This window comes from Spinacia oleracea, chromosome 2, assembly GCF_020520425.1.
Source record: "Spinacia oleracea cultivar Varoflay chromosome 2, BTI_SOV_V1, whole genome shotgun sequence".
NCBI classification, from domain to species: Eukaryota; Viridiplantae; Streptophyta; class Magnoliopsida; order Caryophyllales; family Amaranthaceae; genus Spinacia; species Spinacia oleracea.
Window position 1 is genome coordinate 39,602,660 of NC_079488.1, and position 144,179 is coordinate 39,746,838.

Consider the following 144,179-nt stretch of genomic DNA (forward strand, 5'->3'; position numbering starts at 1 on the left):
AACAAATTTTACCAATAGTAAATGAGGGACGATCACAGCTTTTAGGTCGTTGAGTGTTGGACGACCAAGTATGATGTTGAATGTGGTGAGATTTGCCACTATTATAAACCTGATGGCAACTTCTTTGACTACTGGGGGAATTCTAAAAGAAACCGGCAGCAGAATGGAACCGATTGGACGAACGATGCTCCCCCCGAATCCTACCAAGGGCCCGTAAACTTGCTCTATGTCTCCTGGATTGTGCCTTAATTTCCGCAGGCATTGCAGACTGATTATGTCAGACGAGCTTCCCGTATCCACCAGTACTCTCTTTACCTTAAGATTAGCCACCTTAACCTCAATAACCAGAGAATCATCATCATATGGTGTGGTCGTTCTTCTATAGTCGTCTTCGGAAATTTCTACAGAGGGTAGGTTCCTCTGTGCTGGGCGAAGATGAGGTGGGCCTTTTTGTCGTCCCTCCTTACATGGTTCTCCTGCCGCTATTCCTCCGGATATTACCATAATTCTTTCATTTGTGTACTTAGAGGTGGGGCTCGCTCCTTCATGTGCTTCCTCTAGATGGACGTACTGGCGAAGGTGTCCTTCAGCCACGCGATCAGTTAATATCTTCCTCAACATCCGGCAACTTTGAGTGTCATGCCCATTCGTCGTTGTGAAAAGCACAGAAAGGTATTTGTGGGCAGGAGGTGGACGATGGTCGGGGATACGGTTCTATTCCCAGACTTGGTCCTTCTGCAAGGAGGATCTCGTCAAGGGCCGTATTGAACTTAAAGGGACCTCTAGAGGACGTCCTCCTTCGCCCCCTTTTTTCTTCGGAGCTACAGCCATTCTTCCTTCGGGCGACGCTCTCATGCTGTCTTACAGGAGCCCCTAGAGTGTAACGGTCCGCGTTTTTCTTCTACAAGATTCGTCTCGTCCTTCTTCCTGGACGAACCTCCTTGACATGCCGACTAGCTTCCTCCAGGTTGTGCCTCCTCATAGGCGAGTCAGAATCTTCTGACCGAAACTCTACCATCCTACCATTATCATGCTTAGGATTGACCCCGTGAGGACCATCCAGCAAGGGTCGAACAGGAATGACGGCCGCAGGCTGGCTAGCTGCCGCGTCACATTGAGTGTTGGACCCGTGCTTAAACACTCCTTTTCTGGCTGGGAGTTCTGATTTACCCTTTGGTTTTTCCGCAGTCAGTTGGAAGTTCAGCCATGACACTGTACCTCCCCACAGACGGCGCCAAATGTTGTGGGAACTTTTACGGTGCTGATGTGGCACGCGCTCCTCGGAGGTATCAAGTATGACTTGGCACGAACTTCTGGCAACCTGCAAAACAAGAATATTCCCGTAGGAATATTCCCTCCGATGCTTAAGTAAGTATAAGCTAGAGAGATAAGTGATTTGTAGAGAGAAGGCAGAGCAAAGACAAGTTTGTTGTGGTTGGGCAAGAATTAAATGCCCTTTTACCTTGGGATCTGAGCTATTTATAGTGCTAGGGTTCCTTGGGGACTGCACCCTCAACCCTAACTATTGGACACGTGCCCCTTGGGGATTTAGGACACGTGGCCTTTGTCCTGCAATGATGGTCCTCCCATATTTGGACCGGCTTTTAAAGATAATGGGCTTTGCCCAATGGGGCTCTGTCTTTATTCTGGTGGAGTAGCAGGACTTTGGGCCTTCTTTCCAGGCCTGGGCCCATCTGATCAGTGTGAGTTCGTAGGCTGCCTCTTTGGGCTTTGTGGGAGATTTGTTCAAGCCCACATCAACCTTGATATTTATTTTGCTCATATTTGTTTTGAAAAGTGTACACATATATTCCTCGAGACGAGTCTAAGTTTTGACCAAGTTTTAACATTCATTTTTTTTGATATTTGGGTGCTAAAGGTGCTTTTGGGCTTGATCTTAATTGCAATAGGGCCTCGCGTCTAGCGGCACGATTTTAAGTCCTTTCCTGTTCCGCGTTTTGTGAAATCTGGGCCTTGGGCTGCATTTTCAGCGCCCAAAGAAGGGCGTTAATTATTTCGGCGCCCAGCCGTGGGCGCTGAAAGTCCTCTCCTGGCGATTTTTGGTTTTCGGATTTTTTTACGCGTTTCTGAATGGGATCAGGATATCACTTGATGTGTTTAGCTATATATAGGGGCTAGATACGTCCCTATTTTCCATCACTCTCAATTTCCTTCTCTCTTGTAATTGCTGCGTTTTTAATTACTCCTTGCTTTTGTCATGTCGATTCCTCCCTTCTCACTCCAACGAGCTGTTAGGCGTTGGCTACGAGCCCTTACTCCTATAGAAAAGGCTTTGTTGAAAGAATATCACTTAGAGGCACTCCTAGGCTTACAACAAATTAATATTGATTATAACTTTCTGCATGCATCCCTAAGCTTTTGGGATTCCGATCATCATGTTTTTGTCTTTCGGGGCAACGAAATATGTCCTTTGCCAGATGAATTTGCCGCGATCCTTGGTTATACTACTAATGCTACTCCTGCCACCCCTGGCACCATTGAAGAGGGTAAAACAACCTGCGTTGGGCCGTAACTACAAATGGCTTTGTGGGTCTTTCTGAAAACTACAAGTTGTGGATGAGTTCCGATGATAAGGCTGTGAGGACCGAGGCTCGAAATGGGGAGCCGGCTGAGCTTTTAATACCTCGTATTCGGGTTAGATATGAGGGCCGTGATTCTGCCAATCCTCGCACCCATGGTATTAAGACTGTGAAAGCTCGTCCTGATCGAAAGCGAAAGGAAGTTCCCCCCCGTTCTAGTTATAGGCCTAAGAAGATGCCTAACATGAAAGGGTCTGCCGTTGCTAAAAGAAATGCAAGCTCTCGCGGAGATCGTCGCCGGAAAAATGTATGGGTTAGGAAGGTTCAGCCGCCTGTAGAAACATTGACTAATCTAGTTGATGTTGATAATCCTTCTCCCGCCATTGTCTTTGCCCTTGAGGCCGAGCAGGCTGTAACTGAGAATGTTTCTGAAGTCTTGGCATCTTTGGAAGTTAGTATCCAAGAGCCGGTTCTTATGGAGATTGATATAGGGGCAGTGCAGAGACCTGCGGGGGTGGACCCTGCGAACATTGCCCTCTACAAGACTTTATTTGATGATCCGGAAGAACTAGAGTAGTGTAGTTCTTGCTAGGGTGTAGGTGCCCTTTATTTATTTCAGTTGTGTTTGTTTTTCATTCCTAGCACTTTTGTTTTCCTTCTTATTATTTTTTAATAAAGGCGTATTTTATTATTATATTTTTTACTTTCATTTTTGCTTCTCCCCCTTTTTTTTTTTTTTTAATATTTTATATATGTCTAACACTTTTGCACAATGTATATATATTTTGCTATTTTAATTGGACCGAATCCATAAATAGGATTGCCTACGTATCTTTGTTAGAATCAGGTCGCGCGTAGTTCTACCTAGAATAAATTCTAGGATGCCGGATTTCAATAGATATGCCCTGAGGTGGAAACATATTATTTAATCGGTCAAACGAGTGAAGTATCATTATTTTCGTCTGCTGTTTTTTTGCCGTAAGCCGTGTATAAAATGAAATTGTTTTTTGTACGACTATTTTTTTGGTACGCATATCTAGATACGTGCTGTACCCCCCCAAGTGTTCGTTATTTTTCCGTTATGTGCGGATAAAATGACGAGCACTTTCTGGCAAAAAAGTTAGACAGGCAGAGAGTTTCAACGCCCAGGCTGGGGCGTCAAAGATTTCGGCGCTCAGCCCTGGGCGCTGAAAATGACTTTTGGGCGGTCGTTTTTCGACGCTTTGCTTCACATGTTCTTGCACTTATTTCTTTTCTCTTTATTTTATGCTTTTGCCTTTTCACTCGTATTAAAATCAATTTTGAGGCTATTTCGAAGGCTTTTTGGACTGTTAGCGTGAGACGCATTTTTGTCCGGATTAATTTTTTCTATTCGTGACTCGAAACAGTTTTGAGAATGGGGTTAGTGTGTGGAAGATATGAAGATTTTTGGTATAGGCTTTTGAGTGGACTGAGGTGCGTGTTGATGCCGGGGGCGGCGTTTATTTTTGTGAGTTTTTTTCTTGAGCAACATTTGTATGGTTTCTTCTGCTTTTTTTGGGTTGTATGGGTTAGACCTTTATGTTTTGGTAATATGATAATGTGGTTCTCTTTTGGGGTTTGATGAATTTCGATGTCACGATTCAAGACTGAGTGGGCCTTGTTTTATTGGGCCTAGAGTGGGCCGCCTCTTTGCAAATATGTTTGGTGCTTATTTAGTGTTAGAAATAAAGTTTTTAGGAGGAATATTACGCCTTTATTAATTTGGAAAGTAAGGAAAACACACTGAAATAAAATTAACCTATATTCTAAGGGGTCTTGGGACCATCTAAAGCCTTTATTTTTTCTACCAATCTAAAGAACTACTAGGCGCTTTTTACTATGGTGCTCTATATGGCTCAAGCCTTGGGTTTAGTCTCGTAAAATTTTGGTCCTTCACCGGTACTCATCTTGAATTCTATTCCTTTTGCGTTGACCCACTGATATGTCTTCACCCATCCGTTCTCGATCTCTTCTAGTGTTGATGCAGGAGAGATTAACCGGGTTGGATCGAAACCTTCATCTTGTAAAGCTAGGGTAGTCATCACAGTCCATAGGCCTCGATTCGTTAAACAATGTCCATAGAGCCTGGTTGTCCAATATTTTAGCTGTTTTGGTCTTGGTGAGGCGGGGTGCCTCATCCAAGGTGTGGCAGTCATGGAAAATTTCAAATCCGGGTTTTATCAAGCCATCCTGAACGAAGGGTTCAGGGAAATCACAGCATGGGTGTTCTTCTCCTTCCTGAATGAACATCCCGTTAAGGTTCCTTTGATATGGGGGAAGGAGGGTGGTTTGTTTGGCCTTGTTAAGGCGTAGCCTAGATAGGCGGTCAACAATATCTTCCTCCGTTGGTTCATAGCCTTAGCCAAAGGGAGTAGATTTGTTGGGTAAAGGATGGAATGTTCATTCCTTCTTCCTTATGCCCAATGGGGTTCCTGGGAAATAACCTTGAGCTAACAGCATTCTAGGGACGACTCGGGATGCGCCCGGGTCTAGGAATGCTGGATCATAATCTTCGACGAACTGGATCGCTTCATCCATTTGAAACCCATAAAGGTCGTCTGCAATTTCGGCCGTTCCAACCATAGTACAATTGACGTCGAGGGGAGGGGCGCGGATTTCCAGTATTACCCCGTTATGGTTAAGTTTAACCATTTGGTGCAAGGTAGAAGCCACACCCCCCAAGTCATGGAGCCAAGGTCGCCCCAAGAGGAGGTTGAAAGTGGGCTTGATGTCGATTATTTGAAACTCTGTGGTGTGTGCCACAGGCCCGGTTTGTATGGTAAGGTTGATTTTTCCCAACACAGGCCTTCGAGAGTTATCATAGGCTCGTACTCCTTGCGTGGGGGTTTGGAAGTCGTCGTTTCCTAGCCCCAAGCAATGGGCGGTTCGCAATGGGAAAACGTTAACCGCTGAACCGTTATCTACGAGCGCTAGGGGGATGTTTTGTCCTTTGCATCCGACCACTAGATAGAGGGATTTATTATGAGCACCCCCCTCCTTGGGCAAGTCTTTCAGTGAAAACTATGGCCTTTTCTCCAGCATCTCTCGTGACGTGGCTAACCAATGAGTCAGGTGTGATATCTGTAGGTACCGAAATGAGGTCAAGTGAGCGGATAAGCTTTTTGCGATGTTCCTTTGAAGTACACATGAGGTCCCAGATGGTAATCTCGGCCTTGGTTCTTTTTAGCTGCTTCAAGAGAGGATTTTCAATGACTTTCGCGCGGTGGTGTGCCGTCCATTCTCAGGAGTTTGTCTGACTGGGATATCATCCATAGGAGGTGGGCGAATATCCGATTGATATATCCTTCCGGATCGGGTGAGATTGTCGACTTTGGGTTCCTGAGGGGTGGTGTCAATGAGAGCATACCCGGGCCAAGTTTCAGTAAAGAGGTCTTGGCCCGAGACTTGAGACAGGTAGATATCTTCAGCATCATCATCTCACACACCGCACACTTCTCTCTCGATTCGATCCATAGGGACCACAGCGAGTGGTGCACCTTGAGGTGTAATATACACCGTAGGGTCGAAGTTCTCATTTTCTGGTTGGTCGAGAGAGAGGTGACAAGAGCTGAGTGGGCTTTTGTTGTTGTTGGGTTTGCCAACGTTAGGGAGCGGTATCACTTCATCCTCTATCATGTCCTGGATCGTATGTTTTAGGGCCCAGCAGTTTTCAGTGTCATGCCCATTTCCTTGATGGAATTTGCAGTAAGTACCTTCGACCCAATATTTGTTCTTGACAGGAGGGTCACGGGTGGGTCCTATAGGCCTTAACTTCCCTTGGTTGGTTAGTCTTTCAAAGGCTTGTACCAAAGTCCACCCGAGTGGGGCAAACTTTCGGTCTCGGACCCATCTTCCAGGGTTTCTTCGGGCGGGAGTCTCCTCTACGGCATGGACTTCTTGGGCTTGGGATGTGTTGCCCCTGTTGTAGGCGTTGCTTTTGTATGCGGGTTTACTTTGTATTGTTTTTGCGAGGTCATCCTCGATCTTTATTCCCACATCATAAACTCTTTTGAAAGTGTCAAGTCCCAGGTACCTAAGGTGTTGTCTGTAAGCCGGGTCCAGGTTGTCAATGAATTTTTGGACCAATTCTGTTTCGGGAGGCCTATTGATTAGCTGGGCCGCCTGGTCCCTCCATCTAGCAAAGTAGGTTGTGAAACCTTCATTTTTCTTTTGGAAGAGAACTTCCAGCTCGCGCATGGTGACTTGAAAATCCATGTTCGACGAGTATTGCTTGATGAAGACATTCACAAAGTCTTCCCAAGTGGGGAAGAGCTTAGGGTCCTAGTGGTAGTACCATTTGAGCGGCACAGGTTCCAAGGATAAAGGAAAGGCAGGTAAATACATGGACTTGTCCACGCCTTTCAAGTTCATAGCATTCACAAAGCTCAATAGATGATCACGGGGATTGTCCGTGGCTTTAAACTTTGGTAAGTCAGATGAACTAGACTTTTCTGGTAGTTTTCCAGGAAAAGGTTTAGGATCAAGGGAGAAGTACTTGCTCCCCATGGTTTTCTGTAGGACCATTTTTTCAATCCTCTTCTCGTTATCGAGGTCATTTTTGGCTTGTGCAGCTGCTAAGGCTTCGTTTTCCATTTTCAGTTGGCCCATGAGTTGGGTCATTTGGTCCATCTGACCTCGCAATTCTTCGATGGACATGTTTGAGGGTGCGAATCAAGGTTGGGGAAGCGGAGATCCTTGAAATGAGGGATGACGGACGGAGCTTGGAGTCACTAAACTTGGTGTTGGCGATGTATCTTCGAGACGTACTAACCTTTGATTTCCCGATCGGCACCAAGTGGCAGGACCAGTCCTATGCATAAGATAAGCTAAAGTTCAGGCCCCAAAATTTCAAGCATTACTTAGTCTAGACTTTGACTCTCTCTATTGGTTTTTCGCTCTTTCATTCGTTGGTACACTTTTGGTTCTTTCTTTTGGTCATTCTTTGGATTTTCGAAACACTTGCCCATTGTGACATTCATAGTTGTTGGCATGTTCGGTTTTGGTGCCGAGCATTGTCGTCGTAGGAGGCCTAACAACGACTCGAAGAGTTATTTATATATTTTTTAGTCGCTTTAAGAATCGAGTGCTTTTCATACGCCCTTGCAGCAATTTTTTTACGAATGGTTTTTTTGCTACATATTTTTTGCGCGGGCACCGAGGTTGCTGAGCCTGACCAAAAGGCCAGGCAGCAACTTCAGCGCCCAGCGTAGGGCGTGAGAAATTATGGCGCCCAGCCAAGGGCGTTGAAAATGCGTCCCTGGCTGGTTCTCGTTTTCTGTTTACGTCTATTTTTTGTTTATGCGACTTTGATTTAGCGTGCTTGCCTAATAACGTCCTTACGCGTCGTGTAGCGTTTGTGGGATTCGTTACAGACCATCCCGAATGTCGCTTATTTTTGTGGCGATCATTCGGGTTTGCGGAACACGTATCTTGGTATAACTCTTTGGCCAATTGGTTTATGAATGTTTGGGCAATTTTTAAGGTCGTTGGTTTTCTAACGTTGTTTGTCACACACAATCACATATTTCGCTACACATAACTAACATTACATCATGAGGCAATCATAATATGTCATGTAGTTTATGATAGGCTTCTATGGGTAGTATTTGCGCCTGGCTTGGTACCGCTTCTATCGCAGATCCAACACATGCCCCGGTCGAGGTAGTGCCTTCAACAGACGAATTTCGCCCAAGAGGCCAATCACGATGTAAGCCAAGGGGGCATGCACCAATGAGAGGGACCTAATGGGCGAGCGATTGGGTTTGGAACGGGTGTACTACTAGCAAAAGTGCCGAGTGGACAACATTCGAAGCGTCTGCACCCCCCGGTTGGCGATGGGTATCCTTAGTCCCAAATCCCGAGATGAAACATCCGAGGGAGCCAAGATTCGTTATGCGGTTCTGTCCGTTCACATTAATATGCTGATTTTCAGGTCGTCCCAACTTGATGGGGAAATAAACGCGGAGTAGGATCGTTTCACCCTTCGGCTATTTTGATTACCTACGAGCACGAGTATTTCCTTCACTATCCCAGTGGAGTCGCCACTGTGAGGGGGTCGAAAAAGCTAGAGGCTAATGCGTGACCTTGTCCCTCGTGGGTGTGACGTTTCTTTTGGTCAAATCAAGTGTAATTGGATTTCCTGTGAGTTTACACCCAATTGACTAGTAATATAGGAGTCGCCATTCAGTTTTTAACGACAATGAGAAAAACTGACAAAACCCGGTTATCGTGACATAAAGGGAGTGCAATTATGTTTGACCACGACGGCCGTAGGTTCCCTTGTGATCCCTGGTGTGGGGATCTCTCAACATACACCCGCAAGGTAGAGATTGAGGGTTCGGGGGACTGTAACTACCGAGAGGAGTACTCGCTCTTCGATAACTCCAGAGGCAGGATATCCTTACTAGCTCAGCATAAATAATTGAAGGGACATGCGTTAACTATTAAACTAATCTGAGTTGATTTTAACAATATGCAACATATAACACTAGATCGATCGCGATTATCTGATTTAGATTGTTTTAAGGGACCTAGCATGATAATCCAATTTCCCAACATATTATCTTTATTAGGCGTGATAGAACAATCAGATTTGATTAGTTTAACAGTTCATAAAAGGGCGAGGAAAACAATTAAATCATGGAAAAGGGACACATTACGACGCACCCTTGAGAGGTGCGTCACGGTTCTCAGAAATTTAACCACTTTGACTTTGCTATTTCTCCTTTTATTTAACGAATCTCAAATTATAGGACAGAATACGTTCTGTTCGATGTTTGGATCGATTGCGACAGAACGCGTGATCAGTTTTGCAGCGTGAGGCTTAGGCTTAGGGGTTTAGAGTCAATACTCAGAATAATAATTGTGTGTTGTTGTCTTTTCCACGTCGAACTTAGGGCCCTATTTATAGAAAAGAGTTCGTGGAAAGATAGAATTGTAGAACTCTAATCCACGAGGAATTAGGAAAGAATACGTCCCAGGTAATTTCAGCGCCCAGGGCTGGGCGCCGAAGATTTCGGCGCCCAGAGCCAGACGTTGAAAATAGGGTCTGGGCCGTTTCTTTGTCAGATTAGGATTCTTAGAATCCGGAGTGTATGAGACTTTAATCGAGTCTTTTAGTGCGTATTAATTTTATGATGGAATGCATCTGGGCCCGTTACGAACTCTAGGCCCGTATAGGATTTTAATTAATACGTAACTCTTATTTTCGAATCGTATTAGGAATAGGATTCTCTCGCAATTTCTATCTCATTTAGGATTTATGTTAGAGTGCAACACCTAATTCTGACAGGTTTCTATCTTTTATGACTTGCCACTTTTAACAACTACCCATTACGGCAGTTACTATTTTTAGCAGGTTTCCATAAATAGCAGGTTTCTATAAATAGTAGGTTTCGGGTGAAATGAAAAGGGGAATTGAGATTCGTTATTTTATAGGAGATGCGTTGTCAAGTGGAGATTTACGTTCTCATCATTGAACCTTCCCTTTCGGGAATGGGGACAAAAGTAGGTGTCTACACATAGTAAGAGCCTTAAGTTCCAAACTTTAAAAATTGAGTTAAAAGGTGCCAAGCCAAAATAACACTTACTTGGATAACCTTTACATCAATCTAAGTAATAGTTTTCCGCCATAGCGAGGTGTTACTTGTTGATCCTAAAGGGGTAAGGTACACAAATAATTGTGAGTACATGTTGGTTTTGGTGAAACTCAATGATATAAGTAAGGAGTCCTTTTATGTCGTGAAAAACCCGATAGGTTTACCTAATAAGTTCTTAGACGTACCTATCAACCAAGAGTAGTTTCTAGACTATTAGCAAAGGATTTGTTTACCTAAAATATTTTAGAATTGAGTCTAAATACATAATGTGCTTAATTCTTCAATGATTTTAGGATCTTGGATTCATTTTATTTACACCTGCCGGAACAATAAATTCGAATAAAATGCCAATGACTTGTTTAAATTTCATGATTGCTTTAATTTTTAAGTTATTACTCATGATAAATGTTTAGACTTAGCATGCTTCAATGTATGTTTTAATTATTGTTTATAATTAAATATCTTGCACTGCAGTAAATCCTTTTAGAAAGGTAACAGTAAATTTCCTCGATTGGTAGTGAATCCAAGAACGATTCACGAAAATAAGAGAAAGTGAGCAATTTAAAATGTACGTTTCTTTTAGCGACGTTTATGGGTGTTTTCGAATATCAAAGTCGAATGGCAAACCGATTGGTGCTTGTGAATTCAAAATACAATGTAGTTTTGAAATCATAAAGCATTGAGTTTAACACTCAACTTTATCAATGGTTAACAACCTAATATCTTTAGCCATTTAATTCTCGAATGAGTCTAGTCCCTAGACATTCAAATAGATCGATGCTTAGAGAACTTTAGAAGCTTCTGGTAAGATCATCTAGTTGAAACAGAATATTCAACATAAATAAAATGGTAAGAACCTTGTTGGAGTGACGTTGGGCATGTCTAACAAAGTATAAAAGTCAACACTAGAGAAGCCAATTTTTAAGACTATAAGAAAGGGTATAAGAAATAGGAAGACAAGGAACAAGTGAAAAGGAATTTACGATTCCGTTTCTACCTATAAGTTTATGTTTAAAGAAAAGTGACCTAGCAATCAAACTTCATTGGTATCATAATATCACTTGAGGTTCTTACTTTGGTAATAACTCAAACATTGGAAGCTAGGCTACACTAATGACCTACAAGTGGGAAATGAAGCATGGCAATGCTACATTAATTGTAGGGTCATCTAGTTTGTTTTAAGTCCTTTCAAAGGCTGGAACCTAATAGCTATTTTGTTCCATAATCAGCATACCTAAATTTCTGTTTTCAAACACAGAAATACTCACATTCAAGAAAAACAAAAACAATGTTTGTTTTTTTATTTAAATGAAATGGTCATTTACTGGTTGAGTCATGTATGCTTTATTAAAACAAACAACTCTTTATCAATAAGAACTTTACTAGGTTCAAATCAAGCCCTTGATTTGAGTTCCACTAATCTTTGGCATTGTTGCTTAGACCATATCAACAAGTTAACATTCAAAAGCTATATTATGATGAACTTTTGAAAGTTGATTGATTTCTAGATAATTCAAGACAAGCTAGTCTTACTTCTTAAAAGTAACAAAAGATATGAAATATTGTTAGAACACCTAGACAATAGAGTTCAAAGCTAAAGAAAGATTTTATGTCTTTATTATTTCACATGGTTTTGAATGAATATGGATTTATTTGAATCTGTTTGGCTAGTTTAAAGATTCATAGAAAAGTATAAAAACGTCCACTTGGCAAGAAATCATAAAGATCTAGGTAAGATCATGACGATGATTACTTTAAGACCAAAAATGATCATCAATGATTGCGTGTTGTAATTTCACGATCTAGCTCCATAAGATATGGCATATCTAAGTTGGAATGATCGAAGTCAATTAGTACTTGATTCGATCAATGATGAATCATAAAGACTTTTCCTATAATTTCTAAAACAAAATACTCAACTACCACCAAACTAAACCAAATTCGTCAAAGCTATTGAAAAGTAATTTCAGAATATCTTTTCATAATATATATCTAAAGAGTTCCAAAACTCAGTGGGAGCTTAGTGTTTGTTATTCGACAAACTAAGGCCCAAGTATAGATATAAGTTTCATTGTGATTTATTCAAATAAGACACAAGGGTATTGTTTCTACCACGAATTTTGAGAACATAATGTTCGAACACTAAGCTCAAATTTTAAGTTTGGAACTTAAGGCTCTTACTATGTTGGTTAGATTTGAAGTGAACTAAAATCCTTAATCATGCAACATAATCAAGCCACAATCTCATGCATATTTAAGACATATTTAAAAGCAATAAATAACTTAAAGCATGCATAAGATAAATGTGATCTAGTATGGCCCGACTTCATCTTGAACCTTCAACTTCAAAACCCGTCTTGAAAATGGATTGGAAACTCCGTCTTAGATTTTACCGTGGGAGGGCCATTTTCTTCAAATAGGATAAGCTATAATTAAACTAATTACAACTTTTTGATGGTGCGCATACCATATTTGAATTGAAAAACAAACTTTGGTGCATTAGACCAATTACATTCAAATTTAATGGTACGCAGACCATATTTTCTATCCTATTTGGGCCATACTAGTCACATTCAATAACCTACAAAACAGTACATATACAATATATACCATTCACCCATTCATTATCATGAATGGCCCACATAGCTGGTTAGTAAAAACACATTGTTATGCATCACATAAATATTTGCAGCAATTAATCAAGGGCACATATAATCTACCAATTATTCAGTCCTTATTAATTCTAATCAAGTTGTTTAACCTTAAAGGATTTGTAGACCTAATCAAGAGTTTATGACTAAAGGCTCCCACTTAAACCAATAATTTTATATGCTTTACTAATTTTAAACATAAAAATGTATTTCTAGTCTAACCGGAAACATACAAGTTTAATTAAAATTTAAAGCTCATATAAAATTATAATCGAATCCATTTATTTAATTTATTTTCAGTTGAATTAAACGAATTTAAATTAATTCAAGGTTTAATTTTAGTAAAATAATTAGTATAAATTAAAATTTATAATAATTATAATATTCAAAATTAAAATCCGAGAAAACAATTTAAATTATTAATTTTAAAATTAATTAAAATTATTTCCGAACTGAAAATCTAAAATTAAAACGAAACGTATCAATTGTCGCAAGACGAGGCACTTGGGCTTGCGCCCAAGCCCCATCGAGCTACGAGGCCCCATGCCCCGTGCCATTGATCGTTGCACACGGCTTGCACAGCCACACCGCACACTGCCCTCTGCCACGCACACACGCAGCCTTGCTGGCTACGCTGCGCGCAGCTTCGTGCTGTGTCGTGGCTCCCTATCTCTCGGCGGGCCTGGTGCGTCGTGGCGCAGCACATCGCTGCCCACACGAATCTTGCTCGTCGCATGTGCTTGCCCATTGCCCTCGCCCATCGCCCAGCATGCACGCCTAGGCTTCGAGCTTAGCCTGCCGCCTAGCTTGTTGCTCGCTGCATTCGTACCGCACGGGCGACAAGCTCCCTTGCTCGTCGTCGCGTGCCCGCACTATACAACACCCCTTAAGGGTAACACGTAGCTTCCATTGCTTTGTGCGTGAAACATTTATGAGCGTATTTCATAAAAATTTAAAATTTTTAATTCAAAATTAATGACAAATTAATAAATCATATTAATTTCATAATTTTAGGGCGAAAAATCAAAAATTTATTAATCAATTAATTTCCGATTAACATGGATTCAAATCTAGGTCATAAAAATTAAAATTTATCATAAATTAACAATTTTTATGGTGGTTTTTAATCATGGATACCTAATTAAATCATTAATTAATTATGAAAATCAAATCAAATCTAAATTATTGGAATTTAACAAATTAATCATAATTACAAATTAGGTTGTATAATTAACAAGTCTGGGCATTCAAAATTGTTAAACATATACAGTAGGTCAATAAAAAATTCAAGATTTATCAACAAGAATCGCAAATATTCAATTTAACATCTTAAATTTACAAACTTTTGCGTTCGAAAAACTAAAACCTCCGAAAAGTCATAGTTAGGCTTCGAATTTGGGAATTCTGGGTTCGGCCAAAAAAAGTACTTTTATCAAAATTTTAGAATGCCTTTTACATGCGAAATTGACACAAAAATCACTCGATTTGGTTGAGTAATGAAGAAACTGCCGAAAAATGCGTACATATAATTAAATAAACGCAATTTGCAATTAATTAACAATTACGAAAATTAATCACCCCTTTTAATTCTTTTCAAATTTGTAAAATTTAACCATGTCATGCAATTTAGATTATGTAAATAATAAGAGGCTCGTGATACCACTGTTAGGTTATGATACATATGAAAAACATAAATCATGCGGAAAAACCTTAATGCCGGGAAACATATTATTTACACATACCGGTTAACGCCTAGTAAATGCTTGATCCTCAGGACGTAAACAAGATGCCCTCAGTTAACATAATTCAGATGCATACACTTTGTAGCGTGCCCTCCCTAGCTGCGCCCGAACCGAACAAGAACAAGTCTTTAGGACTCCAAGTGTCGTCCCTCCGTAGATAGTCCACAGCACGTTCGGATCCGCCTTAAGATTGACCAACTAGAATCGCCCTTAAGGTACTATTATTTTCGGCTAAATGGGCAAGTAATGTGACTGATTTTTCTGCTCAAAAATCACAGCTTTTATTGTATGAATACTTGTTAAAAAAACTCGTGTATAAATTTATGACCCTAGGCATATATTTATAGAACCATGGAAAAGGATTTCGAATCCTGTTAGAATACTAATTAATTAATTAGAATCCTTTTAGAACTCTAAATAATTAATTTTATCTTTTAGGATTAGGATTTAATCATAGCACGAATTCCTATAGCTTTAGGATTCGTATAACACGCACACGAGCACGAGCACCAGCACCGTACAGCCCGCGTGCATGCCTCGCGGCCCACGCGAGCTGGACGGCGCATTGGCCCAATGCTCGCAGCCCATTCCCTGAGCGCGCGCGCCATGCCTGCTGGGCCTGGCGAGGCTTTGGCGTGTGTTGATGCGTGTGGCTTGCTGGGCGACGGCCTGGCTTCGTGCTGGGCCTTCTTCTAGCAAGCCTCGTTTGATGCTAATTCGTACGATACGCTTCCGATTAATTTCCCGATTCCGGAATTCATTTCCGATACGAACAATATTTAACATTTCCGATTCCGGAATTAATTTCCGTTATGAACAAATATTTAATATTTCCGTTTCCGGAATTATTTTCCGATTCCGGTAATATTTCCGATTCTGACAATATTTCCGTTTCCGGCAATATTTCCGATTCCGATAATATTTCCATTTCCGATAATATTTTCCGATACGTACCATGTTTCCGTTTCAGGCAACATCTACGACTTGGATAATATTTATATTTCCGATACGATCCATATTTCCGTTTCCGGCAATATCATCGTTTCCGGAGTATTCATTTACTTGCCTTTGACGATCTTAGCTCCCACTGAAACCAAGATCCGTCGATTCCGAATATCCATAGATGGATTATTTAATGCCATTAAATACTTGATCCGTTTACGTACTATTTGTGTGACCCTACGGGTTCAGTCAAGAGTAAGCTGTGGATGAATATCATTAATTCCACTTGAACTGAAGCAGCCTCTAGCTAGACATCCATCTCACTTGATCTCATTGAATTTATTAACTTGTTTAATTAATACTGAACCGCATTTATTAGACTTATCATTAAATGCATACTTGGACCAAGGGCATTATTTCCTTCACTTTCAAGTGTCTGTTGATATTCTGTTATTTGATGTTCTATACCCAAGTAGGCATAGAGTTCAGGTAACTGAAACTATGACATTCTTCTATTAGATAGTGAAGAAACCTACAACTTGTAGTCAAACTATTATCATGTAGATTAATAAGTTTGTGATTTGTAAGAAAGCTATGGCGAAACCTAGATTCCCTAAAATGGTTAGAGGCCATATATAGACTTAATGTTTAATTGGTTAAAGGCCATAAAACATACTTAGTGTTTTGATGACAAAATTGTAATTTTGTTGATTTGCAAAAATGGTTTACACCTATTGGTTGAAAATTGGTTTTAAGGATAAAAACTATCAAACATGGAAGTGTGTCTTCACTCAAAGCTAGATTAGTTGCTAAAGGTATCAAACAAATTCATGGCGTGGATTGTGTTGAAACCTCATGCAAAATCATAATGCCCCAGTCTATAAATCAAGCAATGATAATGCCCTTGGTCCAAGTATGCATTCAATGCTAAGTCTAATAACTGAGTTTCAGTATTAATTATACAAGTTAATAATCCAGTGAGATCAAGTGAACTGTATGCCTAGCTAGAGGCCGCTTCAATTCAAGTGGAATTAATAATATTAATCCACAGCTTACTCTTGACTGAACCCGTAGGGTCACACAAATAGTACGTCAACAGATCAAGTATTTAAAGGAATTAAATACTCCATTTATGGATATTCGAAATCGACGGATCTCGGTTCCAGTGGGAGCTGAAATCGTCAAAGGCAAATTATGAATATTCCGGAAACGATGATATTGCCGGAAACGGAAATATGGATCGTATCGGAAATATAAATATTATCCAAGTCGTAGATGTTGCCCGAAACGGAAACATGGTACGTATCGGAAAATATTATCGGAAATGGAAATATTGCCGGAATCGGAAATATTGCCGGAAACGGAAATATTGTCAGAATCGGAAATATTATTGGAATCGGAAAATAATTCCGGAATCGGAAATATTAAATATTTGTTCGAAACGGAAATTAATTCCGGAATCGGAAATATTAAATATTGTTCGAATCGGAAATGAATTATGGAATCGGAAAATTAATCGGAAGCGCGTCGTACGAAATAAACATCGGACGAGCTTGCTAGACGCAAGGCCCACCAGGAGGCCAGGCCCACGCCTAGCAAGCCCAACGCGCAAGGCATCGCAGCAGCAGCAAAGGAACGCAAGGCCCAACGCAAGGCCATGCCCAGCGCGCATGGCAGCTGGCGCGCCCATGGGCTGCAGCGCTGTGGGCTTCTCCGCACGCGTGCATGGCCAGCGCCCCTTGTGGGCCGTGCGCGTGTGTGTGTTGAAGTTAGTGCATGCATCAAATCCTTAAGCAATTAGAATTAGATTAAAAGATTAATTTTCTAAAGCTACTAGTTTTAATTAATGTCTAATTTTAATAGGATTAGATTACTTGAAACCTAGTAGACTTCTAATTCCATTATTCCTACCCTATATATATGTGATGGCATTCACAATTTATGAACACATAATTTCAAGTATTCACATAGTTTCAAGGATTAAAACTAGCGTTAATATTGCCTCAAATTATTCGAATAAACATAAAACCTTAGGTGCAATTATAGTTAATTAGATCTAAGGCGGATCCGAACGTGCTGTGGACTATCTACGGAGGGACGACATTTGGAGTCCTAAACTTTTTCTTGTTCTGTTCGGGAGCAGCTAGGGAAGGCACGTTTCACATGTATGTATCCTAAACGGTTTTTTCATGAAATGCCCCTGAGGTTTGCAATAATGCACCAAATACACCTGCGCGTTTCAAAATTCATAAAATACCCCTATTTACTCAAAACTGTTCACCAAATACCCCTATTATGACTTTCCGTTAGTCCTCCGTTAAGTCATGTTTAAAATTCATAAAATGCACCTAAATATAAAGGTTTTGCATAGTATTCACCTATTTGTAAAGTTCTTTGCACCAAATACCCAAACTTCATAATTTGAATCCAACGACTAGTTTTAATTCAATATAGCCGTTATGTTCATGCTGCCTATAAGTAAGGCTGTTGTTCACTTGACTTGCTCCATGTTTAGCCCTCTATTTCCTAAATAGCCATGAGTTCTAATTCAAAAACCGGATCCTCTTCCATCCCAAGTTTGTCATACCTAAGAGTTCCAAATAAAAACTGCAATTGTGGGAGAAGATTTGCAATTAGGAGCTCGGAAACGGCTAAAAATCCGCAAAAGCTTTACTACAAGTGTGATTCTTGTGATAATTTCAAGTGGTGCAAAGGTTTTGTTGAGCAGACATTTGATGAAGCTCAAAGCAAGGGAAACAGAGCTGATGAAAACAGGGGAATGCAAGAAGAAAACAGGGGAATGCAAGAAGGAAGCAGGGGAATGCATGAAGAGTTGAAGCTATTGAAGAAGAAACTGAAACAACAGAAACAACAATTCAAGTTTGCAATAAAAATTGGTGTAATAATGTTTGCATTTCTAATTTGGATAGCAATGAAGTAGAGTTGTAACAAATTTCAAGCAAGAACATCACTTGTTTAAGCATATGAGCTTTACAAAAACTGATTTCTAAGTGGACAAATGCCACTGAAACTGCACAAAAACATCTTGTCTAAGCAATTGTGTTCTTTCCAAAAAGTGATACTAATTGTAAATTGCCTAAGCTATTTTAACTTTGTGCACCTACAATTCACCAAAAACTGACTAACTTTTAACTTTGTGCATGGTTAAGTTGCTGTGTTTGCTCTTTTCCTCCCCCTTGAACCCCCTTGTGATGTACTTGCTCCTGCTGCTGCTGAAGTGCTTGGCCCAGTGCTTGGTCCTCCATTCTTACATGTCCTTGAGTTATGACCAAACTCCCTGCACTTTCCACATTTCACATTGCTGTTTCTCTTCCCCTTCCTGGGTTCATTTGGTCCTCTCTTTCTCTTCTTAGCAGGTCTGCCAGCTTGTCTTTTGATGACTGGAGGCTGAATGGTAGGGAGAGAAAAGTTAGGCCACTGTGTTGGGTCTGACATGGGGTGAATGTGGTCTGCATATGTAAGCTTGTATGCAGCAGACTTGAAGAATGGGGAGACAAAATCAATGGGGTTCAGCCTTTGGTCATAAATCACCCTGAGTGCATGCTTGCAGGGGATTCCAGAAATTTGCCACTTCCCACACCCACAGCTTCTAGTTGATAACCTGATGGGGAAGTTCACATGTGCATCTCTGACCTCAAATTCCCCCCCACCACAGGCTGTAGCATAGCAGAACCTAGACTCTCCTGTTCTTTCATCCACCTCTTTCTTGGCATACTCAGTCAACTGACCATCCTCCATATCAATTGCCATGTCAAATCTTGCCCCAACCCTCTCCATACACCACTTTCTGATTGCTGTACAACAACACAACAACATACAACATTATACACAGAACATCACAAACATCACAAAATAAAGGAACAGAACATGAAGTGGTGAGCTATACCTTCCAACAATGAGAATACAGGCATGTCTCTGTATGGTTTTGTGCATGCATTGAATGACTCCACAAAGTTTGTTGTGTTGTGATCACAACAAACAGCAGGGTCAAACATATGCCTGGACCACTGCTCCTGGCATGTGTCCAAGTATGCAGCAGCATTTGGATCATGAGCAGTGATCTTCTCTAATGCTTTACCATACACATACTCATTGTGTGCATTTGCAGCTATCCAAAACAGTTTGAAGAAAGCAGATCCACTAAATCCATTGTTTTTGCAATTCATGTACAAGTGTTGGCAGCAAACTCTCCTAGTTGCTCTAGGAAAAGTATCTCTCACTGCCAAGTCAACTCCCTACACAGGATATGTTCATTTTAGGCCAATCATATCTGTTGCAATATTATAAAATTGAAACAAAAAAGGAGCAAAATAAACATATACCTTCATCCTGTCACTGATGAAGGTCCAATCATCTTTGTTGCAACCCTCTTGCTCAAACATCTGCCTCAAGCATCTCATGAAATGTGTCCAACTATCACAGCTCTCAGTGTCCACTATCCCATAAGCCAGAACAAATATTTCATTGTTCCCATCAATGCCAACAGCTGTGAGTAGGATTCCCTTGTAAAACCCACTTAGATGAGCCCCATCTATTCCAATTATAGGCCTGCACCCCCTCAAAAACCCCTTGACTTGAGCAGCAAAGGAGAAGAAACAAGCTCTGAACTTGGGGTTCACATCCCCACTTGTAGCACCCCATGAAATCAGTGCATAACTTCCTGGGTTTGTCTTTTTAATCATCTCAGCATACCTAGGAAGCAACTCATAAGCCTCAGCCCAACCACCATGTATCTTCTCTACTGCCATACTCCTTACTTTGTACAACAATCTCTTTTTAACCCTCAATTGAAATGTCTCCTGTGCATACCTTCTCAATGTCTCAACAGGAATTTCAGTGTTGGCCTCAATTAGACTCATCATGTTCTTACATAGCCACTCAGAGGTCACCACAGGGTTCTCCTCCAATCTCCCACAAGTTTTGTGGCACCCACTGATCCCCTTAATAGCCCAACTGACACTGTCAAACATCTTACTTGCATGTATCCTCCAGTCACAAGTTTCTATTGCACACACTGCAGTGTACCTCTTACTGTCAGCCCTCTCAACACTTAGTCCAAACCCCTCTTGTATGCAAAAACTCCTCAAAACATCTAGGAAAGTGGACTTGTCTGGAAAGATCAACCAAGGTTCTAATTTGATGGACCCATATGGTTGATGAGTCCATATCTTTCCATTCTTGTAGGCCTTATCCATCTTACTAGAACCATCCAAACATTCCTCAAACAATAAGTCAGGCACATCATCTGTTATCACCTCAGCCTCCACATCAGAGTCAACCCAATCATCAAGTTTATCCTCCTCTAGTTCAGAGTCTGGTTCAGATTCCTCCCAATCTGAATCCTCACTCTCCTCTTCTGAACCTATATCCTCAATATCAGTGAACACCCTTGCACTCTTTGACCTCCCTGTACCCTTCCTACCTATGCCCTTCCCTTTGGATACCCAAGTTCCAGCTTTCTTGGCAGTCACTTTGTTCACCCTGAACCCTGTAGGTCTAGTTCTGGCCCCCTTCCTTTTAACAGCTTCAGACTGATTCTGTGTTGGTGTTGAATGGGGTGGCTGATCATTTTGGGTGTTCTGTGGTGGTGGGGAATGGGGTGGTTGATCATTTTGGGTGTTCTGTGGTGGTGGGGAATGGGTGGGGTGTGTTTGTGGTGATGGGTTGGGTTGCTGTGGTGGTGGGATGGGCTGCTGTGTTGTTGGGGTGGGTTGCTGTGCTGGTGGAATTGATTGTTCTGGAGTTGGGGTGGGTTGCTGTGGTGTTGAGGTGGGCTTTTTTGTTGTTGGGGTGGGTTTTTTTGCCTTTGGTGTGGCCTGTTTTTGAGTTGGGGTGGGTCTCCTCTTAGGGGTCAGTTTCTTGGCTTTAGGAACCTTAGGAGCTTTTGGAGTAGTTGGCTTGACTTTGGCCTTTTGTTTTGGTTTAGGAGAAGTAGGTTTTTTGGAGGGTGAAGATTCTTGTGTGGGTTGTGGTTGAGAGGCTCCTGGAAACACCTCATCAGCACCATCCTTGCTTATAATCCTCACATACTCAGTGCTTAAGTCCTCACAATCAACCACAGGCACCTCCACAGCTATTGTGTACTCCATTTGTTCTTGAAGTTCCCTTAAAATGTCCTCTCTCTCCTGTTTTTTCCTCATTTCCTCTTCCTCCTTTCTTTGAGCCCTAAGAAGTTCATCTTGTCTCTCTTTGAGCTTTCTCTCACTCTCCTTCCTATGATGCTCAATTGTGGCAACAGCATTTCTAAACACCACTCCTGGTTTGTCTGTACCCTCAACCCATATTTCAGCAGTGTCCTTACCCCAATTCCATCCCCACATTAGCTTCATTGTCTTATCATCTACCAACTCAACTCTACCACAGGGAGACTCAATAAACAGGGCAAATGTACTAGGTAAAAACACATCCTGCCTAACAGATTCCTCAAAAATATCCAAAAACAACCTCAAAAGACGATACTTTTCCATGTCTGTAACTCTCACATCAAAGCTATGTGATCCATGATGCAATAACAACCACATTGCAGTCATCCTAAAGGGAAAATTTAAGGAAAAAAAACATGAATTTCGATTCAACCAACAACAATTCATCAATAAACAACCACAATCATGATCACAATGAAATTCAACAGGTCACAATCACAACTTACAACTAACCAAACAATTATTCACAACAAATCCAAGGAATAACTAACTTCTAACCAATCAATTAATCTCAACTGACAATTTCAAAAAATCACTGACAATTTCGCAAAACCCTAACCCTAATCAATTTCGCGAAAAAAATTGTACTTTACAAGCAAAATAAATCAGCGAAGAAGGAATTATTACCTTGAAGTAGATAATCCAACTAGGAAAAGGGCCCTTGTTCGTCCACTGCACCCGAAGCTCTAAATCGCCTCCAAGTTGCCCCCTTTTTGTCGCGAATTCACCAAACGAACACCCACGAACTCGCCAAAAGAGAACGCAACAAATTTCACTAAATTCTTGAAGATCTACCCAGAATTTTGTCAGTTACAGTAGAATTGATGAGGGTTGAAGAACAGGGGAAAGGAGAGAGAAAGAAGAGAAGTTGAGAAGTTTTTTTTTTTTTGGAATTTCAGTCACAATTGTTACCTAAATCGCGCCAAACAACAATTAAGGGCAAATTGGTAAAACGTCACTAACGGCAAGCTAACGTCCGTTAAATCCAGGAGCATTTAATGAACAGTACGGAACTTTAGGGGTATTTTATGAATTTTGAAACGCGCAGGTGTATTTGGTGCATTATTGCAAACCTCAGGGGCATTTCATGAAAAAACCGTATCCTAAATTATGCTAATTGTTATGTGGCAATTAATTTGGATTCCTGGCTTTATGGTTTTTCCGCATGAAATATATATGATTTATGTGTATCATAACCTAACAGTGGTATCACGAGCTTCTAATTAATTCCATAATAATTAGTTAACATGGTTAAATTTTATAAATTTGCAATGAATTAAAGGGGTGATTAATTTCGATTTTTTGTAATTAATTGAAAATTCGTGTGATTATTTAATTATATGTTCGCAGAATTTCGGCAGTTTAGTCAATAATGGTCGTAATCGTATAATTTGATCGTGTATTTCGCATGTAAACGTTGTTTTAAAATTTTGACTAAAATCAAAGATTTGATGCCAAACCCAGAATTCCCAAATTCGAAGCCTAACTATGACTTTTCGGAGGTTTTAGTTTTTCGAACGCAAAATTTGTAATTTTTAAGATGTTAAATTAAATATTTGCGACTCTTGTTTGTAAATCTTGAATTTTTGATTGACCTACTGTATATGTTTAACAAATTTAAATGCCTAACCTTGTTAATTATACAACCTAATTTGTAATTGTAATTAATTTGTTGAAATTCGAATAATTTAGAATTTGATTTGTTTTTCATAATTAATTGACAATTTAATTAGATATCCATGACTAAAAACCACCATAAAAATTGTTAAATTTGGTAAATTTTAAATGTTTATGACCTAGATTTGAATCCATGATAATCGAAAATTAATTTGAATAATAAATTTGCGATTTTTCGCCCTAAATTTATGAAATTAATATGATTTATTAATTTGTCTATAAATTTGAAATAAAAAGTTTTGATTTTTATATAATCCGCTCATGAATCTTGCACGCACAAAGCAATGGATGCTACGTGTTACCCTTAAGGGGTGTTGTATAGTGCGGGCATGCGACGACGAGCAAGGGAGCTCGTCGCCCATGCGGTACGAATGCAACGAGCAAGACGAGTGGCACGCGAGCACAAGGCATTATCCCTGCCTTGCGTCGAGTGCTGCTATGGGCATGGGCGCATGGGCGTACAAGCAAGCCAAGCGAGCAAGGCAGGCGCGCGCGCGGGCAGCGAGGGATGCATCGCAGCAGCGAGCGCTGCCTCGCCCAGCGAGTGATGGCTCGCGCACAGCGAGCGCTGCCTCGCCAAGCAGCTGCTGCGCTACGAAGTCAGCGAGCATTGCTGCGCGCAAGCGTGGGTTGGCTTGCTGCATTTGCGCGTGGCTGCTGCTCAAACCTTGCTATGCGATCACTCGTGAGGGGCGCTGTTGCCTCGTGACTCGACGGGGCATGGGCGCAAGCTTATGGCCTCGTCTTGATCCCATTGATGCACTTTGAATTTAATTTTAATTTTCAGTTGGAAAACATTTTTTAATTAATTTTAAAATTCGTAATTTAATTTTTTCTCGGAATTCAATTTTGAATAATTTAATTATTATAAATTTTATTTGTACTAATTATTTTACTAAAATTAAAACCTTGATTAAATTTAAATTAATTAATTTAATACACTGAAAATAAATTAAAGGATTCAAATAATAATTTATATGAGTTTTAAATTTTAATTAAATTTGTATGTTTCCGGTTAGACTGGGAAATACGATTTTATGTTTAAAATTAGTAAATCATGTAAATTTATTGGTTTAAGTGGGAGCGTTATAGTCATAAACTCTTGATTAGGTCTACATTCCTTTAAGGTTAAAACAACTTGATTAGAATTAATAAGGATTGAATAATTGGTAGATTATTGTAACCCTTGATTAATTGCTGCAAATATTTATGTGATGCATAATATGTTCTACTAACCAGCTACGTGGGCCATTCATTGATAAATGAATGGGTGAATGGTATATTGTAAATGTACTGTTTTGCAGGTTATTGAAAGTGACTAGTATGGCCCAAATAGGATAGAAAATATGGTCTGCGTACCATTAATTTGAATGTAAAATTGGTCTAATGCACCAAAGTTTTTAATTTAAATATGGTCTGCATACCATCAAATAGTTGTAATTAGTTTAAATTATAGCTTATCCTATTTGAAGAAAATGGCGCCTCCCATGGTGAAATTCAAGACGGAGTTTCCAATTCATTTTCAAGACGGAGTTTGAAGTTGAAGCTTCAAGATGAAGTCGGGCCATACTAGATCACATCTATATCTTATGCATGCTTTAAGTTATTTATTGCTTTTAAATATGTCTTAAAAATGCATGAGATTGTGGCTTGATTATGTTGCATGATTAAGGATTTTAGTTCACCTAAAATCTAACCAACATAGTAAGAGCCTTAAGTTCCAAACTTTAAAAATTGAGTTACAAGGTGCCATGCCAAAATAACACTTACTTGGATAAACCTTTACATCAATCTTAGTAAAAGTTTTCCGCCTAAGAGAGGTGTTACTTATTGATCCTAAAGGGGTAAGGTACACAAATAATTGTGAGTACATGTTAGTTTTGGTGAAACTCAACGATATAAGTGAGGAGTCCTTTTATGTCGTGGCAAATGAGATAGGTTTACCTAATAAGTTCTTAGAGGTATCTATCTACCAAGAGTAGTTTCTAGACTATTAGCAAAGGCTTTGCTTACCTAAAATATTTTAGAATTGAGTCTAAATACATAATGTGCTTAATTCTTCAATGATTTAAGGATCTTGGAATTATTTTATTCACACCTGCCGGAACACATAACTTGAATAAAATGCTTAATAAATGATAAATTATGCATGTATGCTAGAATTTAAGTTTATTAAGAGAACTGTGAATGTTTATTTATTTGTTTATTCTTTTTCAATTGTAGTTTTAACTATGGCAAACAACAATTCATTCAACATCCGATCAATTCTCGAAAAGGAGAAGTTGAACGGGAAAAACTTCCTTGACTGGCAAAGGAACTTGCAAATAGTTCTTATGCAGGAAGAAAAGGAGAATGTCCTGGAAGAGGCGATGCTCTAAGCCGCAGGCGACAGGGTCACTCAAGCAGCCCTCAATCGTTGGATTGATGCCAACAAGGATGTAAAGTGGCTAATGCTTGCAACCATGAGTGCAGATCTACAGAAAACGTTCATCAACTCAGATGCTTTCACAATCACCAGTGAGTTAAAGAACATGTTCCAAGATCTGGCTCGAGTCGAAAGATTCGAGACTCATAGGCAAATTCTTGAGACCAAGCTTAAGAAAGGCGAGCCCGTAAGTCCACATGTTCTCAAAATGATTGGACTCATTGAGAATATGAGTCGGCTGGATCAGCAATTCTCTCAGGAAATGGCAATAGACACCATCCTCCATTCTCTTCATAGCGGGTATGATAAGTTCAAGCTGAACTACAGTATGAATAGTCTAGACAAAACGCTCACTGAGCTTCACGGTATGCTGAAGACCGCTGAAAAGACGCTCAAAAGTGATAAGCAAGATGTGCTTATGGTGCGTGCGGGCAAGTTCAAGAAATCTGGTAAGAAGAGGAATGCTAAGAAAGGTGGCAAGAAGGCCAGCCTGACTAAGCAATCTGGCGGCACCAAGTCTGAAAAGAAGAAGGTAAACCAACCCACTTCTGAATGCTTCTACTGCAAGAAGAAGGGGCATTGGAAGAGAGATTGTTTGAAGCTTAAGGAAGATCAGAAGAACGGAACAGTCGTTCCATCTTCAGGTATTTTCGTTATAGACTGTATACTTGCTAATTCAACTTCTTGGGTATTAGATACAGGTTGTGGCTCACACTTATGTTCCAATTCGCAGGGACTAAGAAGAAGTAGAAGGTTAAGCAAGGGTGAAGTCGACCTACGAGTGGGAAATGGAGCACGGATTGCTGCATTAGCTGTAGGAACTTATTATTTGTCGTTGCCCTCTGGGCTAGTTTTGGAACTGGAAGAATGTTTCCATGTTCCAAGTCTTACTAAAAACATCATTTCTGTTTCTCGCTTAGTGCCAAGGGATTTTCCTTTTTAATAAAAGACATTAGTTGCTCGTTTTATTTTAAAGAGATGTTTTATGGATCTGCTAGATTAGTCAATGGACTTTATTTATTAGATCACGATAAACAAGTTTATAACATAAATACCAAAAAGGCCAAAAAGAATGATTCAGATCTCCCCTATCTGTGGCATTGTCGATTAGGCCATAAAAACATAAAGCGCATAGAAAGACTTCAAAAAGAAGGAATTCTAGAACCATTTGACTTAGACGATTATGGTAATTGCGAATCATGTTTACTTGGCAAAATGACAAAGCAACCTTTCTCTAAAGTTGGAGAAAGAGCAACTGAACTATTGGGTTTAATCCATATAGATGTATGTGGACCAATGAGTACAAATGCTAGAGGTGGTTTCAGCTACTTTATTACTTTCACTGATGACTTCAGTAGATATGGTTATGTCTACCTAATGAAGCATAAGTCTGAATCCTTTGACGAATTCAAGGAATTTCAGAGTGAAGTAGAGAATCAATTAGGCAAGCAGATTAAGGCATTGCGGTCTGATAGAGGCGGTGAATATCTGAGCTATGAATTTAATGACCATCTGAAAGAATGTGGAATTCTATCAGAATTGACTCCTCCTGGAACACCTTAATGGAACGGTGTGTCGGAACGGAGAAGTAGAACCTTGCTAGACATGGTTAGATCAATGATGGGTCACTACAAAAAAAGGGTGCATATTTAGACCGATCAGTTTCGACGCTGTTGGAAAGGGTCGCATGGGTAAGGCGGACGCGAATATGTAATTTGCATATTTCGACGGTTTGTACAGTCGAAACATATTTCGGCGCCCCAAAGCGTCGATATGTGCTTAAAAAGACACGTGGGTACCACGTGTTGCATAAAGAATTTATTTTTCACAAAAAATCCCGCCTAACTGAAATTTTCGCAATCCCGCTTTACTGGGCTGCAACTCCCACGTTTCTCTCAACTCCTCCATCACCGACCTTGCTAGCTAGCTCCAAAACCTAACCACCCTCCGACGAATCCGACGAATCCTTCATCTATCACGTTCAACACCGTTAGAGAATCCCTTGGATTTCGTCTTCAACCTATACCGTTAGCACAATCAAATCCCTCAATTCTCTCAGTTCATCCCACTTTTATCTCACTTCTCATCCTATATTTTCAAGTAAATCGCAATTGAATTCGCAATTAGCCCAAAAAATTGATCAAGATAAATTCGCTGCTTCCTCTGTTTTTTTGTTGGAGAAATTCGAGCATCATCTGGGTTTTGAGTTGCTGCTTCCTTGGTGTATCTGATAAATCCGCTCAATTCTTGACTGTAATTCGATCTTCCAGCAGGTTAGTTTTCTTGTTTTTTTATTTTTTTTAATTTTACTTTTGTTGCTGAAATTGTTTGTTTTAAGTTCTTCTCTACATATTTAAAATATTTTCAGGAAATTATACAAATTGTATGGTTATTTAGTTTTTGTGGCTGTATTTTGTGAAATAATTGTCTCAACATCCTGACCGAAAAGAGTTTTTTTTGGAATTTTTGCTTCAATTCGTGTATTTGTTGATGTATTTTCTTTTTCTTTGCTCGGAGATTGTTGAATATGTGAATGTTAATTAGTGGGGCCAAAATTGACATAAACTTGGGTTATGTGTTTAGCTGTCTAGGTTAGGCTTGATAGTGTGGATGTAAAAACAAAAATCTGGATTTAACTATTCCAGAAAATACCGAGAGCTATTGGCTTTTTTTACATGATGATTGGCTTTTTTTCTATCCTTTTTCTGTTGGCTTCCAGGAGTCAGCAGGATTGGTGATCATACCTGATGGATTTGTTTTTCACTTAATGTTATTTTGGCATGTATATTGGCTGCAAGAGACCTTTAATACGATATCAACCACCAATAACTTGAGAAATGATAACATGGAAATGGATATCAACAAGAACTGCATCAAACAGACCTAAATTAACTCCCAAAAATTATGGTTCAGTAACTGATTCCAGTAGTTTTGTTATGGTTCAGATGTAAATCCCGCAATTGAGAAAGTTTACTTACAGAAAATTTGTATTGGTCCAGTGAGTTTGTTATGGTTTAGGAATAAGGACTGTAATTTAGGGAGATTGCTTATGGAATACGGTAATGCTTCCTGTTATGTTATTATTCGACAAATGTATGTAGGTGAGACGCTTTAGTGTGGTAATTCCATTTGGGATATTTTACCAGAGAGAAATCTTTTCTACTAAAGGAGAACAATGCGTCTCTTTGTATGTCTACCCAGATAAGATTACTTGCTGCTTTATTGCCTACTGCATTCAAAACTGTCTGAAATGCAGATAAGAATCTACATTCAGCAAAGCATGAAACTGAAAGAAAGAACCACCCCCGAGTTTTAGGTCTGAACTCTGAACGCCAACCTGTAGTTTGGCATCTTGGATAGGACCTGTCCCAGATTCGCAGTTATGTTTTGAGAGTCAAATAAATGTTATCCTGTTAAACTCAACTAGTAATGTACATTATGTCTTCCTTTTTAATGGGAGTATCATTGTCACCCTTTTTCATACTCCGCTTCTACGTTGGGTCTGGTTGCCCTCGCTGATATGGAACAGATGTTTAATTTTAGAATAATATCACCTGATTAATCAAACAACAAAACGCAATATTCTTAGTGTACCAATTACCTTTCTCAGCACAAAAGCCAAATATAAGTAAGCTACTTCCCACTCATCTGGTGTCAATGTGCCTGAAATCAGAAAACTGGAGGAATCAATAACATTGAAAATAAAACTTCGATAACCAATTATAACCTGTTCTGAAGGTCTGCTCACTTGTTTTTAGTCCACTTTATATTTCACATAGAAGAAAATAACTACAAGAGAATCTCACTACAGCCCCATAATAGTATATACGGAGTAGTATAACCAATTATGAAGTTCATTATTTTCTAGAGTGCATGTGAATTTAGACTTTAGCATAGTTGTACAGACCTGATCTGATGTCCGTGATGTGAGTTTTGTTAGGTTATGATACATATGACAATTCATAAATCATGCGGAAAGACCATAAAGCCAGGAAAGCATATTATTTACACATAATCATTTAGAATAGTTTAGATGCATACTCTTTGTTGCGTGCCTTCCCTAGCTGCGCCCGAACCGAACAAGAATAAGTCTTTAGGACTCCAAGTGTCGCCCCTCCGTAGATAGTCCACAGCACGTCCGGATCCGCCTTAAGCTTGACCAACTAGGATCGCACTTAAGGTACTTAGAATTTTCGGCACTTTATAGGCAATTGTATGACTGAATTTTGCTCTCAAAATCACTTTGAATACTTGAATTCTCGATATAAATTGTGAGCATTGATCACCTATTTATAGGGCATGGGTATCGGATATTAGAATCCTACTAGGAAACAATTTAGTGAATCTGAATTAATCTAAAATTCAATCACTTAATTTATCTAGTAGACTTAGGGAATTAATCTTATACGAATCCTAACCGATCAAGGTTTCGTACGCAAGCACAAACACTCACGCAGGCGCAGCAGCCCACGAGGGGCGCCGTGCGCGCGCGCGCGCTGAGCCTTGGCCCAGCAAGTGCTCGCAGCCCACGAGGGGCGCGCGCCTGCTGGCCTTGCTCTCGCGTTTGGGCTTTGCTTGCTTTGGTCGTGCGCGGGCTTTGCTAGGCGTTGGGCCTAGCTTCGTGCTAGGCCTTGCGTCTAGCAAGCTCGTCCGATGTTTATTCGTACGATACGCTTCCGATTAAATTCCCGGTTCCGGAATTCATTTCCGATACGAACAATATTTAATATTTCCGATTCCGGAATCAATTTCCGTTTCGAACAAATATTTAATATTTCCGTTTCCGGAATTATTTTCCGATTCCGATAATATTTCTGATTCTGACAATATTTCCGTTTCCGGCAATATTTCCGATTCCGGCAATATTTCCATTTCCGATAATATTTTCCGATACGTACCATGTTTCCGTTTCCGGCAACATCTACGACTTGGATAATATTTATATTTCCGATACGATCCATATTTCCGTTTCCGGCAATATCATCGTTTCCGGAGTATTCATTTCTTGCCTGTGACGATCTTAGCTCCCACTGAAACCAAGATCCGTCGATTCCGAATATCCATAGATGGAGTATTTAATGCCATTAAATACTTGATCCGTTTACGTACTATTTGTGTGACCCTACGGGTTCAGTCAAGAGTAAGCTGTGGATTAATATCATTAATTCCACTTGAACTGAAGCGGCCTCTAGCTAGGCATTCAGCTCACTTGATCTCACTGAATTATTAACTTGTTAATTAATACTGAACCGCATTTATTAGACTTAATATAGAATGCATACATGGACCAAGGGCATTATTTCCTTCAAGTTTGCCTCTCTGAAGTTGCATGAAATGGTAAAATCTGACTTTAGTTAATTCAAAGCAAAACTAATATTTGTGTTTTCCATTGCCGATTGACTGTAGTTGATTGGAGGCAGTAGATCGAACAACATCTGAAGTAATTGACGACGAAGAAGCTGAATTATTTGACTAGAGGTATTCTTTACACATGTATTTATGTCGTAGTTTTTATTTTTATTTTTATTTATTTTTATAATTTGATAGTCTGATTGTGGTTCTCTGGTGGTGGTTAATTTGTGGAGTTCTACTATGTTAATTTACAAGTTTTATATGGTGTTTCCTTGCTTGAATTCCAATATTTAAAGTTCAAGATGATGCGAAAATTAGTGGGATTGTAGTTTTTCTAGTTTTAAGCATGAAATTCTCATATGACGATACAATGATGCCTTCATCCGTCATTTATGCAATATATGTTGGTTTATGATGATGATGATTAGGATTATTTCGTTGTTGTAATCGTGCTTGGAACAATCATAGTGGAGTTGGGATAGTTTTTTATCGAGCTTGAAGGGTTTATATATTGAGGATTCATATATGGTTGAGAGTTTTAGGGTATTAGTATAATCTAGATAATGCAAGTATTTTTGTCTACTAAGTTAGAGTGTTGGGGTTGATTCTGTCGACTATGAAATCGCAGATTATATGAAACTTTTGTTATTCATCTATTGTATGAACTTTTATGAGTTTTGGTCAAATGTGAATAAGCGTGGGAACAAAAAAATTAGGCAGAATGTTTTTGATGTTCAAAGTTAATTTTTTCATTTGTGATTGGTAGTATAAATTTGATCATTTTGATTATATGGAAGGAACATATGAGAGAACAAAGACTTGTTTGTAAATATGGGTAATCAGTTGGCCCGGTCTTGGTCTGCATATATTACATGCTAAATTACGCAAAGACGTGAATTAATCAAATGAATTAGGGTATATATATGAAATCTAGTTTTGATTGTGTGCAAGAGAAGCTTTTATTGTAGTGTGAGGAAGATGTGTGATTATAAAGTTTATTCGGACAGTTCAATAAACGGGAAAGGTAAACAAAAAAGAACCTAACTGTGAACTAAACATTACGAGCTGGAGGGTAGTAGTTTCTTCCACTGTAGAGGTCTTCTATCCTATAATGCGTATCATCTTGTTTTTCATTCTCTATGATTATGCCATATCACCTACAGTAACCAATCAATAACATTAAATACCTGGGTTTAAGTTAGTGATGTGTCGAAACATAATCAGGACACGACATGAGACTTAAGAGTTGACAGTTGAGACTTGAGACATGATCTAAAACCATTCCTGAGTTAGGTTGTGAACCCCTCAAATGAAGAAAGAATTTTGAAGAGTCCGTCTGGGTTATCAGTATGTACCTATCAAAATGATCCAACAAACACGGGTTTAGAGCACAAAGAAGTAAAATTACTAAATCAGGAACAAGAAATTATTATATCAAAGATTAAAATTTTCACAATAAAATATCCTTGTTGTTTTCTCCCATATTAGGTTTGTTCTGATCAGATCAGTTCTGATCAATTATGATGTTCTGTTCTAATCCGTTCTGATCAGATCAGTTCTGTTCTGTTCTGATCAGTTTTAATCAAACAGTTCTGATCAGATCAGTTCTGCTCTGATCAGCTCCAGTAATAGTATCCTTGTTGTTTTCTCCCATATTAGGTTTGTTCTGGTCAGATTAGTTCTGATCAGTTATGATGTTCCATTCTGATCAGATCAGTTCTGTTCTGATCAGTTCAGATCAGATCAGTTCTGTTCTGATCAGACAGTTCTGTTCTGATCAGTTCTTATCAGATCAGTTCTGCTCTGATCAGCTCCAGTAATAGTATCCTTGTTGTTTTCTCCCATATTAGGTTTGTTCTGGTCAGATTAGGTCTGATCAGTTATGATGTTCCGTTCTGATCAGATCAGTTCTGTTTTGATCAGTTCTTATCAGATCAAATCTGTTCTGATCAGTTTTGATCAGATCAGTTCAGTTCTGATCAGTTCTGATCAGATCAGTTTTTATCGGTTCAGTTCTGACCAGTTTGTTCAGATCAGTTATGTCTTTAGGATTTCAGTTTCAACCTGTTCATAGAGCTGCTTCTACTTCACATTCTGTTGATCCAAATATCTTCTACTGAATTTTTTTTCTCTTATTGTACTAGCTAGGTATTTAGCCAGCCTTTTGTCTTCAGTTTTGATAGTTCTTTTCTGTCAATTAAAGCTTGATAATCTCTCGTTTCCGCTATTGAAATACATGAAACCATTCTCTCTATTCTTGATAAGTTTATAGAGAATAAGAATATTCAAATCACTATCACCACTAATCAACACATCTACCATATTTATTGTCGCTTATTGTCACCTTATAGATTTTTTGTTTTTTCTTTATAAGGGTTGTAAATTGTAATATTCTTCGTTAGTTTCAACACCTATTTGCTTATTATTTGACACTAGTATGTGCCTGTGCTAATGCACGGGAACTTAAGATTTTAAAAAGTTAACTAAATATTATTTTCCTTTCTTATACTTGTACTTAATTATATTTTTTTGGTTAATATATTTTTACTTACCATTTCAAATTTGTATTTTTACTTACCATTTCAAATATGTATCTTACACAGAAGCATTGGAAGCTTTGGACTTTAATTCAAGTGGCCGCCGGTTTTAAGCTTCTTTGTGGAATTTGGGATCTACTTTATCCCAACATCTCTCTCCCAAGCGTTTTACAGGTGCATAGTGTTAAATTTGACATTCTTATTATTATGAAGAATTTGCCTTCATTTTTCTACTCAACTTGTGGTTGTGTGTAAGTGATAAAAAGATTAAATCATACATATTATCAAACAAAAAATTTGAGTGTAATTATTAGACTCATGCCTTGGATATTTTCTTTTAGCTTTTACCATCTTATTCATTATGTCGAAATTTTGTGCTCATAAATGAGTGAAACTCGCATGCTTTGTTTTCCTTGTTGAATTCACGTGCAGTTGAAAGTATGACCTTCTATGCTAAAAAAATATAATATGGAGTTAATAGAAATGAAGTTCTAGTGAGAAGACGAATATAGGTACCAAATATTAGTCACTAGTGAAGAATTATTAAAGAAGAAACATAAAGTTATGTCATGTGCTTTTCAGAATCAATTTATAACATTTGGTTTTGTAGAAATCCTGTTGTTTTTAAGAAGGCTTTTAAATCAGTAAATGCTTTTGTAAAAGAGATCTTGTTTAAGGTCTCTTGTAGAAGCACTAATTAGATTATTGGTAATATCTTAGGTTGGGTAGGTGCCTCTGTTAGAGGTGATTTTGTTTGGTGGCCCTCGATTAATGTAACCTTGATGTTTCAAGGTCTCTTTTGTTGTTAATAAAATCATTGTTAATTGCCAAGAAAAGAAACCATAAAGTTATGTTATGAATTATATGTTATATCAAGGTTCTAATAATGATCATAACGTTTACCTATAAAATTTCATATTATACAACGCATATTACTAATTATATATCTTATTACTATACTATTTTTCGTATAGATATGGATACAAGTTGGATAGATCTACCCACTGGCCACCCTGAATATGTCGATGGTTGTATGCAATTCATTGCGTTTGCCAAGCAAGGTGTATTCGAAGGAAAAATTAGATGTCCATGTAAGAACTGTAAGGTGGATAAATGGTTCCCGGTTAATGATGTAGAGCGACATATTTTGTTTAAGGGGTTTTATAAGTCGTATAGAAATTGGATCTTTCATGGTAAAGGGGATATGGTTCAACGTATGTTAGGGAGTGATGGAGGGATTATTAGTGAAGGATCCCTTGGTAATAAAAGTGGGTTTGTAGGTCGAGATAATATGGGAGGACAATTAAGATTAGCTTTTAGTGTTAATGTGCCACCCAATTTTCCAACTTTTGAAGCAAGAGAGGATGGTGAATGGACTGAGGAGCCCGTGTCATACGACACAGATGTTCAATATGATGATTCTACAATAGAAGAAGATGCGACATATAAGAAGCTACTTCAAGCTTCTGAGGAGAAATTATATGAGGGGTGTATTAATTTTTCAAAGTTATCTTTTCTTCGACACTTATTTCACTTGAAGTGTGTGCATCACTGGTCCATTGAATCTTTCAATATGCTCTTGAAGCTGATTTTAGATGCATTTCCTCAAATACTTGATTTTCCCTCGTCTTATTATTACAGTAAGAAAATGATAAAAGACTTGGGCCTTGGGTATGAAAAAATTGATGCTTGTCCTAATGATTGTATGTTGTATTGGGGTGAATTTATAGAGAAAGACAAGTGTCATGTTTGTGGTAAATCGAGGTGGAAAACAACCAAGGGTAAGAAGGGTGACGATGTAAGTGATCAAGGTTCAAATACTTGTAAGAAAGGTGTGCCAGCTAAGGTAATGCGATATTTTCCTCTTATCCCAAGACTAAAAAGAATCTACATGTCATCAGAAACAGCAGAAAATATGAGATGGCATGATACAGAGCGATTGGGTGAAGATGATAAGAAGCTTTTGAGGCATCCTTCCGATGCCTTAGCGTGGAAGGCATTTGATGAGCGTTATACAGATTTTGCATTAGACCCTCGTAGTGTTCGATTAGGTCTTGCGAGCGATGGGTTTAATTCTTACCGTTTAATGAACACTACTTATAGTACATGGCCAGTGGTGTTGATTCCTTATAATCTTCCACCATGGCTATGTATGAAACCATCTTCTTTCATTTTGTCCACACTTATTCCCGGAAAAGCAAGTCCTGGAAATGATATTGACGTGTATTTGCAACCATTAGTTCATGAGTTGAAATTGCTGTGGGGAGGGGTTGAAGCTTTTGATGCTTTTGACGGAGTGAAATTTAATTTGCGCGCGGCTCTGCTTTGGACTATTAATGACTTTCCTGGCTATGCAATGCTCTCTGGTTTGAGCACAAAAGGTTACAATGCATGTCCTATATGCATGGATTCCACACCCTCTGATAGATTTGGGAACAAGATTTGTTATTGTAGCTATAGAAAATGGTTACCCGCAGATCACCCATATCGACGTCAGGGTGTAAAGTTTTGTGAGAAGTTTGGAACTAATGAGTTGGGTGAAGCCCCATCTCGTCCTAGCGGCACTGATATATTGAGGCAACAAGAAAAGGTCGAGTATGTTTATGGAAAGTCAAAGGCACCACCGAAAAAGAGACAAAGAGGACATACTGATAACAATGATGTCCAAGATGAAATTGTCTTTGGTACCAAGAGAAGCATATTCTTTGATTTGGTGTATTGGGAGCATAATCTTCTAAGGCATAATTTAGACGTTATGCACATTGAGAAAAATGTGTCTGAGAATCTTTTGGGAACACTTCTTAGTACGGATAAGAGTAGAGATAATAGGGATGATCGAGAAGCCCTTGAAGCATCGAGAATAAATACTCACCTTTGGCTTAGTGCTGATCACAATGGAAATGAATACATGCCTCCAGCTTCCTATTCTATGTCTAGGGAGGAAAAAGAGAGATTCTTAAATGTTTTGCAGAAACTTAAAGTTCCGGATGGATATGGATCCAACCTTTCTATTTGTGTGAATATGAAGCAAAGGAAGTTGATTAACCTCAAGAGTCATGACAACCATGTGCTAATGCAAGATATCCTCCCCGTCGCCTTAAGAGCTTCTAATGCTACAAAGGTGATTGACTTGTTGGCTAGATTGTCTTCGTTTTTCAAGAAGTTGTGCTCCACCAGTATTGATCCAGATGATTTAGATGGTCTTCAAGATGGAATTGTTTTAACTCTTTGTCAGTTGGAAATGGAGTTTTTGCCTTCATTTTTCACAATCATGGTCCATTTGTTGATTCACTTAGTGGAGGAGGTTAAACTTGGTGGACCAGTGCAATACAGATGGATGTATCCCATTGAAAGGTTTATATCTTACCTATGTGAATTATATTTTTTTATTAAATAATTTACATTTATTATATACAAACATTTTATTTGAAAGGTATTTGTCCCATTTGAAGTCACATGTAACCAATAAAGCCCAACCTGAAGGATCTATTGCGGAAGGCTACCTTTTAGAGGAGACAATTAGGTTTTGCTCGAGATATCTTCAAGGTGTTAAGACCATCTTCAACATGCCTAAAAGGATGGATGATGACATTTCAAATTCTGATGATTACTTATTTAATTCCGGCGGTCGAGTCATTGGAAAGGAGGTCAGCATTCGCCTTGATGGTCAAAGCTTAAAACAAGCCCATCGCTACGTTTTACTTCACTCTGATGAGATCAAAGGGGATCTAGAGTAAGTATTATGTTGGTTTTCTTTTGAATAACAAATTTTGTAATAAATCACTCTTATGTTTTTTCTTCTTCCATGAAGTGAATTTTTAACCGAGAAGCGTCAAATGAACTTAGAAACTTCCGTCGCGGAGAGTGATGAAAGTAAATGGATCATCAATGAATTTGGAGGGTGGCTGCGAAACAAGGTTACTTAAGTTCTTTTAATGTTAATACATACTTCTGTTTTTGAAAAAATAAACTTTATTTGATATAATTAAGTATTATCGTAGGTACATTCCATAGATGCAACCACCGAAGATGGGAAACTAAGAAACGCTTTGGCGGGTGGTTTGCATTCTTATGGCAGAAAATTAAAAGGATACATAATCAATGGATACAAACACGGCATATTTTGACATGCACTAAACACACACGGAAGATTCTACAACTGAAGCGGAGTACATTGCTGCACATGAAGCAGCAAAGGAAGTTATGTGGCTAAGGAAGTTCATAGGTGAACTTGGTGTAGTCCCATCCATTAAAGGACCAATAGCTCTATATTGTGAGAATAACGGAGCTATTGCACAGGCAAAGGAGCCTAGACACCACCAGAGAGTCAAGCATGTACTTCGTAGATTTCACCTTCCACGAGAGTTCGTTGAAAGAAAAGAAGTCGAGATAAGCAAGATTGGAACTGACAACAACATCTCAGATCCATTAACTAAACCTCTGCCGCAGGCGAAGCACAACTCGCACACTGCAACTATGGGAATCAAGCATGTTGGAGAATGGCTTTGATGTCCTTATTTAATGTTTTAAAGTTTTAGAGTTTAATACTTTGTAAAACGTTATTGGTTAACCATTCATATAAATGAATAGAATTCATTTTTCCATTTAATTTGTGGTTTATTAAATGATGAGTCCCTTCAAATTGGCGATATATTCAAGATAGACTGTCAGGACCAGTCATGTGACTAAGAAATGTCTATCAAGTGAACTTGAATGTCAAAAGTTGAAAATGGTCCCTGGTCGGAGTTTTCTATAAAGATGGACGCATAGAAAATGCTAGACGACTAGAATGCAAGATGACTAGTAATTCTGTTTCTTGAACTATGTGGACATGGCAATGTCGCAATCATTTTCATAGATCCTTACTTTGGGAAGACTAGTATCGGACATACCTATGAAACTTTACTTTTAGAGATGAAAATTTGTCATAAGTAAATTTCATCGCGAACAGTCATGGGCTGCAGCGATGTGGGATTCTCCGCGCGCGCATGGGCAGCGCCCCTTGTGGGCCGTGCGCGTGTGTGTGTTGAAGTTCATGCATGCATCAAATCCTTAAGCAATTAGGATTAAATTAAAAGATTAATTTCCTAAAGTTACTAGTTTTAATTAATGTATAATTCTAATAGGATTAGATTACTTGAAACCTAGTAGACTTCTAATTCCATTATTCCTACCCTATAAATATGTGATGGCATTCACAATTTATGAAGACATAATTTCAAGTATTCACATAGTTTTAAGGATTAAAACTAACGTTAATATTGCCTCAAATTATTCGAATAAACGTAACACCTTAGGTGCAATTCTAGTTAATTAAATCTAAGGCGGATCCGAACGTGCTGTGGACTATCTACGGAGGGACGACATTTGGAGTCCTAAACTTGTTCTTATTCGGTTCGGGAGCAGCTAGGGAAGGCACGCTTCACATGTATGTATCCTAAATTATGCTAATTGTTATGTGGCAATTAATTTGGATTCCTGGCTTTATGGTTTTTCCGCATGAAATATATATGATTTATATGTATCATAACCTAACAGATTGCATATTGGTACATATGGCAATTGGATGACAAAACGTATTCCTCAATCAAATGTTGGAAGAAACTATGTACATGACATGTCATAAGATTTGTGGATCCAAATAAATACTTGAAAAGGTAAGCTAGCTTATGAAATCTAAGTACAGATTTAAGCAATTGGGAATCGGAACTGTATTTTAGTGAAGCTAATAAGTATTTTAGTTTCATAAAACGTACATGATTCTTATAAATGTATAAGAAGTTTAGTGGGAGTATATAAAACTTAATTGGTCCTATGTGTATCACACACATATCTCTCTATTGTGAAATAACATTCAAATGCTAATGACTTAGATTTGAAATTATTCATCAATGATGGACCAAGGCGAAACTTAGTACATACTGGGTATTAAGATCCATTTACAAAGATCTTATAATATTGTTTTAGATTAAGTAATGGCATTTACTAAATCAAACACGAAAGACTCCATTGGAGATATTCGACCCATATGAATAAATCTAAGTAAAGAATGTTTAACTATGTATAAGCATTTACTAAGTTAAACATAAAAGGATCTAAATGAGATTCTTAACCTATATTATATGTCAAAGAATTTAGCTGAAATTAGTATCTACTGAAACTAGATGAGCTAAAGTTACATGAATAGAATTCAATTGAGAATTATTCTGCAAAAGAATTTATCATGTATGATATAATATAAGGATCGCCAAAAATGTATCATATGGCTTTAGGCATGACGAACATATACCAATATCTATTAATCTAAGTGAAGATCAACTAGATTGAGATCAAGAAAAAATTATGGTGCTTGAAAAGGTACATAGGAACAGTTCTTGATTTAAGGAAATAAAGATATGCTAAATATTGATGCAACACGCATAAACACTGGCAAAGGATCAAGCAAGATCCCTTTGGAGTTAACCATTGGCAAGAACGAACTATATGCATCGTGTTTTGAAATGGCAACATGGATTAAAGACCATGAGTTGTTGCGTGGGAAATTTAATATTAATTTCTATATTCTGAGATACATATGGAAAGTCTTCCACATATCTGTGAACTGATTTGATAAGTAAATCCAAACAAAACATCATTAGCAACCTATACAGTTGAAGTAAAAGTAATTATTGCCTAAGAAGCAATGAAACAGAGTTGTTTATGTTAAATAGTTCTTCACTGAACTTGGGTAGATCACATGCCTGTTGGCTTGATGGTTCTTCATTGCAAAATACGTAGAACCACTCTTGAAGCAAGAAAGACTAGATCACAAAATAAATATACTCAAAAGATCTGATCATCTTATCTCGAAAGGAATTCGATGAAAAAGATATTAAGATTGGCAAAGCATGATAACTAAACCTATGCAACAAGTGAAATACAACACTCACATTGTGGCACTGGAAGTCAAACATAGTTTTGAATTCCATTAATTGTTTTAAAGATGGGTTTGAGGCCCATGGTTGTAAAACATTGGGGTTGAACATCTATCATATATGAAATGTATTTTCATATTCCATTAAATCTTGGTTTATTATTAAATGATGAGTCCTTTCAATTTGACGATATATTCAAGACAGACTGTCAAGACCAGTCCTGTGACTAAGAAATGTGTATCAAGTGAACTTGACTGTCAAAAGTTGAAAAAGTTCCCTGGTCGGAAGTTTTCTATAAAGGTGGACGCATAGAAAACGCTAGACGACTAGAATTCAAGATGACTAGTAGTTCTGTTTCTTGTACTATGTGGACATGGCAATGTTGCAATCATTTGCATAGATACTTACTTGAGAAGACTAGTATCGGACATACCTATGAAACTTTACTGTAAGAGATGAAAATCTGTCATATGTAAATTTTATTACATTATTAGACACTAATCCTAAATACCTGAGTAATTTGAGTTTACTTGTTTGAGAACTGGTTACTTTGACTTTGTCAAGCGTCGCACCGTAAAAGTAGACTATAACGGCAACGCTCAGGTAATCACCTATCAAACGAAGTCTAACCTCAAGATCACAAGATTGGGATTGTCCTCCCATAAATCGGGATGAGATGTTGAAAGTTGTACAAAGCCACTCGGAGAACTAGAAACTGAAAAATGAATGGTCGTGCTCAGATAAATCATAGGATATGATTATCTGTTTATTTGATCAGTTGAACTTTGAAACTGTGAAATACCTATGGACATAATAAGGATGACTACTCTTTCCTTATGTTCATGAGCAAGCATCAAGCGACAAAGGAATTAGGCAATGCACACTTGTCCCTAGGGACAAGTGGGAGAATGAAGGAAATAATGCCCTTGGTCCATGTATGCATTCAATGCTAATTCTAATAAATGCGTATTAATTGATTAAAAAAGTTAATAATTCAGTGAGATCAAGTGAGCTGTATGCCTAGCTAGAGGCCGCATCAGTTCAAGTGGAATTAATAATGTTAGTCCACAACTTACTCTTGATTGAACCCGTCGGGTCACACAAATAGTACGTGAACGGATTAAGTATTTAAGTGAATTAAATACTCTATTTATGAACATTCGGAAACGACGGATCTCGGTTCAAGTGGGAGTTGAAATCGTCAAAAGGCAAAATATAGAATGCTCCGAAAATGATGATATTGCCGGAAACTGAAATATGGATCATGACGGAAATATAAATATTATCCAAGTCGTAGATGTTGTCGGAAACGGAAACATGGTACGTATCGGAAAATATTATTGGAAATAAAAATATTGTCGGAATCGGAAATATTGCCGGAAACGGAAATATTATCGGAATTGGAAATATTGTCGGAATCATAAATAAATTCTGGAATCGGAAATATTAAATATTTGTTAGAATTGGAAATAAATTCCGGAATCGGAAATATTAAATATTTGTTCGAATCGGAAATGAATTCCGGAATCGGAAAACGAACCGGAAGCGCGACGTACGAAACGATCGACGGACGAGCTTGCAAGACGTAAGGCCCAACACAAAGCCAGGCCCAGCGCCCAGCAAAGCTCGCGCGCGCCGAGCAAGCAGGCCGAGCAGCAGCATCGCCCATTGGGCCGCGTGCAGCTGCCAGCGCCCATGGGCTAGCGAGCAAGCAGCAAGCACTCGTGGGCTGCGAGTTGCGGGTTGCGGGCTGCTTGACTGCGGGATGCACAAGAGCGTGGGCTCAAGGGCCACGCAAGCAATCCCTTGGCCGGATAGGATTACTTCCTTGTGAAGTAATCTCGTTTTCCTAATTTTACTCAAATTGGATATTTTGTTAAATCTGAAATACTTAGGTATTTGATTAAACGTAAAATTCTAATGATATAATTTAACTAGAATCCTAATAGATTTAGTTATTGGACTCCTAGTAGATTCTAATTCCGTTATTTCCACCCTATAAATATGTGGTTCATAATTACAATTTATAATGCAATTCAATAAGTATTCACATACATTACGTTCAAGAGAGAATTTAATAAGTTGCCTAAAATTAATAATAAGCTTTCCGAGTGCACATAAAACCTTAGATAATATTCTAGTTAATTGAATCTGAGGCGGATCCGAACGTACTGTGGACTATCTACGGAGGGGCGACATTTGGAGTTCTAAACTTGTTCTTGTTTGGTTCGGGAGCAGCTAGGGAAGGCACGCATCACATTGTATGTATCTTAATTATGCTAATCGACTATGTGGCAATTAATTTGGATTCCTGGCTTTATGGTTTTTCCGCATGAAATATATTGTTTATATTTGTCATAACCTTACAGTATTTTGGCTTCGCTTTTTTTTAATTGAATGGTAATCATGATTCCTGGAAATTGGGAATTTCATTTAGACGGTTCCGTCCTGTATTGTCCGGAATTGTTAATAGGAGAAATCTATACTACCATTTAATAGCAGAGCAATTTAAAAGAAACCCAAGAATCCACATGTCCCTATTTGTAATAACTTCTCATTAAACAAGAAAAACTTTAATGGAACGAATGAACGATGCTTCGCCTCCTATGTCAGGTTTCCTTCCTTGCTCACAAAATTTCAGTTTCTTTCTCACTTCCCTTATCCATCAGATTCCAATTTCTAATTTTTAGTTTCTCAATTCCTCCTCCCTTTCTCCAATTCAATCTAGATTTTTTTTTTGTCTCCACCATCTTCCTCCCACTATGAATTTTCAGATTATGTGATAATTTATTTGCAAAGCATTTGAGTCTAATTCACAGCTAATTTGCAAAGCGTATAAGAACTCTGAATTTTCCGAACATGTATGAATTCAAGTACAGTTTAATCATTTAATTTCTTTCTATTATTATCGATGCTTCTTTTTGTTTCTTAATTTTATTTTATATGGTTATCAAGTTTATGTGTTTTTTTTGTTAGATTAGGTTAAATTTTGAATTTCAAAAATACAAAACTCTGATCAAGTTTGTGTGTTTGTTCAAATTTATGATTTTTTAAAATAGGGACGATTAATGTTTTTTAGATGAACTTTGCGAGCATTTTTTCTTGCATCGCGTGATTAGTTGTAATAAATACAATCTCTTTTTGAATTGACTTTTCGTTACTAAGTTGTCTCATTTTTTATGTTTCATTCGACCTATCAGATAAAGAGCTTTTCTGCATCGAAGATCAAGAGGTCTTTGATCAAATGTATTCCTTGGTGAAGTGGTATTCTTCTCTTACACCGGCATGTAAATTTAACATCTTTGAAAGCGTTTGGTCGAACTTCAGTGTGCTTCTTCTGAATATCGATACTCTCTCCAGAGTGTCGCATTGTCCTCAAAATGATGATGATGATGGTGGTGCTGTGCTGATGATGATTCCCTTTTGTGTACATTTTTTGCCTTGCTTTCCATTTTCCTTTTTAGTTTTTATAGAATATTAAGAATAGATATTCAAAAGCATCTTAGGGGGCAGGAGATGAATAAGTCACTGCTTAAAGGGATATTTACTTTCACTTAAGTGGAGCAATTTTGAGTAAGAAAATGCCCAATTTTTGGTGTTCACAACAATATAATGAAATTGTTGGTGTTAGTTGTTCAGATTGTTTGTTCTGGTTTGGCTTGCTTTTGTTCCTTTTTTTGGCTTGCTTTGCTTCCTTTTTTTTGGCTTATGGTCTGGCTGTTGTGGCTCTTATTTGTTTTAGGTTCTTGCTTTTGGCCTTGTAGGTTTATTACAGGTTGTTTCTGGTGAAGTTTTGCTTCTCCTACACTGTTGTCCTGCTGCACTTTGGCTTTGCTTCTGCTGCAATGTTGTTTTCGTTCAGTTGTGTGCTCCTGTTCTGTCTATGGCCTGTTGCTTTTGTGGTTCAACTACTTTGTGGCCTTGCTATTTTTTTTGGCCTTGCTATTTTTTTGGCCTGCTGGTGCTACTTAATTAGTTTTGCTTAGCCTTTTTGTTGTTTTTTTGCTGGTTGTGTATGTCAGTTAGGGATGCGGGGTGTGCTCCTTTAACTGAGGTCTTTGCTTCTTTGTTTTGGATTTTACTTTTTTACTTCCTTTTGGTCATTAGTAGCAATAAAATATAAAATTATGATATTATCTCGCACGCATCACGTGCATATAACACTAGTGTGTTACGTGTTGGCGTCTGTGCCTCTGTGGGGGGTGTGGGATATATTAAAGATGTGTTCACTGGACAAAATAATGGAACACATTATTTTTTTTGGTTTTAATGATACAATATAAGATGTGTTTTCTTCATCTTATAAAATAAATTTCAGGTCTGATAAGCTTATAATAAGTTGCTATTGTATGCTATCTGGTTTATAATTTCAATAAGGTCCTATAAGTTTCAATTTGCTCCTATTAGTCTCCAATTACTCTCTTACAATCAGGTCTGATCAGGTCCAATAAATTCTAATCAGCTTTGATAAGATCCTATCAGATTCTTTTAGATCAATCACGTTTAATCAGTTCTAATAATTTTGGTTTTTATTCGATGAAAAAATGCACGGGCTGAGTGACCAAATGAGGGACATTTGAGTCTCATATGAAATAGGCCCAATTGAAAGTGAGAATGAAAAATTTAGAAAAGAATCTCTATCATATAAGTGAAGAACTGAGGTTATTTTAGTAAATTCACTTCTGGTGTCCCTGTATATTACTAAAATACCCTCCAGACTTATAGAATAGGGAATATAATAACAACCTACCCAATAGAAAAAGGTCAAATAAGTATTTTAATCAATCTAGCCCTTTAAATAAATTCTTACCATTTTAATCAATTTGTTTATATGCATTCGACTCTATCTAACTTATCTGTTTCTTATTTTCGCACGCTTCACATTTATATTAGTTTTTACAAGTTATTTTAGATTTAAATGTAATAATACATATATTTTTCTTATATTCGCACACATCGCGTGTATATAAAAGTATAAGACTAGTGATTGTGAAGGGTAAATCATGTCATCTCAACCGTAATATTTTCGTAAATCTTTACCTTTTTTATAATTTGCTTTATGTTGTGATTCTCTTCCATCAAAGTGGAGTATTTCTTTTTCTTTTACCTGTTTCCATTAAAATGCACAACTTTTGGTGAGAAACAAAAGAATGATCATCATATATTCCCTTTTGGTAATGCACGCCCTTTCCTTGCCTTTTACGCGTTTTTCGAGCCAACTTTCAATTGATAAAATTCAAACTTTTTACGACCATCTTTTTGCACTATTCGGTTCCCTAATCCACATACTTTTTGTACGTTCCCCAGCCTTATGGCATGCTATGTACTTTCTCCTATTCAACCCCTTGTGTGTTTAGGTTTGTGTGTTTAGGTTTTCTGAATCTAGTTGTGCATACTGTTAAAATGGTATATTAAGGGTAAATAGTAACTTCTGTTGGTATATTAAGTGCTAAATGGTAAGTTCATGTAATAAATTGAGTTTGGCTCACGGAAAATAACATTTATCTTTGACTTGTTAGTACCAAACTATGTTGTTTAGAACCAAATAAAAATGAAACCACGTTACTAAACTATGTGATTGGTATCACATGAGAAAATACAACTACTTTTCTTGTATCAAACTATGTGGTTTGGTACTAAATAAAAATGCAGAATATTAGCATACAACTACTTTTATTTGTGTGTTGAGGGTTGTGTAAACCTTAGTAACGAATCGAAGAATATAATTGTGCATCCCGGTTCCACCGAATCTCATTTTCAAGGCAGTGGTTTGGTTACCACGGCACAACAATTTCCTAAACTTGTTCTAGCACTTTTCCTTAAAAATCTCATATTTACAACAGAGCCGACCTGAAAATTTGATCTAAATCAGTATTGACTTGTTATCCAATTATTTTTTCTCTTCGCGTGAGATTGTCCTGATCTGATTTGATATGATTTTTCAAACTTATGGTCTGTTCTAGTAAAATGACCTGGTATATAGTGATTTGACCCACACATAACTTGAGTCCAAGAGTGACCCAAACTTGACCAATATCCAATCATTTTGTTCGTGGTCGATACTGTCGTTATGATTCCAAGAGGTGTTAGGAATACTCCCTTTATACTCAGTATTATTTTAGGACTTACATGTTGACGGTACAATGGTTAAGGAAAGTGAGCTGATTTTCTTATAATAATGATGCAACTGATGGATGTGTTAATTATTTATTGTAAATATTTGATAAAGGGTGAATAATTTTGTGAAAAAAAGATGATGTGAGTAGGTTTGAGGGCCATGAGAGAGAGATAAACAATAAACATTAGGGGCAAATTTGCTAAAAGAGACCTTTTATAGTTCAGTTTTTGCGAAAAGGGACCTTAAATTTTATTTTATTTTGTGAAAACACACCTAAACGTAAAAATTATTTGCGAAAGACAAAAAAATAAAATTTTCCGGAATTGACTCGTCGATTCCGGCGTTGACTCTCACGTGTTGCTCACGTGATCCCTCTTTTCATTAAATGCAGCCCTTTCCCACCTTCTTCTTCTTCGTCTACTTTGCCCCCCTCTTCTCCTCCCAGTTATTCTTCTCAAAATGCTCCATTTGATCTTTCTTTTGAATTCATTGCCCCCCTTGTTCACTTTTCTGCTCACAAGGTAATTTCTTTTTCTAAAAGTTATTATGTGTTTTTCTAAAAAAAATCGGGTGTTTCTTTCTCCCCCCTCTGTTCTTCTTCCTCCCCCAACCCCACACTCGAAAAAATTACAATTCCCTCTGCAAATTAAATTGAACAACGAATCAATGCACTCATCTCCATCATAATTCGAGTCTGGGCACGAAGTATTTGATAAGAATTCGTTCTAATTTTGTGGAATTTTAATATCGAAAAATTAGGATTTTCCCCCCAATCCTGTAATTCAATTGGATTGGATGTTGTTTATTACTTGTCGCAGTAACTATAGCTCGATTGATGGCGTTTTTTCCCCATTTGTAATTCGAGTTTGGGCACGATGTTGTTTATTACTTCATTGATGGCGTTTCAGAGGGAGGAAGTTGAAGAGTAGGGTTTTGCAATTTTTTTATTTTAGGTTTTCAAAGTTGGTTTTTATACCCCTTAATTTTTGGAGGGAAAGGGCTACATTTAGTAAAAAGAAGGATCACGTGAGCCACACGTGAGAGTCAACGCCGGAATCGACGAGTCAATGCCGGAAAAATTTATTTTTTTGTCTTTCGCAAATAATTTTTACTTTTAGGTGTGTTTTCACAATTTTTTTTAAAAGGTCCCTTTTCGCAAAAACTGAACTATAAAAGGTCCCTTTTAGCAAATTTGCCAACATTAGGGGAGTGAAGAACTTGGGTGTAATATTCTGATGTAGAGGTTACCAAAAAAGGGAAATTTATATCTATACTATTTATTAAAAGGCGTTCAAACAAATGTTTACATGACACGTGACGCTCTCCCTCAATACGTAAATCCATGCTATCAATCCACTTTCATTTAAAAATTGAGAAATATGATTTTTATAAGATTTGAACCTGTGACCTCCTATTTTAACAATAGAGAACTATCCATTTGAGATATGAACTATTACATTCCATCTTTGCAAAATTAATATTAATATAATAGAGAAAATAATATTATGAAAAAAAAATCAAACAAAATTTCATTAAGGAATTAGTGTGTGGCCCGGACGATTGCTACGTTGAATAGTTAAAATTTGAAATTTTTCTTGAGCTCAATATTTGACCAAAATACATGTATTTCATAAAGTGTAAACATCCATTAAGGTCGTCAACTACACAGACACACTATATCATTTATCATGCCAAGTAATTTTTCACTTAGATCATCTTACTTTTTGTATAATTTGTGTTCTAGTGGAACTAAGTGTTTCGAATTAATAAACACCAAAGTAGATATATATGCAGCTATGCAGGGAATTTCTATAGTTGATGCTTATGAAACTTATGACATCATATTTTTCATGGTTGTCTTAATGCTTTTATTTTATTTTATTTTCCAAAATATTCCATAAAAAATAAATTAAAAACCACATAAAAATTTAGTTGTTTTAGACTTCATGTTAACAATTATTTATAAATTAACGTGAAGAGATAAACCATGCTGGTTGGTTAAGATGGTAATGAGAGTTATCATCTACACTTGAGTTCTTGTGTTCGAAATTCATTGTATTGATTGTTTGTTGTCCATGACATGACATAACACTTGGTGAGTGGATGATGTGGCGTAACGAGGAGAGTACTACGCGCCACATAGACGTTTTTCACTAATGCTTTAATATATTAGTATAGATATAATAATTAACTAGTTTTTGGGCCCGGGCGATGCCCCGAGTTACTACATTAATAACATTCACATTTAATTATATTTTTATTTTTTGTTGTGATAACATAAAACATCTAACAGTTTAGTGGTAAAGGCTTTATTGTTTAAATTCAAGGTCAAGGGTTCAAACCTTATGTAATTACTCATAAGCAGAGCGTCACGTGTCACATAAACCTTCTTATAAATGTCTTTTAATATATAGTATAGATTGTTACTCATATAATATATGGGGCATCGCCCCGCCCCAAAACTAGTTATATATTAAAAGACGTTTGTCAAGAAGTTTATGTGCACTAGTAGAAAAATCGGCATGTGTTTCCCTTCAAGTGCGGCTCATTTAGTAAATTGGCAGCACTTGAGAGCAGTATATATATATATATATATATATATATATATATATATATATATATATATATATATATATATATATATATATATATATATATATATATATATATATATATATATATATATATATATATATATTGGCAAGTGCAGCTCATTTTAGAAAATTGGCAGCACTTGAATTCAAGTGCGGACTTTAAACTCAAGTGCGGCTAATTAAAAAACGAGCAGCACAGTTTTTTTTCCAAAATAGAGACAGCCCACAATTGATTTCCCACAAAAAGAAAGCTGTGCTTTTTTTCATTTTCCCGCTCCTTGTCCTTCCCCTTCTCTGCTTCTACCGATGCTTCTTCCACCACCGCCGATGCTTCTTCCACCACCGCCGCTGCTTCTTCTACCACCGCTGCTGCTTCTTCTACCACCCCTGCTGCTTCCGCCATCGCCGATTGTCAGATGAAGAACGTAGTTTCGAGGATATTCCATCTTGAGTCGCCCCCATCCACCCACACAACCAGAAGCTTCGAGTTGCCATAATCTGAAGAAATCCTTCAACGATTCTGCTTTATTCAAGTTTCCCAGGTAATTATACTTTCTCTATGTGATTCAATTTTTGTTTTAGTTTAATTTTGATTTAAAATTCAAGTTCATATGGTCGAATCACTCTTGAGATGATTGGTTAGATGTTCTTTCCATTTTATTTGATTTGTTTGCCCTGAATGATCGATTTTCATATTTATCTCTATCGGTTATACTTTTTAACCTAATTCGATCGTTTACTTTTCCAGATTTCATGCCTGATTTTAGTTTTAATTACTGATTTCTGAATTTTAGTTGCACAACTCTTGTTCATAATCTCTCAATATCAATATCTATGATTTTGATTCTAATTTTAATTAGTGATTTTTATTTTGTGGGTTTTTGAATTAAATGGGTAATTTACGGGTTGATATTGGTGAATATATAGTAAATTCAGGTGTGATTCAGGCCCTGAAATTCGTATCCTTTTTGGTCCTTTTTGTGTCAAGTTTGTGAGATTACACGGTGAAGTAAATTGAATAGTGTCTGCTTTAAATTAGGCGTGGGATGCTCTTGAAATTCTTGATGCTGCTGTTCACCAGAAGCTTCACCTGATATGTATATCCCTTATCAGACTTTTTCTGAATGTTCTTATACAGTTTAATACGTAATTGAATCATACGAAGTATCATTGAAGATATTGCTAAATTTTCTTATGTAGAGTTGAAATCCACTCGGCTAGAGTTGTTCCAAAGCTTCTAGCTGGAAAACCCGAAGGCTGGAACAGTGAGTGATTCCTCTGGTTCTGTCGGTGTATCTTCTACTCTTTTTGAAGCTCAAGTAAAGTCCTCATCTGTCACAGATCTGTGAGCGTAATTGATGTAACAGTTTCTACCATGTACAATATAAAAGATGCTTGGCCAGTGAGTTCACATCTTTTGTTTCTCTAGTTTTCCTTTGCTTTACACAAACATAAGAATTGAATCGGCGTCTTCTTCCATTGCGATTTAATGCAATTTTCCATCTTATTCAATTGCGGTACATTGATATAAGTGACTGTCCGGTTTCAGGAGAGTATCTATGGCCTCGTTCGTATGGGATAATGTGTAGGCCTTTTCTAACTGATTTGCGTGACATTTTTCCAACTGATGCAAATGGTATTAAGTTCTAATCTAGTTGCAGTGAAGCAATAAATCATACATTGATCGACGTTTGTAGAGGGAACAAGTATTTTGGAATGTAAGATCGATGTTGGATTAACACACTGTGAAGCCTGCAAATAAGGAAGTTGCTTCTGACACTGAAACAAATATGAAGATTGAGGGATTTGTCCAGCAGTTTCACATTTTCTTCAAAATCTGCTATTCTTGGTAAGTAGCTCTATTGTTGTATCTTCTAATTCTGTTGCCGTGTTGCTGTCACTACAAAAAAGAGGTACCTATTGAGACGGAATTATTGTGACGGTCTAACAAAGAGTCGCAAGGAAATTGGGGCGCGAATATTAATTTGTAAATTGCGACGCTTTAGAGAGCCGCAAAATATTTCGACGTTCTAAAGCGTCGCTATTTACAAAAAAAAAAAGACACGTGTGTTGCACGTGTTTGTGAGGCAGCAAAGCAACTGAATTTTTGGGCAAAAAATCCCGCCTAACTCTCTGTTTTTTTCGTAGAATCCCGCCTAACTCTCAACCCACCTCCCACGTTTCTCTCAACCTCCTCCCACCGACATACCTTGCTGCGTTACGAAACTAACCACCCTCGTCAGATTTCCGATGAATTCGTCTCTCTCCTCCTCACCTTCAGCACCGGCCATTAACGAATTCCTTGAATTCCGTCTTCAACCTTTACGTTAGCAAAGTCAAATCTCCCAGTATAAGCTATCTCACTCCTCATCCTATAAATTCATGAAAAATCCCAATTATTGAATTCACAATTCGCCCAACAAATTCAAGATAAATTCGTTGCTCTCTCTGGTTTTTAATTGGAGAAATTCAAGCATACTCTGGTTTCTTAATTGCTGCTTCATCCTCGGTGTTGCCGGATATATTCGCCAGGTATTTTTGGTCTGCTTCACGGCTTCACTACTTGATTTTTATCATATAACAATGTTTAGGTTTGATTCACTATTTTAATTTCCGTCATATATTGTTAATTCACGTTTTTTCATGTCAATTTCTAATGTCAATCATATGCCTTTAAGTTTTCCATGTTATATTGCATCCTTAATTCAAGAAAAAAACTAGAATGGGTCTTCTTAGTTTCTGTGATTTTCTATATACCGCTTACAGAGTGTTTGCTATTTCATTTATTTTAGTTTTCAATTGCAGATAGTTGGTAATTTGGACGATAGTTGGAAAGTGGTGAACGTCTGACTTCTTCTTCCGTGTTGTTACTACTGTAGGTATTGTCTATCTATTTCTAATTTTCTGCGGTATCTTTCTTGAATTACTTTGTACTTTTGTGATTCCATAGTTTTAAATTTGCAACTTTTAGTTGGCCTAGAATCTTTGAAATTTGGATACATGGCAATGCTTTGTATAAAGACACACAGACATTTAGTGAGATTTAGGTGATAATCTCTGACCAAGATATCTGGTACTTAGTATGAAAAATCTGTTGTCAATCTTTAAGACACCTAGCTGTACTTGGTTAGTTTAGGTTGTCTTTAGTGAGAAACTTGGTGCATCAAATGCGCATGTTGGATGAGTTTGAAAAATTATTTGTCGCTATAGAACTTATACTAATTATTTGAACCCTTTCACTTAGCATTTTCTACTGTTATCTATAACTTCTTTTGAGGCTACACTGTTTTCTGTGACTGATTATGTGAAATGTGTGACCGATGGACTGACTGTAAGTAGAAAAGAACTGAAAAAACTTTGCACAAAACAGAACTGAGCTTTACAAAGCAGAACTTAGTATTAGGTGACTGATAAGCTCATTGTCTGTCTGTCATCGTTATGTTAAGCTACTGCATGCTTTCTATATGTCATAACTGTAGTATTAGGTAGTGGCAGTGTATCGCAGTGTTAAATATCTTATCTTATCAGCATTTTGCTTGTCTTTATTATAAATTTCTTTGCCTTTCCCTGCTTTAGTTGGCAACAAATATAGGTTTGACTACCAGTTGTATGGAGTAAGGAATAAACCTATGCAGTAAGCACCCTAATCTGAATATATGCAGTTCAAAACACAGAGAAGTGAGAGTAGCTTTGAACTATAGCTTAACTGAGTTAAGGGATAGAACATCCGATTTTGATTTTTGAACTGTCATAGCTGGGATGATAAACTCAGATAACCATTTCTGAGTTTCTATCATCCGGTTTTGAACTGTCATAGCTAACCAAATATTATCTTATCAGCACTAGCTTATTGTTTATCTGAGTTTATCATGCCAAGTTGAGAGTACCTTTGAACTATAGCTTATCATCCGGTATTATTTATCTGAGTTTGCAAAATTATTTGTCACTCTAGAAAGATCAAGCGCCAACTGGTGGACAACCTTAAAAGCTAGCTTCTTCCTTCGATTATCAATGAGGTATTTCTTTAGGGCACCTCTAGGAAGATATTCCACAACAACACATCAGATATTACTAGGGATGCTAATTAGGCCACTTTCTGTTTGTATTTGTAGTCCTGAGGCCCCCATCTTTGCCCCAATAAACTGCAGCATGCATAAATGGTTTTTATGACTACGAGCTTTGATAATAACATATCAGTTAGTTTCAACATGTATCGAGTTAAAAGTAACAGTAGCAAATTTTTGAAATGGATGGTTTGGCTACACTTTAGGTTCTATTGTTAGAAAGAACGACATTGTATTCTTCTGTTGAATTATTTTGAACTTGCGAGTAAGGGTTTATGGTAAAGAGTCGTTACCTAGCTTTTTTTAGTGCTTCTCTATAGAGCTGTTTAGAGTATTTTTTATTACATACCTGAACTTTTTATCTCTATTGATTTTAGAAAATAGATCATGCATTACATGACAATAGATCATGCAGTACATGACAATAGATCAGTCCTAGGCTATTTACGACATAGAAAATAGATCAGTCCTGCTCTGATCAATCCTGATCAGATCAGTCCTGATCGGATCATTCCTGATCAAATCAGTCCTGATCTGTCCTTACTGATCCATCCTGATCAGTTCTGATCAGTTCACTTCTAATCAGTTCACTTCTTCTCCTGATTTGTGTTGGTGTTGTTTAGGTTTAATTACTTTATCCCACACATAAATAATGTAATTGGAATCGGAAAACATCCCAATTTATGTTGGTGTTGCTAATATAACTATCGAACCTTAACTATATACATCATGTGTTGCGCATAACCGGGAAAAAATGGGAAACATTAACAGAAAAAGTTTTAGAGGTTATGCAATTGCACCGGATAGGAGTGTTTCACTAAATCAGTTCAAGCTCAATCATGAGATTATCGTTCTATTTGAATAACTCTATTCTTAACAAATTAATAGAATCTTATCCAAAATTGTGATTACTATTCTCATTTCATTATTCAAACAAACACTAGCTAAGAGCTTAAGAAGTGGAGTAATACATACTGATTGCTACGGTGTACAAGTTATAAATAATTGGTCGTGGAATTGATGAGTCATAATAGAAGAGTAATCTATAATGACTAATATTTAAATTAGACATAACAAGGTAGGATTAATATTATTATAAAACTTTTGGGAGTCTTTTTAATTATGTGTTGTGTTCTGTCAACTTCCTTGAATATGAGATAATATGGCTGCTTAATACGGAGTATGGTGATCACTTTTGAGTAATAAATGGAATAGCTAGCTTTCTATGGACTGTGACACTTGCACTCTCAGACGACATAGAAAATAGATCAGTCCTGATCAGATCAGTCCAGATCAGTCCTGATCAGATCAGTTCTGAACAGTCCTGATCAGATCAGTTCTGAACAGTCCTTACTGATCAATCCTGATCAGTCCTGATCAGTTCACTTCTGATCAGTTCACTTCTGATCAGTTCACTTCTGATTAGTTCACTTCTTCTCCTGTCCCTCTACGTTCACCACTATCTCCTTTCTCTCTCCTCTGGTATTTTTGTCGCCCCACAATAACGACTTTCGTAAACTCAATTGCTTGATCCCCTTATCGCGGAGTAGATTGCAGATAATATTTGCTTTTACTTTCCATGTAGAAAAAACTCCCTTCTTTGACCTGCGCTTAGCACATTGCTTCCCTACATTTGTTCATTTTCATGGAGCATTCATGGTCATGAATTGATATGTTTGTAGTGTTTTCTGTTTAAGTTGATAACTTCATCTACTATATTTTTTAGATTTTAAATTCCTGATAATGTTGTTGTCCTTATATTTTGACCATAATTTATCAACATTATCAGGTTTCGCCGACCACATTGGTTCAAGGTTTCCTGTGATTCTTTAGCGTTGTTCGTAGGTTCGTGCATCAGTTCGTGCGTTGCTACACCGGTTCAAGGTTTCCTGCAAGTCTTTAGCGTTGTTCAAATCGTGCATCGGTTCGTGCGTTGCATCTGCTCTTTGATACTAGAGGTATGTATACTATAAAGTCCCTTTTAGGTTTTTATTGGACAATTGTTATTTCCCTAATTTTGTATGGACAAGGGTGGGCTACAACTCTGCAAGTTAGGTTTGTTAAGTGTTAGAATATAATTTCCGTGGCTTTACATTTCCTCGATGTCCAATATATATACAATGAGCATATACCGACGTTTATTGTGCTATCATAACTTACGTCAATCATGCAAAAGTTTGATCTTTCTATTGTATTCCTGTTGATTTAATTTCAAATGTTTTGATATAATAGCTTCAAATCTGTAAGTACGCATTTTTGTTAGCTTTGGCATTTTGTGTTGGTATTGTTTGTCTAATTACATTATCCCCACTGCATAATTTTGCTTAGCTTAATTACATTTAATCCAAGAAATTTTACCATAAATTCTGATTATGTGATGCCACGTTACTTAAGGTACTCTTACTCTTTTTAAAAAATGGATTTATATTGTTGTCTTCGTGTGAAGTTGAAAGTATCACCTTGTGCGCTAAAATCACATGCTTTATTTTCCTTGCAAATTCATGTGAAGTTGAAAGTATGATCTTGTACGCAAAAAGAAAATATAATATGGAAGTGATAGAGGGTAATAACTTTTAGAAGATGAAGATAGATCACAAATATTAGTCACTAAGGAAGAATGATTAAACAAAAAACCATAAGTTATGGTATGAATTAAGAAGAGTTGTGTACGGAGGTGTTATGTGACTTAAATTAATCTCGTGTGATATATCAAGGTTCTAAGAATGATCATAATATTTTAATAAGTACATATAAAAATTTCCTATTCTGCGACCGACGTATATTACTAATTACTCAACTAATTTCGTATAGATATGAATAAAAGTTGGATCGATCTACCCACTGGTCATCATGAATATATCGACGGTTGTATGGAATTTATTGAGTTTTCCAAGCAAGATCTAGTCGAAGGAAAAATTAGATGTCCATGTAAGAACTGTAAGGTAGAGAAATGGTTCTCCGTAAATGAAGTGGAGAGGCATATTTTGTTTAAGGGATTTTATAAGCAATATAAGGATTGGATTTTTCATGGTAAAGGGGATACGTTTCAGCGTATGTTTGAGAGTGATGGAGGGATTACTAGTGAAGGATCCCTTGATAACCAAAGTGGGTTTGTAGGTCGAGATAATATGGGAGGGCTATTAAGATCAGCATTTAGTGTTAATATGCCTCCCAATTGCCCAAATTTAGAAGCACGAGAGGATGATGAATGGATTGAGGAGCCCGTGGCCTATGACACAGATGTAGAATATGATTATTCTACAATAGAAGAAGATGTGACATATAAGAAGTTGCTTGAAGCTTCTGAGGAGAAATTGTACGAGGGGTGTATCAACTTTTCAAAGTTATCTTTTCTGTTACACTTGTTTCACTTGAAGTGTATGAATCACTGGTCCATAGAATCTTTCAATATGTTGTTGAAGCTAATTCTAGATGCATTTCCTCAAATACTTGATTTTCCCTCTTCTTATTATTACAGTAAGAAAATGATAAAAGACTTGGGCCTTGGGTATGAAAAGATTTATGCTTGTCCGAATAATTGCATGTTGTATTGGGGTGAATTTTTAAAGAAAGACAAGTGTCATGTTTGTGGTACATCGAGGTGGAAGAAAACTAAGGATAAGCGCAACGTTGTAAGTGATCAAGGTACGGACACTTGTAAGAAAGGTGTGCCAGCTAAGGTAATGCGATATTTCCCTCTTATACCGAGACTAAAAAGAATCTACATGTCATCAGAAATAGCAGAAGATATGAGATGGCATGATACAGAGCGATTGGGTGAAGATGATAAGAAGATTTTAAGGCATCCTTCAGATGGCTTAGCATGGAAGGCATTTGATGAGCGTCACAGTGATTTTGCATTAGACCCTCGTAGTGTTCAATTAGGTCTTGCGAGTGATGGTTTTAATCCTTACCGTTTAATGAACACCACTTATAGTACGTGGCCAGTGATGTTGATTCCTTATAATCTTCCACCATGGTTATGTATGAAACCGTGTTCTTTCATTCTGTCCACGCTTATTCCTGGAAAATCAAGTCCCGGAAATGATATTGACGTGTATCTGCAGCCATTAGTGCATGAATTGAAATTGCTGTGGACAGGGGTTGAAGCTTTTGATGCTTTTGCCGGAGAGAAATTTAATTTGCGTGCGGCTTTGCTTTGGACTATTAATGACTTTCCTGGCTATGCAATGCTCTCTGGTTTGAGCACAAAAGGTTACAATGCATGTTCCACGCCTTCTGATAGATTTGGGAGCAAGATTTGCTATTGTAGCTATAGAAAATGGTTACCTGCAGATCACCCATATCGATGTCAAGGTGACAAGTTTTGTGAGAAATTTGGAACTAATGAGTGGGGTAAAGCCCCATCTCGTCCTAGCGGCACTGATATATTGAGGCAGCAAGAAAAGGTGAAGCATGTTTACGGAAAGTCGAAGGCACCACCGAAAAAGAGGCAAAGAGGACACGATGATGACGATGATGTCCAAGATGAAAGTGACTTTGGTACCAAGAGAAGAATATTCTTTGATTTGGTGTATTGGGAGCATAATCTTCTAAGGCATAATTTAGATGTGATGCACATTGAGAAAAACGTGTCTGAGAATATTTTGGGAACTCTTCTTAGTATGGATAAGAGTAGAGATAGTAGGAATGATCGAGAAGCCCTTGAAGCATGGAGAATAAAGTCTCACCTTTGGCTGAGAACTAATCCTAACGGAGGTGAATGCATGCCTCCGGCTTCCTATTCTATGTCTACGGAGGAGAAGGAGAGGTTCCTAAATGTTTTGCAGAAAATTAAAGTTCCTGATGGATATGGATTCAACCTTTCTAGTTGTGTGAATATGAAGCAAAGGAAGTTGATTAACCTCAAAAGTCATGACAACCATTTTCTAATGCAGGATATCCTTCCCGTTGCCTTAAGGGCCTCTAAAGCTACAAAAGTAATTGACTTGTTGGCTAGATTGTCTTCCTTTTTCAAGAAGTTGTGCTCTACTACTATTGATCCAGATGATTTAGATGGTCTTCAAAATGAAATTATTTTAACTCTTTGTGAGTTGGAAAAGGAGTTTCTGCCTTCATTTTTCAAAATCATGGTCCATTTGTTGATTCACTTAGTGGAGGAGGTTAAACTTGGTGGACCAGTGCAATACAGATGGTTGTATCCCATTGAAAGGTTAATATCTTACACGTCTAAATTATATTCTTTTTATTTAATATTTCACATTTATCATATATTAAGTGCAAATGTTTTATTTGAAAGGTACTTGTCCCATTTGAAATTACATGTAACCAATAAAGCCCAACCTGAAGGATCTATTGCAGAAGGCTTCCTTTTAGAGGAGATAAGTAAGTTTTGTTTGAGATATCTTCAAGGTGTTAAGACCATTTTCAACATACCGAAAAGGATGGATGATGACATTCCAAATCCCAATGATTACTTGTTTAATTCTGGTGGTCGAGTTATTGGGAAGGAGGTCAGCATTCGCCTTGATGACAAAAGCATAAAACAAGCTCATCGCTACATTTTGCTTCACTTTGATGAGATAAAAGGGGATCTGGAGTAAGTATTATGTTGGTTTTCTTTTGAATTATCAATTGTTATAATAGATGATTTTTAATTTTGTTCTTCTTCCATGAAGTGAATTTTTAACCGAGAAACGTCAAATGAACTTACAAAATCCTGTCACGGAGAGTGATGAAAGTAACTGGATCATCAATGAATTTGGAGGGTGGCTGCAAAATAAGATTACTTAAGTTCTTTTAATGTGAATACATACTTCTTTTAAAAAAAATGTATTTGATTTAATGATGTATCATCGTAGGTACATTACATAGATGCAACCACCGAAGATGGGAAACTAAGAAAAGCTTTGGCGGGTGGTTTGCATTCTTATGGTAGAAAATTAAAAGGATACATAATCAATGGATACAAATTCCTTTCCACGGATCGCGATTCTCGTCTTTTGACACAAAATTCTGGAATTATGGTCGAAGCGGATGGAGATGCCTACTATGGAAAAGTGAAAGATATCTATGAATTAGATTATTACAGAGATTACAAAGTTGTATTGTTTCGTTGTGATTGGGTAGACATTCATAGGGGTGTAGAAGCATATCCAAATGGCGGAGTATGTGTCAATTTCTCTAAATTGATGCATTCTGGACGATTGTTGCAAGATGATCCATTTGTATTCTCATCTCAAGCAAAACAAGTTTTTTACATAGAAGATGAGATACAAAAGGGATGGTTGCATGTTGTTAAGAACAAGCCTAGAGATGTGTTTGATTTAGGGGATTCTTTACCAGTAGAGGAAGAGGGTGGGACCAATTGATCATGCTTATTTTTTATGTTTTGCTTTGGATTTGAATTTGTTCATGACGTTGTGAGTCATATTGTTTAATCTAGTTGAATAATGAGTTATATACTTAATCTATACTCACTTATTTTATTGTCTACTAATGTCCAAGTACCTTACTACTAGTTTCTTTGATGGTGATACAGATACTTTTATACCGTTATTCCGTGAAAAGGGGGCAATTTATCTTTATTTTTTGTGATTTCCCCCTTTTGTATTTGATTTGGTTCATTGTTTTTGCAGTGTTGTTGTTGCTTTTCTTCCCTTTTTTGTTGCGCCTGTGGTACACAAGAAAATGTGTGTCAGGGGTGGGTTGGTCCATTATAACTAAACAATAAGGTTTATTGGGAAAAGATTGATTCTTATTTGTATGCATCTGTCTTGGTTCTGAAAGTTTTACCCCCCTTTGACAAAGCGTATCTGTCAGAGTTGCCAAAATATCATGCCTGGCTGTCTAAGGAGAACCACACAGACAAACCGGTTTGAATCTGTAAGATTAGTGAAATGCTGTGAGTTAATCATGAAATGACTCCAATGTAAAATATTGCTAAAAACAATTCACTAGATTTTATTGTTTATAACAGTAAACATCACTCCAGTAGTTTCCAATATTACACAAGTATCAACACGTTACCTCTTTACTTCTTCATTTATGTTTCTGTCTGTTTCGAGTTCTGCAATTCAGGCTTGATTCTCCCTTAGATATTTGTGTTCTGCATTCATGTTAACAATTAACAATGTGCATCCACCTCTTCAAAGCTGCCATTTACTACTATACTAAGCTGCTGGATCACCCATTGGATCCTCTTTCTATGTCTTTTGACTTTGAGAATCATATGTGACCACCGACTTTATATAATTATAGGTAGCTTTTTCCAAGCTTCTCTAAGCTCATTTGTATTGTAATATTGATCCTTTTATCGCCTGTTTTCTCTCCTATGGAATGTATAACTCTCTTGATAATCATTTTCTTAAAACTACAGGCTCAGGATATTACTGATTTAGGCTCTCTGAATCAAGCAGCAAAGATCTTTATTCCAGGTATGGTTCCCCTCCTTTCTTTTCAAAACAGAATGGGGAATAACTAATAAGGTAGCCAAATCATTTTGATAATACATGTCAGACATGCAGCTGTTGCTTGATGTTGTTTTGCTGGTTCACAGCTTCCTGATTTGTTTGATGACTTGTTTTAGATTGTTTTTTAGCTTTTGCCTGGTGCCATGATAATATAAAAATTGAGAGTTTTCACTGTAGTCTGAATCTCAGAAAAGGAGGGTGTAGCAGGTTCATCTTGCCCTTTCCCTCATAACTGTAGAGCAAAAGTGTAGTAAATGAGTGTAGGCCAACTAAAATATTGCTTATAACTTCAGTCTAAACTACACCAAAAAAAAAGGAAGTGTGCCAGCTATGAGATCACCTCTTTGATCCATCAGAACTGAAAAAATTGTTTTTTGGCAACTGATAATAAGCTAGCTAGCAGATTTCTCAACCAAAACAGTTAAAATCAGAAATTGAGAAAGTACCTTGAGCTTCTTTTCTATATAGCGTGCATCGTCAGTCCACAAATCACTAGATATAGGAAACTCAGTGATAGCACGTTCATATAGAATCTGAACACGCGCAGGGTCACCTGCAGATTCTTCAAATTTCAAGTATCTCTGCAGAAACATGAAACAAAATACATGTTAAAACCAATAAAGGGATAATTTGAGTTCAAGGGAGATAAACAAAATTCTTGCTACCCTCATTATCTTGATAGCTTCCTGTTCGTGCACCCAAAGATGTGAGATCAATCCCTCCAAATGCCATCCATCACCCTCCTCATTCCACCAAGCTGCTACACACTCATTCGCATCCACATTCGTAGGGGCCATAGTGCTAATTCGACCTCCAGGGAGATTTGGTAGCCACCTGGAGGTTGGTTGTTTCCATAGTGCTAATATCTTCACTTTCTGATAATATCTTCAGTGCGTTTCCGTTAGTTGTTTCCTTTCTGGTTTGCCTTCTCTATCTTGTTTCGTGCTTATGCTTGTAATGTGACAGGTTATAATGAAACTTAATAAAGGGATGAACGGAGCAAAAGGCCTTCCAATATAAAGTTTTCAAGTTCCTTGAAGGTTTCAGACTTTTGAGTCTATGAGTTGTATATTCTATACTCTAGATCACTCGTGAGCTAACGACCAATTATAGCCAGGATGAATTTCTTTTTCTCAATCAGATTTGCACTTTGCTTCTATATTTACTGAGTTTTCTGCTCATTGTAATTCTTGTTTATGTGAAAATGTTAAACTGATTTAACGTGTATGATTGTCACTTTGAGTGAATACCTATTATCCTATTTAGTGATTCATTCTTGTAGCAATTGAGTTGGTTTAATGACCTTTTTATTCATGGCTGATTGTGTTTCTTACTTTCTGAACAGGAACTAAAATATGAGTTACAAGACTAAAAGAACATTGGTAGCTATTAACGAAGGGTCGAGTATTGCTGCATCCAAGTCCCCAAAATCTTCTGATCCATCCACCCAAAACTGGGGACCGTTCAGTCTTCCAACACTTGGAGTGTCACAGACATTTGGGACGGTATCACAACCCATTAAGCAACCAGTAGCTGCTAAAAAAACCATGGTTGCACCACAATCATCCTTGCCTCGGCCTACTTCCATGGTTTCAAAGCCACAACTGAAGGCATTATCAAAACCATCCTTTACCCAGACAAAACCATCCTCTAACCCACTACAACAACCAATTCTGCCCACTCTTACAGGAACAACACAAAGTAGATGGTATAAAGGACCTACGTTTCCCAATCTGACTGAAATTGCAACACAAAAAGCGTCAACACCGAATCCACACCAGCCTACTATGCAGCCTGTGTTGCAGCCTTTCAAAGCTACCTTGCAGCCTTCTTTGCAGCCTTTCAAAGCTTCCCAACAGCCTCAAACAGCTACCAATCAGCCTCAAAAAGCTACCCATCAGCTTCACAAAGCTACACAACAGCCTCAAAAAGCTACACAACAGCCGGTATCTTCTTTTACAAGTGTCAAACCACATTTAGAGAAAAGAGCATTTGTTGCACCTTTGGGAGCAACAAAACATGTGATGTCACAATCTCCTACACCACCAGACACCATGGCAATGAAAAAGAGAACCGGGAAGCAAGAAGGTCAGTTGCCTCCAACATACATGCATGTGAGTGAGAATGCATTTCAACCTCTGCGATCTCCTCCATCCAATCAGGTTGAGAGTGAAGTTATGCCAAACTACAACTGGGACGAATTTGAAGAATCGGCTTCTGAGAGTGAAAATGAATTTGATCAAGGAGAAGGAAGTGATACTGCTGTGAAGAAAGCAACACTTCGACATCGAATCATTATTCCAAATTGGCCAGAATCGAGGGAGTTTGATTAGAAGGTGGAGGCTATAGCTATAGGTAAACATGTCTCTACATCAAATATGCAAACTGTAAATTATCGATCTTGGTGATTTTTTAGTCTGATTTAGCTCCTGTGACAGATGCTGATGGAATACGACATCTGGTAAAGGGACCAGTTCTGCCTCGAGACGTTTGGCATGATGCAAAGGGGTTCAGATACATTGTCAAGCTCAATGAATTCAACCAACCTATTCGAAAAGGAAGGAAGATCCTTGTGAGCTTCCTTATTGCAAAAAATGATTCACTTTGTCCAGTGGGAGTCCCAAGTTGGCGTGCTGTGAACAATCAGTTAAAAACTAATGTTGTTACAATGATTCGGGTGTGTGGATTTATTGTTCTTAACACTTATGTTAATTGTAGTTTTATTTTAGCTTGGTTAACTGTGTAATTAGCTTTAAATTTATTCTGTTTCCATCTGGGTTCATCAATCAGTTGCCTGTTTTTCAGGTTTTTATTTAGTCATGGGGGTTCCGACCCCTGGTTAAGTTTCTGCAGAATCACGAAGTTCACCTAGCTAGTTCTGATCATATCAGTGCTGATCAGATCAGATAGATCAGTCTGATCTGATCAGAACTAGCTAGGCAAATTATTTTGTTAACATTGGTTTGCACCATAATCATCCATGCTTGAGTATTGAATTTCTCTTTCTACTTTACTGTTTACTAATGTGGCGTAACTTAATTTTTCCTTTTTTTTTTGAAGAAACATTTTGTGTTACCTGATGGACCTCTAGTTAACAAGGCACTAGTGATGCGTATTGACAAACCATGGAACAATCATCGATACAAATTGAAGAAGGATTTTTTCGATCCAGTGAATAAATCTCGAGAAGAGAACTATGCCAACGTGCCTGAGGGAGTGTCCACTAGGAGTTGGACGGAATTGGTAGATTATTGGCTTTTACTAGAGGCCATGGTTTGTGACCCCAAAATATCCTAAATTTAGTAAGTTTTATTTGTTTCACCTATATATGCTAATATTGGTTTCATGAAACTAGGAAAAATCTGAAATGGGAAAAAATGCTCGAGCTTTACAAGGCAATAAGCACAACAGTGGTGCTACAAGCTTTGCTAATCGAAGAGTTGATATGGTATGCTTTTCAACCTAGCTATTTGGTTTGTAGCATTTCAATTGCTATAGGTGCTAAGTCTAAAATTCATAAAAAAATAAGAGTTATATAAAAGCCTAAAATTCATAAACAAATAAGAGTAATATTTACTCGTATATGCATATCTAATCACACACATAGGGACATTCTTTAGTTTTGAATGTTAAAGTAGAGAAATGTAGAAAAGTTGGCTATGCGGGTAAATGGAATTGAAAGCAGCAGCTGGGAAAATCTTCCTACTTTCCGTTTCTGTTATAAACCATGTTGCAGAAGTATATATTATGTGACTCTTCAAACGTTTTGGAGATAGTTGTCCTAGATTCTCATGAACTTAGAGCTTTTAGGATCAGGAAACGGGGTTACCTGACACTATTACTGCCAAATAGAGTCAACTTTTAACAGGAACTAAGAAGTATGATTCTGGAGGGTGGTCTGGGGATAGGAGCGGATGTGCGTGGATACTCCAAGTTTAAAGTAGAAAACATCAGAAAGCAGAGGCAATGAAGTCCATCTGCAGTGCATGAAGCTGCAAAAACTATTCAATTTAAACAACAAAGGCAGTATTTCATTCTTCCTGCGAGCAGTAATAGGGTGATGAACCTCTGATTTAACAGGATCAAGTGCTGGTTGTGATATCTCAAGTCCTTCACTTCTAATTATGTTGATGTACCTGCAAACAAGTTTGCAAAAACTTATTTACCTAATATCTTAATAACTAGAACTAATATTTGCCACTTGTTACAGAAACAAAACAAACTGAATACAGGTATAAAGCAACTATTGGCTGATATTTCTTCTGTTTATTATCTTCCCTGCATCTACAAGGAAACGTACTCCTGAATTCCCCTTAGCCCGACACAATTAGCAGAGAGCTTGCTGATGTCACTGCCTCTGTTGCCGACTCTGTCACCCCTTGCAAAGTGGCAATGCACCCAGCAACTCTACTACGGGGATAACAACTCAAAGTGTTAAACAAATATAGTGATAGTCGGTTTAAGAACTTCAAAATTTCAGTTTTCAATTTATTTTTTTCCTGAAATTGCAGAAAGAGAAGAAAGGAGTGTTTAGCGAATTGGCATTTTTCAAATCAGTTTACGCCAAAGAAGATGGAAGCTTTAAAGAGGGCACACTTCCTCATCAATTTGTGGTATCATTGCATTGAGCTAATTCTATAAATCAATCTTGTCTCTTGAAGTCTATTTATTTTTTTCTTTGCTTGTACATAGTATTCTTGGTTAATAGATTTTGAGTGATCTTTTCATATTATATAACAGGAGGATGCCAACAAAAAGGTCCAAGAAAATCTTGCGAGTTCCTCTTCTTCAAAGCCCGTAATTGAAATTGAGAATGCAGTCTTTAATGAGCTCATGTATAAAGGTGAAGTACCTAAACGTCCTCTGAATTATGGATTTGGAGTGAAGCAAAGCGACATCTTTGGAGTGGAAGGTTTGCTGAGGAAAGAAGGGTCAAGCTATGTTAACAACAATGCTATGGAAGTGGAGAACATGAAAGGTGAAATATCAGTTGTCAAGAAGCAAAATGAGGACCTTGCGCAACAAAATCAAGTTCTGAACACCAAGTTTGAAGAAACAACACAATCATTTAAAATGATTGCTTCTTTTTTGGGACAAGTTTTGAAGGAAGTACGCAAAGGGAATGTTTCATCGAACCTTTTAGATGGTGCGGAATCAGCAATAACTATGGTTAGTTATTTCTGGAAATTATTCTGATTGAGCATCATGTATCATTACCTGAAATGTGGCATATCTAATTTACATATTAAAATGCTTTTTGTAGGTTACTGATGATTCTGGTGGCAATGGTAACAACCAGGTCGAGAAATGAGACTTTGACACTATTGCCAAATGCAAGGTAATTTCATAAGGAATTAATTAACTGCATTTCATGCTTTATAGATAAACTTATAGCTGAAACAAGCTTTATAGTTGTCGATTACTTATGGATGATGGTGAGATTAGAAGGTAGATGCTTAGATTTAGTATTATCATAATAAGGTATTATGTTGATATTAGATGAAACTTTGAGAATTATCTTTAGGCTGGTAGGATATGACGATATGCACACTAATCGATCCTAGATTCTAGCTCAAAACTCCGCGATGTAATCCATGACCATTACCTTCTCATCAGCATGTGAAAATATAAGCTTGAACAGAACTGGTCTGAACAGACTGATCATAACATAACTGATATAAACAAAACTGGTCAGAACATAACTGATCTAAACAAAACTGGTCAAAACAGAACTAACTGATCAGAACAGAACTGATCTAAACAAAACTGGTTAGAACAGAACTGATCTTATAAAAAATAATCAGAACTGGTCAGATCAGTTATGTTCTGATTAGTTCTTTTCTAACTTGGCCGTTGTATACTTTTGAGAAGTAATTATGAAAAATTAGTCGAGTTTGTAAAGAATACTTGGATGGCCATTTCCTGGTTCTTCTATCACCGAATTTCTTAGATCTTACCACTTAGTCTTAACAAGTTCAGTACAGAAAATGCTACTGTCATTATTGATGTTTTGGATGTCTTTCCTTTAATTTGTTTAATTCTTACTTCATGTCTTCATGTACCTAGAAAGTTGTTGTGCTTGACAGAATATTGTGTATTTGAATTGATGTGAAAGGGTCGGTTTCACTTCATAGGTTCTCTTTTTCTCTTTTTCTAAGCGATTTAATGCCGTTCTTGGTGAGAGTGGTCTCGGCAGTATGCCGTTCTTGGTGAAGTTGACTATTGTGTTCCATCTTTCTCTAGTTTGAGTTAGTGTAGACATGTAAACAGAAGAAACATTAATACAATAATATCTAGCTTCTTAGCATGGATCCTACCCCATGCTGTAAGAGTTTAGTCGTCCTGCCTTTTCCTCACAAGTAGAAAATGCAATTTGCAATTGACCCACATGGTACAACCTCCATTTTCCTGATTAGCTACTTTAACAACAAAAACTAAGGAGAAATCAAGATACTCAAGTGGTTACCTTACTACCTATTTCTTTTAGAAGGAAAGAGATTGAGAGTAAGAGAATTATTAAATATAATTGAGTCCCGTGGAATGGGGTGAAAGATGATAAATTGAGAACAAAAAGTTGGCATAAATAGGACTAAGTAAAAGCGAGTAGATTGCTACTGCTGCTGCTGCTATTGCTATTGCTCCCTTGGTCTGATTTTTCCTTATTCTGAAGTCCGAACCCTCTTAAATTGTGATTGTGTGTGCATGGCTAGCTGGTTCAAATATCTTGTATGCTGCATGTTTCCTGTGCTTTGGGATGTAGTTTAAGTTTCTAGACTCACGGTTTTCTGGGAGGAGTTTGTGTTGTACTGCTGAGTATGCTGGGCTGGTTTCATTTCGAGAATAATGTTATTTCCAATTGAGGTAGGTCATTGTATTTTCATTTGCGAATATTGATGTGACTCATGTTTAGAAACAATTTCACATACTGCATTAGAGATACTAATAGCATACTGCAGTTGTTCTTAAGAGAACGATACATAACTACAGCTAGTCTGCTAGTATTTTTTACGGTGATTCATCATTCTAAGGTGATATAGCTCGATAGTCTTTTTTTTGGCAACCATCTCAGCTAGTGTGCCATGAAACTCAGCTAGTCTGCCATGACTGTGGTAGGCCAAGCTTGCAGATGTCTTCTAGTCCACTGTTGTGACATGTAGGCCAAGCTTGTAGATGTCTTCTAGTCCATTGATGTCTTACATTTGTAGTTGGATGCATAACTTGATAAGAGCTCCTGAACATGTGTAAGTAAATTATCAATCATTAGCCACAAGCTCACATGCCACAGCTTTCCAAGACTGATCAATAATTAGTCACATTATCTAATTGTATTTTAGAATTAAGAAGCAGAGGAAAATGTGGCCAGTTGTAGCAAGCAAGAATCTGTTGCAATATATCAGCACCCAACCAGTAGACTACTGATTATTAGATTATGATTAGTACTTTAGTAGTGACTGAATTGAGTAGTAATTGAATTGTTATTGAGGTGTTGTTTAGGGATTCATGAGATTGGTAGTCCGTAGTTGCTTACTTCTATATGCTTGTAGCTTAGAGTGGTTACTGGTTTGAGCTGCTGATTTTATTATCAGGATTTCTTCCAAATCCAGAACTTGAGACTTCTGTTCTATCTGTGTGGTATTGTTATCGTTCTGTGTTCTCTATCAACTGATTAAAATGTGATTCTTTGTTACCTTTCTTTATGGAATTATTACTAAGGTAAACAACTAATCATGATTCTTTAACATTGTTCTTGACCTTGTTGTTAATTTTCCCTTGATTTTATGGAATGTTCATCATACTCAATTCATATATATTTGACATAAATTTTCTTTGCAGATTATTGATGATTCAAGTGGTAATAGTAAATGTAGATCAAGAGATGAACAAGTTATCTTGAAGCTAAGCTAGCATAAGGATAGGTTTACTTGTTCGTAACCTTGTTTTTATTTAGTTTTGGACTATCTTGTAGAAAAAATGATAATGCTAGTTAGAAAGTTATTTTTGTTTTAAAACTATCGCTTTTATTTCAGTTTGACTAGACTCTGCGAATTAATTTAATGTATAGATGATTTTTATCACTTTTTCTAAATTAACTACTTAAGTATATATATGAATCATAGCATGATGTTATATATATATATATATATATATATATATATATATATATATATATATATATATATATATATATATATATGTTGCTCTAAGATAGTACGTGTACATACGTAGTAAGTTAATATTTGTATTTGATTATGATTTATTATCTATGGTCGATATATTTTTTTATAGATAATTCATGAAAAATAATATATATATATATATATATATATATATATATATATATATATATATATATATATATATATATATATATATATATATATATATGAAAAAAAATATGATGCAAATTGGGACGCTCCAAAGTCTCTAAATTATTACGTATATATGAAAAATAATATGATGCAAATAGTGACGCTTCAAAGGGTCTAAATTATTTTGGAGGGAATGGGGAGACCTCGCACGAAAGTAAACATATAGTGACTCTAATAAGAGTCTATATATTTCGGGTGTCTAAAGCGTCTCTATATGGTTTATAGTGGCGGAAAAATGTGTCTATACGCGTGCAAATAGTGACGCTTTATAGAGTCACTATATCCCAATTAGCGACGGAGAAATACATCGCTGTTTTGCAAATTGTGACGCTCTAAAGCGTCGGTAAATAATGGCAATGAAAATAGCGACCCTCTCCCAAAGCGTCGCTATGTGAAATAGCGACACTTTAGAGCGTCGCAATTTGTCCCAAAAAGCGTCACAATGTGCCGCGTTTTTTGTAGTGTGTTGTTTCTGCTATTGTTGTGTTGATGTTATTCCGGTTGTTGTTGTTGTTTCCGCTATTTTTATTGCTGGTTGTTCTTCTGCCGTGTCTTTGAATGAGTCTATAATGATCAAACCAACAATAGCTTATCGATCATTATAGGTCACACATTGTAGCGGAAACAGCAGAAGAACAACCAGCAATAGTTTTTTATGTTTCAAAGACTCATTCTCGCCTATTGTTGTCTAGACAACAATAGGTGAGAATGAGTCTTTGAAACATAAAATACTTATTTAGGTTCATTAGTTGAAAGTTCATAGGGAAATACGTCATTTTAATCAAAATATGACATATAATGAACAACCTAACCTTAAATGTGCATAACTTCACTAAAGTAGGCGAGAATGAGTCTTAGAAACATTAAAATAGGTCTAATAAACATAAAAAGGGTTTAAAATAATTATTTAGGTTTATTAGTTAAAATTTGGGACCAAAATAAGTCATTTTAGTCAAACTATGACATATAATGATCAAACGAACCTTAAATGTGCTTAATTTGACCAAAGTACGTAAGAATGAGCCTTAGAAACATAAAACCAAGTATATTAAACAGGTAAAGGGTTTTAAATACTTATTTAAGTTCATTACTTGAAAGTTGGGACCGAAATAATCCATTTTAGTCAATATGTGACCTATAATGATCAAATGAGCCTTAAATTTGCATAACTTGACCAAATTAGGTGATATGAGTCTTTGAAACATAAAACATAGTGTATTAAACATTTTAAGGCTTTAAAATACTTATTTAAGTTCATTAGTAGAAAGTTGGGATCGAAATAAGCCATTTTAGTAAAAATGTGACCGATAATGAACTAACGAGGCTTAAATGTGCATAACTTCACAAAAATGGGTGAGAATAAGTCTTTAGAACATAAAACTAAGAATATTAAATATGGAAAAACTTTAAAATACTTATTTAAGTTCCTTTGTTGAAAGTGAGGACCAAAATAAGCCATTTTAGTCAAAATGTGACCGATAATGAACTAACGAGGCTTAAATGTACATAACTTGACCAAAATGGGTGGTAATGAGTGTTTGGAACATAAAGATAAGTGTATTAAACATGTAAAGACTTTAAATTACTTATTTAAGTTCATTAGTTGAAAGTTGGGACCGAAATAAGCCATTTTAGCAAAATGTGACCGATAATGAACTAACGAGGCTTAAATGTGCATAACTTCACCAAAATGGGTGAGAATGAGTCTTTGAAACATAAAACTAAGTGTATTAAACATGTAAAGACTTTAAAATACTCATTTAAGTTCATTAGTTGAAAGTTGGGATCGAAATAAGCCATTTTAGTCAAAATGTGACCGATAATGAACTAACGAGGCTTAAATGTGCATAACTTCACCAAAATGGGTGAGAATGAGTCTTTGAAACATAAAACTAAGTGTATTAAAAACTTTAAAATACTTATTTAAATTCATTAGTTGAAAGTTGGGACCGAAATAAGCCATTTTAGTCAAAATATAACCGATAATTAACTAACGAGGCTTAAATGTGCATAACTTGACCAAAATGGGGTGAAAATCAGTGTTTGAAACATAAAACTAAGTGTATTAAACATGGGAAGGCTTTAAAATACTTATTTAAGTTCATTAGTTGAAAGTTGGAACCGAAATAAGCCATTTTAGTCAAAATGTGACTGACAATGAACTAACGAGGCTTAAATGTGCATAACTTCACCAAAATGGGTGAGAATGAGTCTTTGAAACATAAAACTAAGTGTATTAAACAAGTAAAGACTTTAAAATACTCATTTAAGTTTATTAGTTGAAATTTGGGATCAAAATATGCCATTTTTGTGAAAATGTGACCAATAATGAACTAATAAGCTTAAATATGCATAACTTCACCAAAACGTATGAGAATGAGTCTTTGAAATAAAAAACTAAGTGTATTAAACAAGTAAAGACTTTAAAATACTCATTTAAGTTCATTAGTTGAAAGTTGGGATCGAAATAAGCCATTTTAGTCAAAATGTGACCGATAATGAACTAACGAAGCTTAAATGTGCATAAATTCACCAAAATGGGGTGATAATGAGTGTTTGAAACATAAAACTAAGTATATTAAACATGGAAAGACTTTAAAATACATATTTAAATTCATTAGTTAAAAGTTGGGACCGAACTAAGCCATTTTAGTCAAAATGTGACTGATAATTAACTAACGGGGCTTAAATGTGCATAACTTGACCAAAATTGGGTGAAAATGAGTGTTTGAAAGATAAAATTAAGTTTATTAAACATGGGAAGGCTTTAAATATTTATTTAGTTCATTAGTTGAAAGTTGGGACCGAAATAAGTCATTTTAGTCTAAATGTGACTGATAATGAACAAACGAGGCTTAAATGTGCATAACTTCACCAAAATGGGTAAGAATGAGTCTTTGAAACATAATAATGAGTGTATTAAACATGTAAAGACTTTAAAATACTTATTTAAGTTTATTAGTTGAAAGTTGGGATCGAAATATGCCATTTTTGTCAAAATATGACCGATAATGAACTAATAAGGCTTAAATGTGCATAACTTCACCAAAACGGGTGAAAATGAGTCTTTGAAACATAAAACTAAGTGTATTAATCATGGAAAGACTTTAAAATACTCATTAAGTTCATTAGTTGAAAGTTGGGACGGAAATTAACCATTTTAGTCAAAATATGACCGGTGATGATCAAACGAGTCTTATATGTACATAACTTGATTTAAGTAGTGAGAATGAGTCTTTGAAACATTATAATAAGTATATTAAACATGTTAAGAGTTTAAAATACTCATTTAGGTTCATTAATTGAAAGTTGAGATAGAAGTAAGTCATTTTAGTCAAAATGTGACTGATAATGATCAAACGAGTCTTATATGTACATAATTGACCAAAGTATGTGAGAATGAGTCAATGAAACATTAAAATAAGTATATTAAACATGTAAAAGGTTTAATATACTCATTTAGATTTATTAGTTGAAAGGTGGGACCGAAATAAGCGATTTTAGTCAAAATGTGACTTATAATTATCAATGAGTCGTATATGTGCATAAATTGACCAAAGTGGGTGATAATGAGTCTTTGAAGAATAAAGCTAAGTGTATTAAACATTTAAAGGGTTTAAAATACTCATTTAGGTTCATTAGTTGAAAGTAGGGACCGAAATAAACAGTTTTGATTATTTTACGATTCATTATTTCATTGTTATGAACACATTAAGTCTTAATTTATTGTACGATTCTATATTTATAATATAACTAAAGTATATAGATATATTTTTTGATGGTCGATCTTTTTAAGGTACTCAATAATCCGAGGGAGCAGGCTTTCACCTTTGAGGAGATAAATGAAGTTCGAGAAAAATTGGCAAACTTCATACCAGTGATTGTCCTTGATATTTTCTTGTACTGAATCTTAGATCATGGATACTAGTTTTTCATATGATTGTGTAATCGACTTTTATCTTTATAATTATATACTATTTAATTTAATTATCTATATAATTGGATACTTTTTATGTGATGTATGGAGGTTAATCAATGGCGTGGTCCAATTGTAATATGTAGCAGGGAAATCGGTTATATAACAAATCTAGATCAAGTGCAGCTCATTTATAGGCCAAGTGCGGATCGTTATACTCCCTCCGTATTTATTTAAGAGATACACTTGGCCGGACACGCGTATTAAGAAAAAGAATTGAATGAAATAAAGTAATAAAACAAGTGGGGTTGAGTAGATATTTTAATAAGAAAAACAAGTGGGGACCATGTCATTTTAGGGAGTGGGGTTGGGGGTGGGGTGTAGATACATTATTTAATTAGATGGTGGGGTTGATAAGTTACTAAAAATGGCAAGTGTATCTCTTAAATAAATACTGCCGGAAAAAGCAAGTGTATCCCTTAAATAAATACAGAGGGAGTATATCAAATGCGGCTCATTTTTATGCTTGTGCTGCCCATTTATATGTCAAGTGCAGACTCATTTTAAAATTTGGTAGCACCAAATATGTCAAGTGCGGGCTCATTTTCAAAATTGGCAGCACCAAATTTGTCAAGTGCGGGCTCATATTCTAAAATTGGCAGCACCAAATTACTCAAGTGCGGGCTCATTTTCCAAATTGGCAGCACTTGAGAAACATAAAGTGCGGGCATGCCATGTGCTGCACATGTAAAAGCCCGCACTAAACCCCTTAAAATGAGCCAGCACTTGATCTTTTTTCCTCTAGTGTTGGCACGTAACGCTCTGCTTAATTATGAGTCATTCACTCCATGTGATCTTCACATACATAAAAAAAAAAGTCAAATATGATTTGTATAAGGTTTGAACCTCAACCTTGTGTTTAAAGCCTTTACCATAAGACATGACACATTCCATATTATCATTGCGGAAAAAAAATAAGTAAATACAAATGTTTTTATTGTTGTAACCCGAAGCATCATATCACCCGACCCTAAAAACTAGTGCAACTCCTAAAATAATACGATCGAAAATGGTATATTTAACTCCTTTATAAATATGGAAGGAGTATGAGACCTAGACCTGTCAAACGGGTCGGTCGGGTTGGGTTGTAAAAAATTACTTTCGGGTTCGGGTTGAATCGGGTCGGTCACTTTCGGGTTCGGGTTTACAAATGCTTGTTCAAGACCCAGAACTTTCGGATTCGGGTTGACCCAACGGGTTGAGAGATTTTAAAACGCGCATTATATTTTCATTAATTTATGTGATAAATATACAAAATATTGGCACAAATTAACAAATTTTCCTACGAAAATTCATATTTAGTCAAATTCAACCATAAAATGGCGTATAATTCAAATTAAAATCATATTACACACAACAATAGTAAAAACAACGTGTCTATTATGCTTAAATTTTCTCATAATGTCATTTATTACTATAAATACAATGATTTTCAATCGGTCGGGTCCAAAACGGGTTCGGTCGGGTTTTGACCCATTCCTTTTCGGGTTGCTCGGGTTCGGATAAAATCGGATTACGGGTCACAAAATCTTGTTCAGGACCCAGTATTTTCGGGTCGGGTTCGGGTCGGGTCGATTTTTGACAGCTGTAATGAGACCCCTTTAATGTGGATTTTTTTTTCTCCAGAATTTCTGCTCTTCAATTTAAATTCAATACGTTCAGTTTAAGTTCTATAATTTCAATCTAGTTTATGACAGTTTTGATCCATTCGATTTTAATCATTCGGCCATTAAGAATAGGGGTTTATTTCATGATCAATCAAATACACCGTATGACCGTACTCTACAAAATTCGCACTACTTAAATATGAAATATAAAGGAAAAACAATTTCATAGGAAATATTACTTGTGATGTTCAATCAAACAACGAATGATAACAGTCGTAAATGTATTGCACGCAATGCATCTCATGATTAGAACCAAAATCATGGGATGAATTAGTGTTGAGTTTGTGTGGTAAATCAATTATTAAGAAGATCTAATCACCCGAAAAAGGAGCACATAATTAATACTTTCTCACGCTTACCTCCATAAAGTGATTTCATCATTCCTAATTGAAATCATTTTAACTCTTTCCGTCATTTTCACTTTTGTCTCATTTTATGGAAAAATTTGTGAACAACTACCATTTTGGCTATCAATGATTTTCTCATTTAAAATTAAAATATTTCTTTTTTTCTCTTAATCGTTTTAGGTGATTCAAATTTCATTTCTTTTCTTTTTTATGTAAATTCAAATTTAAGATTAATGGGAAATAGACTCTCGATCTTAACTAAGCTAAGATCTCAATAGATGATTTTTACTGATGTATAAGTCCAATTGAGTTAAGATATAATTTTAAAAAGTACGTGAATTAAACGCTATAAACCCTAAACTAATCCAATAAAAATACTCCGTATGTATAATCAACATACAAATTCATGCAAGAGTCACGAGTAATTTAAATTAAGGCGTTATCAACTAATTTATTTGGCAAAATTTTAAGAGGGGGTAACCAAGACTTGAACTCAAATCGTGGCTATACTATTTGTCGTTTGTCCAGATTTTCTCTTAAAAACAAATTAAGTCGTCTCATTATAATATCAAAGAAACCAACATAAGTTGGTGGAGTTGGTGGGGAACTCACCTTGTGACTTGGAGGTTACAAGTTCGAGTCCCATCAACTGCGAAATGTTTGGGAGTGGCTCAATCGATGAGCTGCGGAGCTGGGCTGGTTCACCTGTGCTAAGTGCTGGTTCAATTAGGGTCCCTTCTTCTTACCTATTAAAAAAAAAAAAATTATAATATCAAAGAGACCGTTGTCGGCGCACAAATTCAAAATGAATCACGATTGATAGAAAGAAAGGTTCTATAATCTCAAAGTATAATTGACAGAATATAATGATACAAAAGGAGACCCCATAGATGTTTTCACCAAAATTATTCATTCACTTATAATGGAGTACATGAATACAATCATGTCACTTTGGGTCAAACTTTAAGCAAAGATATATGACAACAAACACTCAAAAAAAAAGTGAACCCTAGAATAAAGGTTTGGGTAACTTCTTTTACTTTAAGCAAATATAAATTTGAGAACTTCTCCCTTTATAAACATCATCACTTTGCCTAACTCACTCATAGTCATGTACTCATGTCCCTTATAAAGTAAGGTCCCTTTCCTTTTTGCTAACTTTAAGCTTTTAGATTAGAGCAACAAAAGACCAAAGAGACCTTCCATTTTATAAATAAACAAATCCAATCCAATCTAATTATATATATATATATATATATATATATATATATATATATATATATATATTTATATTGACATAGCTAATTATCTGTATAAAAGATAAACTGAGAGCATAAACAACGTCATATAACATGTCATGTCAATAAATAATACTTTGTACAAATTATTTACGAAAGAAGATAACGAGTAACTCACAAATAGAGTTTGCTGTTCAAAACTCGACCTTAAAACAAAAACTTGCACAAAAATACCGTTGGTTATTCCTCCTTATTTGGAGAAGATGTAATCAGTAAAGACAAAGAGAAATAAATGGAGAGAAAAGAAGGAGAGAAGTGAGAAATCAAGAAATATTTATTGGCAAATTATTCTGCAATAATTTGTATCATTAGTTTCTTAGTAATACACTACAAGAATTTGTATCTTTAACGACAACCTAATTACGACGAGTCAAAAATCCCGTCGCAAAAGGCTTTTGCGACGGGGCTAAAAACCAAACAATGACGGGAATAACCGTCGCAAATGTCTTTTACGACGGATTTAGGACGGATTTACGACGGGATTTCTATGAACGACGGCCTCCTTTTATGACGGGTTCGCGACAGGAAATCCCGTCGTTAATCAACGATTATTGGCCTTTCGCGACGGGATTTCCCGTCGTTAATAGTACAATTTCTTGTAGTGATAGGATGGTTATAAATATGTAATAAGATTGATAGTTAATATATTCAGGAATTATAACATTGTGAGATAGTTCATATATATAGAGAAACATTACATTTTGAGAGTATACCATCGAATATTAGTTTATATTTCATAAATACTTTGTGGGTTTATATTATAGGGGGTGTTTGATTAGGAGAGGTTTGAGGGAAAAAGAGCTTTTTGGGGTGAATTAGAGGTTTGAATTTTAGAAAAAGGTATTTGGAAGTGTTTGGTTAGGAGAGGTTTGGAAGAGAGTTTTGGGGTGAAAAAGATAATTTTGAAAAAGCTCAATATAGGAGCTTTTTGCAATTAGAGGTTTGAGAAAGTGGATGAAAATGACTATTTTGTCCTACTATTGCCTATAATACAACCACTATCAACCTTGATACCCTACATTATTTTTCTCCTAAAAACATTACTCACCCTTTCTTTTTCATTTCACCCTATTTACTAGATTCGCTTTTTGTTGTAATAAATTTTATATTAGTACTTTGAACCAATTGAAATACATTGCAATCATGCTTGAAATATTATTAGTAATATTTCTCTATTTGAGAAATATACTTCCTCTATTCTTATTTATATGACACAATTGGAGTTTTGACACAATCTCCTTTGATTTCAATTTGCGATTTATACTTTAGAAAAAACATAGTCGTATGGGATCTTGTTTGATTCGTTTTAATAAATACGGAGTATTTTTTAAATATCAAGTTTTTATATTTTTTTCTTATCCATAATTGAAGATATTAATGTTTGAAATCGTGCATTGGCAAACGTGACTAAATAATTATGTCATATAAATAAGAACAGAGGAAGTATATCATTAAAAAAAATTAATTAAAAATATTTTTTTCAAAAATATTTTATTCAGTCATTGTTTATTAAAAAAAAAGAGAGAAAAAAATTAATACAATAAACAATTTGTCTAATATTAATTAAAAAAACAAAGTATGCCAATGTCCTTGATGGTCATTTTACATATTAAACAGCTAACATCTATCAGCTAATTTACCAAACACTTTTACACAAACAACTAATGCAACCAGGTAGTCAAATCAGCTAATGCAAACAGCTAACCGCTAACAGCTAGTCAAACCAGCTAACAGCTAACATCTCCTAACCAAAAATATATACTTGTTAGCCTATTTCGTTTATACACGAAAGAGAAAACGAATATTATTTCCGCTACAAGATTATTTGTAATCTTTCCCAACAATCTGGTATCAGAGCCGGATACGTACATGTACGTCGTCGTATATAAACAAATGGAAGATTCGATGGTAAGCAAATCAGGAATGATTAAATTGTCATCATCCAACTATTCCATGTGGAAGTCTCAAATGGAGGATATTCTTTATTGAGAGGACTTGTATAAGCCCATCGAGGAAGAAACTAAACCGAAAAATAAAACCGAAGATGCATGGAAGTTGGAGAATCTTAATGCGGTCGGGTTGATACGACAACATATTGATCAAAGCATTTCTCAACATGTTTCTAATGACACGGATGCCTACAAGCTTTGGAAAAAGTTTGAGTCAATGTATGAGAGGAAGACAACTTTAAATAAAGCTACATTGGTGAGAAGGTTGGTTCGTCTTCTATAAAAGGAAGGTAAAAATATGGCAGAACATATGAATGAATTTCAAGGCATTGTTAAACAGTTAACAAATGTAAACATGGAAATTGAAGATGAAGTCCAAGCCTTATTACTCCTCAGCTCATTACCTGATAGCTGAGAAACTCTTGTTATCTCGTTGAGCAATTCCGCTCCGAGTGGTAAACTCACCCTTGATATGGTGAAAGACAACCTATTCAATGAAGAAGCTAGAAGCTAGGAAAGAATTTGCCTCGACAAATCAGATTGAAGCACATATTGTTGAAAATCGTGGGAGACCAATATTTAAAGGTTCCCAAAGTCAAGAAAAATCTAGAGGCAGATCAAAATCCAAAAAGAGGTTCACTTGCTTTTATTGTCATAATCAAGGACATAAGCAAAGTGAATGTAGAATATGGAAGCGGGACATGCGATCTAAGAATGACAGAAGTAGTGATAATGAAGATAAGAAAAATTTCATGGCTACAACAGTATGTAATGATATTTATTTTGTAGGTGATGACGCGTGTTATAACCTAACAAGAGATGATTGCAGTTGGGTAATTGATACAGGTGCTTCGTATCATCTAAATGCAAATAAAAATTATTTCACATCTTACACTACCGGGGATTTTGGTTTTGTAAGGATGGGAAATGATGGATCCTCCAAAATTATTGGTATTGAAGATGTTTGTTTGGAATTCAATACAAGTTGTAATCTTACACTACACGATGTCAGACATGTGTCAGATATTCGGCTGAATTTGATTTCAGCTGGTAAACTTAACGATGAAGGATATGCAAATCACTTTTCAAATGGAAAGTGGAATTTGTCAAAGGGCTCGATGATTGTTGCGCACAGAAAGAAGAAACAAACCCTTTATGTCACAAATGTAAAGCTCAGCTCACAAATAAATGTAGCTGAAGAATGTTCAACCGAGCTATGGCATAAGAGACTCGATCATATGAGTGAGAAGGGATTCCAAATCCTCACTCGAAAGCAAACCCTTCCTTTTAAGGATGTTAATTTGAAATCATGTGTTGATTATTTGGCAGGAAAACAACACAGAGTTTCATTTCGAAGAAATCCACTATCTAGAAGATCTCAGGTTCTAGATTTGGTTCATACAGATGTTTGTTCAATGGGAGAGAAATCTCTTGGTGGTGCATCATATTTTGTTACATTCATTGATGACCATTCTAGGAAAGTGTGGGTCTTTCTTTAAAAAGTAAAGACCAAGTCTTTGACACGTTTAAGGAGTTTCATGCAAAAGTAGAAAGAGAAATTGCCATGAAATTAAAATGTGTGCGATCCAATAATGGTGGTGGGTATAGAGGTCAATTTGAAGAATATTGTAGGAAGTATGGGATAAAGCTTGAGAAAACTGTCCCAAAAAAACCTCAACAAAATGGTCTCGGTGAAAGAATGAATCGAACGATCACAGAGAAAGTTCGTTCGATGTTATCACATACAAAGTTACTCAAATCTTTTTGGGGGGAGGCAGTAAAGACTGCAGTTCATTTGATTAATCTTTCTCCTTCAGTTCCACTTGATGGTGATGTTCCACACATGATATGGTCTGGAAGAAAATTAAACTATGAAAAATTGAAGGTGTTTGCATGTAGAGCCTTTGTTCACATCCCGAGGGATGAAAGATCAAAACTTGATAGCAAGACAAAACAATGTATTTTTTTTGGCTATCCTGAAGATGATTTCGGTTATAGGTTATGGAGTCCTTCTGAAAGAAAGATTATTAGAAGCAAAGATGTTGTTTTCTTTGAAGATCAAACCATTGAAGACCTACAAAAATTGGGAAAATCTACAATATCCCATGAAGAATTGCCTATAATCATGAGTCCATTTCCTTTTTCGGATACAATTGATGATCACGGGGGAGAATTAGACCAAGATGATCACCCTCATGATGATGAGAATGTGGAACATATTCCATAACAAGAAAATCAATCATCTCATGAAGCAGAATTAGAAGATCCACTCGAGATAGACGACTTCCAGCATAATTGGCTGGAGGTGAATATCAGTTACTTACTGAAGGGGGAGAACCAGAGTCTTATGAAGAGGCTTTGAAAGATGTACATCAGGAAAAGTGGATGGAAGCCATGCAAGATGAGATAAAATCCTTGCATGAGAATCACACATTTGATTTAGTACAACTACTAAAGGGGCGACGAGCACTCAAGAATAAGTGGGTGTTTAGATTAAAGACTGAAGAAAATAATCGACAACCAAGATATAAAGCTAGGCTGGTCGTGAAGGTATTGACTTTGAATAAATACTTTCACCAGTTTTGAAAATGTCGTCAATACGAGTTGTTCTTGGCATGACAGCATGCATGGATTTGGAAATTGAACAACTAGATGTGAAAACAGCCTTCCGACATGGTGATTTGGAAGAAGAAATATATATGGAACAACCTGAGGGATATCAGGTTAACGGAAAGGAACACATGGTATGCCATTTGAATAAGAGCTTGTATGGCTTAAAGCAAGCACCGCGACAATGGTTTCGAAAATTTGAGTCTTTTATGAAAGATCATAATTATCAAAAGACGACATCAGATCATTGTGTGTTCATTAAAATATTTGCAGAGGGAGATTTTATCATTATACTCCTCTATGTCGATGAGATGTTAATTATTGGTCATGATACCAATAAAATCGTCAATTTGAAGAAGGTGATGAATAAGTTATTTTCTATGAAGGACTTAGGACCAGCAAAACAAATACTTGGCATGAAAATATCCCGTGATAAGAAAAATAAGAAGTTATGGTTGTCACAGGAAAGATATATTGAGAAACTACTTGAGAGGTTTAATATGCATAAGGCTAAGCTAGTGAGCTCTTCACTTGCATATCATTTTAAATTGAGCTCTCTACAATGTCCTACAAGGGATAATGAAAAAGAAGAGATGGGTAAAGTTCCTTATGCATCTGTAGTTGGCAGTTTGATGTATGTTATGGTTTGTACAAGACCAGACATTGCCTATTCAGTAGGTCTTGTTAGTAGGTTTCTCTCTAATCTAGGGAAAGAACACCGGGAAGCTATAATATGGATACTAAGTTATTTACGTGGCACGTCAAAAATGTGCACATGATTTGGTCTAGGAGATCCTGTGTTAAAAGGTTACACATATGCAGATATGGCTAATGATGTTGATTCGCGAAAGTCAGTATCAGGTTACATGATGACTTTTGCAGGGGGAGCTATATCATGGAAATCAGGGTTACAAAAATGTGTTGCATTATCAACAACAGAAGCCAAGTATATTGCCGTGACAGAATCTTGCAAAGAGCTCTTGTGGATGAAGAATTTTCTACAAGAGCTAGGAATTAGACAAGAAAATTATATACTTTATTGTGACAGCCATAGTGCTATTCATCTGGCAAAAAATCCCACCATTCATGTCCGTTCTAAATATATAGACGTTAGGTATCATTGGATACGTGAGATATTTGAAGACAAGTTGTTGCATTTGGAAAAGATCCATACTATGACCAAAGTATTGATCATGCAAAAGCTTGATATTTGTCGAGGGGATGCGGGTTTATCGAAAAATTTATAATAAGTCGGAAGGGGGAGATTTTTTGGTTATTCCTCCTTATTTGGAGAAGATGTAATTAGTAAAGGCAAAGAGAAAAAGAAGGATAGAAAAAGACGAAGAGAAGTGAGAAAGCAAGAAACATTTATTGGCAATTTATTCTGCGATAATTTGCATCATTAGTTTCTTAGTAATATGATGGTTATAAATATGTAATCAGATTGATAGTTAATATATTCAGGAATTATAACATTGTGAGATAGTTCATATATATAGAGAAACATTACATTTTGAGAGTATACCATCGAATATTAGTTTATATTTCATAAATACTTTGTGGGTTTATATTATATCACAGAGATATAATTGTTAGCCTATTTTGTTTATACACGAAAGGGAAAACGAATATTATTTCCGCTGCAAGATTATTTGTAATCTCTCTCAACAAATACCCAACTAGGTCAAATGGGTCTTTTCTTAAAACTTTCTTCATATGCCATGTCAGCATTTCACTATTATTAAATTATTAAATTATCGTTAACACTCCTCAAGATTCAATCGAATTCCATCATGATCTTTCACAAATGGTAAGCATGTCTAATTTCAGCCTTGGTAAGCTCCCGTTTAAATACCTTGGTGTTCCGGTATCTTCTAGGAAATTGAAGCTTATGGATTGCGAAATTTTGATTGACAAACTTTGTACCAAAGAACTTGGGGTTCCAGGAACTTATCGTATGCAGGCCGAGTGCAATTAGTTAATTCAGTCCTTTTGGCTATGCATTTGTACTGGACTAGTATTTTTATTCTTCCTAAAGGCATTCTTCGGAGGATGGTTTCTATTTGCAGACAATTCCTTTGGGAAGGCAAAGCTGCTGGAGTTAAAGTCCCTCTAGTATCTTGGGATCTTATTTGTAAACCCAAGTCAGCTGGGGGGCTTGGAGTTTGTAATGTGTTTAACTGGAATGTTGCTTGTTTGGCAAAGTATGTCTGGAATATAACTTCTAAAGCTGACTGTCTATGGGTGAAATGGGTGGACCACGTGTATATGAAGGGCAAAGATTGGTGGAGCTATTCTCCACCTCAAACGGCCAGTGGGCAGTGGCGCTCAATTTGTCATGTTAAAGATAAGTTTATGGCTGGGTATAGTGGTAATTCTTGGGTTGCTAATCCTAGAGGGCTTTATACAGTCAAAAGGGGATACACTTGGCTACAAGGTAATCTTGACACAGTTGTTTGGCAAAGATGGGTGTGGAATAGGATGAATATCCCAAAGCACAGCTTCATATCATGGTTAGCCGTACAAGTAGGTTGAGGAATGCCTCTCTTCTTGCTACCTTTTGGTGTCTGTACTGATGTTCGGTGCAAGATATGTGGCCAATGTCCCGAGACTCACAATCACCTTTTCTTTGAATGTTGTTTTAGCAGTGTTGTTATGTCCAATATTTGTTCTTGGTTGGGTGTTACCCAGGCTAATGAGCATTTGGTTCCGTGGTGTGTTTGGGATTCCAGAAGTAGATTTTCTAATTTTAGGAATTTTTTTTGCTTTGTAGCTGCTACCACTTGCTTATATCAGATTTGGAAAGTTAGGAATGAAGGGTTTTGGGAGTCTAGAATTCCTACTGTGGAGTCTACGATTAAGTGCATCAAAGACATGGTGAAGGGAAGAGTTTGATGTGTTATGCCCATAAAAATTTCTTATAGATAGAGTTTGGATTGATTCTTTGTAATAGGTTGTTGTTGTTTGGTTTGGTTGTAAACTGTTTTTGCTTGTCTTTTGGGCCTTGGCCTTTGGACTTGTCATGTTTTGCTTGAGCTTATTGATATAATACTTACCTTTTACCAAAAAAAAGATTCAATCGTAGTTAGCTCTTCAGTATTCACCCCTCAAACTTATTTAAAACTTGTAAATTTATGTACCATATTATTTTATTCAACTTAGACCCTGAATCTTAACTTGTCTTGATTTTTAAAGACTCAATTTAAGATTTTTTCAATACTCATCCACGTATCTGAGCAACAAATTTCTTAATCTGATCTTAAAAATAGATGAGTCACATGAACATGTCACCCCAACTTAAGTCTTATGACTTGGGAAAGAGTTTGAAATCGAGCACAATCCTATTTGGATCAAATCGGCTTCAAAATTTTATAAATTTTGTAGGTAATAACCCAAACTTCTAATGACCAAAGTTTTATCCACTCTTAATTTTCGGAACTGCTAGATTATGAGAAAGTCCTTGACTTAGAGTGTATTCAAGTGAACAAATATATAGTGATTACAATCATTGTTCAAATTGAATTAGGTACATTGATATGACTAGAAGTCTAATATACTTCAAATATCCTAAGATATTTCTATCTCTACAAAACCCCCGCAGCCGTAGGGGGAGGAGGTCGTACACTAAGACTGGATCTGAAATCCAAAAATAATTGCCGTGGGAGGCCATTTGTGAAAATTTATGCAAACTGATACCGCAAAGAAACAAGAAAACCCGTACCTGACCCGACGCCACTTTCTCAAGAACGAATTGTATGTCCATCACAACATGTTTCGGCACTGATGCTGGACGGGGTTGTTAGATAAATAAATAGCACTGAGATTAACACAATAAAAATGGTGGCCTGGCGAAGTGGGCAATGTAACACTAGTAGAAGGTTACGCAGCCAACAAGCCTCTGCAGCGACATTTGCGACACCTCGATATTCTGTCTCTGCACTTGATCTAGAAAGAGTGGGGTGACGTTTGGAAGACCAAGAAACCCCGTACAAATATCCTTAACAGAATAACCATTATGGACAATTCAATTGAAACCTTACTATCAATGGTGGATTTACGTACGGAAATTAAAAAAATTATTATTTAGGGGGCAAGGAGCACGTCACGAAGACCTAAACAAGGCTCTGGTTGGGGAAAGGTAGTATGACTATAGCCTGTAACCGGAATGTGATGACCATTACCAACTAAAATATGATCATTAATTCTTAAGTTATATAGGGGCACGAGGATACCACTGTGTTATTGGCCTTATGAGAATTGACACCTGAATCCATGTACAATAATTGATCTTGTGGCAAATTCATTATTGCAAAATAATTAGCCAACTTCGTTGGTGTTATTGGCTCGAACAAATAGGCATGCTGAGGTGGGAGGCCCTGTTTGGCGTAGTGAGCGTGTCGCAGAACTGGGCTTGGGCCCAAGATGGATGGTGGAGGCTTGATCTGCATTGGAGGCTAATGGGCAGCAGGATATTGGGCTTATTGGAACTAGGCAACCTGTTGTAGGTAAAGAAAAGGGGTTGTGGCCCATTGAGGTTGCATTGCACAGTTGCCCACTATTGTTGTGTTGGGCTGATCTAGTATTGTTGTTGAGGGGGCTTGGTAGGTTGTTGAACCTAGGTCTGCTGTTGGTTGTTATTGCCAGTGCCCCACCCACGTCCTTTCCCCTGCCTCTCTCTACCGCGACCACGACCTGTTGTTGGTTGGGCTGGCTGGTGGTTGGGCTAGGTAGCTACCGGTTGTGGTTATTGGACCATGAATGCAACATTTTGTCCCCTATTGTCCTGGGAACACCGTTCTTCTTTAGTTAGGAAGGGATTGCGAGAATTCTCAAAGGTAGTAAGAGGATCTGTTCGTTGGAACTAGGGATGGCAATCACATCAAAATCCAAACCGAGTCTGAGCCGATCTGAAGGAAAAAATCCGTTCCGAATCCGAGAAAAAAAGTCTGAATCCGAATCCGATTAAAAACTTCCGAATCCAAATGAATATGGATCTGATATGGAGTCGGCAGAGACTCCAACCCGAATCCGACCCGAGTCCAATTCCGAGTCCAAATTTGACCCGAAATTATTTCAAAGTGTATTATTTTTCGTCGATAACCTTTTTTAAAAAGGAAGTTCCTAATGTAATCTAATATATTTAATTAAAGCGCACATATTTGTAATTTATTAGAAACTCATTAGATTTTGGTAAATGAGAAATATGATTTCTAATTTATTTTAAAATTAAGAAATACAAGTTCTATGTAAGTAAAGTTAACGCATGATTCGGATTTGGATATGGATATGGTCATGGATTCGGATTTGGATATGCATATGGTTTCGGATTTGGATATGGATGCAATTTTTGGAGTCTGAATTTTAAATGGATATGGATATGGATGTAATTTTGGAGTCCAAATTTTAAATAGATTTGGATATGGATTCAATTTTGGAGTCCGAATTTTAAATGGATCGGATTTGGAGTTTACTACATCCGACCCGAATCCGATCCATTTACATCCCTAGTTGGAACTGAAGGAAATAATACCCTCGGTCCAAGTATGCATATAAGATTTAGTCTAATAAATGCGGTTCAGTATTAATTAACAAGTTAATAATTCAGTGAGATCAAGTGAGCTGAATGCCTAGCTAGAGGCCGCTTCAGTTCAAGTGGAATTAATGATATTAATCCACAGCTTACTCTTGACTGAACCCGTAGGGTCACACAAATAGTACGTAAACGGATCAAGTATTTAAAGGCATTAAATACTCCATCTATGGATATTCGGAATCGACGGATCTTGGTTTCAGTGGGAGTTGAGATCGTCACAAGCAAGAAATGAATACTCCGGAAACGATGATATTACCGGAAACAAAATTTGGATCGTATCGGAAATATAAATATTATCCAAGTGGTAGATGTTGCCGGAAACGGAAACATGGTACGTATCGGAAAATATTATTGGAAATGGAAATATTACCGGAATCGGAAATATTGCCGGAAACGGAAATATTGTCAGAATCGGAAATATTATCGGAATCGGAAAATAATTCCGGAAACGGAAATATTAAATATTTGTTCGAAACGGAAATTAATTCCGGAATCGGAAATATTAAATATTGTTCGTATCGGAAATGAATTCCGGAACCGGGAATTTAATCGGAAGCGCATCGTACGAATTAGCATCGGACGAGGCTTGCTAGACGAAGGCCCAGCACGAAGCCAGGCCCGCGCCCAGCAAGCCGAGCGCCCAACATGGAGCTGCCACAGCCTCGCCAGGCCCAGCGCAAGGCCAGGCCCAGCAAGGCCTTGGCGCGCGCACGCTAAGCGTGTTGTTGGGCTGCGAGCAGCGACTGCTCGTGTGGGCCGCAAGGCCTGCGCGGGTGGTGCGATGCTCGTGGCCATACGATGCTCATGTTCGTAATGAATCCTAATCCTATCGGAATTTGTGTATTGATTAAATCCTAATCCTAATAGATTAAATTTATTACTTAGAGTTCAAGTTGGATTCTAATTAATAAATCCAAATCCTAGTAGGATTATAATTCCTTTTCCATAACTCTATAAATAGGTGCCTAGGGTCATAATTTATAGATACAATTGAAGTATTCAAAGGTAAGATTTTCAAGAAAAATCAGCCACTCTCTTGCCCCTATTTAGCCGAAATCTATACTACCTTAAGGGCGATTCTAGTTGGTCAAGCTTAAGGCGGATCCGGACGTGCTGTGGACTATCTATGGAGGGACGACACTTGGAGTCCTAAAGACTTGTTCTTGTTCGGTTCGGGCGCAGCTAGGGAGGGCACGCAACAAAGTGTATGCATCTGAATTATGCTAAATGATTATGTGTGAATAATATGTTTCCTGGCTTTATGGTTTTTCCGCATGATTTATGTTTTGTCATATGTATCATAACCTAACAGGAACATTGTACCCACAATGTCAGAATTAATATTCACAAAACCTGCAAAAATACATAAGACTAATTTTTGTTCTAACACCGGTTGGTCCATGTTAGCCAATTGATCTTCTAAGACTTTCAACCCTGTGCAGTAAGCATTAATATCGGCAAAATTATTCAGATGCAATGAAGTAAATTGATTATCAAGATAAACCGCCCGAGATCTTTTGTTATCTTGAAAATTCCCTTAAGTGTGTTCCAGAGTTGTTGAGCCGCATCTTCTCGGCACATAATTGATTGCAGGAGATCGTTAGAAATAGTAACATAAATCCATTGTTTCACAATTGAGTCAAGACAGTTCCACATAATGTCAGATACATCAGTTGGTCTAGGAGCTTTAGATCTATGTGATCTACAATATTAAAAGTATGAGCATGACATTCAAATAATTCTATCCAGTTAGAGTATTGCACCTTCTCGCAATCAAGAATTATTGAGATTTCGTTCTTGATATTATTAACCCCAAGAGCGGGATAGTACTCAGTAGGATTCGGTGGAGGAGGAGTAGAGGTCTCCTCCGTAGGGATGTCGCCTTCCTTAGCCATGGTGTTGGTAGACTGGTTGCGTCGAAGAGATGACGTAGCTGATGAGTGAGTACACGAGAAGAAGAGGTGTGGTAGGGATACACAAGGCCCAGAGAAAAAGAAAATTTATATTTTTGTGGAACTTTTGATCTACAACTTAGTTGTGATACCATGCTAGATTATGAGAAAATCCTTTATTTGGAGTGTATTCCATTGGTCAAATATATAGTGGTTACGATCACAGTCCTAATTGAATTAGGTACACTAACATAGCTAGAAGGCTAATATATATCAAATATCCAAAGGCGAATTTCCTAAGAGATTTCTATCTCTATCAGAAACCTTATAATTATTCCTTCCTTCAAGTTATAGGTATGAGTGTTTTCAAAATTTCATATCTAACACTGTGTTTGGGAACCAAGTAAACTTGAAAATGTGAGAAAAAGTAAAACCGTGGAAATATGTAGAAAAGCAAATCTGAAGAAATATGTAGAAATCACAAATTTTAATTTGTTTGGCTAATTATTATGGAAAACAAGAAAAATTGAAATATCTCATATATTTCACTTCTTTAATTTTGTTTCCTCATTTTCCACAGTTTTTCCATCACTTTTAGGGGAAAAGTGTGGAAAATAAAACAGCCAAAATATAACTAGTTGATTTCCACAAATTTCATTCTCCTCACTTTTCCATTTAAATTACCAAACAACCTATAAGACTCTCATATGTTCAAATTTGTTGACTTATTTGAGACAATACAAGTTAAGATAAACCCAGATAAGATAGATTCGTTTATAAAGAAAAATTTTTGTTTAAGAAATTTTACACGCAAATAAGTTACGTTTATTTCATACAAAATAAGTTTTTTCCCATATAAATTAAGATAAGCTCAGATAAGTTCGAATAAGATAAGATAGATTCAGACCCCAAAAAAATTCTAATAGAACAGATCCGAAATCTGATCTTTAAGTAACACATCTAGATTAATTTAATGTGTATTTTTGGAGTGCACATCCAAATATAAAGAGTTCATATAAAATATTATCATACGAATGATATCCTTGAAAGTATACCAAATACTTATATAGTTAATTAATTAGTTATACGTAGTTCTTATCTAATCGGATTATTAGGATAGACTTTCTCATACCACTTTTTTTCTCATTATAAAGATCAGAGTACAAGTAAAAGATGCCAAAATTTGAAAAGCTTTTTGGTATAGGGAATATATATAGCATCATCATTCTTTTAGCTTTAGGGAATCCGCAAGAATTCTAAATCAGAAAATCCCACTTAGAAAAGGCCGAGAAGAAAGCTACTTTTAATTCTCTACTAATGATCATATTAATATGTCATTATCAAGCACTAATCAATAATTAGACTTTAGCTATAAGCATAAACTTTATGGTAAGAGATTAAACAAAAAGTGACTGTTTTTGGTTCCTTGTATAAAGGCAAGTAAAATACCTACATAAAGCTTACATCAAATGTGCTTAGAACTACTAATGGTGTTCACCAAACCCCAAAAAGTTTGGCTTTAATCAAGATATGTTCTTTAAAGTTACAACGTATGTTATCTTTATGTTGAAAGGCATGTAAAATTAATACAATTAAATAATAATAATAATGATAATAATAATAATAATATTGGTCTATCTGGAGGGAACGATGGAGCTCTCCGACCATCAGACGTGTTGCTCTACTCTTGGGATCGGGGCTGTGATGTGTGTGTTGATTTGACGGGATCTTCTCCTTTGACACAGTCTGGGTTGTCTGGCTTTACCCCGGGTCGGGTTGTGACTGATGCGGATATTCGGAAGCGGGTCAAGTACGAAGCACGTTGCAGGGCAATTGGTTATGGTTTTCTTCCGTTCTCTTTGTCTTCTTTGGGGGAGCTGGATAAGGATGCTGTTGCGTTGCTGAAGCGGATTCAGAAGTTTTCTAGGACACATGACATTAGGGCTCGTGCTGCTGCTCATATTTTCACCAGGATAGGTTTTGCTATAGCCAGAGAAGTAGGGGCCCAGATTGTATCTCGGCTGCCACTAATTATTTGGAAAATGTTTGACTTTGTTAGCATTTGATTAATAATAATAATAATAATAATAATAATAATAATAATAATAATAATAATAATAATAATAATAATAAACATCGGCATAATGTGCGGTAATTATGCGGTGTGGTGTGCTGGCATTGTGGGTATTAAACATCGGCATAATGTTGTTCGGGATACCCTTGTTGATGTTTGTTATCGGTCTGGAATTTCGGCACCGAAAGAGGTTGATATTCGTAGGGGAATACAGTTAAATACATATTAACGCAGCGGAATAATCCCCAAAGCCAGGAAGCATGTATAAAGTACAGATTAAGCAAACTTACATTTGTAGCGTGTTTTCCCTAGTTCAACGAATCACGAACACGAACAAGAAATCCAAATGTCGTTCCTCTACTTGGTTCACTGACACGTTCAGATCCGTCTTGAGATTCGTAGCTTAGACGTCACTCAAGATATTTTAGCTTTTAGGGAAGAACACATTCATAGAGGCAAAGAGAGAATTAGGGTTTCTCTCTCCTCCTTAAGGTTTGATGTGTAAACTGAATTGTTGCATTAGGGTTAGGAAAAACATATTAGAATAGGTTATTAAAATAACATTTCTAATTGACCAAGCTAACCGGCCAAGCACAAGGCTCAACCGACCAGCAAGGCCCACGAGGAACGCGAGCAAACGCAGCAAGCTTGTTGCTGGGCCGCAGACCACAACGCAGCAGCTGCTGCCCTTTTGTGCACACATCCAAGTAGCCAAGGCCATGGCCCAGCGCTGCAATCATGCGTGTTGCGCCCATGGGCCTTGCGCCTCATTTTCTTGGCTCGTGGGTTTGCTTTCGTGTTTGCGATTAAATTATCCTTCGACAACTTATTTTACATTTCGTACTTGACGATCCATTGTCGTATGATACGATTATTTGTTTCGCCTAGCTTACGAATATATGCAATCACGATATACGATTCTGATCCAACGTCATATTGTACATTTATGTCTTTCCGAACTAATTCCCGAAAAGCTATTAAATGAATTTCCGATTCATTTAATCCGATCATCTGTTACATGCCAATGGTGTGAATTTATAGGTTCAGTCAAGAGTAAGCTGTGATCCTAATATATATTGGAACTCACTGATCGGAAGCATTGCTCCAGCTAGTTGTTCCGATCACTTGATCTCACTGAATTAATTGTTCGTAATTAATCTGAACCTTGGTATTAGACTAATGCGCATTGGGTGAAGGACATATTTAATTCAGTCTCCCACTTGTCATTCAGACAAGTGTGCATTCCGATTCCTTTGTCTCTTAGTGTTACTTACTGAACGTAAGGTTAGATCCAAGCCATCCTTATTAGGTCCAGAAGTGTTTCTCGAATTACTGAGTTCAACTGTTAAACTTTTACAGAAGGTTAAGCCTTAACCATTATGAGCACGGCCATGCATTTTCACAGTATCTAACTCTTCGAGAGGCCTTGTACAACAACAACACCATATCCTATCAAAGATAGGAGGAAAATTCCTTCTTGTAACTTATGAACAACTTACTTTGATTCATAGTACGCCCAATAACTGCTTTTATAGCCTCCTTTTACGGTGCGATGTTTAGCGAGCATCAAAGCGAACTGATTCTCAAATAAGCAGCCATAACTACTCAGGTTATGAGGAATAGGTTCCAATCACCATTAATGAGAACTACTTATTGTAGACACCTACTTTTGTCCCCATTCCCGAAAGGGAAGGTTCGATGATGAGAACATTAATCTCCACTTGACAACGCATCTCCTATAAAATAACGAATCTCAATTCCCCTTTTCATTTCACCCGAAACCTGCTATTTATAGAAACCTGCTATTTATGGAAACCTGCTAAAAATAGTAACTGCCGTAATGGGTAGTTGTTAAAAGTGGCAAGTCATAAAAGATAGAAACCTGTCAGAATTAGGTGTTGCACTCCAACATAAATCCTAAATGAGATAGAAATTGCGAGAGAATCCTATTCCTAATACGATTCGAAAATAAGAGTTACGTATTAATTAAAATCCTAACGAGCCTGGAGTTTGTAACGGGCCCAGATGCATTCCATCATAAAATTAATACGCACTAAAAGACTCGATTAAAGTCTCATACACTCCGTATTCTAAGAGTCCGAATCTGACAAAGAAACGGCCCAGACCCTATTTTCAACGCCTGGCTCTGGGCGCCGAAATCTTCGGCGCCCAGCCCTGGGCGCTGAAATTACCTGGGACGTGTTCTTTCCTAATTCCTCGTGGATTAGAGTTCTACAAATTCTATCTTTCCACAAACTCTTTTCTATAAATAGGGCCCTAAGTTCGACGTGAAAAAGGACACAACACAGAATTATTATTCTGAGTATTGACTCTAAACCCCTAAGCCTAAGCCTCACGCTGCAAAACTGATCACGCGTTCTGTCGCAATCGATCCAAACATCGAATAGAACGTATCCTGTCCTATAATTTGAGATTCGTTAAATAAAAGGTGAAATAGCAAAGTCAAAGTGGTTAGTTTTCTGAGAACCGTGACGCACCTCTCAAGGGTGCGTCGTAATGTGTCCCTTTTCCATGGTTTAATTGCTTTCCTCGCCCTTTTATGAACTGTTAAACTAATTAAATCTGATTGTTCTATCACGCCTAATAAAGATAATATGTTGGGAAATAGGATTATCATGCTAGGTCCCTTAAAACAATCTAAATCAGATAATCGCGCTCGATCTAGTACTATATGTTGCATATTGTTAAAATCAACTCAGATTAGTTTAATAGTTAACACATGTCCCTTCAATTATTTATGCTGAGCTAGTAAGGATATCCTGCCTCTGGAGTTATCGAAGAGCGAGTACTCCTCTCGGTAGTTACAGTCCCCCGAACCCTCAATCTCTACCTTGCGGGTGTATGTTGAGAGATCCCCACACCAGGGATCACAAGGGAACCTACGGCCGTCGTGGTCAAACATAATTGCACTACCTTTATGTCACGATAACCGGGTTTTGTCAGTTTTTCTCATTGTCGTTAAAAACTGAATGACGACTCCTATATTACTAGTCAATTGGGTGTAAACTCATAGGAAATCCAATTACACTTGATTTGACAAAAAGAAACGTCACACCCACGAGGGACAAGGTCACGCATTAGCCTCGTTCTTTTTCGACCCCCTCACAGTGGCGACTCCACTGGGGATAGTGAAGGAAATACTCGTGCTTGTAGGTAATCAAAATAGCCGAAGGGTGAAACGATCCTACCCCGCGTTTATTTCCCCATCAAGTTGGGACGACCTGAAAATCAGCATATTAATGTGAACGGACAGAACCGCATAACGAATCTTGGCTCCCTCAGGGAGTTAGGACTAAGGATACCCATCGCCAACCGGGGGGTGCATACGCTTCGAATGTTGTCCACTCGGCACTTTCGCTAGTAGTACACCCGTCCCAAACCCAATCGCTCGCCCATTAGGTCCCTCTCATTGGTGCATGCCCCCTTGGCTTACATCGTGATTGGCCTCTTGGGCGAAATTCGTCTGTTGAAGGCACTACCTCGACCGGGGCATGTGTTGGATCTGCGATAGAAGCGGTACCAAGCCAGGCGCAAATACTACCCATAGAAGCCTATCATAAACTACATGACATATTATTATTGCCTCATGATGTAATGTTAGTTATGTGTAGCGAAATATATGATTGTGTGTGACAAACAATCCTAGAAAACCAACGACCTTAAAAAATTGCCCAAACATTCATAAACCAATTGGCCAAAGAATTATACCAAAATATGTGTTCCGCAAACCCGAACGATCGCCACAAAAATAAGCGACGCTCGGGATGGCCTGTAACGAATCCCACAAACGCTGCACAACGCGTAAGGAAGTTATTAGGCAAGCACGCTAAATCAAAGTCGCATAAACAAAAAATAGACGTGAACCGAAAATGAGAACCAACCAGGGATGCATTTTCAACGCCCCTGGCTGGGCGCCAGAATTTCTCACGCCCTACGCTGGGCGCTGAAGTTGCTGCCTGGCCTTTTGGTCAGGCGCAGCAGCCTCGGTGCCCTCGTAAAAAAAATTATTATACGTAGCAAAAAAATAAAACTTTTCGTAAAAATTGCTGCAAGGGCGTATGAAAAGGCACTCGATTTTACAAGCGACTAAAAAATAAAAAATAAATAACTCTTTGTGTCGTTGTTAGGCCTCCTGTGACGACAATGTTCGGCTCCAAAACCGAGCACGATAATTGAAATAACCTTGAATGTCACATGGGCAAAGTATTCAAAAAAATAATGTTCAAACGAAGTTTTCGAGGGAAAATAATGTTCGAATAAAAAAAATATCCGAGTCTAGACTAGGCTATGCCGAAGTACAATCTAAATCCTAAGTCTTAGTTGTCTTATCCATAGAATCTGTCCTAATGCTTGGTGTCGTTCTGCAAGTTAAAAAGTTAAACCATATTGAGTCTCCCTTCCTAACATTTAAATCAATAAGCACCCATATGTAATTGTCATCCCTTGATAAGAATCTACGGCCTCAATACTCTCCCTCACCAATAAAAGGAATATATTATAGTATTTGCAAAATGGAAACAGTCACATTCTGAAAATCATTCCCCCATAGTCGCACAACCCCCAAAGTGAACCTAAGGTGTCAATACCATTGGCAAGAAAAAATTAATGGCCTCAAGGCTTATGATCACATTGGGTCACGACCATCATAGTCCTCTCTGTAAGGTTATGATACATATGACAATTCATAAATCATGCGGAAAAACCATAAAGCCAGGAAAGCATATTATTTACACATAATCATTTAGCATAGTTTAGATGCATACTCTTTGTTGCGTGCCTTCCCTAGCTGCGCCCGAACCGAACAAGAACAAGTCTTTAGGACTCCAAGTGTCGTCCCTCCGTAGATAGTCCACAGCACGTCCGGATCCGCCTTAAGCTTGACCAACTAGGATCTCCCTTAAGGTACTTAGAATTTTCGGTACTTATAGGCAATTGTGTGACTAAATTTTTGCTCTCAAAAATCACTTTGAATACTTGAATACTCGATGTAAATATGTGACCTTAGGAACCTATTTATAGAGTTATGGAAAAGGATTTGGAATCCTATTAGGATACTAATTTATTTAATTATAATCCTACTTGGACTCTAATTAAATAAACTAAATCTTTTAGGATTAGATTTAATCATATGACAAATCCCGGTAGCCTTAGGATTCGGGTAACACACTTCGAGTGATAAGCTAGCACCGCACGCAGGCCTTGCGGCCCACGCACAGCGCCAGCCCACTCGTCGCAGCCCCGCGCGCGCGCCAAGGCCATTGCTGGGCCTGGCCTTGCGCTGGACCGGGCGTGGCTTGGCAGCGTGTTTTTGGGCGCTTGGGCTTGCTGAGCGTATGCCTGGCTTCGTGCTGGGCCTTCGGCTAGCAAGTCTCGTCCGATGCTAATTCGTACGACGCGCTTCCGATTAAATTCCCGATTCCGGAATTTATTTCCGATACGAACAATATTTAATATTTCCGATTCCGGAATTAATTTCCGTTTCGAACAAATATTTAATATTTCCGTTTCCGGAATTATTTTTCGATTCCGATAATATTTCCGATTCTGACAATATTTCCGTTTCCGGCAATATTTCCGATTCCGGCAATATTTCCATTTCCGATAATATTTTCCGATACGTACCATGTTTCCGTTTCCGGCAACATCTACGACTTGGATAATATTTATATTTCCGATACGATCCATATTTCCGTTTCCGGCAATATCATCGTTTCCGGAGCATTCATTTCTTGCCTGTGACGATCTCAGCTCCCACTGAAACCAAGATCCGTCGATTCCGAATATCCATAGATGGAGTATTTAAGGCCATTAAATACTTGATCCGTTTACGTACTATTTGTGTGACCCTACGGGTTCAGTCAAGAGTAAGCTGTGGATTAATATCATTAATTCCACTTGAACTGAAGCGGCCTCTAGCTAGGCATTCAGCTCACTTGATCTCACTGATTTATTAACTTGTTAATTAATACTGAACCGCATTTATTAGACTTTAACATAGAATGCATACTTGGACCAAGGGCATTATTTCCTTCAGTCTCCCACTTGTCCTTAGGGACAAGTGTGCATTTCCTAATTCCTTTGTCTCTCGATGCTTGCTCTTGAACATAAGGTAAGAGTTGTCATCGTTATTATGTCCAGAGGTGTTCCTCGGTTTCAGAGTTCAACTGATCAAATAAACAGATAATCATAGCCTATGATTCATCCGAGCACGGCCATGCATTTCACAGTTTCTAGCTCTCCGAGTGGCCTTGTACAACTTTTAAGCATCTCATCCCGATTTATGGGAGGACAATCCCAATCTTGCAATCTTGAGATTAGACTTCGTTTGATGGGTGATTACCTGAGCGTTGCCTTTCTAGCCTCCTTTTACGGTGCGACGGTTGGTCAACGTCAAAGCAACCAGTTCCCAAACAAGTAATCTCAAATCACTCAGGTATTGAGGATTTAGTGTCTAATAATTTTAATGAAATTTACTTATGACAGATTTTCATCTCTTACAGTAAAGTTTCATAGGTCTTGTCCGATACTAGTCTTCCCAAAGTAAGTATCTATGCAAATGATTATGACATTGCCATGTCCACATAGTTCAAGAAACAGAACTACTAGTCATCTTGCATTCTAATCGTCTAACGTTTTCTATGCGTCCAATTTTATAGAAAACTCCGACTAGGGACCCTTTTCAACCTTTGACATTCAAGTTCACTTGATAGACATTTCTTAGTCACAGGACTGGTCCTGACAGTCTATCTTGAATATATCGTCAAATTAAAGGGACTCATCATTTAATAAACCACAAATTAAATGGAAAAATGAATTCTTTTCATTTATTGTGAATGATTAACCAATAATGTTTTACAAAGATTTAAACTCTAAAACTTTAAAACATTAAACAGGGATATCAAAGCCATTCTCCAATATGCTTGATTCCCATAGCTGCAGTGTGCGAGTTGTGCTTCGCCTGCGGCAGAGGTTTAGTCAATGGATCTGATATGTTGTCCTCAGTTCCAATCTTGTTTATCTCGACTTCTTTTCTTTCAACGAACTCTCGTAGAAGGTGAAATCTACGAAGTATATGCTTGACTCTCTGGTGGTGTCTAGGCTCCTTTGCCTGTGCAATAGCTCCGTTATTATCACAATACAGGGCTATTGGTCCTTTAGTGGAGGGGACTACACCAAGTTCACCTATGAACTTCCTTAGCCATATAGCTGAAGGAAATAATGCCCTTGGTCCAAGTATGCATTCTATGTTAAGTCTAATAAATGCGGTTCAGTATTAATTAAAAAGTTAATAATTCAGTGAGATCAAGTGAGCTGAATGCCTAGCTAGAGGCCGCTTCAGTTCAAGTGGAATTAATGATATTAATCCACAGCTTACTCTTGACTGAACCCGTAGGGTCACACAAATAGTACGTAAATGGATCAAGTATTTAATGGCATTAGATACTCCATCTATGGATATTCGGAATCGACGGATCTTGGTTTCAGTGGGAGCTGAGATCGTCACAGGCAAGAAATGAATACTCCGGAAACGATGATATTGCCGGAAACGGAAATATGGATCGTATCGGAAATATAAATATTATCCAAGTCGTAGATGTTGCCGGAAACGGAAACATGGTACGTATCGGAAAATATTATCGGAAATGGAAATATTGCCAGAATCGGAAATATTGCCGGAAACGGAAATATTGTCAGAATCGGAAATATTATCGGAATCGGAAAATAATTCCGGAAACGGAAATATTAAATATTTGTTCGAAACGGAAATTGATTCCGGAATCGGAAATATTAAATATTGTTCGTATCGGAAATGAATTCCGGAACCAAGAATTTAATCGGAAGCGTATCGTACGAATTAGCATCGGACGAGGCCTGCCGGACGAAGGCCCAGCACGAAGTCGGGCCATCGCCCAGCAAGCCAAACGCGCGCCCAGCCAAGGCAGCGCCCAGGCCCACCGCAAGGCAGGCCCAGCGCGCGCCAAGGCCATGGCCTCGCTGCGTGGGCTGCTGCTCGCACGCACACGCATGGGCGGCCCTCGTGGCTGCCGTGTGTGTGTGAGTTTGTGTTCATGCATGATTCCTAAAACTATTAGAATTAGTATATGATTAAATTACTATTCCTAAAAGGATAAATTATTAATTAGAGTTCTTGTAGGATTCTAAGTTTAATTAATTCGTATCCTACTAGGATTCCAATTCCCTTTCCATAACTCTATAAATACGTGCCTAGGGTCACATATTTTGAGAGATTAATTCAAGTATTCAAAGTGAGTTTTGAGAGAAAATTCAGCCACATTCCTTGCTCAAGAGTGCCGAAAATTCTATTACCTTAAGGGCGATTCTAGTTGGTCAATCTTAAGGCGGATCCGGACGTGTTGTGGACTATCTACGGAGGGACGACACTTGGAGTCCTAAAGACTTGTTCTTGTTCGGTTCGGGCGCAGGTAGGGAAGGCACGCAACAAAGAGTATGCATCTAAATTATGCTATATGATTATGTGTAAATAATATGTATTCCTGGCTTAATGGTTGTTTCCGCATGATTTATGTATTGTCATATGTATCATAACCTAACAGTGGTATCACGAGCCCCTTATTATTTTCATAATCTAAATTGCATGAACATGGTTAAATATTACAAATTTGCAAGAATTAAAAGGGGTGATTAATTTTCGTAATTGTTAATTAATTGCAAATTGCGTTTATTTAATTATACGTACGCAGTTTTTCGGCAGTTTCTTCGTTACTCATCCAAATCGAGTGATTTTTGTGTCAATTCCGCATGTAAAAGGCATTCTAAAATTTTGACAAAAAAATTATATTTTCTACCGAACCCAGAATTCTCAAATTCGAAGCCTAACTATGACGTTTCGAAGGTTTTAGTTTTTCGAATGCAAAATTTCGTAAATTTAAGATGTTAAATTAAATATTTGCGATTCCTGTTGATAAATCTTGAATTTTTTATTGACCTACTGTATATGTTTAACAAGTTTGAATGCCTAGCCTTGTTAATTATGCAATCTAATTTGTAATTATGATTAATTTGTTGAAAATTAGAATAATTTAGAATTAATTTGATTTTCATAATTAATTATAATTTAATTAGAAACCTATGATTAAAAACCACCATAAAAATTGTAAATTTATGATAAATTTTAAATTTTTATGACCTAGACTTGAATCCATGACAATCGGAAATCAATTGAATAATAAATTTTCGATTTTTCGCCCTAAAATTATGAAATTAATATTTTTTATTAATTTGTCATTAATTTTAAATTTAAATTTTAAATTTTTATGCGATTCGTTCATATAACTTGCACGCACAAAGCAATGGACGCTTCGTGTTACCCTTAAGGGGTGTTGTATAGTGCGGGCATGCGACGACGAGCAAGGGAGCTCGTCGCCCGTGCGGCACGAATGCAATGAGCAAGGGCATGGTGCACGAGCACAAGGCAGCAGCCCTGCCTTGTGTCGTGGGCTGTGTGCAATGGGCGAATGGGCAAGGGCGAAAGGCAAGCCAAGGCAGTCGCGTGTGGGCAGCAAGCGAGCCATAAACTCTTGATTAGGTCTACAAATTAAAATTAATAATTTAAATTATTTTCTTGGATTTTAATTTTGAATATTGTAATTATAATAAATTTTATTTATTCTAATTATTTTACTAAAATTAAAATCATGAATTAATTTAAATACGACTGAAATTAAATTAAACTTTTTGGATTCAATTATAAATTTATATGAGCTTTAAATTTTAATTAAATTTGTATGTTTCCGGTTAGACTAGAAATACATTTTTATGTTTAAAATTAGTAAAGCATATGAATTCATTGGTTTAAGTGGGAGCCCTTTTTAGTCATAAACTCTTGATTAGGTCTAGAAATCCTTAAGGTTAAAACAACTTGATTAGAATTAATAAGGACTGAATAATTGGTAGATTATTGGTGCCCTTGATTAATTGCTGCAAATGTTTACGTGATGCATAATGTGTTTTACTAACCAGCTATGTGGGCCATTCATGATAATGAATGGGTGAATGGTATATATTGTATATGTACTGTTTTGCAGGTTATGAAGTGACTAGTATGGCCCAAATAGGATAGAAAATATGGTCTGCGTACCATTAATTTGAATGTAATTGGTCTAAAGTACCAAAGTTATTTTTCAATTCAAATATGGTCTGCGTACCATCAAATAGTTGTAATTAGTTATAGCTTATCCTATTTGAAGAAAATGGTGCCTCCCACGGAGATTTTCAAGACGGACTTTGAAGTCAAAGCTTCAAGATGAAGTCGGGCCATACTAGATCACATTTATCTTATGCATGTTTTAAGTTATTTATTGCTTTTAAATATGTCTTAAAATGCATGAGATCAAAAGCTTGATTATGTTGCATGATTAAGGATTTTAGTTCACTTAAAATCTAACCAACATAGTAAGAGCCTTAAGTTCCAAACTTAAAAATTGAGTTAAAAGGTGCCATGCCAAAATATACACTTGCTTGGATATCCTTTACATCAATCTAGTAATAGTTTTCGCTCAGCGAGGTGTTACTTATTGGTCCTAAAGGGGCAAGGTACACAAATAATTGTGAGTACATGTTAGTTTTGGTGAAACTCAACGATATAAGTAAGGAGTCCTTTTATGTCGTGGCGAAATCGATAGGTTTACCTAATAAGTTCTTAGACGTACCTATCAACCAAGAATAGTTTTTAGACTATTAGCAAAAGGCTTTTGCTTACCTAAGATGTTCTAGGATTAAGTCGACAAACTGTGCTTAGTTCTTCAATGATTTTAGGATCTTGGACTCATTTTATTCACACCTGCCGGAACACATAACTTGAATAAAATGCTTAATAAACATTGAATTATGCATGTATGCTAGAATTTAAGTTTATTAAGAGAAACTGTGAATGGTTATTTATTTGTTTATTCTTTTCAATTGTAGTTTTAATATGGCAAACAACAATTCATTCAACATTCGATCAATTCTCGAAAAGGAGAAGTTGAACGGGAAAAACTTCCTTGACTGGCAAAGGAACTTGCAAATAGTTCTTATGCAGGAAGAAAAGGAGTATGTCCTAGATGAGGCGATGCCCGAAGCCGCAGGAGACGGGGTCACTCAGGCAGCCCTCAATCGTTGGATTGATGCCAACAAGGATGTGAAATGTCTAATGCTCGCCACCATGAGTGCGGATCTGCAGAAAACGTTCATCAACTCAGATGCTTTCACAATCATCAGTGAGTTGAAGAACATGTTCCAAGATCTGGCTCGAGTCGAAAGATTCGAGACTCATAGGCAAATTCTTGAGACCAAGCTTAAGAAAGGCGAGCCCGTAAGTCCACATGTTCTCAAAATGATTGGACTCATTGAGAATATGAGTCGGCTGGATCAGCAATTTTCTCAGGAAATAGCTATAGACACCATCCTCCATTCTCTTCATAGCGGGTATGATCAGTTCAAACTGAACTACAGTATGAATAGTCTGGACAAAACGCTCACTGAGCTTCACGGTATGCTGAAGACCGCTGAAAAGACGCTCAAAAGTGATAAGCAGGATGTGCTTATGGTGCGTGGGGGCAAGTTCAAGAAATCTGGAAAGAAGAGGAATGCTAAGAAAGGTGGCAACAAGGCCAGCCCAACTAAGCAAACTGGCGCCAAATCTGTAAAGAGGAAGGTCAGTCAACCCACTTCTGAATCCGAATGCTTCTACTGCAAGAAGAAGGGGCATTGGAAGAGAGATTGCTTGAAGCTAAAGGAAGATCAGAAGAATGGAACAGTCGTTCCATCTTCAGGTATTTTCGTTATAGACTGTATACTTGCTAATTCAACTTCTTGGGTATTAGATACAGGTTGTGGCTCACACTTATGTTCCAATCCACAGGGACTAAGAAGAAGTAGAAAGTTAAGCAAGGGTGAAGTCGACCTACGAGTGGGAAATGGAGCACGGATTGCTGCATTAGCTGTAGGAACTTACTATTTGTCGTTGCCCTCCGGGCTAGTTTTGGAACTGGAAGAATGTTTCCATGTTCCAAGTCTTACTAAAAACATCATTTCAGTTTCTTGCTTAGATGCTAAGGGATTTTCCTTTTTAATAAAAGACAATAGTTGTTCGTTTTATTTTAAAGAGATGTTTTATGGATCTGCTAGATTAGTCAATGGACTTTATTTATTAGATCACGACAAACAAGTATATAACATAAATACCAAAAAGGCCAAAAAGGATGATTCAGATCTCACCTATCTGTGGCATTGTCGATTAGGCCATATAAACTTGAAACGCTTAGAAAGACTTCAAAAGGAAGGAATTCTAGAACCATTTGACTTAGAGGATTATGGTAAATGCGAATCATGTTTACTTGGCAAAATGACAAAGCAACCTTTCTCTAAAGTTGGAGAAAGAGCAAATGAACTATTGGGTTTAATCCATACAGATGTATGTGGACCAATGAGTATAAATGCTAGAGGTGGTTTCAGCTACTTTATCACTTTCACTGATGACTTCAGTAGGTATGATTATGTCTACCTAATGAAGCATAAGTCTGAATCCTTTGACAAATTCAAGGAATTTCAGAGTGAAGTAGAGAATCAATTAGGCAAGAAAATTAAAGCACTGCGGTCTGATAGAGGCGGTGAATATCTGAGCTATGAATTTGATGACCATCTGAAAGAATGTGGAATTCTATCAGAATTGACTCTTCCTGGAACACCACAATGGAACGGTATGTCAGAACGGAGGAACAGAACCTTGCTAGACATGGTCAGGTCAATGATGGGTCAGGCCGAACTTCCATTAGAATTTTGGGGACATGCACTAAATACAGCTGCACTCACTATAAATAGAGCTCCGTGTAAAGCTGTCGAAAAGACTCCATACGAATTATGGTTTGGAAAGCCTCCAAATGTGTCTTTTCTTAAGATTTGGGGATGTGAAGTATACGTCAAACGATTAATTTCAGACAAACTTCATCCAAAATCTGACAAATGTATCCTTGTGGGCTATCCAAAGGAAACAAAGGGGTATTACTTCTACAATACATCTGAGAACAAGGTATTTGTTGCTCGAGATGGTGTCTTTTTGGAGAAAGATCACATTTCCAAAATGACAAGTGGGAGAAAAGTAGACCTCGAAGAAATTCGAGTCGAACAACAAACTCTAGAGAATGCTCAAAATGACATTCAGGATGAAACTCAGAAATCTTTAGAAGAATCTGGTGAGAATCATGATCAATCTAGAAATGTTACCCCGCGTAGATCGCAAAGATATAGATCTCAACCGGAAAGGTACTTAGGTATTTTGACGAACGAGAGGTATGACGTTCTATTACTTGAAAGTGATGAACCTGCGACTTACAAACAAGCTATGACGAGCCCTAGCTCCAAGCAATGGCAAGAAGCCATGCAATCTGAATTAGACTCCATGTCTGAAAACCAAGTATGGGATTTGGTCGATTTGCCAAATGGCTACCAAGCCATTGGAAGCAAATGGGTTTTCAAACTGAAAAAGGACAAGGATGGGAAACTTGAAGTTTTCAAAGCTAGATTGGTTGCAAAAGGTTAAAGGCAAGTCCACGGTGTGGACTACGATGAAACCTTTTCACCAGTTGCAATGCTAAAGTCTATTCGGATAATGTTAGCAATCGCTGCATATTACGATTACGAAGTATGGCAGATGGATGTCAAAACTGCTTTCTTAAACGGCGTTTTAACAGAAACTGTGTTTATGACACAGCCTGAAGGTTTTGAGGATCCAAAGAATGCTAAAAAGGTATGCAAGCTAAAGAAATCAATCTACGGATTGAAGCACGCATCCAGGAGCTGGAACATACGTTTTGATGAAGCAGTCAAGGACTTTGGTTTCATCAAGAACGCGGACGAATCTTGTGTATACAAGAAGGTCAGTGGGAGCAAAATTGCTTTCCTAGTATTATATGTCGACGACACATTACTTATCGGAAATGACATTCCTATGTTGGACTCTGTCAAGATTTGGCTTGGGAAATGTTTTTCGATGAAGGATCTAGGAGAAGCACAGTACATATTGGGCATCAAGATTTACAGAGACAGATCTAAAAGGATGATTGGACTTAGTCAAAGCACTTATATCAATAAGGTGCTTGATAGGTTCAAGATGGCGGACTCCAAGCGAGGCTTCCTACCCATGTCTCATGGAATGACTCTAAGCAAGACTCAGTACCCAAAAACACTTGATGAGCGTAGACGAATGAATGGGATTCCATATGCATCATTGATTGGTTCAATAATGTATGCTATGATATGTACACGCCCGGATGTTGCGTACGCACTCAGTGCTACGAGCAGATACCAGTCAGACCCAGGAGAGGCGCATTGGACTGCTGCCAAGAACATTCTGAAGTACCTGAAAAGGCACAAAGATGACTTCCTGGTCTATGGTGGAGATGATGAATTAATTGTTAAAGGCTATACGGACGCAAGTTTCCAAACCGACAAAGATGATTTCAGATCACAATCTGGGTTTGTTTTCTGCCTCAACGGAGGAGCAGTAAGCTGGAAAAGTGCTAAGCAAAACACCATTGCGGATTCTACAACTGAAGCGGAGTACATTGCTGCACATGAAGCAACATGGTACGTATCGGAAAATATTATCGGAAATGGAAATATTGCCAGAATCGGAAATATTGCCGGAAACGGAAATATTGTCAGAATCGGAAATATTATCGGAATCGGAAAATAATTCCGGAAACGGAAATATTAAATATTTGTTCGAAACGGAAATTGATTCCGGAATCGGAAATATTAAATATTGTTCGTATCGGAAATGAATTCCGGAACCAAGAATTTAATCGGAAGCGTATCGTACGAATTAGCATCGGACGAGGCCTGCCGGACGAAGGCCCAGCACGAAGTCGGGCCATCGCCCAGCAAGCCAAACGCGCGCCCAGCCAAGGCAGCGCCCAGGCCCACCGCAAGGCAGGCCCAGCGCGCGCCAAGGCCATGGCCTCGCTGCGTGGGCTGCTGCTCGCACGCACACGCATGGGCGGCCCTCGTGGCTGCCGTGTGTGTGTGAGTTTGTGTTCATGCATGATTCCTAAAACTATTAGAATTAGTATATGATTAAATTCCTATTCCTAAAAGGATAAATTAATTAATTAGAGTTCTTGTAGGATTCTAGGTTTAATTAATTCGTATCCTACTAGGATTCCAATTCCCTTTCCATAACTCTATAAATACGTGCCTAGGGTCACATATTTTGAGAGATTAATTCAAGTATTCAAAGTGAGTTTTGAGAGAAAATTCAGCCACATTCCTTGCTCAAGAGTGCCGAAAATTCTAGTACCTTAAGGGCGATTCTAGTTGGTCAATCTTAAGGCGGATCCGGACGTGCTGTGGACTATCTACGGAGGGACGACACTTGGAGTCCTAAAGACTTGTTCTTGTTCGGTTCGGGCGCAGCTAGGGAAGGCACGCAACAAAGAGTATGCATCTAAATTATGCTATATGATTATGTGTAAATAATATGTATTCCTGGCTTAATGGTTGTTTCCGCATGATTTATGTATTGTCATATGTATCATAACCTAACAATAGCTTCCTTTGCTGCTTCATGTGCAGCAATGTACTCCGCTTCAGTTGTAGAATCCGCAATGGTGCTTTGCTTAGCACTTTTCCATCTTACTGCACCCCCGTTGAGGCAGAAGACAAACCCAGACTGTGATCTGAAATCATCTTTGTCGGTTTAGCAACTTGCGTCCGTATAGCCTTTAACAATTAATTCATCATCTCCACCATAGACCAGGAAGTCATCTTTGTGCCTTTTCAGGTACTTCAGAATATTCTTGGCAGCAGTCCAATGCGCCTCTCCTGGGTATGACTGGTATCTGCTCGTAGCACTGAGTGCATACGCAACATCCGGGCGTGTACATATCATAGCATACATTATTGAACCAATCAATGATGCATATGGAATCCCATTCATTCGTCTACGCTCATCAAGTGTTTTTGGGCACTGAGTCTTGCTTAGAGTTATTCCATGAGACATGGGTAGGTAGCCTCGCTTGGAGTCCGCCATATTGAACCTATCAAGCACCTTATTGATATAAGTTCTTTGACTAAGTCCAATCATCTTTTTAGATCTATCTCTGTAAATCTTGATGCCCAATATGTACTGTGCTTCTCCTAGATCTTTCATCGAAAAACATTTCCCAAGCCAAATCTTGACAGAGTTCAACATAGGAATGTCATTTCCGATAAGTAATATGTCATCGACATATAATACTAGGAAAGCAATTTTGCTCCCACTGACCTTCTTGTATACACAAGATTCGTCTGCGTTCTTGATGAAACCAAAGTCACTGACTGCTTCATCAAAACGTATATTCCAGCTCCTGGAGGCCTGCTTCAATCCGTAGATTGACTTCTTTAGCTTGCATACCTTTTTAGCATTCTTTGGATCCTCAAAACCTTCAGGTTGTGTCATAAACACAGCTTCTGTTAAAACGCCGTTTAAGAAAGCAGTTTTGACATCCATCTGCCATATTTCGTAATCGTAATATGCAGCGATTGCTAACATTATCCGAATAGACTTTAGCATTGCAACTGGTGAAAAGGTTTCATCGTAATCCACACCATGGACTTGCCTGTAACCTTTTGCAACCAATCTAGCTTTGAAAACTTCAAGTTTCCCATCCTTGTCCTTTTTCAGTTTGAAAACCCATTTGCTTCCAATGGCTTGGTAGCCATCTGGCAAATCGACCAAATCCCATACTTGGTTTTCAGACATGGAGTCTAATTCAGATTGCATGGTTTCTTGCCATTGCTTGGAGCTAGGGCTCGTCATAGCTTGTTTGTAAGTCGCAGGTTCATCACTTTCAAGTAATAGAACGTCATAGCTCTCGTTCGTCAAAATACCTAAGTACCTTTCCGGTTGAGATCTATATCTTTGCGATCTACCCGGGGTAACATTTCTAGATTGACCATGATTCTCACCAGATTCTTCTAAAGATCTCTGAGTTTCATCCTGAATGTCATCTTGAGCATTCTCTAGAGTTTGTTGTTCGACTCGAATTTCTTCGAGGTCTACTTTTCTCCCACTTGTCATTTTGGAAATGTGATCTTTCTCCAAAAAGACACCATCTCGAGCAACAAACACCTTGTTCTCAGATGTATTGTAGAAGTAATACCCCTTTGTTTCCTTTGGATAGCCCACAAGGATACATTTGTCAGATTTTGGATGAAGTTTGTCTGAAATTAATCGTTTGACGTATACTTCACATCCCCAAATCTTAAGAAAAGACACATTTGGAGGCTTTCCAAACCATAATTCGTATGGAGTCTTTTCGACAGCTTTAGACGGAGCTTTATTTATAGTGAGTGCAGCTGTATTTAGTGCATGTCCCCAAAATTCTAATGGAAGTTTGGCCTGACCCATCATTGACCTGACCATGTCTAGCAAGGTTCTGTTCCTCCGTTCCGACACACCGTTCCATTCTGGTGTTCCAGGAGGAGTCAATTCTGATAGAATTCCACATTCTTTCGGATGGTCATCAAACTCATAGCTCAGATATTCACCGCCTCTATCAGATCGCAGTGCCTTAATCTTGTTGCCTAATTGATTCTCTACTTCACTCTGAAATTCCTTGAATTTGTCAAAGGATTCATACTTATGCTTCATTAGGTAGACATAACCATATCTACTGAAGTCATCAGTGAATGTGATAAAGTAGCTGAAACCACCTCTAGCATTTGTACTCATTGGTCCACATACATCTGTATGGATTAAACCCAATAGTTCATTTGCTCTTTCTCCAACTTTAAAGAAAGGTTGCTTTGTCATTTTGCCAAGTAAACATGATTCGCATTTACCATAATCCTCTAAGTCAAATGGTTCTAGAATTCCTTCCTTTTGAAGTCTTTCTAAGCGTTTCAAGTTTATATGGCCTAATCGACAATGCCACAGATAGGTGAGATCTGAATCATCCTTTTTGGCCTTTTTGGTATTTATGTTATATACTTGTTTGTCGTGATCTAATAAATAAAGTCCATTGACTAATCTAGCAGATCCATAAAACATCTCTTTAAAATAAAACGAACAACTATTGTCTTTTATTAAAAAGGAAAATCCCTTAGCATCTAAGCAAGAAACTGAAATGATGTTTTTAGTAAGACTTGGAACATGGAAACATTCTTCCAGTTCCAAAACTAGCCCAAAGGGCAACGACAAGTAATAAGTTCCTACAGCTAATGCAGCAATCCGTGCTCCATTTCCCACTCGTAGGTCGACTTCACCCTTGCTTAACTTTCTACTTCTTCTTAGTCCCTGTGGATTGGAACATAAGTGTGAGCCACAACCTGTATCTAATACCCAAGAAGTTGAATTAGCAAGTATACAGTCTATAACGAAAATACCTGAAGATGCTGTTCCGTTCTTCTGATCTTCCTTTAGCTTCAAGCAATCTCTCTTCCAATGCCCCTTCTTCTTGCAGTAGAAGCATTCGGATTCAGAAGTGGGTTGACCGACCTTCCTCTTTACAGATTTGGCGCCAGTTTGCTTAGTTGGGCTGGCCTTGTTGCCACATTTCTTAGCATTCCTCTTCTTTCCAGATTTCTTGAACTTGCCCCCACGCACCATAAGCACATCCTGCTTATCACTTTTGAGCGTCTTTTCAGCGGTCTTCAGCATACCGTGAAGCTCAGTGAGCGTTTTGTCCAGACTATTCATACTGTAGTTCAGTTTGAACTGATCATACCCGTTATGAAGAGAATGGAGGATGGTGTCTATAGCCATTTCCTGAGAAAATTGTTGATCCAGCCGACTCATATTCTCAATGAGTCCAATCATTTTGAGAACATGTGGACTTACGGGCTCGCCTTTCTTAAGCTTGGTCTCAAGAATTTGCCTATGAGTCTCGAATCTTTCGACTCGAGCCAGATCTTGGAACATGTTCTTCAACTCACTGATGATTGTGAAAGCATCTGAGTTGATGAACGTTTTCTGCAGATCTGTACTCATGGTGGCGAGCATTAGACATTTCACATCCTTGTTGGCATCAATCCAACAATTGAGGGCTGCCTAAGTGACCCCGTCGCCTGCGGCTTCGGGCATCGCCTCTTCTAGGACATACTCCTTTTCTTCCTGCATAAGAACTATTTGCAAGTTCCTTTGCCAGTCAAGGAAGTTTTTCCCGTTCAACTTCTCCTTTTCGAGAATTGATCGAATGTTGAATGAATTGTTGTTTGCCATATTTAAAACTACAATTGAAAAGAATAAACCTAATAAACAACCATTCACAGTTTCTCTTAATAAACTTAAATTCTAGCATACATGCATAATTCAATGTTCATTAAGCATTTTATTCAAGTTATGTGTTCCGGCAGGTGTGAATAAAATGATTCCAAGATCCTAAAATCATTGAAGAACTAAGCACAGTTTGTCGACTTAATCCTAAAACATCTTAGGTAAGCAAAAGCCTTTTGCTAATAGTCTAGAAACTATTCTTGGTTGATAGGTACGTCTAAGAACTAGGTAAACCTATCGATTTTGCCACGACATAAAAGGACTCCTTACTTATATCGTTGAGTTTCACCAAAACTAACATGTACTCACAATTATTTGTGTACCTTGCCCCTTTAGGACCAATAAGTAACACCTCGCTGAGCGAAAACTATTACTAGATTGATGTAAAGGATATCCAAGCAAGTGTATATTTTGGCATGGCACCTTTTAACTCAATTTTAAGTTTGGAACTTAAGGCTCTTACTATGTTGGTTAGATTTTAAGTGAACTAAAATCCTTAATCATGCAACATAATCAAGCTTTTGATCGCATGTATTTTAAGACATATTTAAAAGCAATAAATAACTTAAAACATGCATAATATAAATGTGATCTAGTATGGCCCGACTTCATCTTGAAGCTTTAACTTCAAAGTCCGTCTTGAAAATCTCCGTGGGAGGCACCATTTTCTTCAAATAGGATAAGCTATAATTAAAACTAATTACAACTATTTGATGGTACGCAGACCATATTTGAATTGAAAAACAACTTTGGTACTTTAGACCAATTACATTCAAATTAATGGTACGCAGACCATATTTTCTATCCTATTTGGGCCATACTAGTCACTTCATAACCTGCAAAACAGTACATATACAATATATACCATTCACCCATTCATTATCATGAATGGCCCACATAGCTGGTTAGTAAAACACATTATGCATCACGTAAACATTTGCAACAATTAATCAAGGGCACCAATAATCTATCAATTATTCAGTCCTTATTAATTCTAATCAAGTTGTTTTAACCTTAAGGATTTGTAGACCTAATCAAGAGTTTATGACTAAAAAGGGCTCCCACTTAAACCAATGAATTCATATGCTTTACTAATTTTAAACATAAAAATGTATTTCTAGTCTAACCGGAAACATACAAATTTAATTAAAATTTAAAGCTCATATAAATTTATAATTGAATCCAAAAAGTTTAATTTAATTTCAGTCGTATTTAAATTAATTCATGATTTTAATTTTAGTAAAATAATTAGAATAAATAAAATTTATTATAATTACAATATTCAAAATTAAAATCCAAGAAAATAATTTAAATTATTAATTTTAAAATTAATTAAAATTACGTAAACTGAAAATTTCAAATTAAAAATTTCAAAACGATCTAATCGCAACGCAACAATCCCACGCATCGCACGCCCATGGGCCACACGCACACAGCCATCGCTGGCCATGTGCGCGCAGCCCATGCGCTGCCTCGCATCGCTGCTGCTCACCATCGCAAGGCATCACGCATGGTGCTCGCTGCGCGCGCCAGCGTTCGACGCACGAGCATGCTGCCGCAGCCCATCGCTGGGCGCAGCCCTCGTCGCACGTCGCAACACGCACCCGCACGCCATCGCTGGGCGCAGCGCTCGTCGCACGCACAACAAGCACTCGCACGCCATCGCTGGGCGCAGCGCTCGTCGTACGCACAACAGCACTCGCTGCGCGCGAGCGATCGATGCTTGGCGCAGCACTCGTGGCACACGACCTTACGCTCGCTGCGCGCGAGGCGCCGCACGCTTGCGCGAGGCAGTGCGCGCTGTGGCGCAGCTCGCTTGCTGCCCACACGCGACTGCTCGTGCCTTGCTCTCGCCCTTGCCCATTCGCCCATTGCACACAGCCCACGACACAAGGCAGGGCTGCTGCCTTGTGCTCGTGCACCATGGCCTTGCTCATTGCATTCGTACCGCATGGGCGACGAGCTCCCTTGCTCGTCGTCACATGCCCGCACTATACAACACCCCTTAAGGGTAACACGTAGCGTCCATTGCTTTGTGCGTGCAAGTTATATGAGCGAATCGCATAAAAATTTAAAATTTATATTCAAAATTAATGACAAATTAATAAATAATATTAATTTCATAATTTTAAGGCGAAAAATCGAAAATTTATTATTCAATTGATTTCCGATTAACATGGATTTAAGTCTAGGTCATAAAAATTTAAAATTTAACATAAATTTACAATTTTTATGGTGGTTTCTAATCATAGGTATCTAATTAAATTATAACTAATTATGAAAATCAAATTAATTCTAAATTATTCCAATTTTCAACAAATTAATCATAATTACAAATTAGATTGCATAATTAACAAGGCTAGGCATTCAAACTTGTTAAACATATACAGTAGGTCAATCAAAAATTCAAGATTTATCAACCAGAATCGCAAATATTTAATTTAACATCTTAAATTTACGAAATTTTGCATTCGAAAAACTAAAACCTCCGAAAAGTCATAGTTAGGCTTCGAATTTGAGAATTCTGGGTTCAAGGTCAAAATTTTAGAATGCCTTTTACATGCGGAATTGACACAAAAATCACTCGATTTGGATGAGTAACGAAGAAACTGCCGAAAAACTGCGTACGTATAATTAAATAAACGCAATTTGCAATTAATTAACAATTACGAAAATTAATCACCCCTTTTAATTCTTGCAAATTTGTAATATTTAACCATGTTCATGCAATTTAGATTATGAAAATAATAAGAGGCTCGTGATACCACTGTAAGGTTATGATACATATGACAATTCATAAATCATGCGGAAAAACCATAAAGCCAGGAAAGCATATTATTTACACATAATCATTTAGCATAGTTTAGATGCATACTCTTTGTTGCGTGCCTTCCCTAGCTGCGCCCGAACGAACAAGAACAAGTCTTTAGAACTCCAAGTATCGTCCCTCCGTAGATAGTCCACAGCACGTCCGGATCCGCCTTAAGCTTGACCAACTAGGATCGCCCTTAAGGTACTTAGAATTTTCGGTACTTATAGGCAATTGTGTGACTGAATTTTTGCTCTCAAAAATCACTTTGAATACTTGAATACTCGATGTAAATATGTGACCCTAGGCACCTATTTATAGAGTTATGGAAAAGGATTTGGAATCCTATTAGGATACTAATTTATTTAATTATAATCCTACTAGGACTCTAATTAAATAAACTAAATCTTTTAGGATTAGATTTAATCATATGACAAATCCCGGTAGCCTTAGGATTCGAGTAACACACTTCGAGTGATACGCTAGCACCGCACGCAGGCCTTGCGGCCCACGCACAGCGCCAGCCCACTCGTCGCAGCCCCCCGCGCGCGCCAAGTCCATTGCTGGGCCTGGCCTTGCGCTGGACCGGGCGTGGCTTGGCAGCGTGTTTTTGGGCGCTTGGGCTTGCTGAGCGTAGGCCTGGCTTCGTGCTGGGCCTTCGTCTAGCAAGTCTCGTCCCATGCTAATTCGTACGACGCGCTTCCGATTAAATTCCCGATTCCGGAATTTATTTCCGATACGAACAATATTTAATATTTCCGATTCCGGAATTAATTTCCGTTTCGAACAAATATTTAATATTTCCGTTTCCGGAATTATTTTCCGATTCCGATAATATTTCCGATTCTGACAATATTTCCGTTTCCGGCAATATTTCCGATTCCGGCAATATTTCCATTTCCGATAATATTTTCCGATACGTACCATGTTTCCGTTTCCGGCAACATCTACGACTTGGATAATATTTATATTTCCGATACGATCCATATTTCCGTTTCCGGCAATATCATCGTTTCCGGAGCATTCATTTCTTGCATGTGACGATCTCAGCTCCCACTGAAACCAAGATCCGTCGATTCCGAATATCCATAGATGGAGTATTTAATGCCATTAAATACTTGATCCGTTTACGTACTATTTGTGTGACCCTACGGGTTCAGTCAAGAGTAAGTTGTGGATTAATATCATTAATTCCACTTGAACTGAAGCGGCCTCTAGCTAGGCATTCAGCTCACTTGATCTCCCTGATTTATTAACTTGTTAATTAATACTGAACCGCATTTATTAGACTTTAACATAGAATGCATACTTGGACCAAGGGCATTATTTCCTTCACTCTCGAGCCACTCGCTCCTTGAAATACTCCTAAGTACGGACTAATTGATTTTCCATGAATGCAACATGACGAACCATGAAAATACCCAAATCGGCATGACATAAGGCTACCATTGGGGTAAAAGCAATACACACTAAGAGGGAAGCCGCACTAATGATTCTAGTCTTGCAAAAATAAAAATTCGATCTCCCCAACTAACTACCTTGCCAACATTAAGCAAAATGGCGCATGACAAATGAACACCCAAGGGTTAAAATCTAAAGTGTCAACCAACAAAAGGTATGGTCCAATTAGCCTAAGTCTGAGAGTCGCTTGGTCAAGTGTTATAGGCTTACGCCACGTCATTATTTTGAGTCTAGGCCACCTCCTTGTATTCATACACGGGTTATAATCAGAAAGATTAATGAAAGTTCGAGTCTAAATCACAACTTCCAATTAAATCCCAGAAACTGGAGTCTGAAAAGAAACAAAAAAATTATTTTCGATGTAATTCTTTCGTTAAATTTCAATAAGGTAAAAATAACATTTTGAATCTACGCTATTTGCACATTTTAAGAAACAAATAAATACGCTTGCAAAGTAAGGCAATTTAATGGTCCACCCTAGGCCTACTAAAATTAAAGGTCCACTATAGGCCTACCAAATGAGGCTCACTCAGTTTCGCATCGTGACTTAAAGACCACAACCATCTACCTCTTAGCCCAAATAAAAAAAAATTGAAGGATTTATGTTGGGGAGAAATCCCAAGCAAAAAGAAAAAATAGAAAGAGAAAAGGGAGAGCGAAAAGAGCAAGCCATGAAATACTTAAAAAGAAAGAGAAAAGGGAGAGCGAAAAGAACGAGCCATGAAATACTTAGCCCGTACCTCCCAAAGTGCGAAATTTGCCCAAGTAAACGAAGGAAAAGAATTGAGTCAACCAATCCAAATCATAAAATTCTACGATGTCTACCCTTTCCAATCCTTTGTACTTAGACGCCTTCGCTCTGGGGCCCCTGTTCAGCTCATTTAAACCATCCATGTTCTCATTGCCATAACCCAAGAAACCATTACCTCGACTCTTGTTCTTGAACTTGTTGTCAACTGCAAACCACGTACGGCCATTGACACGTGCGTCATACCCATTATTACACCACCGTTAGCATAATGACCATATAACTCGTTTGAATACATCCTGTTGATATATCCTTGAGCCGTCCCCATGCTACTCATTGGCCTTGGTTGATGTAAACTCATGACACTAGCTTGAGGCTGCAAATTGTGAGTCCTAGTAGATGTAATCCTCATGCTTGACCAATACCTATACAAATTATCCTATCTCATTCAACCCATCTTTCAAGCCGTCTTGAGTCGCAAATAAAAAAAAGAGACAAATGAAAAGTACATTCTACGCTCAATGTAAGAAAAAAATAAAAAAATAAAATGTGAATAATAAAAAAGGAACTTTGCAAAGCGCCTCTAAAGTTAGTCTAAAAAAGAAAAAGAAGCATTTAGCGCACCAAAAAGACCCGCCCAGAAATCATTTTCAGCGCCCACAGCTCGGCGCCGAAATCTTTAACGCCCCAGCCTGGGCGCTGAATCTCTCTGCTTGCCAAATTTTGTCCAGAAGTGCTCGCGCATTTTATCCGCACATGCACGGAAAAATAACGAACACTTGGAGGGGTACAACACGTATTCAGATATACGTACCACCAAAGAAATACGTGTACTCAATCAAAAAAAAAACATAAAACAAATTTTTGGCTTACGACAAGGCAGCAGATTAAAATAATAATAAACTTCACTTATTCTACCGTTTTAAATAATATGTTTCCACCTCAGAACATACTTATCGAATTCGGCATTCTAAGAAACCATTTTCTGGCTAAGAACTACGCAAGACCTGATTCCAAATTAAATCTATTTAAGGCGGATACGTAGGCAATCCATGATTCGGTCCAACCAACCAAAAATATTAAAGCCTATAGAAAAACAAGAATAAAAAATAGAAGTCCCTCATTGAAATTTAATTACTTGCAACCCAAGTCCAAAGAAAAGTCAAAGGAAGAATCCAAGTCACCAAGATGCCAAAACGAGCACACATCGAAAAATAATAAGGGCACGTACCCTTGCCAGAAGGAGCACTCACACTCCTAGGCACTTAGCCAAGACTCAAAAGATCACTTTGCCTCAATTGAATGGGGACTAGCGCAAGCGTCCATGACCTCTAAAGTACTCGACTTGACCCTCCCTAAAGCGAACTAACTCACTTAAAGACCTTCTTTTACCACTAGACATGGTCGTTCGCTTAAAGACCTTCTTTCACCACTAGACACAGTCATGATAGCCAATAAGTAGTAAAGGCAGTAAGCTTGCAATAAAAAGGATTATTCTACGACATCGCCCCATCGTTCCTTCGAACACAGGGCACCCATTCATGGTAATTCGAATGCTTGCTAATCCCTTTTGAAAAAATCAGACATTGTCAATAGGACTTGGCACTTAACCAAGGCTCACCCTACTTAGACATATGACACGGGCATCTAAAATCGAAATCTAAAAGCATCATTAATGGGAAGACATAATAGCAATTGGGGGCTAAAAATTGAAATGAAAGAGCTAGGGAAAGAACTAAGTATACCTTGACCTTTTGTGCAGACATACACCAAGTAAATCTAAGTCAATTTGAAAGCGGTTTATATTGCCGCAATTCTGGAAATGATGGCCCTAAAACCTAAAGCACGTGCTACACGGGCACAATTAATACCTTGACGCCTGCACCCTGGCTTCCAGCAAATCCTTAGACATCGTTCCAAAAATTGTAACAGTATTTTGATTCACCCATGTAATCCTGTACGAACCCTTCTATAAGTCAACTTACTTAGGACACCTCGGATTTTACACAGTAGGACTCGGACTTCAAATAATTTTCAAAGACTTCTTCGAACATAATACAGTGTCGTTGGTTTAAGCTAAGTATGCGTTTATCTCGATGTTGCAAGTGAGTCAAAGATTTCTAAATATGGTTATGGGTAAAGAAAGGCACCTAGCTTTTAGTCAAGGCACACTTCAACATGTGACTACCTTGACCATGGCGATGTCGCACAATACGACATTTACAAGAGAAGTAGCAAATCACTACTCGAACGTGCCTCGCACTAAACGAGTCTGGTTCAAAATATTCATGATCCATGTCACCATGAACGCATAAAAACGTATGCCAAGCATTATAGCACCAAGCCAATCCCGTAGCTATAATTGGGGGCTTGAGAAAAAACACTAATGCTATACATGATTTTATACATAATTGGGGGCTTGAGAAAAAACACTAATGCTTGAGAAAAAACACTAATGCTATACATGGGGGCTCGAAATCATGATTTTATCACAAATCCTCGACGCTAATGCTATACACACGTCATAGGGGCACAATCCTAAGGTCAATCGTGTAAAACAAACCTTAGAATGGCTACAACCCCTCCCAAATTCTAAAGCACTACTTAGAATATATAAAGTCACCCCACTAACAAGGGTAACTGAAAATCGCGAGTCACCAAAACTCCGATCAAACTACTGCACATAACGCTCGCCCTACAAGCGCCCGTTACACAGTCTACCTCCTTCCAAAGCAAAAGCGAAAGAAAAAATCAAGGATAAGAACTGTCAAAATATACCCAGAAATCATTTTCAACGCCCAGAGCTGGGCGCCGATATCTTTAACGCCCCAGCCTGGGCGCTGAATCTTTCTGCTAGCCAAGTTTTGCCCAGATATAAAAATAAGAAAGAAACACCTATGAATCCTCGTATCAAACGAAGTAATAAGCCGTGCAAACCCACGCAGAAGGCGCTACACTTGTTCAAACACCTGAACAAGGCGTGATGAAGTACTCCAACGCAAAAAATAATAATGATCTCCCAACACCTGGAGAAATGTTCTAATACATGCGGTTAGGCCACACAAGCCTACGTCGCACCATGAGTTTAACCATCCCACGATACAAGTCTAAAAAAGAGAGTAAGGCATATTGCACTAATGCGGGCACGACCAAGGGTAAGAGGCAAAGACTACTTATCGCCCAAATTTAAAATGCAAGCCCCACAACTCCTACATTAAGGATTGAAGGTAGCGAAATATTACCTACCACGGAAGGGATAGCTCGCACCTACACGAGCGGAACCCCAAGGCATCTTTCTCGAAAGAACCTACAAAAATCGTACGCCAAAAGGAAGCATCCCAACATGCATACTTGGGGGCTCCAAGCTACGAAACAACCATAGAAAAATAAAAAAAATCTCGAAGCAAATGTTTGAACAATCGAAAGGGCACGATGTTTGAGCCCACCTCGTGAATGGGCCTGAACCCTATCAAGCTTCTAAGCAAACTATTCAAAATCACCCATTGCTCAAAAAAAAATGATTCAAGCAAACTGATTAATGGACCGCACACAACGGCCATTCTATGAACGCTCGTTCGCACATACATATCATCATTCTAAGTATCGAACATTCACGAACGCGTTCCAAAGAAAAAAAAATATATACAACAACAAGAGCGATCAAAGTCTTACGCCTCAAGGTATGTTCCTCGGACCATATAGACTCGCCCAACTATTGCAATAATGGTACACCTTAAGAGCGACATCCTTTGAATAATCGCCCCAAAGCGACAAAAACCGTAGTCCACCAATTGGCTACGGCTTCTCGAGAAATCATCACGATCACTCAACTCATTGTGATCTCCGGTAAAATTCTACGTTCCAAAAATAAAGAAAAACAAAAGAGAAGAGAATAAGTAGAATTTCCGAGTGAAATAAACGAACGAACGAACAAGAGGCCAACTATGTCATCAAAAGACCAGCCCAAACAACATTTTCAACGCCCCATCTTGGCGTGAATCATTTCTGACGCCCAGGCCTGGGCGCTGAAAATGAACACAGGCCCGAAAAACGCTCTGACTTCTATAGGGCCCTGTCGTATCCACCCGACTCGAAAATTGCCGAGTTCTTTACTGAAGTTCGCACCTCACGACTTTGTTAAGAGTAGCACACCACTACAAAGATCGCTCGCACTTACGAGCACAATCCCATACACGATCAAGGACATTACAAAATGCGTATCCCCAAGGAACCTCTTCAACAAGAGATGACCGTCAAGCACGAATGCTTGGGGGCCCGAAGGAAAATATATATTATGCAAAGTTAAAACAATATTACCAGACTACGTTGTATGAAGTCCCGTGTTTGGATGTCTCAAAAAAATAAAACCGGTTTACGACCTCAAGACAAAGGTCGCCGTTGATGCTTATACATAGTCCCCTAATTAAGGACCCAAGTAGTGGCAAAATTGAGCCGTAAAGACTAGCTCAAAACCATGAAAGATGATGACCACGAGACAATGGTCCGTCTAAGCACGTTGTCAACCCACATTCAGGTTGCAACTAAATCCGAGCATCCCTCGAAAGAATTCGCTCTTACAAGAATGAATAAAAAGAAATTCTCAAAAGAAATCACGATGAACAAAAGAAATAGGGACTTGCCCACCTCAATCAGGCAAGATCGCGCCACGAACCACGCAAGTTCCAAATAGAAAAAACGAATTCAGGGACGTCCACCCTCAGCGGACAGGACTCGCCCACCTTAAGCGGGCGGGGTCTGCGTCGCTAGCCGCGCAGGTCCTCAGTTTTCGTAAAATAAAGTCTTCAAATTCAAAATAGGCTCGCCATCTTCAGCCGGCGGGGTCTACGTCACAAACCACGTAGGTCCTTATTTTCAAAAAGCACAAACAAATTTTAAAACAGACTCGTCCACTTCTATCGGACGGGGTGTCCACCCTTAGCGGACAGGTTCGCCATTTTCAGCCGGCGGGGTCTACATCAAAAACCGCGTAGGTCCTTATTTTCAAATTTCAAAAACAGATTCGTCCACTTCTATCGGACGGGGTGTCCACCCTTAGCGGACAGGTTCGCCATCTTCAGTCGGCGGGGTCTACGTCACAAACCGCGCAGGTCCTTATTTTCAAAACATCAAAACAGATTCGTCCACTTCTATCGGACGGGGCATCCACCCTCAGCGGACAGGCTCGCCATCTTCAGCTGGCGGGGTCTGCGTCACTATCCGCGCAGGTCCTTAGTCGCTGCAGCGATAACTTTTTCGGTTTTCCCTTTTTCCAAAAATTAAAGGATTGGTTTTCCGTTTTTCCAAAAAAGAACGATGTGCTGGATTTTCCTTCGTTTTACGTCCCATAAAAACAAGGGGGTTTTCTCGTTTAGCTAGCCCTGAAAATGAGAATCTTTAAAAACATTTTTACCTCGTGGTTGGGCTTGGCCAGACCCAATTACACTTTATAGATTTGATTTCAAAAACATCTGTAGCTACTCCCAATGACAAAGTGAGGGAGTTTCTACGTCTCTTTAGATACTTCCAATGACAAAGTGAGGGAGTTTCTATACCATCCGTTGACAAATCCCAATGACACGTGAGGGATATGTCGACACTTCCAATGATGACCCTTAAGTCAAATGTTATCACTCGGGGGCTCGTGAGACCCTCGCAAAAGCAGGTCACCATGACTTCTGTGACGCACTCCGTCTAATACTTTGACCATCGTCTTACTCCAAGACTCAGTCAAAGTGGGGCTAACTGTAGACACCTACTTTTGTCCCCATTCCCGAAAGGGAAGGTTCGATGATGAGAACATAAATCTCCACTTGACAACGCATCTCCTATAAAATAACGAATCTCAATTCCCCTTTTCATTTCACCCGAAACCTGCTATTTATCGAAACCCGCTATTTATGGAAACCTGCTATTTATGGAAACCTGTTAAAAATAGTAACTGCCGTAATGGGTAGTTGTTAAAAGTGGCAAGTCACAAAAGATAGAAACATGTCAGAATTAGGTGTTGCACTCCAACATAAATCCTAAATGAGATAGAAATTGCGAGAGAATCCTATTCCTAATACGATTCAAAAATAAGAGTTACGTATTAATTAAAATCCTAACGAGCCTAGAGTTTGTAACGGGCCCAGATGCATTCCATCATAAAATTAATACGCACTAAAAGACTCGATTAAAGTCTCATACACTCCGGATTCTAAGAGTCCGAATCTGACAAAGAAACGGCCCAGACCCTATTTTCAACGCCTGGCTCTGGGCGCCGAAATCTTCGGCGCCCAGCCCTGGGCGCTGAAATTACCTGGGACGTGTTCTTTCCTAATTCCTCGTGGATTAGAGTTCTACAAATTCTATCTTTCCACGAACTCTTTTCTATAAATAGGGCCCTAAGTTCGACGTGAAAAGGACACAACACACAATTATTATTCTGAGTATTGACTCTAAACCCCTAAGCCTAAGCCTCACGCTGTAAAACTGATCACGCGTTCTGTCGCAATCGATCCAAACATCGAACAGAACGTATCCTGTCCTATAATTTGAGATTAGTTAAATAAAAGGAGAAATAGCAAAGTCAAAGTGGTTAGTTTTCTGAGAACCGTGACGCACCTCTCAAGGGTGCGTCGTAATGTGTCCCTTTTCCATGGTTTAATTGCTTTCCTCGCCCTTTTATGAACTGTTAAACTAATTAAATCTGATTGTTCTATCACGCCTAATAAAGATAATATGTTGGGAAATTGGATTATCATGCTAGGTCCCTTAAAACAATCTAAATCAGATAATCGCGCTCGATCTAGTACTATATGTTGCATATTGTTAAAATCAACTCAGATTAGTTTAATAGTTAACACATGTCCCTTCAATTATTTATGCTGAGCTAGTAAGGATATCCTGCCTCTAGAGTTATCGAAGAGCGAGTACTCCTCTCGGTAGTTACAGTCCCCCGAACCCTCAATCTCTACCTTGCGGGTGTATGTTGAGAGATCCCCACGCCAGGGATCACAAGGGAACCTACGGCCGTCGTGGTCAAACATAATTGCACTCCCTTTATGTCACGATAACCGGATTTTGTCAGTTTTTCTCATTGTCGTTAAAAACTGAATGGCGACTCCTATATTACTAATCAATTGGGTGTAAACTCATAGGAAATCCAATTACACTTGATTTGACAAAAAGAAACTTCACACCCACGAGGGACAAGGTCACGCATTAGCCTCGTGCTTTTTCGATTCCCTCACACTTATGACATGACTTTAATCTCTTAAAGTGTTCTCATGGTCAATTCGATACAAGATCCAATAAGTATCTATGCAAATGATTTCTGACATCCAGTCCATCTAGTTCAAGAAACTGAACTATAAATCAACTTGCAATCTAATCTTTATTAGTCATTGGTCGTCCAACCTTTCAATGACCTGGATTAGGGATCCTTTTGTAATTTCAATATTCAATTTCACTTATGGATGTTTCTTTGTCAAAGAATCCATCATGACATCCCATTTGAATGGTTTGAATCACTTTGACTTTCTCATTTAATACTAAACCAAGATTAAATGAATATGAAATACAATTTCATAAACGATAAATGTTTAAACCAAATGCTTACCAATTTGTGGGCCTCTAACCCAAAATCAAGCATTTAATGTTTTACAGATCTATACTTAAAACATTCATGGAACTCAAACTTGATTCCATTTCTGCATATGAGTGTTGTATCTCATTCGATGCAGAAGTTTAGTTTATCATACTTTGCTATTCTTAGCATCTTTTCTATCGAAAGCCTTTCGATGTAAGATGAAAATATCTTTGAATATGTTTATAGAATGATCTAGTCTTTCATTGTTGTTTAGAATGATAATCATATAGAAAATCATCCAGATAGAAGACTTGTGATCAACCTGAGTTCATTGAAGAACTTCCACTAGAAACAATTCCCTTCCATTGCTTCTTAGGCAATAATGAGTTCATTTCAATTATGCAGAATTTCAAATGATGCTTCCCTCTTGGAATACTCCAACCTGTTCACAGAGATGTGGGAGATACGTCTTTCAACTGAGAACTTAGAAACTAATCATTGATTCAGTTTCCCATGCATCACATATGGTTTAGAACCTATGTTACCACCTTTTAATCACGACGCCTAATTGCCCGCGTATGTTTGTGGTTTGCCTAACAACAAGATTCAACTTTTGCTTAGGCAAATGCATGTAGCATCAAAACTTTAGTTCATATTCACTTCCTCTTATCAAGTGCTCATCTTACATATCCAAATGTATTGGATTTTCTTGATATTGTTCTAATGAACTTTGATCTAGATCAATAGAGATTGGTATAAACTCATCACGATCCAATGTTCACGAGTTATCTTGGCGATCTATATATCACATCATACATGATTGATTGTAATGTAAAAACCATTCGCACTTTAAAATCTATCCATTTAACCTTTAGCTTTATTTTGTTTCAACAGATACTGAATCTTGCTAAAATCTTGGCATTGCCATGTGATATAAGGTGAAGCACCTCTTCAAGGTCCTTCATGTTTAACTTTAGTAATAACAACCTAGCTTTATACTTAGTTAAATCATTAATTACTTAGACTTACTCATATGGGTTGAGAGTCTGTTTAAAGTCTCTCAATTGTGTTTGATTTAGTAATTACTTTTACATAATCCAAACAACGCTTTAGATCCTATCCAATAGATCTCAAACCCAGTTTGTTCTAAGTTTTGCCATGGTTCTAATATTGACAAATACTTTCAAATCTAACCATTTAGAATTTGAATGTCATTTTCAATAGAGAGATATGTATCTCATATATATAGAACCAATAAACTTGACTTAGCTCCCACTAAACTCCTCATCTACAAGATGATCCATATTTTCATAAAGCTATGATTTCTCAATAGCCTTGTTGAAAAATATGGTCCAATTCCCACTTACTTGCTTTAATCTACAAATAGATTTCTTAAGCTTGCTCTTTTATCTAGCATCCAAAACTTTTACATTGTGTTATGTACACAATTCCTTTCTACAAGTCCAAATGAGGAAGGTGTTTTGTTTTCCAATTGCCATATTTCCATATGCAATGATTGCTAGATTTATCCAAAATAGTTCAAGCATTCCGAGTTGGTGAAAAACATTTCAAAATTATCAACGCCGTGAAGTTCTTTATAATCTTTAACCACCAATCTAGCTTTTCTTTTGTATGTGTATACAATATTATCTTTGTATGTTTTGAAAACATGTTTGTAACCAATGGGAGTGAACCCTTTATGCAAATCAACGTTGTATGTTTAGAAAACATGTTTGCAACTAATGGGAGTGAACCCTTTATGAAAATAAATCAAATCATAGATTTGATTCTTTAAGATGAAGATACTTCGATAAAATGGCCTCAAACCATTTTATATGGCCTCGAACCATACTTATGTTTCTGATGGCCTCAAACCATACTTGGGAATTTTTAATTTGTCGTAGCTAACCAGTAACTCGTATGTTCTTGAAGCACTTCCAAAGTCTTCATAGTTTTCATTCCTCAAGATATCTATGTATCTATCTTGGTTGAATTCTATTTCTTATACGATTTACCTAGGTATTGAACATCAAACGTTAGTGTCTATAAAGACATTACTCAAGTCCTTTGAGTATTAGGATTCTCTTGAAGCACTTTCAAAGTCTTCCTGAAGCTCTTCCAAAGACTTCTAAGTACGGAGATTTTCCAAATACTCCTAAGTATCCTATATTTGTTTGTTGCTTGACTCGAAGTTCTTTTGAGGTTACTTCGAGGTTATTTTTCTCCCACTTGCATTTTTGGAAATAAAAAATGGTTTTCTAAAAGACATTATCTAGAGCAATAATCATATGTTCTCAGATTTGTTGTAAAATCAATACCTTTGTTTCTATGAGTCGCTCATAAAGAAATATATATCTATTCTTCAGTTTGTTTGATGTAAACACTATCTCCCACTGAGTTTGACAACCCTAGATATATATATGCTGAAAAGATGTACTGAACCTAAGTTCAATCCTTATGACATCTTATCCTTAGCTTTGACAACTTTGTTTAGTGCGATAGTCACTTGAGAGTATCATTTAGATATTACATCGGAAAATAGTCATGATTATCGTTAATCGAATAGAACCTGATAATGACATTTCTCCATATAAACTCTTTTACATCATAAGTTTTGATGTTTTTGAGGGCTTCGGCTTCGACCCATTTGGTAAAATAGTCAACTTCCACAATAACATAACGCCTGCCCTCGGAAGCTGCGGTGTATGGACCTAGAAAATACATCCCCCATTTAGCAAATGGAATAGGACTGGTAATGGGTGTTAGTGGTTGGGTCGGCTTGTGAATGAGATGAGCAAGTCTCTGACATTTATCACATTTCTCAACCATAGTTAGTGCATCTTCTCTCAGAGTAGGCCAATAGTAGCCAGTTCTTAGTGCCTTTTCAGCTAGGGCCCGTCCCCCAATATGAGAACTTCATAGCCCATGATGTAGGTCGGTTAGGATCTCATGCCCCTTCTCAAGCATCACACATCGCAAGAGGGGCCGGGGGGAAGGATTTCTTATATAGGACACCATTCCACAACTCAAACCAAGAACTTCTCTTCTGCAACTTAGCGGCTAGACGCTAGTCGTCGGGAAGTGTTCCATCAGTTTTGTAAGCCACAATGGCATCCATACATGTTGACGTTCGGTCAAGAATTACTACCTCGAGAGTAGGAGTGCAGGGCTCTTGTTTAATGCTTCGTCTTTCTTTGACTTCCTATAATACATGACGAGGGGTGTCACAAGAGGCTGAACTGGCTAACTTAGATAAGGCATCGGCATGGTTGTTCTCTATTCGAGGAATTTGCCTTGCCTCAAAGCTCTTCAATTGTTCAATCTCTTGGTGCACAACATGCATGTATTTAATCATGCTGGGATCCCTTGCTTCATAATCCCCATTTACGTGGCTCACAATGAGGTGGGAATCTGACAGGGCTAGTATTTCCAGTGCCCCGGCTGCCTTACATATCTTAATGTCGGCTAACAGTGCCTCATATTCAGCCTCGTTGTTAGATGTTTGGAAATTGAATCGCATGGAATATTCATATTTGTCACCTTCAGGGGACTGACATATTTTACCGGCTCTACATCCATTCTGAGTGGACAAACCATCAACCTATACTGTCCAACGAGTCTGCTCATTTTTTGCAAAGACTGGCCTTGTCATTTCTACAATGAAAGCGGCAAAAGCTTGCCCTTTGGTAGCTTTTCGGGGCTCATACGAGACATCAAATGCGTTCAGCTCAATTGCCCATTTAAGCATTCGACCTGCAGCATCTAGCTTGGTAAGCGGCTGCTTCAAAGGTTGATCAGTGTACACAACAAGTTTGTGTGCCAAAAAATAAGGACGCAGCTTCTTGCTTTCCATGAAGAGTGCAAGTGCGAACTTCTCAATTGGAGGGTACCTCAATTCGGAATTTTGTAGGACGTGGCTCACAAAATAGACAGGAAGTTGGACTCCTTCTCTTTCCGTCAGTAGTACAGCACTCAAAGACCACTCAGAGATAGCCATATATACGTACAAGACTTCACCTTGAAGGGGACTGACAAGCCGTGGCAATGTATGGAGGTGTTCTTCCAGCCGAGCGAAGGCAGCTTTGGCCGACTCAATCCACTCAAATGTGGACTTTTTCTTGATGGTGCCAAAAAATTAGTGACACTTATCACCTACTCACGATAAGAATCGTCCTAACGCAGCCAGACATTCGGTCAGGCGTTGGACTTCGATCACTGTTTTAGGAGACGTCATATCTATTACTGCCTGTACTTTATCAGGATTGGCTTCTATCCCTCTTTCATCAATGAGGAAGCCTAAGAACTTGCAGGCTGTTACCCCAAAAACACATTTCTTCGGATTCAACTTCATCTTGTATTTTCTGAGCGTCTCAAAGGTTTCCCTCAGGTCAGCGAGATGATTTTCATGCCGCTTTCTTTTCACAATCATGTCATCAATATATGCCTCAATGTTTCGCCCCAGCTGATTGGTAAAAACCTTATTAACAAGCCGTTGGAAAGTGGCCGAAGCATTTTTAAGACCGAACGAAATTACTTTGTAGCATTATAATCCTTGCTTAGTAACAAACGATGTTTTCTCCTGATCATCCGGCCAGAGGGGAATTTGGTGAAAACCAGAGTAAGCGTCCATAAAGGACATCATGGCATGTCCAGCAGTTGATTCCACTAGACATTCGATTTTTGGTAAGGGGAAACTGTCTTTTGGACAAGCTTTGTTCAGATCTGTGTAGTCTACACACATCCTCCATGAACCATTCGTCTTCGGTACTAACATCACATTTGCTACCCAATCTGGATATTGACTTGGGCGAATGAAGTCAGCATCTAACAGTTTCTGGACTTCTTCGGCCGCAACCTTGTTTCTTGCTTCCCCGTGATTTCTTTTCTTCTGACGAACAGGTTTTAAGGTGTCATCTACATTAAGCTTGTGGACGGCTACACTTGGGGTCAATGCCCGACATTTCTTCCACAGTGAAAGAAAAGATGTCCTCGTATTCTCTCAAGAGGATGACCAGTTCTGCCCCAAGCTGGTCGTCAGGAGAGACCCCTACTGGCACCGTCCTATATGCACGTGCTTTGTCGAGCACAATCTCATAATTCCCTCCAACTAGCTCAGGCCGCCTGGCTTCCATGTGTGTCGTGGAAATAGTGAAAGTTTCTTTTTTGACTTTGACTTATGTCTTATCCAGTTTTCTTTTTGAGTCGGCTTTTCCTTCACTGACTTAGCCCGCTTCCCAAGCTTCGCGATTCAGGGTGGTTAGATAACAATATCTAGCTTGTTGTTGATCACCATGAATTGTGCCAACTTGACCTTTATCACAAACATATTTCATTAGCATGAGGTTAGTGACAACTACTGCCTTCGTCTGATTCAGAGTGGGTCGTCCCAAGTTGATATTGTCTGCAGTTAGGTCCTTCGCAATCAAAAACCGGACATTCAAGTTCCTACTTTGATGTCGTCCGCCTATTCGAAGAGGTAAGGTAATAATGCCCTGAGGATGGATTACGCCGCCTCCAAATCCAATGATGGGATAGTGAATTTTCTCAATTGTCTTGGGGTCATGCTCAAGACGACTCAGGCATGCCAGGCTAATAATGTCTGATGAAATTCCAGTGTCTACCAGAATGCGTCTTACTTTAAGGTTTGCTACCTTCAATTCTACGACCAAGGGATCGTCCGGAGGAGTTGCTATCTTCCCCCTATCGGCCTCGCAAATTTCCACCTTTGGAAAGTGATCCATCGGTGCCTTTCCAGGTAACATTACCTGACCCAACCGACTTGCATAATCTTTCTTCCCTCTCATGGTCGGGCCTGCAGCCGCAAGGCCACCAGAGATGACCGCTACACACTCTAGATCTGTGTCATTTCCATCACGATGGTATGATGGAGAATTTCTTTTCTTATAGAATTTCTTCCCATTTCCCCTTGCACTCGTGCTGAGGTATGTTTCTAGAAAACCTTTGGTCGCCAGCCCATCGAGAGCCCTGCGCAAACTCTTACAATCTTTTGTATCATGTCCCACATCACAATGGCATTTGCAATAGACAGTGCTGTCATGGGTCTCAACCGGCGACTTCATGGGGAATGGTCAGTTGATCTCATACTTGTTACTGACATCTAGTAGTATGGTGTAAAGATCTGTGTTGTACTCAAATTTTTCTTTGTCATAGGGTTGTCCTCTTTTCTGACCCAGCGAGGAGTTGACCTGAAATCTCTCTTGCCGTCAATAGCCCATGTCTCATTCGGACGATTGGTCTTTTGTCAAATTTATCTTTACGCTGAGTGTGATCAGATGAATCAGTTCCCTTAGACTCCTTTGGGACGGAACAAATCTCAGTAGCATGGATAAAAGACTCAGCCTCGTCCAAGGCATCTTCCATGGTCCTTACACTCTTCTTGACCAGATCAAACTTGAAGGATCCCTTCTTGAGCCCTCTGAAAAAGTTATGAAAAACTACCGCATCTGGAAAATCTAGAATCTGCCCTGTCTCCAAATTGAAACGTCGCACATAGCTGCGAAGGGATTCATCTTTACCCTACTGGATGCGTCCTAAATGCATGCTTGTTTTCTTTTCTTCTTTGTAGGCCATGAACCTATCAGAGAACAACATTTCTAATTCGGCAAAAGTATTGATCTTTCCAGCCGGAAACTTCTCAAACCATTTTGAGGCGACACCTTTCAGGGTGGCGGGGAAATACTTGCACCAAGTAGCTTTAGTGGTTCCTTGAACATACATGTGATGACGATACGCCAAAAGGTGCACATCAGGATCTGAGGTATCGTCATAAGCATCAATGGCCAGCGGCTTGACCTTAGGTTATTTTGCAGCATTAATGATGTCAGCACAGAAGGAGGTAGTATAATCAAGTATCAAGCCGGCTACTCCTTGCTGAATGTGACAGATTGGGTCCTGCCTCCTAACATGGGAGGGTCTCCGCCGCCCACTATCAACATGGCTCATGGTGGTTCTTGTTGGACGGCGCAAAGGGGAAGCTAGAGGCGTTCGTCCATGAATGGAGTGGAGCCTGTGTCTGATAGCTCGTTTTCATGGGGTCCGTCAAGTTGAACCACATGCGCTCTTCTAGATGGCTCTGGCTCAGGCCGGACAGTCGTTAAGATCTGACGCGGAGCCATGGGTTGAAATGAAGTCCTTGTCCACTCGAAACGCCTATCTTGCTCATCGTTTCGAGGTTGGTCCTGCCGCCAGACATTCGACCTGGTGGTTCCATTAAAGAACGGTGTCCCCGTCCCATGAGACTGAAAACGAATGGTATTTCATCTTTGAGTGTGTCCATATGCGCCTTGAATCGACCAAGATATCTTTGAGCTTCCCTGTTGATACCGGCAGGTATGGGTTCTTCTCCATGACAATATCGGCGTCGGCCTTTAAATGCCCACCTGGTGGAGGTTGGTTTTGGCCTGCCTCTTCATCTTCAACTATCACTTGGTCTGGGCGTTGCTTCTCAGTTAGTGGATTAGGACGATCGTCCTGTCCTGCAGAATGTGTATTTCTATCGTCCGTCTCTCGAGGAGGACGTTCTCCAGTCAACGCGTTCCGGTCGAGGCCATCATGGTGCGGGTTCGGCGAGTTACCAGGGTGATGGGCGTCTTCCATGATACCGTACCTCCCCACAGACTGTGCCAAATGTTGTGGGATTTTTCCAATAGGTGATGACGAGGAGGTATTAGGTTCCACGTAGTGCCTAGTCCAAGTTCCGACTGGTAACGTCACTTGCAAAACAAGAATATTCCCGTAGGAATATTTTCTCCGATGATTATGTAAGATTAGGGTTTAAGAGAAGAGATGATTATCCTAGAAAGAGAGATAATTTAATACCATAAATAGTGATGTATTTAATGTCTAGAAACTTGTGTCCCGTTTTCCTACGAATATGGGGTATTTATACTATTTACCACTTTGGAGGAAACCCTAGAAGGAAAGCCCCTGATTGGTTGATTGATGGTGAGAGGACATATGTCTTTGTCAAGACATTCCTTTCTTGGGCCATGGGCCATGAGAATTAAAGTACACATTACCTAATTCTTAACCTATTAAGGGGGATTCAGGTGCCATTTGGCTTGGTTATGTGTCTGAAATATGCCACGTGGCACGTCTTAATTGGGCCACGTAGGCCGGGTATTTTTACCCACATCAGTAGTATTTATTCGATGCAAACCAAACAACATGCATGGCAAATGTCCAATTCCTAGGAAGTCATACTTTCTCCTCTAATTTCTTGGAACCAAACAACACCCTAGGCAATCAAACCTAGGGATGTTCATTAGTGGGCACCCGGCATAGCGGTTCTTGTTATTTCGGGTACCCGCTCTTGCGGGTATTTAAAATATTGCCCCGTGTCCCGACTCGTGAAAAACGGGTACCCGGAATTTGCGGTCAGATCATAGGGTACCCGAAAAATTATTCTTTTAATAAACTGAAGTATCCAAAAAGAGGGGTGAAAACTGGGTACGACATAAAAAAAATCAAAAGTATAAGGTTATTATTGATGTTGCAGTTAGTACATTCAAAGATATTTACCATTTCAAGCTTATTTTAACAATTTTGCAAATAAGAAGTATATGGATAAGTCCACCACGTACTATGTAGTACTTTCTCTGTTTTTTTAAATGACACAATTATTTAGACTAATTTGTCAATGCATGATTTCAAACATTAATATCTCCAATTATTGATAAAAAAAATTATAAAAAGTTTATATTTTAAAAATATTTATTGAGACGAATCTAATAAGACCTCATATGACTATATTTTTTCTTAAGTATAAACCACAAAAGGAAGTCAAATGAACTTGTGTGAATAGTGTCCAAAATCCAATTGTGTCATATAAATAAGAACGGAGGAAGTATAAGATAAGCAAAAAGATTGTTTCAAAAAATTTATTAATCATCAAAGGAATCAAACCAGAGAGCCAATTACAAAGATATACAAATATACATAGCAGCGGAAGAAGGCAAATAACAATGTTAAATTTAAGTGGAGCTTTGGTGGATCAGTTGGTGTGAGGCAGTGAGACCGTTAGGGTGACTGGAATTACAGAGGGAAAGAAGGCAAAGACCATAAAAGAGAAAAGAGTGAGACTAGGGAAGTGGCTGAAAAGCGTTAATGAAATAGTGGAGCGCTAAAAGCCGCCTCATATTACTCAAAATCGCCACACTATTTTCCCTTATTTTCCATTAATACCCTTACTTAATCTTACTTTCCAATTCTCTCAAACCACCCCACCACCTCTGGCCACCATCGTCGGCCACTACCTCCGGCCACCACCATCACGTCTTCACAAGAGTTTTTTTTTTTTTTTTGTTCGAATTTTTTTTTTAGAAACTTATGCATTTTTAGCTTGTACTATGATACAGGCTTATGAATTTTAATCTTGTACCATGGTACAGACTTATGAGTTTTTAGCTTCGACCATGGTATTGACTTATTCAATTTAAACTTGTACCATGGAATGAGCTTAAAATTCATAAGTCCGTACCATGGAAGGAGCTAAAAATTCATAAGTACGTCTCTATTTTTTTTTCCGATTACATTAAATCAAATGCAACAATAAATCAAAATCTTAAATAATATAGACTTATGAATATTTAGCTTGTACCATGGTACAGGCTTATGAATTTTTAGCTCCTTCCATGGTACAAGCTTAAACTGCATAAGTCAATACCATGGTCGAAGTTTAAAACTCATAAGTCTGTACCATGGTACAAGCTTAAAATTCATAAGCTTGTACCATGGTACAAGCTAAAAATGCATAAGTTTCTAAAAAAAATCCGAACAAAAAAAAACTCTTGTGAAAACTCGGGCATTTTGTCGCCTACGACGTGATGGTAGTGGCTGGCGATGGTGGCCGGAGGTGGTGGCCGGCGGTGGTGGTTGGATTTGGGGCGGGTATATGCTTAAGTGTTGAAGGAGGGGTAAATAAAGAAGGGTATATGGGTAAATAAGCGGTTTTGAGTAATACGGGGCGGTAAATAGTAAGCCCCATGAAATAAGGGAAAACCCTGAAATATAGCAAAACTAGTTTAGGGCCCGTGCAACGCACGGCTATTACTAAAATAATTTATTATTTTAATAGTAACTAAAAGACTTGTGATATTAGGAAAACATGAAAGGAAAAAGGATATATGAAAAAGTATAAATTTAAAGTTGAATAAAAAAAATATTCAAATGAACTAAATTTGCATATTACTATACAAAGTTAAAAATTATAGTCGTTTACTTGTATGTAGAACGATCTAACAACGTTAACCAAACCCGAATGAGTCAAGACTAATTTTCGAAAAGACCCGAGCATAACCGAGTTAGTCAAATACAACATATTTTGAATTCAGTAAAATCTTGATAAATAAACTTATATGTTAGTCTACTTACAATGTATTATTATTTTAATTAACATTCTTACTTACCAATTACCATGTATTATATTATTAATAGTAGACTAACATTAGAAGTTCATTTATCAATATTTTTTATATTTCTTATCGGATTAAAAAGTTATAATAATACATAAATAAAATTATATCATAAAGGAAAAAATAATATTGATTTATCTTTCCTCCAATAATATATTATGCAGTACACATCTATGGTAATTAAAATATATTTTTATCTTAGTTTCCTAAAAAAAACGTAATGTAATTTATTTATTTTAAAGTAAAAAAATAAAGAAAAAATTTTGGCGGGAAAAAATCGCACCAGGAAATGACACGTGTCATTCCTGGTGTCTCTTTTAGTATATAGTAATAGATTAGAACAAACTGTGATATTAGCGGGTTTTTGGGTACCCGCTAAGTAAGTATATGTGACCTGTGCCCGCCCCGGTAACATTTACTAAAAAGCGGATCGGGTACCTGACCCGTAATTTTCTGTTTTTTACACAAAAATACCCAGTTAGTTTGTAGCGGGAATGCAGGTTGACGGGTCGGGTATTGCCGGTCGGGTTTTTTAGAACACCTTAATACAAACAACTAACCACTACCAGCTAGTTAAACAAGCTAACTGCTAATTGTCAAAGTTGGTCTAACTCGTTGTTTAGTTCAACCGAAATTGACTAAAATTAACTTATCTGGACTAAATTGAATTTGGTTTTGCTGAAAATAACTTATTTATGTATTAAATTGACTTAAAAACTTATTTTGCTGAACTAACCTTATTTTTGTTAAAGTAAGTCAAAATAAGTTAAAATAAGTGGAACAAACATACCCCCTTAATTTAACCTATTGGAATTTATTAAACCCGATTGATCTGATAGAAACTAATTACTTCCTCCGTTCCGAAAATATCGCACAATTTGTTTTTTACACTATTCACATTACGACTCTGGCAATTTTTTGTGGTTCGTACGTAAGGAAATTTTGGCCGTGCGGGGTCATGTTAGATTCCTATCGGTATATATTTTCAAAATATTAATTTTTTTTAATTTTTACTTTCACACGATTTGAGATATTAAGAGTAAAAATAATGGTTCTTAATAAAAATCAACCATGGTACGATATTTTCAAAACGGAGGAAATATATCTGATTTCAAGAGGGTAAACTTATAAGACCCGATTAGAATTTATTGATCACATAGGACCTGATCGTAACTTACGATGTGCGTTACTACGCCTATTTTGGCCTATTTTTTATAACTGAACTTTATTCTTTAAGATTAGGGCTTAATATATGATCTTCAGTAATTTGGCCTATTTTTTTGATAAACCAGTAATTTGGCCTATAATCGTCAGTAGTTTGGCCAATTGTCAAAAACTATAGGTTTTTTATTTCATATTTTTATCCAGCTGGCAGACAATTAAATTTAGTGTCAAACAATCTAATAGAAAATGAGTTAATTCATCTTAGATCTTAACATAATCTTGAAATCAATCAATTTAAAGGATTTTTTGGATAAAACCACCTTTTAAAGTTCAACCTTTTGAAAAAACCATCTTATATGTTTTTTTTTTTTAAAAAAACCACATTTTATGTTCAAAGTTTTAGAAATCACCACCAAAAACTAACGTCTGTCAACAATTTCCTCTGTGGGGCCCACATCCGACGACCAAAAATTAATTTCCCTCCAATTTCACTCGTCACCCTCTCTCTCTTCTCATTTACTGCGCTCTTCATCTTCCCAACCTTCTTCTGGTTCCTCTTTCACTCTTCCCCTCATTTATTCTCTGTACTTTTGTCCTTAACCACCACTTTCGAATCTCTCTCTCTTCCATCATTGTCTGTTTCTGCAACAAAGTACAAGAAAAAGCCAAGGTTGGGGACCAAAGGGATCTTCTTGGACGTCACAAGGGGGGGACCAGAAACCCCATGTGTGTGTTGTAATTTGTGGCGAAAGCACGATTAAGGTATTAAACAATAACCCTAATCTCGAATTTGGTAATTAATTAGTAAAAAAATTTCTGGTTTTGTTGATTATGAACCCTAAAAAAATGATTTGTTAATATTGATGCTATTTGGTTGATTAAAATATAATTTGGGTGTTTTTGTATGGATAAACAATGAAATTAGTTTGTAATTGGCTTGTTGCACATGAAATTAGTTAAATAATCATTGATTTATGTAATATGCTTGCCTTTAATTTGCCCCTTATTATCCAACTTTGAAAGTTTTGAGTTGACGGAGTTTAGACCTAAAAGAACAGAAAAATGACAAGATTTACGACAATTGTAGCAACTTATTTGCCTCTTCATTACTCCTATTAAAACGGAACGGTAAGACGAACATATTCATTCATTGATTCCAACGATATTACATTTCCATCCATCAATTAAACGCAATCAATTCGACCATCGTTACACTAAATCATTCAATGATACCATCCTATATTCGGATCACTAACAACACCAATAATTAAAAAACTACTTGACTAAAATCACAACACCAAATACAATAACTACAAACATTAGGCAAGCCACGAATAACAAACTTTGATCTGCTCCTCCGTTACAAATGTGCTTTTCCGGATCATTCATTATCCACCTTTTCGGGTAGCTCAACTCATCAAGCTTTTTTTTCATGTCATTCATCTCAATTTGCATCAATCTTTTCTCCAAAATTAGATTCCTTATGACATCCCTCTGCCAGAAAGTGCTTTCCAAACCAGTCCACCAAAAATACGAGCATCTCCGTGTATCGGTTTCTCGATCATAGAATTTGCAACCAATGAATTTTCGACCCAGATTTTCGTGGGTCCAAGAAGTCAGCCTTGCCACAGGAGCTCCGCAATAACAATACTCTCGTGGACCATCAACCTGCAACAATCAATTGAGTTAAATTCCCCAAATTCAACAATTTAAGAACCCTAATTTCAATTAACCTGTTTAATCACGCGAACCATGTTGATTTTTGGGGGAAAGCGCCGAAATTGGATTGTTGATGAATTGTACTTGATAATTTGGAAGAGGAATTTGCGAATTTTTGAGAATGTTTTGAGGGTGGAGTGTATCCATGGAGGTTCAGCTTAAAAGGAAGAAGAAGAAAGAAAAAGAGGAGGGAAAATGTATATGGCCGTTGATTGTGGGCCCTATTAACGGAGCAATTGACAGACGTTAGTATTTGGTGGTGGTTTCTAAAACTTTGAACATAAAAGGTTGTTTTTTTAAAAAAAACATATAAGGTGGTCTTTTCAAAATGTTGAACTTTAAAAGGTGATTTTATCCAAAAAATCCCAACTTAAATCCTAACGTAAGATTGGGGAATATTCATCTACAAATAGAAGTAGTTGGGTTTAATCAGATTAGGTATCAGCTTTGATAATGTCAGATTCAATCACATGATAAGATTGCTAACTGATAACCCAAATTATATAAACATTTTACAGTATAACCCTTTTGGCTTGGATTCTTTCATTCTTTATTTATCAGCATTTTCTTTCTCTATATTTAGTAATTAACTAATTATGGAGTAGTAAGTTTAGTCACTATCATTTTACTATTTATAGACATTTATTTGAAATTGACCCATTTCCCAATTCATTTTGATGTGTTTCCAATCTTGATTATAATCAATTTTATGGAGTACTATTTAGAAATTAAAATCCAAATAAACATGACAAATGAGGTTAGGTAACCTCTACTATTGTTAGCTAATTACGAAGTATTTGTGAACAAAAAATAGTCACAAGGAAATCAATTTTCATGATAATGCTTGTCCAACCGATGCAAATTAATGTTCATATGCCCGGTAATACTTTAATTTAAAGCAAAAAGTTATTAATATACTTTTTTGGTAGGACATTGTAGAACCGTGTGATTGATCCTTACGCGCTACAAAGTATTTTCTAATTGAATAACGTAGGAAATCAATGAGCCAAAATAAAATTTAGACTCGAAAAAATACGACATTATCACTACCATAATTTATTATCGCCTAAATGCAAAATGCCTAAATGAGCCGCCAAGTACAAGTCTTTCGTATATCTTTGCCACTAGATACGATACGTAACCCACTCCATAAAGGCCGCCTTAACTCATATGTAGTGAAGAATTAAAGTCTCGGGAAGTCGTTTAAGTGCATTGAAGAATGAAAGGGAGAATATAAAAAATTTATAAATATAAAGTCTTGGGAAGTCGTCATTTTGATTGATCGTATCTTGTTCAATTGCCATCTACATTGAGTAACGCCAACTAACTTAACTTTAATTATGGAAGCCATAACATAATGTTAAGGATAAGGACTGAATTGAGGACATATATGATATATGACATTTAAGGATTTTGTTGAAAGCATGTTATATTCATACGAGTATATTATACTTTGTTTAAATACAACGATGCATGCTATGAATTTCAAAAAATATATAAGCTTTTGATTTCAGGTTGGGAATAAGAACTTCATTCTCTCTATTTGAGAGTTTCTTTACATTTTTATTGAGTTTTATCTTTCAATTTATAGGGTTTTATCTCTCTCTTTGTGAAAGTATAGGGCTATGATTTTAATTTCGCAGGAAAAGTTGATTTATTGATGAAAATTTTTGCGGTGTTACAACAGATCTACGTCTACAATCAATTGAATCGAATTTAATTCAATCTAAAAACTAAGCAAATCGAAAGACTCTCTCGTTGAAGGTTGTATCAAACAACGATGTGAAAAAGGATATTCATCATTGTCAGACCTCATCCACAACGATCGTGATTTTGCAGAATTAGAATTTCCTTTAATCCAACTTGTTTTGTATTTGTTAGTTTTAATTTCTATTGTAGATATCTTGTAATACCCCGAAATTTTTAAACTTGGTTTATTAAAATTAAAAATATTTGTTAACTTGATTTCGTTTTTGAATAATTACGAATAATCGAATTTCGTTATTTAAAACGTTTTTACGATTTATTTTAAACGATAAATTTATAAACGGAAATTTATTTATTTTTCGTTAACGATATTTTTTTATAAAGAATTAATTTAGCTAAACATTTCTATTTTTAGTAGTTTCCAAAAATAGCAACCCAATTTCTGAATTTTAGTCCAACTATGTAAAATTAATAAAATGCCCTTAGAAAATCAAAATTTCATTTCTCTTCTTCTCTTTGCTTTCCACGTACAGAGAAGAAGGATGCCATTCCTTCCCTCAATTCGGTCTTGATTCATTGCCCTGTTTCCCAAGGATTTCAGCTTCTCTTTCACTCTACTTGACTATACAAACCAATCTTAATTCCAGTTGAATTTCAACATCAAAAATCAAAGAAACCAAAACTAATTTTTACTCCCTTTTGTTCCTGCTTTGTGCGAACTACCACCACACCACCAATCAACACCTCCTCCACCCCCCACTGTCCGTCACCACCGTAGCTAACCAGAACCACCACCGCACCACCGTTTCCCCTGCTCTCTCTCCCCTCTTCACACTCCCATGTCTTCTTTTTCTTTCTCCTCCGGCGCACCACCCGACCACCACCCACAGACATCTGCCTCGCCTGTCGAGTTAGTTCTCTCTTCCACCATCGACGGCGAACCACCACTGCCACTGCCACCGCCACAACACTGCACTAAACCCCTGTTTCTCTCCCTTGTTTTGCCCCTGTTAGTGCCTTTTCCCCCCTTCCTTTGGTTGACGCGCCGCCGCACAACCACCATCACCATCGCCGTCAATTTCCCGGCAAACCTAAGCAACCAGGCGCCGTCCGCCACCTTCCCTTCTCCCTCCTTCGTGCCTATTGCTTACCCCTCCCCTCTGCTCGACATTCACGAAGTCAGGAAACCAATTTCCTGACTTTTGAATTCATCTATTAAACCCAAAACAAAAGGGGTTGGGCCCAGATTCTAATATTTAGCTTTTGGTAAGCTCATTCCCTAGTCTTATTTCCATATTTATAAATTTATCTTTCATGTTTTTATCTAAATATATTTGATAAAGTATTCCAATGTATGTTTATATAAATAATTACTAATAAAATTGGTTATTGTTTTTCAGGTAGGAAAATATATTTAATTATCTGTTTTACTAAAATTAAGTTATTAGCTTGTATTAACAAAAATGGAATTTAAATATTTTTCATGTAAATCGATTTGTGAAATATAAATTTATGTTTTGATTGAAATTTCATTTCGTGATATTTCCATTAATTTATGAAATCATATTTTTATTAAAATTTGTTATTTATAAATTCATTACTTATAAATTTTATTTTTATAAAATATCAAATTTATATTATTATCGTTTTAATAACTAATTCAATGATTTAATATTCTGAAAGAAATCGGATTTGGAGCTCAGAATGAACGATCCATTAAACGGGAAGTATAAAAACTACGGTTGAGGTAACATCTATTGCTAACACCCACAATCCCCTTATGAAATATGTTTTATGAGATTATGAAATATGTTTATAATGATATGTTTTTTATTGGATTGTGGGATATGAAATGTGTTTATAAGCATGTTTTATGAATGATGATACTCAAATGTGTTTATGAATGATTTTATAAAGATGATGTTTATGAGTTATGAATAAGATACGAAACATGATAAATTAAAGTGTAACAGGTTCTGGCACTTAGTGGGGTTACTATATCTAGGTCGTACACGTACCGCCGTACCGCGGTACACCCAACAAGGGAGAGTGCTCCTCGAGGGTTACCGCAAGTTAAAAAAAAGAAACTATTTAGGTACGGGCGTATGTCCAACAAGGGAGAGTGTTCCTTGAGGACTATCGCAAGGTGGGAGACGTTCCACAAGGCTAACTTGTCAGTTACCAAGTAAAATGAATGTTTATGAAAGATAATGGGAACTATTAAAATTTCAAGTTATAAATGATGTTTTATTATATTGCTTTTTTGAAAGTGATTTCCTATATTCTATTCTCCCTGTTTGCAAATTAAATAAAATGAATTAAAATGAAGTTACGTTGTTAGGTTAGTATGTTACTGGGCCTCGGCTCACGATGTTGCTTTTGTTTTAGGTAAGAAGAAGATCATGGGATGCCTTAGAGTGAGGATGCAACCATCAAATTCACGATCGATGTTTAGTAAAGATAACTATGTCTCACTAGTAATAATGGATGTATTAATTAAACTCTAAGTTAAATTTAAAGAATTGAGTTAGATTTTAATATTAATGTTCAATCAATTCTTGAAGTATTCATTATTAAATTTTATTTAGTAAATTAAAAAGGTTACGTCGCCTTGTATTTCCCGCGAGGGAGATACGACATGTGACGCTCCGACTAAATTAGGGTTTCCGCTGCTAATTAAAGATAATTAACCTAATTAAAGGTGTCTAGAAGTCGGGGCGTTACAGTTTGCTATCCAGAGCCAAGGTTCTGGACCATAAGTGCTAAACCTTACGGGTTTTGTACGTAATAGAATTCAATAGGCTTTAAGCAAAGAGTTTTAAGGAATAAGTTAAAAAGAATATGTTAAAATCATGTTAAGCTAAAATGAAATGAGTGTGAGTGTAGGAACGGGCTGAAAAGGGATTATTTTCCTGTTATTTATGTTTTCCTGATTGAATATGTTATACGAAATATCGATTGTCGAGGTTATTAACGATGCCACGAACGAAGCTCAGAACAAGCGCAACATTCATGATGGCGTTGTCCACAATGAAGTTTTCCACGATGATTCCTATTACGATCAATCTATAGAAGACCACAAGGGATGATGGAATGAAGAGGAACGACAAGTAAGATGTGAACTGAATCGGTCAAAGATTCCCGGAAAACGAAATCGAACGAAAAATGCATCACTATTCGAGAGAATTTCACCCTCGAATCCACCAATCTATGACGACAAGCCGATTCGATGGAATTTGAAGAATGGATCAACCAGATAGATCAACTATTCAAGACTTTGCAATGCCCGGCGAATAGGAAGCAAGTGTCGTGCAGAAACGAGTACGTGTTATCGATGTGGAGTAAAGATCATTTCGTTAGAGACTGTCCTAAACCACCTCCCACGAATACTAGAGGAGCAACCTCGACCGATCACGGACGAAACAACGATGCTAGGGTTAATCATAATCCATCACAACCACCAACATATGTAAGAGCTTACGTGATGAAAGACGAAGATGACGCCAACGCTGATATTATTTTAATTTAGTTCTCTCTCACTTAGGAGCCAAACTTCCCTTGATTTTATGTTTATCATGACATGTCATGTTATGAGTTTCCTACGCTAGAAAAACTAGGAAAAGTTTAAGCATTATTGTTTTCTTGGAAGAAGCTAGTTAAATTAAGCACGGTGCGAACTCAAAGATTTTGTAGATATGAATTGTTTTGAGGAATTTTGATGGTTATGAAATCTTTAAGGATAGTATAAATGTTGGAGTACCAAACGAGCATAATTTTGTATCTCATGAGTGGTGGATCACTAATTAAGTTGAGGTTATTCTAGGGTTAAAGTGTTCAAGTTATGAATGAAATTGATTCTAGGGTTATCTTCATTTGTTATATATAATGAATGTTTTTGGTGTTTGTAAGTACAAAATTCTATTATCTAAAAGATGATTGATATGCCTCTGTTAAGGAAGCTAAGCTAGAAATTTTAAAGGTTATGCAAGAATATTATGCGAAACCAAGCATGATTTATGGTGAAAATATGAAATTGGGTTTGCATATAAAGCTTTGAGGATCTTACCAAAATAGGTTATCGAGAATTGGTTTACCTATCAGCTTGATAATATCAATGAATGTTATGAAATTCGAAACGAATTATGAATGATTGAGGACTGCAATGGAATTGAGAATAGAAAATCGATAAATGACATGTCTATGGAATAAGGTAGTCTGAACTAAGTTTTCTAGGAGCTAGATTGTTTGTGATAAAGGCACACTTGATGGCTTAGCATTATCCGTAAAATACGAGATTTACTGACTTAAAATATTAAGGATAAGTAACAAAGTCATATGTCTAACGATATATTTCTAGTCACGTGATTGGACTTGAACCCCCTGCAACGAACGTAGTCGACAAAGTTATTCAACGTAGAAGAAAAGATCGGAGATCGAAATCAAAACAAATCGAGTAAAGAAAGTCAACGACAGGATTCCTGCAGCAAAGAAGCTCGAGAACAAACGAAAACGCAATATCTCCAAATAGCCGCCTAAGAATAATATAATGCACGAATCACGATGTTTTATGTAAACGTGTTATGAATCAACCATGCTCGTGTGTTAGATAAAATGATTATGATATGAGTGTTATGCTTATGTTGAATGTGAAATTTCCAAATTATGAATTATGTCTTTATGATATGCTTTATGGATTATGTTTATGCTGACATGATTGTATTGGTATCTAATCGTTATACATGGAAGCCGAATTCGATGGAAGTTCACCTGAGCTCAGAGTACGAGATTGTTTTAAATAATGACTTTTACAAATTATTTGAGTATTGCAATTGATAGATAAACATTTATTTTCATTATATATATATATATATATATATATATTTATAGAATTATAATTTTTCATTAAATGTTACTATTTTTGGTAGAAAATATTTTCAAACAAGAAATCACAAAGTAAAACGGGAGACTAGTCTAAGCTAACAAGTTTGCGCCTTTTATGTTCTTTGCTCCTCGTTCCTATTTTATGAAGTAAAGTGGAGATATGAAAGATGATGGCGGAATGTAATTGACCTTAATGACGATTAAGGATCCATATATAATTTTGCCCCTTTTGTATTCTTTACTCTTCGATTCTAGGTTTCGAGTTGAAGCAGAGTCATTAAAAAAGATGCCAGAATGAAGGCTAGACATTGTCGGAATCAGAATGAAATTATGAGATCTTGATTTAAAATAAAATATCATACTTTTATTTGAATGTTTTCGATTTTCAACAATCATTTTATGCGTCTAATTTTCAAGTTTCGAGGACGAAACTTTTTCTAAGGGGGTAAGAGTGTAATACCCCGAAATTTTTAAACTTGGTTTATTAAAATTAAAAATATTTGTTAACTTGATTTCGTTTTTGAATAATTACGAATAATCGAATTTCGTTATTTAAAACGTTTTTACGATTTATTTTAAACGATAAATTTATAAACGAAAATTTATTTATTTTTCGTTAAGGATTTTTTTTATAAAGAATTATTTTAGCTAAACATTTCTATTTTTAGTGGTTTCCAAAAATAGCAACCAAATTTCTGAATTTTAGTCCAGCTATGTAAAATTACGAAAATGCCCTTAGAAAATCAAATTTTCATTTCTCTTCTTCTCTTTGCTTCCCACGTACAGAGAAGAAGGAAGAAATTCTTCATTCGTTTCCTTCCCTAAATTCAGTCTTGATTCATTGCCTTGTTTCCAAAGGATTTCACCTTCTCTTTCACTCTACTTGACTATACAAACCAATCTTAATTCCAGTTGATTCAACATCAAAAATCAAAGAAACTAAAACCAATTTTTACTCCCTTTTGTTCCTGCTTTATGCGAACTACCACCACTCTCAGTTGCTACTGCCACTGAAACCACCACCAATCAACACCTCCTCCACCACCCACTGTCCGTCAGCACCGCAGCTAACCAGAACCACCACCATTTCCCCTGCTCTCTCTCTCCTCTTCACACTCCCCTGTCTCCTTTTTCTTTCTCCTCCAGCGCACCACCAATGGTGCGACCACCACCCACAGACATCTCCCTAGCCGGTCGAGTTAGTTCTCTCTTCCACCATCGACGGCGAACCACCACTGCCGCCGCCACAACACCGCACTAAACCCCTGTTTCTCTCCCTTGTTTTGCCCCTGTTCGTGCCTTTCCCCCCTTCCTTTGGTTGACGCCGTCGCACAATCACCATCACCATCGTCGTTAATTTCTGGTGAACCTGAGCAACCCAGGCGTCGCCTACCACCTTACCTTCCCTTCTCCCTCCTTCGTGCCTATTGCTTGCCCCTCCCCTCTGCTCGACATTCACGAAGTCAGGAAACCAATTTCCTGACTTTTGAATTATTCTATTAAACCCAAAACAAAAAGGGGCTGGGCCCAGATTCTAATATTTGGCTTTTGGTAAGTTCATTCCCTATTCCTATTTCCATATTTATAAATTTATCTTTCATGTTTTTATCTAAATAAATTTGATAAAGTATTTCAATGTATGTTTATATAAATAATTACTAATAAAATTGTTTATTATTTTCAGGTAGGAAAATATCGGTTTTACTAAAATTAATTTATTAGCTTGTATTAACAAAAAATGGAATTTAAATATTTTTCATGTAAATCGATTTGTGAAATATAA

At 37.5% G+C, this 144,179-nt stretch overlaps 4 protein-coding genes and 1 long non-coding RNA gene across 9 annotated transcripts; 2 read left to right on the plus strand and 3 right to left on the minus strand.

Moving 5' to 3' along the window:
• Window positions 1-17,885: 17,885 nt before the first annotated feature.
• On the minus strand, window positions 17,886-19,705 carry LOC130467824 (uncharacterized). The gene is made up of 2 exons (XM_056836721.1): window positions 19,402-19,705; window positions 17,886-19,309 (listed from the first exon to the last, which is right to left on the minus strand). The coding sequence occupies exons 1-2, from the start codon at window positions 19,679-19,681 to the stop codon at window positions 18,660-18,662; spliced, it is 930 nt and encodes a 309-aa protein (XP_056692699.1). The 5' UTR covers window positions 19,682-19,705; the 3' UTR covers window positions 17,886-18,659.
• Window positions 19,706-49,549: 29,844 nt separating this feature from the next.
• On the plus strand, window positions 49,550-68,941 carry LOC110793226 (extensin). 5 transcript variants are annotated; one of them, XM_056836726.1, is made up of 14 exons: window positions 49,550-49,877; window positions 50,536-51,184; window positions 51,484-51,867; window positions 52,141-52,214; window positions 55,189-55,357; window positions 60,739-60,796; window positions 62,178-63,187; window positions 63,271-63,509; window positions 63,893-64,105; window positions 64,188-64,280; window positions 65,344-65,445; window positions 65,573-66,001; window positions 66,096-66,170; window positions 68,666-68,941. In XM_056836726.1, the coding sequence occupies exons 8-13, from the start codon at window positions 63,501-63,503 to the stop codon at window positions 66,141-66,143; spliced, it is 894 nt and encodes a 297-aa protein (XP_056692704.1). In that variant the 5' UTR covers window positions 49,550-49,877; window positions 50,536-51,184; window positions 51,484-51,867; window positions 52,141-52,214; window positions 55,189-55,357; window positions 60,739-60,796; window positions 62,178-63,187; window positions 63,271-63,500; the 3' UTR covers window positions 66,144-66,170; window positions 68,666-68,941. The 5 variants fall into 5 exon arrangements, with proteins under 5 accessions (XP_056692704.1, XP_056692701.1, XP_056692700.1 ...); XM_056836723.1 differs by lacking the exons at window positions 63,893-64,105; window positions 64,188-64,280; window positions 65,344-65,445; ... (1 more) ...; window positions 66,096-66,170; window positions 68,666-68,941 and adding an exon at window positions 50,375-50,432 and having other exon boundaries at window positions 63,271-63,604; XM_056836722.1 differs by lacking the exons at window positions 63,893-64,105; window positions 64,188-64,280; window positions 65,344-65,445; ... (1 more) ...; window positions 66,096-66,170; window positions 68,666-68,941 and having other exon boundaries at window positions 50,536-50,737; window positions 50,885-51,184; window positions 63,271-63,604.
• Window positions 56,213-59,731, plus strand: LOC130467364 (uncharacterized). Its single transcript, XM_056835861.1, has 4 exons — window positions 56,213-58,572; window positions 58,660-58,959; window positions 59,039-59,100; window positions 59,235-59,731. The coding sequence occupies exons 1-4, from the start codon at window positions 56,213-56,215 to the stop codon at window positions 59,729-59,731; spliced, it is 3,219 nt and encodes a 1,072-aa protein (XP_056691839.1).
• LOC130467825 (uncharacterized) lies at window positions 67,679-76,324 on the minus strand. Its single transcript, XR_008927765.1, has 2 exons — window positions 75,804-76,324; window positions 67,679-68,063 (listed from the first exon to the last, which is right to left on the minus strand). It is a non-coding gene; the product is annotated as an uncharacterized lncRNA (long non-coding RNA).
• A 51,390-nt stretch (window positions 76,325-127,714) lies between these two features.
• On the minus strand, window positions 127,715-128,572 carry LOC110805995 (uncharacterized). Its single transcript, XM_022011630.2, has one exon. The coding sequence runs from the start codon at window positions 128,570-128,572 to the stop codon at window positions 127,715-127,717; it is 858 nt and encodes a 285-aa protein (XP_021867322.2).
• Between the last annotated feature and the right edge of the window lie 15,607 nt (window positions 128,573-144,179).

Coding starts and splice junctions, on each gene's coding strand:
- LOC130467364 (XM_056835861.1), top strand. CDS start 56,213: ATGAATAAAAGTTGGATCGATCTACCCACTGGTCATCATGAATATATC. Junction 58,960..59,038: donor GAGATAAAAGGGGATCTGGA/GTAAGTATTATG, acceptor TCTTCCATGAAG/TGAATTTTTAACCGAGAAAC. Junction 59,101..59,234: donor TGTCACGGAGAGTGATGAAA/GTAACTGGATCA, acceptor TACATTACATAG/ATGCAACCACCGAAGATGGG.
- LOC110793226 (XM_056836723.1), top strand. CDS start 62,188: ATGAGTTACAAGACTAAAAGAACATTGGTAGCTATTAACGAAGGGTCG.
- LOC110805995 (XM_022011630.2), bottom strand. CDS start 128,572: ATGAAGTCGCCGGTTGAGACCCATGACAGCACTGTCTATTGCAAATGC.
- LOC130467824 (XM_056836721.1), bottom strand. CDS start 19,681: ATGAATTGCAAAAACAATGGATTTAGTGGATCTGCTTTCTTCAAACTG. Junction 19,310..19,401: donor TGTATTCTCATTGTTGGAAG/GTATAGCTCACC, acceptor GTTGTTGTACAG/CAATCAGAAAGTGGTGTATG.